At 40.7% G+C, this 144,179-nt stretch overlaps 6 protein-coding genes and 1 long non-coding RNA gene across 12 annotated transcripts in view; 2 read left to right on the forward strand and 5 right to left on the reverse strand.

The window, feature by feature from the left end:
* Positions 1-3,924: 3,924 nt before the first annotated feature.
* On the reverse strand, positions 3,925-13,401 carry apcdd1l (adenomatosis polyposis coli down-regulated 1-like). The gene is made up of 4 exons (XM_077573629.1): positions 13,197-13,401; positions 6,390-6,561; positions 5,693-6,212; positions 3,925-5,614 (listed from the first exon to the last, which is right to left on the reverse strand). The coding sequence occupies exons 1-4, from the start codon at positions 13,249-13,251 to the stop codon at positions 4,841-4,843; spliced, it is 1,521 nt and encodes a 506-aa protein (XP_077429755.1). The 5' UTR covers positions 13,252-13,401; the 3' UTR covers positions 3,925-4,840.
* Positions 13,402-35,314: 21,913 nt separating this feature from the next.
* Positions 35,315-60,992, reverse strand: LOC144056408 (proto-oncogene tyrosine-protein kinase Src-like). 2 transcript variants are annotated; one of them, XM_077573211.1, is made up of 13 exons: positions 60,517-60,992; positions 51,715-51,993; positions 49,630-49,729; positions 48,467-48,484; positions 46,719-46,817; positions 46,541-46,644; positions 42,569-42,718; positions 42,346-42,501; positions 40,892-41,071; positions 40,433-40,509; positions 40,201-40,354; positions 38,837-38,968; positions 35,315-38,610 (listed from the first exon to the last, which is right to left on the reverse strand). In XM_077573211.1, the coding sequence occupies exons 2-13, from the start codon at positions 51,983-51,985 to the stop codon at positions 38,402-38,404; spliced, it is 1,650 nt and encodes a 549-aa protein (XP_077429337.1). In that variant the 5' UTR covers positions 51,986-51,993; positions 60,517-60,992; the 3' UTR covers positions 35,315-38,401. The 2 variants fall into 2 exon arrangements, with proteins under 2 accessions (XP_077429337.1, XP_077429338.1); XM_077573212.1 differs by lacking the exon at positions 48,467-48,484.
* LOC144056409 (uncharacterized) lies at positions 38,318-61,565 on the forward strand. 5 transcript variants are annotated; one of them, XR_013295056.1, is made up of 5 exons: positions 38,318-38,632; positions 39,825-39,902; positions 42,146-42,253; positions 42,354-42,548; positions 61,430-61,565. It is a non-coding gene; the product is annotated as an uncharacterized LOC144056409 (long non-coding RNA). The 5 variants fall into 5 exon arrangements; XR_013295057.1 differs by lacking the exon at positions 61,430-61,565 and adding an exon at positions 48,489-49,372; XR_013295059.1 differs by lacking the exon at positions 61,430-61,565 and adding an exon at positions 46,569-46,730.
* Positions 61,566-62,644: 1,079 nt separating this feature from the next.
* Positions 62,645-64,685, reverse strand: manbal (mannosidase beta like). Its single transcript, XM_077573636.1, has 3 exons — positions 64,520-64,685; positions 63,679-63,847; positions 62,645-62,942 (listed from the first exon to the last, which is right to left on the reverse strand). The coding sequence occupies exons 2-3, from the start codon at positions 63,826-63,828 to the stop codon at positions 62,832-62,834; spliced, it is 261 nt and encodes an 86-aa protein (XP_077429762.1). The 5' UTR covers positions 63,829-63,847; positions 64,520-64,685; the 3' UTR covers positions 62,645-62,831.
* Positions 64,686-65,919: 1,234 nt separating this feature from the next.
* On the reverse strand, positions 65,920-78,674 carry nfatc2b (nuclear factor of activated T cells 2b). The gene is made up of 10 exons (XM_077574374.1): positions 78,488-78,674; positions 75,988-76,852; positions 75,744-75,915; positions 74,323-74,525; positions 72,515-72,687; positions 72,170-72,310; positions 70,868-70,923; positions 70,659-70,791; positions 68,881-69,450; positions 65,920-66,594 (listed from the first exon to the last, which is right to left on the reverse strand). Exons 1-10 carry the CDS (start codon positions 78,579-78,581, stop codon positions 66,521-66,523), a joined length of 2,481 nt encoding a protein of 826 aa, XP_077430500.1. The 5' UTR covers positions 78,582-78,674; the 3' UTR covers positions 65,920-66,520.
* Positions 78,675-80,201: 1,527 nt separating this feature from the next.
* Positions 80,202-91,713, reverse strand: cyp24a1 (cytochrome P450, family 24, subfamily A, polypeptide 1). Its single transcript, XM_077572698.1, has 12 exons — positions 91,171-91,713; positions 90,897-91,087; positions 90,706-90,799; positions 90,531-90,624; positions 90,274-90,365; positions 88,981-89,092; positions 87,176-87,321; positions 86,139-86,305; positions 84,213-84,291; positions 82,643-82,840; positions 81,338-81,449; positions 80,202-80,566 (listed from the first exon to the last, which is right to left on the reverse strand). Exons 1-11 carry the CDS (start codon positions 91,453-91,455, stop codon positions 81,339-81,341), a joined length of 1,569 nt encoding a protein of 522 aa, XP_077428824.1. The 5' UTR covers positions 91,456-91,713; the 3' UTR covers positions 80,202-80,566; position 81,338.
* Positions 91,714-95,691: 3,978 nt separating this feature from the next.
* Positions 95,692-144,179, forward strand: part of slc12a5a (solute carrier family 12 member 5a) — a 151,972-nt gene continuing 103,484 nt past the window's right edge. The window contains exons 1-3 of the mRNA XM_077572853.1: positions 95,692-95,839; positions 96,319-96,440; positions 111,713-111,930. Of these exons, the coding sequence (XP_077428979.1) occupies positions 96,385-96,440; positions 111,713-111,930 (274 nt within the window). The 5' untranslated portion in view covers positions 95,692-95,839; positions 96,319-96,384. The remainder of the gene's footprint in view (positions 95,840-96,318; positions 96,441-111,712; positions 111,931-144,179) is intronic.

Here is a 144,179-nt window from a genome sequence, read left to right on the forward strand (position 1 = left end):
CTTTTCCAACAACGCGAAAGTCAAACTGTCAAACATGATCTAAGTCGATTCATTTGCGAGCGTCCTTCAGGTGTGGTCCCCATAAATCAAACACTTTTGGATTGTATCATTTATACATTTTTCCAGTTGAAGCGACAGAAACAATAGTTTTGAAACGGACCTGCGGCTTTAAGAAAGCTTGGAGCCCGGACAACTGGCACAGAGGGGATGCAGTCTGGAAGCTTTTGTAACAATAAACCTTTTCAATCATTTATGCGAGTCCAACCCTTAGAACAGAAACACGACGCCATGAATTTGTCATATTAATACTTAGATCTAACAACTGTGTTTAAGAGGTTGTCCATCACAAATGTTTTTACATGTCCATCTTGGCTTTTCTATATTACAGTTGGATTACTTGTACTTATGCTGCGTGTGATTGGTATTTAATTGCTTGTTTATTATACTAAGCAGCGAGACCACCGCCAGTGTTGGTATAATTTTCATTTCAACACTTCATCTTTTTTTTTCTCCCCCCAGTGCTTAGTCACCTGGAGTGTCTTAACATCACGAAAAGTGGCATTTTATTTTATTTTTAAATTATTTTACTACTCTTAAATATTATATAATTTACATTTTATCCAAACTTTTAAAAACACATGCTAAAGTATGTCAAAATTACTTGTAGAGTGCATCTGGAAAGTATTCACTCAGTCAATTTATTGTCAAATTATGTATGAAGCTAATTATATACAACCATTTATAACTAATTATTTATAGTGCAATTATCTTCAAACATTTTTGATAATTGCAAATATACAATATTTTATTAATTTAAAAAAAAACAGTTGCTTTGATAAAACCTACAATTAAAAAATTCTGTATCACTGCTAGTGTGTTCCTAAAAATAAAAAATTGCATCAGGCCGTGTTGTGTTCTACAATTATTTATGAAATCGGTTTTTGACAAGATATTAAGCAGAGAAATGCAGTTGAAGCTCCCCAAAATGCATGTATTTCACAGAGCCAGTCATCTCAAGGCCGATGATGTCTTTTACGGCGCAGCTGCAGCTCATATTTGTGTTTAAAAAAATAAAATAAAAGTTTTTTTTTTTTTATTATTGTTTTTTTAACAGTCTGAAATTTGACTTGAGTGAGAGAGTTTGGACGCTAACCGCACGGCTCAAGTGATGTCATGTCAATTATGTGTATTTTATGGGAAGGCGAGAGATTGGAGGTAAAATGTCAGCGAGGGGAAAAAAAATCCAAACAAAAAAGCATACATCTGCTGTATATGTGCCGTCCAAACACGCTACTCTTGTTTTATTTGATTTCTTTTTGCTTGCCAGAACATTTGTTAGCTTCAACCACCAAACTGTTTGAGGTTTGGAAACTTGATTCATCTGAAAGAAAACTCCCCGGGGCTTATTTTCTTTTCTTTTTCATCTTATAGGAACAATTTTGATCCAATTCACTGTAGCCTTGAGAAACGTATGCAGATTGATTTTTAACTTATAGATGCAGTTTTTTTGTCCAGTCTGAAACAGTTCCCAGGTGTCTTTTTATGCCTGTGACATGTTTTTGTTCATATACGCCAAGGATCAAGAATTAAAGCGTACTTTTCACTACGGGTGTTCAAAAAATCGATTATCGTAAAAAACACGATTCTCATTTACTACCATTCAGAATCAATATAAAATGTCCCAAAATCGTTTTTATTTAAATAATTTTATACTGTCTTGTTGGTCTTTGTTGTGCCTTTATTTAGAGCGGTGTTCATGCTGTACACGATTTGGCCACTTAAGGGCAGTGTGGTTCCGCGCATTCTGATACAATAATCAGTTGTAGCCACATTCTCGTAGAAGAAGAAAGTCACGATCACGTTATCCCAATAAAAGTTTTTTTTTTTGCAGCGTAGGAAGAGCATATGCCGGTGAGTAATGTTAACATGCTCCTCTGTATACATTTCTGAAGTGATTTTGTATGAATAGCCGTTCTTTTGAGTGGTGAAAGTGCCACGATTAGCGCACTAATTAGCGTTAGGGAATCAGTGGCGCATAGAGTAGCAGTTGTGGTACGCATACTGTTTTTGTGGAAAAGGGCACTTTCCTTGCAATTCAAAAGTTAATACATGTGTATTTTTAAAAAAAAACATTTTAATGTCTCCATTTGTCATTCTCAAATTATTTTGAATCAAAAATCGTTTTCAATCAACAATAGATTCTGAACCGAATTGTGAGTCAAAAGATTCCCACCCCTACTTTCTTTAGTTCTTGTTTTTCTGAAATGGCACCCTTAAAAGCCAGTATTATTGATAGTAGAGGCTTGGGGGGTCGATGAGACAGTGCAGTCCAACAACTGGAGCTTCAAAGTGGCTCTGGGTTGTAGAAATGCATTGTGGAAGTTATTATGTAAATTAGCAACACTAACATTGGGAAAGTCTCAAATCATTCTCACTAATCTGTAAAAGGTTTTTGAACCCACAGATGTCAACTGTGAGCATCCTTAATTTGTGTGCCAGGGAAAGATGCTATTAGCATATTGCTAACTGGTGCACCACCAATGCTATGCAAGCCACGAGTTCAGAGGCAAGGTTATCACAAGATCTTTCGTTTTTTTTTGTCTATAGGAAGAGTAACGGCTTAAGTGCGGATCAATCTTGAAATCTCATCAGCACTTTTCCTTTCTCCATTATGATGAACTTCCTCCAAATGCAGTCATACTTTGCTGTTTTGACACACGTACTAAATCAGGTCTGTTTTATGTTGCGCTTCGCTCGTTGAATGGACTCACTCAGCAGTCCTGTGAGGCCTGATTGCTAACAGGCCGCCGGGCGCTCCTTCCTGCCTCTTGACACAAACCACAAGAAAAGACAATGAAAACCTCCTCGCGGTCCTCATCGGGGGTCTGACAGTATCTGAAGGCTTATACACCCCCCCCCCTTCCCGAACCCCTCCCGCAAGCCTCTGATCTCCCTTTTCTCTTGATCTGTGCTCAAGCTTTTTGGTCTTGGGGGGCTTCCAGACTGATATTTCCCATCCAAGTTTGAAGGATGACCTCATGAGCTTCGCAGCTGCCATCGCCATTCTCGCACAATTTAATAGGAACAGTATGGCGCATCTGGAAAGGAGTAGTTTGCACTTTCTCTCTCTGTTCACTACATTTGATCATATCTTAAATGATTGTACAGATTATTGTGAGGACAAAATTGTGTGTTTTTCTCCCAAATCCGCCCCCAAAACATCATTGTTCCTTGCCCATCGTCTTTAAAAAAAAAAAAAAAAGTGTTATTGGTCTGAACTGAGGAGCCTGGAATTATTTTATGGAGACAGGTGTTTTCCAACTGGGTAATATGGTTCCATGAATCATAATGCTTCACTTCTTTCAGCCATAACACATAAAAATATGTTGACTTCACAGCTCCTGCCTTTGCAAAGCCTCTTTGCATCCAATGTAAGACTGTTCTGTGTGTATAATATTCACACTGTTGACGTTTTATTTTCGCTTGTCGAGCTGTTTGTCAAGTATTTGTTGACATGATGGGGTAGAAATCGTACTGTAACATGCAATGCGGATATCCTGCAACGTCACTAATTTTCTCTACTTTGAGTACCTGGTCATCATTACTAAGTTGTTAAACGTCAACCTAATCTATAGAAGTCTCTGCTGTATTTCACATATACAGAAGTTCATTGGTTTGCAAATGTGCGTGTTGAACTGGTTTGCACATTGGCATAAGAATACCTCGCCATGCGTAACTGTTATTATGACCTGGATGGGTCGTGCGTTTGTGATAGTCTATGGCATGATCCAATTTTTTGGTTAAATCTCCACTGCAGCAACAGACGTCCGTCCTATACCTCAGAATCTGTATTCATTCGTCAGAATCTCATGGAAGTAGCATTTAGCTCCAAAATTTGAAGATTCATGAAGACACACGTTATGGAAAAAGCCGCTTTTAATGCAAAAAGAAATGAATGACTTCTGGTAGTGTCTTTACAAAAAAATATAAAAAATCTTACAAAAGTCATTCAGAAAAACTTACAGTATCTATATACTGCATATATGCCGATGAAATAAATATTGGACGCGTTTACACTGAAAGCTTAAAGGCTTTTAAAAGAAGAGCAACATCTTATGCCACTAAGTCGACTTGGACCTAAAAGGACGGTAGCTGTTAGAACTGATTATAGAATTTCTACTTGTTGGCTGCTTTTCTTTCCAGTATAAACAATAGTCTGTACAAAGTGCATTAGTTCTACTGCATCCTGGCTCGAAAGGAGCGCTCTGTTGATTCTCATTTCAACAGTCATCTTGATTTGTCATGATGGCATTACATGAAAACATTTTCCACAAAACGAGGGTAGAATCTTTTTTTTTTTTTTTTTTTGCATACTTTATGTGCATATTAGTTTTAAGTAGAACTGGAACTGTAGCTTAGGATCCTTGAAGGGAATCTAAAGGCACCATTGGAAGTCCAACATAGGGAGTGGATAAAAATATATTTAAAAAATATATATACCGTGGTACCATGACTTACAAGTATAATTTCTTCCATGAACAAGGTCACAGCTCAATTTGTACAGTATTAAATCACTTTTCCACATTGAAATGAATTGAAATGCTATTAATTTGTTCCAGTCCGCCAAAACCTAATTTGTGACTCTCCTTGCTTCAATTATTTAACTTCACTCCAACAACGGCATATCTGAAGCTCAGAAATCAAATTTGGGCACACAACACAAAGAAAAAATATTAACCAAGTTATGGCACATAACTTGAAAATCAAGGTACCACTATGCTGTCCATTTGGTTCCCCTGAAAGTCTTGTAACGAGGGAGAACCATCAATGTGCCAAGTCTCTAAAATACCCAATTCCAGCTGCACAGAGCAGATCCAAGGACCACCAAAAGGATCTGTGTTAGCCTCCCAGTCCCGTTGGTATCCACCTGGACTTGTTTGCTTTTGAACCCTGAACCATAGCGACTGGGGGGCTGTCTCTCGGTGGCACTGCATAGCTTTAAGGGAGCCTGAAAGGAAGTGGCCCTCCTCATCGGACGGTCTGGGCTGGAACCATCCGTCGGTCTCTCGCCAACATACAGCAGCGGGTGTCTCCTGTGGTCCAGCTCAACCTTGAAAAGCTCGTACTCCTTATGTGGTAGCTTGATGCCAAGAACCGTGCACCCGTGCGTGGTACTCAGGCCCTGCTCCGCTCCGACCTTCCACTCTCCGGCCTGCCCGCACTTCCCAGGCTTTGTCCTGTTCAACAACTTTGCTGTGGACTCATCTTCAGCCGTCACCCTCACTTCAGTCACCTTAAAGACAAACTCTGTGGCTCCCGGTACTTTGACTGAAGGGTTTCCCTGAGCGTAGTGACCCGAAGCTCTCAGGGTGAAGGTGTTCTGGGAGCAGAGGGGGTCAGAGTAGTGGCGGTAGATCCCCTCCCACGCTTGTTGATCAGGATCAAAGTGGAACTCTCTGGTGAGGAACAGAACGGTGGGACGGGTCTCACACTGTTGGCTTACCCAGCGTCCGGACAAGGAAACAGGGGTTTGGGTTTGGCGGGGTATAACTGGGGGCCGTTGTTCTGTGGAGCGGTACACCAGGGCACACACCAGGCAGGGATGAATGTGATGCTGAAAGGATTAATGGAAGAATAATTCGCATGGCGGTACTGGAGACTTAAAACATTTATAGTTGGCATTAAAACTCACCATGGCACTCTGCAGGGGCTGCTGATACCCTGTCGGTCTATAGTGAGTTCTTTGGGTCCAGTCGGTGTGTATGTCCCCCAAGAAGAGCGTTTGGATTTTCTCCCCATGGTCGCGTTGCTGCGTCTCCACCCTAACCAAATCCAGTTCCATCATGGAAAAGCCCATAGCCTCCAGGCACCCTCTTCCCGCCCGGGTATTGTAAAGGTCCTGCGGCTTCCCAGGAAGCAGCCGAGCCAGGCTCGGACCCACGCAGGATGGAGGCAGCCTGGAGGTCAGCTTCTGCTTGGCCGCTAAGCTGTGGACGACGATGGCCACCCCGCTGAGGTTATGGTCGGCTTCGGTGGCTCCGCGGGTGATCCAGGAGGCTTGGCGAATGCGGAGCCTGCCTCGGATCGCCAGGGAGTAGGCGGGATTCTCGCACCCACTGTCAGCATAGTAGTGCTGCAGCGCCTGGAAGTGACGACTGGGGTGGAAGGTGTAGGAACGGGTGAGGAACTCCGGACCTGGACGAACTTCACATCTGAAAATAGTAGGTTAGAAGTTATCAGGTGAGATATTTTAAGCCTCTTGATTGTTTAGTTCAGTGATTCTTTTTGAGAGGTATAACATTTATTAAAATAACTGAACTCTGTGGTAAAGCAAGAAACTCCTGCACTGTTTGCCTTCTTAGGTTTCACCGTGTTTGACAAAAGTTGACCTTGTTGACAGCCAGGTGCCATCCAGCCTTGGCGGCATTTCTGCTGTGATTCTCACTCTGTCCTGATGGTGGCGGTAGTGGCAGTGGGGCTGCCATTGCAGGCTTTCGCTGACGTTGGAGGAGGTTGTGGGCACCTCCCAGACTTTACTCCTCGTCGCAGCCATCAATGCAACTAGGAAGTAGAAGTGACGGCAATTAATTCATCTGATGAACCCATGAGCTTTGATCATTGATATTTCTTGGAATCATTGATTTGGAATAGCTTCAGTGTAGTTAATAAGCTGTTGGTTTTTGCAAGTGTGTTTTATCCTGGAGGTAATGTATTTTAGGTTTCCTCAACACAACCCCCCGCCTTCCAAAATTGGGGGTGGGCTTCCAACACAATAGAATGCCTGAAAAAAGTCAAGTTATGCTTGAAATTGAACAAAAACTAGGCCTTTCTGGTTTGATAGTCCATTTAGGGCAAATTCCAGTGCTTGACCAACGTGGCCGACTTTGCTACCCGTCCAAACGTGGACATAGACCATTTGGACATACAGCCTTTCTGCATGACAGCGACGTTATTATCCAATTCCAATAAGTATGTTATTTTCCGTACGGTGAGTTTGCTGTAGTTGCAAGGTGGTGGCCCCGTTCACTTCCGAGAGAGGCAGTCGGCCACAATGAAAACCATCTGGGTGACAATAGCTGAAAGCTCCCGTCCCGTTTCCTTCCCACCTCCGCGAACACTGAGAGAGTAACGTTGTTCCCATCGATCGTCGGATACTGTCAATTTGTTTGACTTGTGCTTTCTCTCGCTGCATAAATGCGCTCTCGGCTTCTGCGTGCTCAAAGTTGTGTCTTGAGACTCTAAGCAAAGATCAGGTTTCAGCCGAGATGGAGACAAAAAGGATTTTCTGATTGCGTCCTTGCGGTTTTGCAACAAGGCGGCGTGTTCTCACACACCGACCGCTTGTTCTCCACGTGCAATTATGTGATTTCTTTTTTGCTGTCATCATCTCGCCGAGCTCTTTCTGAGGATTCCAATTCCGAGGGTCATCATATTGTGACAGCTTTATGCCCACAGTTCCTCCCTTGTGACTTCACATGCACTTTGACCCGCATTGAGCTGACGAGGTGTCAACTGTTAAATCTTTGGATGAGCATCAGATCTTTTTACTCTCTCGCAGGATTAAGGAATATTGAAACGTTTATGATGTAGGCTCACATTTTTCCGTTGAGGAATGATGCACACTCTCTTGCGGGAAAAATTCCAACTGCAATTCAGATTTTTGTTTGACTTATTTGTACTCGTCAATATGTGTTTTAAAAAAAAATATATTATTTATTGCTTCCTTACCCGCTGTACTTGCACATGATTTTGTTTTTGATGCACAATTTAGTGGGAGCAAAATCAACTGAACTGATTTCTTTATTTTCTTTATTACTTTCCGTTTTACAGCAATTAGCAAATTTCATCATTATTCACAAATCTGTTTAAAAACAGTGGGGGTAACAGCTTTGTTGCAGCATGGCCCTGGTTGATCTCTTGTACTCTCTTGCCACCTGCTGGCCGTTTGTGTAATAACTACCATTGCTTCAAGCGTTCTCTTCAGTTCAGAGGCTGCATCAAAGCCTTCTGAAGGCTATGCTCTATCATAAAATTAAAAAAAACATAAAAAATTTATAAATCCGTCTTTGGGAGCATGGTAATATTTAAAATATGACGTATTTATACAAATGACTTAAAAGTGGCCCGGCAGGTCTGTTTCATGTTAACCATGGTCTGAAGCTGCATGCTACATGTTGTCCAAGTGGTCACGATAGTGTATGAACAGAGTGCCAAAAAAAAGTACCGTGTCGTCATATGGGGCTAAATTTAAGTATGTTGTTTGTGCCAAAAGCATGAAATTGTATGGAGTGTTTCCCGAGGTCATGTGTCATTCCCTCTTTTGGATCTTAATCCAGTGCTGCATATGGTTGCATTTACAACAGAACAAGAAAGAAAGGAACTCGTAAAAGCAAAGAGCTTAGTAAAACAAAATTGCTCATTGAGAGATTTTAAGTATTACTCTACAAAAAAGAGCCTCGGTCAACCACAAATGAGACGACGCCGTAATGCGCAATATGCGACCCGCGACTCCATTTGGAGGAGATGAGGGCAACTTTTTCGGTTCATTTCCTACTCAGCTAGTCGAACAGCATCTGACTTGATTTGTATTTCCACGACAGTCTTCAACTCTTCATGTGCACCTCCTTGTCATCCGTGTTCCATTCAGCAATCAGTTCCTCTCACCAAATAGTCTATAAATAACTCCTTCCTGCTGCGGTTCATAGGTCAACCGCTAACATGTGATGCAGGTGCTGTCTTTGTTGAAGAAAATGGAACAGCTGCGTGCGTCTGCGTGGATGTTTTTTCTTATGAACGATGTCAAGATGGCACGGAAGAGAAAATAAATAAACGACAGCAGAATAATCGAATGTGTTTGAGGAAAAAAATTGTTAATAGTCGTAGTTTTCGTGCCGTCTATCTTGAAATTGAGTGTTTGAATTTGTGTGTGTCTCCTCCAGATTGGCATATTCCACCATTTTGTATGTGTGTACGCACACGCAAGAGGTGTCTGCGGAGTTGTTTCTCACAGCGCTCGGTCCAAAAGAAACAAAAGAAGCATGTCGGTCCTCATTGCTTATCTTGCTATTTGTCACGGTTTATCTCGTGAGCTCCTTGCAGTGGAGCGAACGTCTCTGGGGGGCTTTTGTTCACTACGTGATCTCCTATCTTGACTCTTTGATCCATAATCTGTGGTGATGCATGACTTGCTGTGTACTACGTTTCCCTACAACATCTTGTATGAGTACTTACTGTACTAACAAGGACTTTTTTTATTTATTTATTATAGTTGCTCTCTAAATTAAAACATAATGATGCCTTAGTAGTCTGTAGTCTAATCTCATGATGTTTCAGAAGAAAACTTTTTCTTAAAATTTTGTATGGAAAATAGTTGCATAAAACGGGCATATTTGTGGGTTAAGAAATATAACACCGCTATGGTATGACTGCATGAAAGTTTAGATTTCAAGAAGAATGTTACTCATTCAATTGAATTTCAGTCTTTTGGAGATAAAAACTTTTTTTTAAATGTTTGTTTTGATGGATCTTTTTTCAGCCTTTCTATTTTTTTCAACAGCTCACAAAGATAAAACTGGAGGTGCTTTTCCCCTCAACAAATCGTCGGTATGTGAAAAACACTTTTGTCCATTTTTTCCTTCATTTTTTCCTATTTTTACGTTTTCGATGTCTGCATTCAGTTTCATCCTAAAAAATGACAAAAATCGACATAAGTGACAAAATAACCTGAAACGCTAAAATTGTACAAAACACCTCAACTTTAATAAAAATCTTCATTTTTTGGGGGGGGGGGGGGGGGGAACAGGAGATGACAAAAAAAAATACTGTTACTATTACCTTTTTGGGAGGGAAAGGGGTGAAAAAGGCAATGAAAAATAAAATAAATTATATATATTTATTTTTTTTTATTATTTTTTTTATTTTTAGGAATGCCTTTTTTTAATGTATTTATTTTACACATTAGCTCTATTATTTTCCCTTAAAAACTAAAGCGTTAAAGGTTATAACATCACTGACTTATTCATTAATCCTCAGCAGCGAACATTAGCTTAGTTTCGGTGAAAGGTCCTGGTCAGAATTGAAACAGCCACATACACCCTCAGAGAAATCAACTCCAAACCTGTTTATAGTAAATAAAGACATCATGTTCAAAAAGGAACAACAAAGAGACTCCTTCCATCAAACTTGCACTTGCCAAAATGGCTCTGATTGTGTAAATGCAAAGCGAGGTAGACACAAAGGACTTGTGATACAAACGGTGCCCATTGTCCCTCCCTTCTCATTTGTGTAAGTCAGGCCGAGGTCAAGTTGATCTTTTCAAAGCGCCGCCGCTCGGCGTTGTTATTCTAACTTGGGTCATGCGTCCGCGGGGAGAGCAAGCGGACGGCCGCTGTTGTCTTTTCATCACACTTTGAGCGTTTCATCCCAAACTCTGGTTTATTTACACGAGAGCTCTGCGTGGCTTTGCCCGCTGGATGTCAAATTCTGGCTCCTGTTTTGCACGTGGCCACCGGGCTTCCACGGACAAAGGCTTTCTAAAACCCTCGATTGGGTTTGTCATTATGAAATTAATATTTATAGGTTGTCAAATAAGATAGTTTAAAATAGTTTAACCTAGCAGAAGAAACACGAAGAAACGGTAATGTTATGCCTGAAGGAAGACCACATTTCCCATAAGGACAAGCAGCGCATTGCATCGTTTTTGGGCTCACGCCAGCGAGTGTTGACGTTCAAATTGACTTCTGTCTTTGTAACGCATGGGGAAAGGGGGAAGTGACCTATGCCATAAAGCAGTCAGCACATTTGTAGTTTTTTTGTGTGGCAGTGTTCCTACCATCCTCCTCAAAGTTGCTTACAATTCCACTATTTTTGAATGTTTCACCAGAAGAGTTATGAAAATATTTTATTAAGGTTGAAAAGTTCCTTAGTGCTACTCCTTCTACACTCTCTGGCACTGAGAGCGCCATTGCCACCTACTGTAGTGGATGTGCAATTACACTTTATTCTAGAACGGCAAAAAAAAAACATCTTGAGTTTTTTTGGCGGGGCCCTTTAACAACTTGTCTGCCTCCATTTTCTAAATGTTTACCATCTTTTCCTCTTTTCTGAGCATCTGCGGAGGTTCAGAAGCTCGGCCTCGCTTGTCTTCTTCGCGATTTCGAAAGAAAACACTCTGCCAGCCATCATGGGGGCTGAGAAGGGGGCGGCCTTCTTAGTGCGAGGGGTGGGGGATCTGATGATTGCACCTGGGTGGACGTCTCCTCCTATCCGCCTCTGAGCCGTCACCCATAACCAGCCCTGATGTTCAGCGACCCATGGGGGGGTGCAGAGGCTCCGTAATGTCCGCCTCCTGTTATTCCAACCATTAACATAATAGCAACATTAGTTCCAGGGCCACGCTCGCCTGCTCCGAAGCTGCCCATTGTTCGAAGGCAGCTGCCGGAGAAGAAGAAGAAGAAGAAGAAGCCTCCTCTTCCTCCTCCTCCTTTTGCCTTTGAAGACACAGAGCCAGCATTCACCAGTGGCAGCTTGTGTTTTGGTTGGATGGGGACCCGTTTGAATACTGACAAATTGCTTAATCGCTTCCTTGTGATTAACGAGTGGTTGTGTGCGACATAATCCTCGCCAAGTTCGGGGACCTGACATGCTTCAGGGGCCTTTCTTTCTTCCTTTACGCACTCGCATGCGCATGAAATCAACACTAGGACATTGTCTGACTATGACTAATAATGATAATATACCTGCAGGTCATTAGTAGGAGGTTAAAAAAAACAAAACACTTTGACATTTCGGGGGTTGTTCTTTGGCTTACATGTGACCCAACATCCGAGTTTTTCAAGATCAAGAACTTTTTTTTTTTTTTACCTTGAGGTGCTAGCAACAATTTTAGTAACGAGCACTAGATGGCGGCATCGAACTTAACAGCAGCTGTTTATCTGACACAATCCGCAATCTTAATGCTAATATACAATGCAAAACGATATAGATTGCTAACAAAACTAGCATTGTTGTGGTATAGTTAATCCTATAAGCGACATTTAATTGAACACAAATGGTCCATAAAACATGTAGACAGAAGATATATCAATACTCAGGTATATATTCTTCATCCTCTGCCTTGAACTAATATTACTGCAGCTAGTTGAAAAACTCTTCTTCGTGTATCCCCAGCTGTTCGCTTGACAACAACTCGCCTGCCGTCATTATTGTGTTCTTTCTGATTATAATACATTAAGATCCCACAAAATGGCACTGCCTGATATAGGGAAGTATAAATTGTTGTCGGGGAAGTATGTTGGAGTTTTACACCTCAACTGAGCGAGTAAGACGTTTGTATGTTGGGGCGGAGCTAAGTTTAGCCTAGCTTGTTAGCCATTTACGGATGATCGCTGCTGCATTTTTGTTTTTGCCCTACTTAATTTTGTATTGTATTTGTATTTATCTTCTGCGTTCCTTTATAATGTACTCACTCATTGTTTGTATTGTGTTAACATGTTTGTTTTATTTTAAAAAAATTTAAAATAAATCGTTTGCGCTGACCATCAGTACTTATGTGACGTGACGCATTGTGGAAGTGACGTTGAGACGAACAATATTTGTCTACTGCCACCTAGAGGCTTGGCATGCATGTAAATGAGCTTTAAAACGCACTTCATTTGTGTGAGCTTTTGTGGCTGTTTTTTTTTTTTTTTTTAAACAAACAAGGCAGTGTGGACAGATTTTTGTAATTTAAATTATATGTACTGTCATTGTTTTTGGCATTGTAGTTTGTCTTAGAGGTTGAAGTAGTAATTTAGGCGATTACTATATCAGTAATAGTTTTACAGCGTGTTTTTAATGTCCAGCTATTCTAACGACGTATGGTGACAAGCAACAATTCGTTACTTTTCCACTAGATGGCAGAATGTATAATTAGCCTGCTTTCCACCTGTTGCCATTCAGACAAACAGAATTCCATTTTGTCGTCAAAACAAGCACAGATTTAACAATATGTGCGTTTGTGAGTTAATCTTGGTTGGGGGGGAAAAAAATCATTATTTCACTATATATAATTTTTGTTACTTTTGTTTGGTGGTTTGTCGTTAGCTTTTCCCAATTTGAATAATGTGCTTGGCTTACTAAAGGTCAATAAAACGCTGATCATTTGTTGTAAAAAAGATGCTAACCCCATCTCCTCCCAATTCCCCCTTTGCACTCACCTTGCCAAATCAAGCAGACCCCCCCGAGCGCGTGTGCCGAGCGTCCCTTTGACATGATCGCTGCCTTCTCAACGCGCAACTCTTTTAGATCCCAGAACTCGGAGAAGCTCCCGTCAGCAGCAGACAATCACGTGAGCTGTCACCATGACACGAACACGCATCAAGTGCTCCCGTAATCCTACGCACGCTGTTTCTTTTTTTTTTTTTTTTTTTTTTTTTTTTTAAGTCCGCCTGTTGGCTTCCATGCTCTGGTGGCAAAATTGTCAGCGGGCATGCAGCATCTCCACACTGGGGGCTCTCCTCGTGAGTGTGCGGCACACAGTGGCTGGCTTCCACTCGATGTGTGTGTGTGAGGAGGAGTAGAATGTGATGGGGGGAGGGTGCATGTGTGCATCCGAGGTTGAGAGAGAGAGCGAAGCAGATAGAGAAGTTTTCAATGTGTGTGTGTGCCTTCAACTTCCTAAATGAAAAGCTCAAGGGAGCGTTTAGGTGCTAAAAGGGCAATGGAGCCCCCCCCTAACTTCCACTGTTAAAGCAGATGATATATTATACCTTTTTTGGTCACTATTTAAAACCATTCCCAGATGTCCTAATGTCTGTGACATGCTTTTGTCAAAACACCCAAGGATCAAGAACTTTTTTCTTTTTACTCGCTTTTCTGGCTAAACTGTCTCATGCAAATGAGCCACTGCTCACCACGCCTCTTCGAAAAGAATTGATTTCTAACTACGTAGTGTATGAGCGATCCCATAAAGACGGGAAAAGTTTGGATTGTATTTTCCACTCGTGTTGGTAAGTTTCATCACCAAACCGCAAAACTCTTCTACAATATATAATATCTATAAGTGTGTGTATATACAGTATCTCACAAAAGTGAGTTTACCGAGAACATTTCTGCAGGTGTTTAATTATATATTTCCATGCAGACAACACATAAGTCTACAGCTTCTATAGAGTAACAGTGTAACTTTGTTGCTCCCTCAAAGTAACTCAAAATACAGCCATTAATAACTGAACCACTGGCAACAAAAGTGAGTACACCCCTAAGTGAAAAAATATTTTGTGTGCCACCATTATTTTATTGCATTGTTGACATAATTGAATCATGATTTTTTTAAATGTGCATTGTGCAGTTTAAAAATGCAATATTAAAAGTTTTTTTCTACATCACGCAAGCTCCACCAATGCCCAGATGAGTACGAAGAGCCCTGACTGTTTTTCTCCGACTGCATCTATCAGCTTTTATCTTCGCTTTGTAGTAGAGTGACCTTGCACTACACTCCACATTTTCTTTGGGGAGGGGCGGAGTTTTTCTCACCTCATTTGAAGTCATGTCTTCATTTGTCAACTGTGGCCGTCGCTTTAAGATCGCGCACGTACTCGCACGCGCGCCATGAACGAGCCTGACACAGATGTTGCAGTTACGCTTTGGGCCATAGGTGGCAGTCGCGAGTAAAAAAAAAAGTGACAAACTGCACAATGATCCTTTAATGAATTTTATAAATATTACCTACCTAAAATAATTCTAAATTAAATAATTAATTAATTGTCTTGATCATTTTTAGATTTAGGATGCATTTTCGATGAGTTTGGGAGTTTTTCATGTTTGATATATTTTTTAGTCAGTTTGTGATATAATTTGTTTTTAGTTTTTTGCTTTTTAAAAATGGTGTCTGTATTGCTGCGTTTTTTTCTTTCGTATTTAATTTTCTTTAATTTGGTGGATTTGCATTTTCTTAACTTGTGTAGCTATTCTTGACAATGTTTTTTGCATTTTTTACAAAATTATATTTTGGTATTTATTTTTAATGTATATTATCTAATGACCTGGACAAATCACGTTTCCAAGCGTGTGGGGTCAATTCTAAAATCAACAAGTATGGTTTCTCACTCGTTAAAAAAAAAGAAAAGAAACAACAACATGGAAAAATCAGTTTGACCAAGCCAAGCTATTTTAGAAAAAAAAAAAATCACACAAAACATGTTCAGATGCAGAGTAGGCGTTGCGGGCTTGGACATGTCCAGATGTCCCAGTTCCTCCACAATCCGCAGTTTACATTGGAGCAACCTTCCAGCAGAGAAAAGTGTTGACGGTGAGGTCTGCGGCTCACTGGGCGCGTCGGGGGAAATTCTGGAACAAGATGTTGCTGTTCAATTTGTTTTCCTGTGATGTCTTCATGTGGCTGGCGATGTAATTGGTTGCCAATTAACCTCCGCGGAGACAGAAATTTGAGATGTGGCTATCTTTACCGTTTTCCATCTATAGTAAAGTAACCTTAAATGCAACATGAAAATATATTTTGTTCTTAGGACAACATATTCATTAAAGCAGGAGTGTCCAAAGGCGCATACTGTTGTAGTATGTACTAAAATAAAATTTTAGCATGATCAGCAATGATATTTTAGAAATAAAATGTGGACATTTTTGCGTTAAAGTGATGTAAAAAAAAAAAAAAACAACACACACACAACATATGGCACCTTATTAGCGCCCCACATAAACGCCTCAGTCACGCCGATTGTGTTGACTCTGCTGACCGCCGCCGCGGAGGTGAGGAAGGCCTTCAAAAGCGAGACTTGGCAGCACATCTACGGCGGGTGGGCTGACCGCAGCGCTGGCACCTCGTCAATTGACCTTAAGGGGGTCCGCTGTGCCACACACAAAACAACCTGTATCACGGGCAACTTGTGTCACTTTTTATTTTTAATACAGCAGATTTGCAGCACTAAAAATATTCTTCGCCCCACACTCACTCAACTTTATTTACTCTGTAGAGAGCACTTTAAAAACAACCGTCGCTGGATACAAAGTTCTGTACACGGAGTAAAAATTTGAAATAAAGTGCATTCAAATAATCCAGGCGAGATGTAATAAAGGTGTAGATTGATGTTTTAAGTGTATATTTCTATCTGTTTCCGCTTTGCAGCAATTAGCATTAGACTATAGCTCAATTTCATCATTATTCACAAATCCATTTAGAAATGGGAGTAAAAGAGCTTGTTTGCAACATGGTCCTGGCTGATCTCTTACACTCTGCTGCCACTTGCTGGCCTTTTTTGTAATAACTACCATTGCTTTAAGTGACCTCTTCAGGTCAGAGGCTGCATCAAAGCCTTCTGTATGCTCTAGCATAAAAAAAAACACATAAAAAAAAAGTATAAATATGTTTTGGGGAAAATGGCAATATTTAAAATAGAACGTTTTATACGTTTTTGGGAGCAAATGAGTTATGCTCTAGCATAAAAAAACGTATAAATATGTTTTAGAGAAAATGGCAATATTTAAAATAGAACGTTTTTATACGTTTTTGGGAGCAAATGAGTTATGCTCTAGCATAAAAAAACGTATAAATATGTTTTGGAGAAAATGGCAATATTTAAAATAGAACGTTTTTATACGTTTTTGGGAGCAAATGAGTTGTGCTATAGCATAAAAAAACGTATAAATATGTTTTAGAGAAAATGGCAATATTTAAAATAAAACGTTTTTATACATTTTTGGGAGCAAATGAGTTGTGCTCTAGCATAAAAAAACGTATAAATATGTTTTAGAGAAAATGGCAATATTTAAAATAGAACGTTTTTATACGTTTTTGGGAGCAAATGAGTTATGCTCTAGCATAAAAAAACGTATAAATATGTTTTGGAGAAAATGGCAATATTTAAAATAGAACGTTTTTATACGTTTTTGGGAGCAAATGAGTTGTGCTATAGCATAAAAAAACGTATAAATATGTTTTAGAGAAAATGGCAATATTTAAAATAAAACGTTTTTATACATTTTTGGGAGCAAATGAGTTGTGCTCTAGCATAAAAAACGTATAAATATGTTTTAGAGAAAATGGCAATATTTAAAATAGAACGTTTTTATACGTTTTTGGGAGCAAATGAGTTCTGCTCTAGCATAAAAAAACGTATAAATATGTTTTGGAGAAAATGGCACTATTTAAAATAGAACGTTTTTATAACGTTTTTGGGAGCAAATGAGTTCTGCTCTAGCATAAAATTATAAATATGTTTTTGAGAACATGGCAATATTTAGAATACAACGTTTTTGTAACGTTTTTGGGAGCAAATGAGTAATAGACGCGTAAACGCCTTAATGTATCTTTTTTTTTTTAATGTGACCCGCTGGACTGTCATCGGTCCTGCTGTTTCTTCTTCTGTGTTGTTTACACGTCGGCCCACGTGTTCCTTCTGCTCCATTTGGGAAGACAATCATCCCACAAACGTGGAACTTTCTCTAAGCAACTCACGTAAACATCGCAGTCCACAAGCATGCTCGTATTTACAACAAGGCACATGTGAGCATAACCGTGATTAATGTGTAGATGCTTACAGATTATTATTTTTTTACATCAACAGTGACATATTTCGTAGAAAAGGGGGCTGGTGTTTGTGGGGGTCCGAAAATAATCTCTCCAGTGAATTTGGAGTTATTAGTTACGCATGTTGTTATAATTCCAGTCCAGCACTGCCAACCCCTTTTGGCATGATTAAAAAAACAACTTTTCATCATGTGACGTTTTTTTTTTTTTTTTTTTTTTTACTTCCTTTGCAACAAACAGCCAAACTAGTTGAATTTTTTGCTCTGTATCGTTCAGACCGCGGCAAAGTTGGGGTGCAGTGAGGTTGAGCTGCCTCCCCCGCCCGCCTCACTTTAAATGTTGAAAATAAGCAACAATATCTCACAGTTGTCTGGTCAGGGCCATTATTTTGGGCTGGCACCAATCTGATTGTTGATCAGCGCCTCTGGCTGAGCTCTAACTGGCTGTGACGGGCCCCCACGCGGTGGGAGGGGGTTGTTGGTGGGGGGGGGGGGGGGTTCGACAAGACGCCACTGATCTCTGATCCTGACAGCGGGCTCCCTCAGGAGGACACTGCCTGGGGTGTCCGCCGCTTTGATCCACTCTGGGTCCTCTCTGGAATGCGCACACGCACATACAGTAGATGCACACACCTAGCAGGGTTGGCACATAAATAGCTGGCAGAGGGAAAGCATACAAGCCCCACAGCCCGCGCTATTTTATAATCAAATAACCCCCGCCCCCCCGCGGCCTGTAACTAATATCTTTGCGCGGCCAACGACTACGGTGGCCTAAGCGCGTGCGTTTGCGTACGTGTGTGTGGCTCGTGTTTACTTGGGCGCATACTTGACAAGTCCACGTGCTGGGATAATCACACGGATGTACACACGCGTGCTTATAGTGACACACAAATATACACGTATAGGCACAACACGCACAAATATGAAAAGTCACGAAAACCTGCATATCAACTAATGGTTGTTTTAGTTCATGGAAACTGACGAATCAAAAATACAATTCAAACAACAATTTCGGTAACGAAATAAGATAAACGAAAACGCTTTTAAAAAAAAATAAACGAATACTAACAAACTACATTTTACGTTTTTTTACAAAACTAGCTTTTTATAGCGAAAATGTCCTTCGTTTTAGTCTTTGGCAATTAATTTCATACATGAACCTTTGGGGATGATTTTAAATGTGATTTTAAGTATATTTATTTTGCTATTAAATTTGCTCCCAAAAACGTATAAATACGTTCTATTTTAAATGTTTTAAGTGACCCAAAGACGGATCTATATGTTTTTATGACGCAGCCTCTCAACTTCACAAAACGGTTGAAGCGATGGTAGTTACTACACAAGTGGCCAGCAGGTGGCAGCAGAGCAAAAGAGACCAACCAGGGCAATGTTGAAAACAAGCTGTATTCCCCACGATTTTAAACAGATTTGTGAATAATGATGAAATTTATAGATATATTCTAATGCTAATTGCTGCAAAACGGAAACAGATACAAATATGCTATTTTTCCTGATGAAAGAAGATCTTTCTTTTAGTAGGTTCCATGTTTTTATAGCCACAGAACACAATATGTTGTGGGCCTTGCTAAATCATTCAAATTCCAGTAAAACAGCCGGGAGCGAAGGGGGCTGCTTCAGTGAATGACTTAATTGGAATATAGATGAACGTGTGTCACGCAGAAGTGATGTCATCTAGCAGCAGCCAATAGAAAAGCACCTTCAGATGACGTCGCTCCTACACTCTAAAAAGAGAATTGTCGAATCAACTTAAAATTACAAATTGAATTGTTGACCAACTTGAAAAAAAAATCACTTCAATTGGTAACACACAATTGACATAATTTAGTCCAAAGTGAATATATTAGGTTTAATTAATTATGAGTTCATTAAACTTAATATATTCACCTGCATTAAGTCTATCCAAAGAGACTCCAATCCAAAGTATTAGGCGACAAATTTGCCTGCTTGACTTTTGGCTCCAATGGCTCGGCTCGCCTGCTTTTTCATTTAAGTCAATCGAAATGCAACGCTAGGTAAGAAATGTGTTACTTTTTTCATCAAACCATGGTGTTTATTAAATGTTGAGCACAAGTAATACACATTGGAAAAAAAAGTGCTGAAATAATGCTGAAACCAAAAAAAAACTAAAACTAATTACCTTTAAAAAACTAAACTAAAAACAAAATAAAAATTAAGTAAAATGGGCATTCCAAACTATAATAACCCTGAACACTGTAAACACAATCGCCTTTATATTGGCTTCATTCACATTTTTCCTGCCTCCTTTGTTGGTTTCCTCTGCAAAAGCTATCTTTGCCATGTAAACTAGATAAACAACGCACACACGCCAGCTGCAGATATGCGGTGGTGCTTTAATCACGACGTATTCACATCTCAGCCCTCTTATCTGCAAAAGGCAGCAAACGTCTCCTATGGCTCACACGTGATCCTTTTTTGGACGAAGGCCCACCAATGCAGAAGCGGGTCGCTGCGTCGGTTAACCGGAACCGAGGTGAGCGATAGGCGCGTTCGGGGCGGCGCTTTTGTTTTCCGAGCAGGTGAGGTCTGACGCGTCGTGTTTTGGATCTGCTTCCCTTCAATGTGCTGATGAGATGTCGGCTACGATAGACGGTTATACCTCAGTGCCTCAATTGAACTCTTTGATGAATCCAAAATGACCCGCATCCATCCCTTTAGAACAGCTGTAGTGATCATTTTAGACGCTATTTTTAAATTTTGTCTCAGTTTTAGTCCAATTTTAGTCACGGTCAGAAGTGGCAAATCCAGGTCCAGGAAGTAAATACCTGCCACAGTTTGACTTAAGCCCTTTGTGCTAGCTAGCTAGCTAGCTCCCTAGCATGTAAACGAGCACCATGGGAGCTAGCTAGGGAGCTAGCTAGCTAACAGCTGGGGCTAAAGCCGAACGGTGACAGGGTTTTCACTTTCTGGACCTGGATTTGCCAACTCTGTTAACGGTTGTTAGTTTTTATCACAGTTAGTCAACCTCATCCTGTTTTTATTTACCGGTAGTCCATTTTTAGTCAACTTTAAATCTAGCATTTTAGTCCAAGAAAACATAATTTTATTTGTCATCAACAATTTAGTCTAGTTTTAGTCAGAACAATAATTTTACCCCCGTATATTTGTTGTCAGCAGATGATGTTGATCTAAACTATTAAACATAAAAATTTCAATCATCTCTTTGATGAAAAACAACTTGACACACAATTACAGTGGCTACTATCCATGCTATGAGCTAGTAAGTTAGCCAGCATTAGTTAGCGGTCGGATTAACATTATTGTTGGAAACGTTATAGCTGTGGATTAAAAAAATGTTAAACTAATATAAATACTTCAAATGAATTTTTGACGTCTATAGCTGTGAATGAGTTAATGAGAGTTTTAGTCTCGTCTAGTTTTAGTCCAGTGAAAAATGTGTGTTGACGAAGTTATTTGTGTTTAGTTTCCGTTGAGGAAATAAACACTAAACAGCTGAACTTTATTTGGGGTTAATCAGAGTCACTTTAAATGCTGGCAATTATGTGCTGCCTGACGTTTCACATGAGTTTGAATGTGATTGGTTACTTTTGATCACAGCCGCATCCATGACGACAAGGGTGAGAGCTCCCTCGCTTACATGTTGAAAATAGTTTGGTGACCTTTTATAGCCACTGCAGTTGACTTGCCGACCAGTCCGGGGGTTTTTCCGGACTTCCCTACTTCTCTCTCAAGCGCTTTATAAAATGTATGGACGAATGTTATGCAAACTTGGAAACTGTTTCCTAGCAGACCTGGTTTTGTTTGTTGACTCTGTGAATCTCTTTTGATACGGCGCTGAAGTGCCACTTTTAAAAGTCACGCCAGCTATTTGTTCTGACATTTTTGCGTTTGAGCGATAAGAAAGTCCCTCTGCGGGGATTTGCTGGCGTTTCTCTCTCTGTGCACAAAGCGTGCTGTGCTTATTCTCTGTTGCTGCCTTTGCTTCTTTACGCTCTCAATAGAGAAAAACATGTTGTGGCAGGTTAAAGAGAACCGTGGCAGGAGGTGAAAATCTGTCAGGCAGAGCACTGACTAAAAAAGTAAGCGCCTTGAACAGTTAAAATACAAATTTAGTTAAATTGTTTTGCTGATTAAAACTAGAATTGGCATGGTGATTCAAAAATTGCAGTCGTTTTTTTTTTTTTCCCCGCCACAGCTTACCCCCCGGAAAAGAAAAATTCTGTAGCTTTTGAAAGACTGTAATAAGAAGAGCTGATTTCAACTGAGACAGTGTGGTGGGAAGTGTGTACAGCTCCCAATTGGTCAGTACTATCAACATCTGCAAATAGAAAGCGATCATATAAACATTTAACTCATTCACTGCCATTGACGGCTATAGACGTAAAACAATTATTTTGACTATTTCTATTAGTTAAAAAAAAAATCTACTTTTGTTCATTTCCTTTTTTAATCTTTTTTTTTTTTAAAGAAAAGATTATTAAAAATTAGGGGCATCAGCCAATTACAATTTTTAATTGTAATTAATTTTAATTGTAATTACAATTTTTAATTGTAATTAATCGCATGACTTCACTAGATATTTTTTATTATTTAAAAAAAGAAAGAAAAGATTCTTAAAAAATTAGGGGCGTCGGGTGATTCAAATTTGGAATCGTAATTAATAACATTACTTCACTAGTTAGCTCACGATTAATCACAAATTTTATATCTGTTCTAAATGTACAATAAAACAAAATTTCTAGGTTTTCATACTCTTGTTAACAAAAGTGGGGGGAAAAAAATGAATAGAAATAGTTCAAATGAATTTTTGACGTCTATAGCCGTCAATGGCAGTGAATGAGTTAAGAGGATTAGTACTGGCTTTCTCTTAACCTTGTAACCATGGACAAAACCATTGTAAGATAAAGTTCTCTTTTCAGCAAACGTTCCTGTTGTTGTTTCTTGAGAGCAAAAGGCTCCACGTGAAGCTTTCCAGCAGACCACCGTGCGGGCATCAGATCTCACTTTGCCGTTTGAACTAATCTCCAACGGCGGGACCAGGCAGGACCCTCACGAGAACCAGTCATGAGTCTAAAAACAAAATCCCTCACATATTTTGGAACAGCTCGACAATAAAATGGAGGATATGAGACACAATGGTAGCTGACCCGGGTCAGTTGAAATACTGGAGGTGTGTTTGATTTACGACACGGCGTCTGATCTGGCGTAAAGGGAGAAGGCCTGTTTCTGGGAATAAAATCGGCAAGGCCGGAGTTATCGAAACACGTGTTGGAGCGCAGCGCTTGTAACTCTTTGACTGCCAAAAACGTTAAATAACGTTTAGTAAAATCCTATGGAGGAGTGCCAAAGACGTTAAAAGACGTTTGTTTCAAAACAGAGGTGAAACTAACCATTTTCTATTGTTGATTACTGAAAAACGGAATAAGGTAGAAACAAACTTTTTTTTTCTGATGAAAGATGAGGGTCCAATCTTTCATTTGGTAGTATGTGTGTTTCCATAGTCCAAACACAACATTTTCTGTGGACCTTGAAAGATCAGTCAAAATGCTTAAATCAGCTGGCACTGGCGACAACCCGTTTCTGAAAACGTCTGGCAGTGAAAGAGGTAATCACGAGCCACGCGGGGATACTTGGCGGGATCCATCGCTCGCTCGTAAATCCCCAAAACGCAACATGACTTGGTCGCGTGACAGGACCTCATTTAGGGGACGTGATCCTCCACCTGAGAGCAGGATGTTGAGTCAAATCATTTGTAGGAAGCTTTAAGACCATGGAAGTGGCATTTTGACCCAAATGGCAACCAATGCGTGTAACTCGGTGTGTTTGTTCAAGTGCTCCTTTGAAAGCAGGAGATTCATCATCTGGCTCGTATTCGAAAGCAGCAGTGAATGGTGGCGGGGGGGGGGGGGGGGGGGTTGGGGGAGGGGGGATTGGAGTTATTGGCGAGATGCAAAGAAGAGCCAAGATGGCAGCTATGTCAATAAAGGGGCCCTCTGCCTCTCACCCTGAGAACCCGATCCCCGCCCCCTCCGCACAGAGCCGCAACCCTCAAGTTCCTGCCACCAGATGTGACTCCTCACGCTCAACATCAAATGTTCCATGCGCTATTTTAGTCTCATCTTTTAGGACTTTACTTTTAGTGGAGCCAATCACAGCTGACTTGGAGTGAGAATTAGGATTAACCCAGAACTGAAAACGGAAAAATATGCAGCATCTAATACTTTGAGATTCATTTTCTTACCTTTGGGGTTTTGATTATTTATTTATATATTTATTTACTCACACTTCATTTTTCATACTTTATTTGTTTTAACTTTTTTTAGGTTTTCTACCTTTATGGCAATTTTTTTTTTTTTAAAAAATTGTCATTTTTGTGGACATTTGATGGTGATTTTTGGAATATCTTAACTTTCTGCCTCTCTTCTTCCTTTTTTGGACATGTTATGGCAAATTTTTGACTTTTTTTTTCTGGCGGTTTTACTCTCAATTTCAGACATTTTTGGCAATTTTGTGGTTATTTTTTTGGTGGATTTTCGGGATTTCTTCTTTTTTTTGTAAGCACATTTTATAGTTGCTTTCCTGCTTTTTCCTAAATCAATATTCTGACTTTTTTATTTTGGCAATTTTGTGGACATTTTACGTCATTTTCAGGATTTGTGCTTTTGTTTTGGGACATTTTATAGCTACATTTTAAAAGGAACCCCGACTGTAATGACTGCTCTATATTATTTATTTGGTTGTTACCAATACCAATATAACTATGAGATTCATTTTCCAAAAATCATTTCCAGTTTAATACATTTTGTAGAAACTGGACGTACGCCGCCATTGTTATTTACGTCGCAACGCATTCAGTGCAGGTTAAGCCTCGTAGCGTTCTTTCAGTTACAACCAAATAAATAATATAGAGCAAACTTGTCATTTCAGTCCAGGTTCCTTTTAAACGTTTTCATTTCCGCCTCTTTTTTTTTTTATTCCCTTCTTTACATTTTTGGCATTTTCATGGACATTTTATGGTAATTTTCCCCTTTTCCGCTTCCCTTTTGGACATTTTTATGTAATTTTTTAAAACTTTCATGTACCTTTCGTCTCTCTTTTTCTGACAACTTAAAAAAATTGGGCTCTGACATTTTTTTTTTATATTCAATTATTCATTTTATTTATCCAAATCATTAATCCATTTTGATATTTTATCCCCAATTTTTTTTTTAAATAATAATAATTTCTACAAATTGTTTTTTTTTTTTTTTTGAGATTTGCAGGGAGCCACAGATGAGGGACTAAAAAGCCACTTATGGCTCCAGAGCCGCAGGTTGCAGACCCCTGCCTTATACTATGTTTACAGTACGTTCCCTGCGGCCTCCTTTGCCTTTTGGTGTGGGATTTTTTCATATTCAAGTCTTGCTAGTTTTTCTCACGGTCTACCACGTTATCCTTGAAAGCCCGTGAGGGGAAATGGCTGTCGAGTCCCGGAGGCTCAAAGCCGCGCTACGATTCCGCCTGCGGTCTACCACGGATGACGGTATATATTCCCGCCCGGCCCGTCACGATCTGATGATGTCCCTCACGTTTCTCACAGTCTGTCACGGATGAAACATGGACGCCGCGCACGTTTGCGGCCCCCCCCCCCACCCCCCGGCAGAGTTGGATGAAACTCTCCTGCCAGGCGTGCTTTTCCAGTCGAGTTTTCGAGATGTTTGCTAATATTAGTTTCCCGTCAGCAACAAATTCACTAATCCGTCTCTTACCAAAACGTGCAAAAGCGCCCGTTATTCACATACACACTGCCCATTGGGCTTACCTTTTAGAAGAGTTGAAGGCATGCAAAAAAGTGTTTTTGACCACTTGCAGGTCATTCGCAGCCCCCCACTGTCCACTGTTGTTCTTTTTCAACATTTTATGATGCTTAACTTATAAAGACACTAGAGCGTAGCCGTAATTCCCCGTCCGTGGAGTCTTACAAAGCCCTTGTGTATTTATGACTCTTTAGGATTTCTCTACTGTACGGGGGCCCCCGCCAGCTATTATTTAGCCCGTCTGTTGTTCCCTGGAGACACGCAGCCGCGATACGGGACGGGAGGCACGCGGGAATTAAATTGCACAAATTTAGTGATCCTTCAAGAGAATAGCTTCCCTTGTGGGATCCGGTTACCTCAGGACCCCCACCGCCCCGCTCTTCTCTTCTTTAGAAAATGGCTGCCATTAGTGAATGGCGATGGGTTGACGACACACATCAAAACAAAAAAAAAAAAACATCATCCCAGATCTTAATTACATGTTGAGACGATGCACTTTGAACGGAATTCTTCCCTTTGTATAAATGACACGTTCACCTGACTTCCTCCAGTACAAAATCCCCCCTCGTTTATTTTGCCGGCACCAGCTTGTTGAACTTCAAATTATCGCGCGCGCACATACGCATGTAAATGTTTGTGATTGATTTTGATAATGTGGGCTTGAAATAGAGGGCTCACCAAAGAAAGCAGAGGAGGCGTGTTTTCCAGAGCGAACATCAAACAAGATTGGGAATTCTTGAACAGGTTCAAATGTGACTTTTGAACAAAAGCATTCCTCAAATAAACTCTTACTTTTTAGTTAAACCCCTTATAAAGTAAATTCATAGATTTATTTCTAAGTACATTACACATGTTGGAAGAACACTGCTGAAAAATGGAAAAAACTGAGAAATATGGAGATTAAAGCCTTGTTTTTCACATTTCTATTTGCAACTGTTTTTCACCATTTAAGTTTTCCTGATTTTTGGGGGCGTGGCTAAAACGAGCTCAAACTTAAGCGTCTTTATTGGCATTTATTTTACTAATATTGATTATTTACAATAAATCATTATCTCATTTGCTCCTAAGAACGTATAAATATGTTCTATTTTAAATATTACCATGCTCCCAAAAACGTATTTATAAGTTTTTCTGTATGCTCTAGCATGAAAAAAAGATTTAGAATTTTTTTAATGCTTGAGCATATACAGAAGGCTTTGATGCAGCCTCTGAAATGAAGAGAATGCTTGAAGCAATGGTAGTTATTACAAAAACGGCCATCAGGTGGCAGCAGAGTATAAGAGATCAACCAGGGCCATTTTGCAAACAAGCTCTTTTCCCCAGTGTTTTAAACCGATTTGCGAAAAATGTTGAAACTTGGTTATATTCTAATTGCTGCAAAACGGAAACAGATACAACTATACTTTTTTTTCCTGATGAAAGAAGAGACTCTAATCTTCTTTTTTTTAGTAAGTTCCATGTTTTTTTTAGCAATAATACAATATTCTGTGGGCCTTGCAAAATCAGTCAAAATACAGTAAAACCAGCTGAGAGCGAAGGGGGTTGCTTCCGTGAAAATGGCTGCGAGTGAATTCGATAAAATAGGTCGTTATTTTCTCAGTTCTTAGATGCTACTGTTCTCGTGAAGATGTTAAATACTGAATGACTGAAATAATGTTGCTAACCAAAACAGCAGCACCTACGGAGACACGAAAAACATTTTTAATTAAATGTCCCCCTAACGGGCTGGCCTCTTGCTTTAGTGTCTTCATTGTTTTGTTTTGCTTAGAATTATTATTATTTTTAATTATCTTCTGCTTTTTTGTCAATCAGTGTACGGATCCGGGAACGTAAAAATTCCAACCCAAACCTCAAAACCATGTAGCAGACGTGCTAACCGCTAGTGCACCGTGCCGTCCCCTTCCGGTATTATAGCAGCTTCATTTATTAGCTTCTGTATGTTGCTTTGTTCATTCAAATTCCTTAGGGCGTAATCCACTGAAAGCTTGAGTCTCAAAATCCTCTTTTAATAATGCAGACATATCTGGACCACTTCCAAGGAGTCTTATCCCCCCCAACATGACTACCCCGCCTCCTTTCCAAAAAAATAAAAATTAATCCCATAAAAATCTCCTCATCTTGAACCAACTTCGCCAGCTCTACCCGAATCTTGACCCCGACCCGCTCCGGCCCACCTCCTTAATCCTGACGACCTCCCCCAACATAATGAATGCATGCGGCTGAGCCATGATGGATGTGCACTTCGTACCATGTACCCCCACCCTCCTGAAGTTAGGGAGGGGTGGGGGGAGGGGGGTTCCCTGCTGGCCACAAGTGGTGAAAAAGACCATCCATAAATGTCAAGCCCCCCGCCGCGGGCACCAACAAAGTCAGATTGGCACTTTACGGCAAAACTTCAAACTCAAGATGAATCGTCGTGGTTGAGGAATGTTATTTGGGAGATTTCCCTCGGCCCCGCATCCCGGAGTCCCCCTCCCCCCCTGTAAACACCCCCCCCCCCCAAGTCGTTTTGTGTATGTGTGCGCCTGTGCGTGTTTGTGTGTAGAACATTGTCGGGAGGAGCCGGAATCAAGGAGCGAGTCAGATCCTGAGCCACCTGCGAGTTATCCAGGGCGGGCCCCCGTAATCCCTTCTGCCCCGTGTCTGCCCCCGCCGCTCACGCACACGCACGTTCAGAGTTCAGATTTGCTCTTCGAGGTCAGGCGCTCTCTGTGATCCGTTTTTTCGCGCTGTTTCAGCGCCTCGCACCTGTGGCTTGTACGTTACATAAGTTCACAAATTCGGTGCGAAACAATTCGGATGTCAGGTTTTGATCTAAATAGATTCCACATTTTTGCTACTGGTACATAAATCACTGCATGCTTTGGGTCTCAAATACATAAAAGAAAGGCTGATTGAAGAGCCAGTAGGGTTCTGAGATCTGCAGACTTGGGCAAGTAATGTTGGAGTTCAAAGCAAACATGGTGAAGCTGCATTTGCCTGTTATGCTGCACGCTAATGGAAAAAGCTGAAGACTTCCACGAGTGTAAATGCTTTTAAATCCAGGTTAAAAAATAAAGAAATAAAATTTCTCATATTATTCTTAAAATTCAGGTCTTTGAAATTTTTTTTTTTTTTTTTTTTTTCTTCGAGTTGCCACAAAACACTAAATTCTAATTAACTCCATTCTAAAATTCGGCCCACAAATTCAATTTTGTTTAACTACATGAAATTTGGTCGACATGTCTATCATGAGGAGTCTCACAGGAAGTCTGCCATTTTGACTTTGTTAAAGTTCCAGAGGTCCTTCAAAGAGAAACTCCGACTAAAGATTTTTTGGAAGTTCCAGAGGTCCTTTAAAGAGAATTATTTTTTTGCGATTGCTACCAAATTTGAACCACATTCTCAAAACAGATAGCAAATGATGGCTTTCAAAGGATAAGAGTTTAAATCATTGCACGAGTGTGAAACGTGGCTTCAAATTTCCACTTGTCATAAAAGACCAAATTCTCAAGAACTCCACTCTAAAATTCAGCCCCCAAAGCTGGTTTAGCTACATGGAATTTGGTGGACATCAAGACTAGAGTAGGCACACAATAAAGTCTCAGGAGGCCGTCCTCGGAAAGACACAACAAGTCTGACATTTTGGTTCTCAGCCATTGTCCCCTCAACACTCTAGCTCCGCCTCACGTCTTCTACTACTGACGCCTACCCGATCTTGTCTAAAGAGAGTCATCGCTGCCATCTAGGGGCCAAAAATAGTCATTATACTAACTAGATCTGCTTGATACTTTCAGCACAGCTGGCCAAGGCTTTCCACCACCCGTTTCCCAAAAAAAAAAAAAAACTTGGTGAACGTCTTTTAACATATTTGGCGCTCCTCCGTAGGATTTTACTAAACGTTATTTAACGTTTTTGGCAGTCAAAGAGTTAAAATTCAGGTCTTTGAAAAAAATGTTTTGGTTTTTTTTCCGGGTTGCCACAAAACACTAAATTCTAATTAACTCCATTCTAAAATTCGCCCCACAAATCCAATTTTGTTAAGCTACATGAAATTTGGTCGACATGTCTATCATGAGGAGTCTCGCAGGAAGTCTGCCATTTTGACTTTAAGTTCCAGAGGTCCTTCAAAGAGAAACTCCGACTAGAGATTTTTTTTGCGATTGCTACCAAATTTGAACCACATTCTCAAAACAGATAAAAAATGATGGCTTTTAAAGGATAAGAGTTTAAATCATTACACGAGCGTGAAAACGTGGCTTCAAATTTTGACAAAATTCTCAATAACCCACTCTAAAATTCAGCCCCCAAAGCTGGTTTAGCTACATGAAATTTGGTGGACATCAAGACTAGAGTAGGCAGACAATAAAGTCTCAGGAGGCTGTCCTCGGAAAGACACAACAAGTCTGACATTTTGGTCTGAAGCGGTCATTTCAGTGCTCCTTCAAAGAAGAATTTGTCCAAGACATTCTGTCTGACAGCTACCAAATTTGAACCACCCTCAAGCATCTTTTGTCTTGTCGTGTCCGGAGCAGACAAATTGTTGGCGGCACCGACCTTCCGTCTGTGTCGTCTGGTGCCGGTGATACAAGGCAGACGAAAGTGCCGAGTCGATGTCGCGGAAGGAAAATGAGAAAAAGTTCTAGAAGGTTAGGAGCCGAGCAGACGACAGGTCGCGGCTGATTAGATATAATCAGTGCTGGATAGGAATCTTTAACACAAAGATAAAAAAATTAAAAAAATTTAGAAAAGTGCAGAATAATGCCGCTTGTGAGCGTTGATATTCACGTGTATTGCAGTGGTTCTCCTTGACATCCTGAAGGCCGAATGAAATGCCTTTTATCATGGTTGGAATGTGAGACAGAAAGACAAGAAGCAGCCAAACCTCTCAATCACACGTAATCATTTCCATTTGCTGCGGGTGGATTCTTTGGACGCTTATCTCTCGCACAGAATCTTCCCTCAACGCAGCCAATAGCTTTAATTCGCGCCGCAATTTGTTTCCAAGCATTTCAGTAGGTGTGAACAGACACAAGCTGGAAACGTGACATTGCGTGCAATGCATTTTCCGTAAAAAGTGCATTTTTAATACATGACATCTTTAATTGATTTGCATTGCACTATTTTTTGCAGTGCATTTGCATGTGTCCCGATAAAAACTATTCAGAAGCACCATAGGGGAAGCCAAGTTAAAAAAAAAAAAAAGTCTCAACAATAATATGTTCTATGCCGCCCCACTAGTCTAAACACGCTAATGTAATTAATATTGCATCTGTGGAATTTGAATCAGGGGGGCGGCCATTTTGCCGCTATGTCTACTGTAAATGATATCACAGTGCTTGTGGGGCTCATAAGTGTCACATGACCAAACCCAGAAAACAGATGAGCCATGATTGGTCGCCACCTGAGCCCTTAAGGCAATGTCCTTTCCAGTTGACAGCAAGCGGCAAAATGGCCGCCCCTTGAGATGGATAAAAAGTTGGATTTTGTTGCTTAATTCGTATTCCACAAAAACAATATTAAACAGAATGCACATAAAACATACTATATTATTGTAAAGATAATTTTTGACTAACCATTCATTTTACAGCATATAATAATACATCAGTGTAAATTGAAACCTCCCTAAGGGATTGAAAGTGAAATTAAAGCTACTGGATGTAGAAAACTGAATTTCAAATCACTACTGCCACCTGTGGCCGAAAAATGAAACTGCATTTTCCCTTCACACGCACAACGCACATGACGTCACATTCGCAGACAGACGGTGGAAAATTCGAACCCGAATTCTGCCTGAAAACTATTGGCCGAAGGCTTGCAGGAGTACCCTTTGAACAGCAAAGATGTTAATATACTCATTCGAAGATGTTTCAGTCATGGTCAAATAAAAACGCTATTGCAAAGATATGTTGGGCAAATTGTTACATGGGTCAGCTTTAAAATCAAAATTACTATTCAATTAAAAAATAAATAAACTTGTTCCTATTTCAGGTCTCCTAAAAAAATTTTTTTATTAAAAACAAAAATAAAAATAGAGGAAAAAAATTTGAGATTTTTTTAAAATAAAAAAAATCGAATATTGTCAAAAAATAAAACTATAATAATATTAATAATAGTATATTATTATTATTATTATTATTATTATTATTATATACTACAGTGGCGCCATGAGGTATGAGGCAAAAGTGTTTTAGCGGGCTACTTCCTGGCTTTATGACAACAACAGCACGGTTGTAACGTAAACTCTCACTTTGCAATAGTTGACATTTAACCACATGCCCACATCCTGGTATGAAACAGTTTGTGCCATAATCACCCCTGAGAGCTGCTTCATAACTCAACACTCTCTTCTCATGCGTGCTGTCGTTTAATGAGTGCGAAGCAGAGGGAGGTAAGACCAAAAAAAATAAATAAAAACTTTGATATCCAAAAAGCCACAGCTGAACATCTGCCGTGCTTGGCTGACCCAGGACGCCTTCCCCGAGTTTCGCTCTTTGACTCCCACAGACACTTTTATCCACGTCGGGAAGGGGCTGCATCCCTGACCTGAGGAAGAGGAGGAGGAAGAGGCCTCAGGGGGATGGAGGCTTTAAAAAAAAAAAAAAAAAAAAAAAAACGAGGTTGTGTGTGAGAATCGGAAAAGGAGAACATGGGAGCCTGCCGTCTCCAAACACAACAATGTTTGGGCCTAATGAAATGTTTATGATAGCCGAGCACTGCTGATTCAGTGATGAGCTCACGCTGTTCTGGCAGCACATTATCTTCTCCCTCTTCTTCATCGTCGTCTTCTTCCAGACGGGCCTTAAATAGCGGCTCAAGTTCTCGCAAAAGCAAACTCATTTAGGTTTCCAATCCAAACATTTCATACAAGCCTGTAAGACCTTTAAGGGCTTTGAGGAAAATACTGTACAGAACTCCTCTTCTGGAATATTCCGTCCTCCTCTTGCGGTGTGGCTTCGTTCGCGCTTGTAGAAAAGATGTCTACACTTTGGATTGGTTGCAATTTAATATCATGTCCGCCATTTTGTATTGTGCTACCGTCAACAGGAATAGCGAACCGGGATTCGGAAGGCGAGCTCTAGTCGTTACTCTGTTTTACAAAGTTTGGCCTTGGCGGAGGTCTGCTGTGTACGGACAGCCATTTTGTTTTCAATCCGGAGTAGGGAAGGCGTTGTTGGTCTCCACAGTGGCTCTTTGTGCGGCCCCGCGTGACCCCCGTCAGGCGCGCGGCTCAAGCTAATGCGGCGGCGGCGGCTACGTAGCTTAGCCCCGTGGAATTTGACTTTGCGGGGGTCACGGTTGAGGGAATGTGCTCGGGCGTGAGCGCTGTCAAGGTGGATCACATCACAAAAGTGCACGCCATTTTATTTTTTTTTTATTGTGATGTATTTCAATTCATATTATTATTTTTAATGCGTAACATTGCAAAGTAGTAACAAAGGGGAGGCCGTTGACAAGAAAATGGATGCTCACCACTTCATATGACGTAGAACCATATTTGGTAACCATATCAGCATGCATTCAAAAAAGACCCCACCTCACTATGTTACCAAATATACATACATAGATAATAAAAAAAAAATTAGTTCATTGATAACTAAACTACATTGAAAAAAATGTATTTTCGCATGATTAGCTTATAAGTTTGCAAATAGAATTCTAACAGGCATTCTAGCTATTTGATAAATGGACCAATGGGGTTCAAGCTGTGTGATAATTGGATCAATTATGTCCTAGTTATGAGGTATTTTAACCAATCATCCTCTTGCTCATTGATAACAATGTGATAGGTGAACCAATAACATTTTAGTTATATGATAGCTGGACCAATAGCATTTCAACTATGCATAAAATGAGCCAGTGGTTTTCCAGCTGTGTTATAAATGGACCAATGGTGTTCCAGCTATTTGATAAATGGACCAATAGCGTTCCAGCTAAGTGATGGATAGCCCGATGGAGGATGATGGATGCAGGGCAGATGGTCTGAAATGTTAATGGAGCAACAAGACATGAAAATGATGGAAAGCAGGAGGAAAGATAAGATGGACAGGTGGTGTGTGTGCGCGCGTGTGTCGGGTGGGTGATAAGTGAGGGAAGGGGGTGGGGAAAAAAAAAGGAGGATGAGCGCGGAAAATAGCGGAGTGGTCCTGACAAATGGATGGGAAACATTGGAAGCTACACCAGCCAATAGCTGGACCGTAAAGTATTCTGTTGACAGTCACGTTGCTACTACAACTGGATGGATGGATTTGGTTGTTATATTGGACCACCTGTAGCAAGGAACAACTGTGGCATTTATTAAACTAACATTTGAAGAAATAGATCCAACTTCTTCCTATGGTTGCCGCGATACTGACAGTGTAGTGTTCAAAACAAACTAACATACACCGTGAGTGTACGTACGTGCGCGCGCGCGCGTGTGTGTGTGTGTCTTCCCTCCGCTATCACTGAGGCAATGAGTGAGTGTGTGTATTTACTGTTTTCACAGATGGAGCTTTGACACAGTCCGGATAACTGAGATAAATGACTCGCACCACGACTCGGCAGATGGGGAAAACACACACAGATGTCAAAAAATGTAGTATACGTTATCCAGTGAGCCCTAGCTGTATTTTTACTATCATCCTGTTAAAATCATGAACAAACATATTGTGATCATCGTGTAAATATTCCAAATGTCTGAAAACGCAACGATAATTCCAAGCGTGTGTATTCTGGTGAAAATGTATGCATTTTAGGGGTCACACTGCGCACTTAAAGTCACTCGGTAGTATCACGTCATGAATCATAAAAGTCGACAGGAAATTGTGTTAACATGTCTATCATAACATAACTTGACTAGGAAGTCGGCCATTTTGGTTTGAAGCAGCCATTTTGGGCAAATTCCATGACTTTGCCAAACTACTTTTAGGGAATTTGTCCAAATAAGCCCCAATTTAAAGCAGGCATACCAAACACACTGCTAACTCTAAACTAGAACGTTTTTTTGTTTTTGTTTTTGCCTACTAAAGTCTCATGTGGTTTCCATGAAAAAGGGTGAAAAATTAGCTGCCAACACGAGTTTCACCAATTGACATGACATTGGGTGAACATGTCTATCATAGCGTGATGTTAAAAAAAAAAAAAAGTCTCACACGCCTATGTCTGAAATTGAACAGGAAGTTAGTCGTTTTATTTTGAAGCAACCATTTTGGAAACTCCATGTACTTGGGAACTTGTCCAAGTGAGCCCCAATCAGGAACAAGTATCCGAAACAGATGGGCATCAAAATGTGATGATCATTCTGAGGATTCACCATGAAAACGCTGGTGCAAGAGTGCGCTGTTTGTGTGTGTGTGTGTTTTTTTAATGATTGCATTGCTTCTCAAATCCTCTGTGGCTCACCAAAGTATTAAATAAAATCCAACTGAACCTGCGCTCACTAAACCACAGCGTCTTCGATGCTCATTAGTGGCCAGTGCAGGCAGGCGAGCATCTGAGATCAATTAGCCAGCGTAATGAATGAGCTGCCTTTAGTGGGAAATAAAACAGACAGGAAAGAGAGAGAGAGAAGAAAGTGTGTCGATGATGTTCCAGTGCAAGGCAAAAATAAAAAAAAAAACAGCAGGTGTACGTACGTACACGACACTCGCCCTGATAAAACTCATCTTCCCAACTTTGACTACCCCCTGGTGGACAAAATCACCACAGCAGGTCTGAGAGGTAAAATAAATGAATTCACAAATAGTCTAGTGTCATTGTTAATGTGGTTAAACAAACAACGAAACTCTTAAGTTGTGTATGAGTTGGTCTCACAAATGTACTTTAACGAAATATGGGCCTGTTTGGATTTAATTCAATGTACCTTTATGCCTTCTAGTGGAAGAACATTTAATTGTTTCTGCTTATCACTACGCGTTGCTGGCATTTACGTTATGGAAATTCATTAGTTGCTGAAAGATATATAAAAAATATATAATAATAATGATGATGTTTTCCTTTAAGGTTTGACATGCATCAAGCACAGCACACACTCGTATCAAAACACACTTGAAATAGAATTTATTGCACATTTAAAGAACATAAAGTGGCACAATAACCATTTCGATCAAAATACAAACAAAATGAAACGCTCACCTTCATGTGGCGGCCGCGACGTCTGCCTGAACTGCATAGATTTTTATTTTATTTTTTAAAGTAAACATTAAAAATAATCAAAACACTGAGACATGTTTGAAATCATGGCACAGGTTTTCCAATTTGACCTTGGCTTTATTCACACATCCTCTTTTGTTTTCCCCCTCCAGTGAGTCACAACAAACACTAAAAAAAAAAAAAGTTAAAAAAAACGGGAACACTGTTGTTCTTTTTGGAAATATACGTCAAGCCCAATTTTTGCTGCTTACATGGTTTAAAAAAAAAAAAATCTGTAGAATCTCATTAAAACTTCCTGGGATCACATTTTGTAGAAAAAAACAAAAAAAAACCTCAGTCAAATAAAGAAGTACAGTAATTACTTGATAGTCACAGTCATTGACAATACTATTTACATTTTGGACCTCATTATTTCAAAATGTTGTCATTGTACAAACACTTGTGGAGTTAGAAATTCCACCAGGGGTGGGCAACCAACAAAATTGATGAGTTTTTTTTTTTTTGTCATGTTCTGTGTACATTGTATGTATATATTCTCACTGTATTAATTAAAATAGTTAATTTAACTTTTCATTTTTTATTAATTGTAAACTGCTGTAATTCATGAAATCCATATAAAATATATAAATAAATACGTTTGAATAATAAACAGGTTGTTTCAAAGGTTGCCATGGGCAGTTGGTTCCCCACCCCTGGTATACAGGATATAAAAAGTCTACACACCCCTCTTCAAATGCCAGGTCTTTGTGTTTCGATAGAAATAAGACCAAGATGAATCATTTCAAAACCTTCGCCACCATTAATGTGACCTATAACCTGTACAATTCAATGGAACAATCAAATCGTGTTACAACTGAAGTCATGTGGTTGCATAAGTGTGCACACCCTCACAACTGCGGATGTGTTGGGAATTAGTGACCATGTTCAAACTCGTGTTAATTTAAATTTAATATGAGCTGATTGGTTAATTTGGCTACGCACTTGTGCATCACATTATCTCTGGGTTTTTTTCAGGTTATAGGTTACAAATAGTGGATTCATTTTAAAAAATATATTTTAAATGATTTTTTTTTTTTTTAATACTGTATACCACAAAAACTTGACATTTGAACAGGGATGTGTATACTTTTTATATCCGTGTAGGAAACTGGGCCCGTTTGTATGTGGACTCTTATTGCTGCAGCAACCTAAACTGGTCCTATCTACTCATTTAAAAAAAAAAAAATGCAGTGAGTGACAGCCAACATAAATACGTTTCTGCCATTATTATACAAAAACAACCCTTGGAGCTCTACACTATGTACAGTGCGACTACAATGGATGAGATATACAGTACACAAAAAAAAAAAAAAAGTCCTTGTTCATTGGGTTGATGGCATCCACGTAAACATGGCGTGGTGGATGTTCAGCAGAATTACAAGCGCAGCACAAAACGCATGCTTAACTGCTTTCCAAATCAACACATGAGCACTTTTTTTTTTCTTTTTCTTTTTTAAATAGAACAACCTGATTTAATGTTAACACGTCGGGTCCTGCTGCTTGCATATTTCCTCTGCAAACTTGGAACGGGAAGCTAACAACTGGGGCTTTATTTTGAAAGCTCCCTTTCATAATAAAACAGACAGCGATCGAGTTGTCTTTTATGCAGAAACGTGTCAACAAAATTGAAGGACGGGCTCATGATGTCGAGACCTCAAGCAACATAAACACCAAAGTTGAACCTGATCCGAGTGAAACTGCACTAGAACAGCGATCGTGATAACAGTGGACCGACCCGCACGACTAGGACTCAAATGCTTCCTATTGTCGCTCATTTTGACCCGATTTGAACAGAACCTGACAAACAAGCATGCCTGCTGATTATCATGATTGCCACTGGGAAATAAATGGAGATTGTTGCCATGTAAACATGAAGGAGTTCGAAGGAGAAGCAGCAGCAGCACTTCGTTAAAAACTGGAGAGACACTGATAGGAGGCAGTGAGAGGAGACGGGGGAGGGATCACTTTCACGCAGAGATCGCGCAAAATGGTCGGCGATGGCCCACAAAATGGCTCAACCGAGCCGTGACTGGAGATCCGCTCAGAAAATTGTCCCGCCATCACATTCTTAGATGACAATTGCATTTGACGCAACATGATGGGTAAAAGTGTTTTCTGGACCTCTTGAAAATGATGGGAATTTTTAAAGTTGAAAACTTCCATGGAAATTTAACAAGAATTTGTGGGACTAAACGAGGAATTTACAAAATTGAAGGTTGGCTTTATTCAGTTATGAGCCATCATTTAGTTGATTATTATTTTTTTTTTTTTGCTTTGCTTTTGCGATACGTCACCGCTCAAACTAATTTGAGCAACTGTGATGCCCTTGCATGTGGGCAAGGAGAGCTATCCGTTTTGCATGGTTGTCGGCTCATGACAGATTTATTTTTTATATTTATACTTAGTTGAATGTGATTCACAAAATTACCCTCAATTCCCATAAAGAAACTTCCCAATTTCCAAATTTACTTCCCATGGAAATTTGCTGGAAATTTTTTCCACCCTAGTTATGGCTCTGATAGCGAAAATTACCGTGTCGAGTCTTTCCCAAGCCTCACCTCATTCTGGACAAAAGTTGCTTGTGTAAAATGAGCTTTTGGCACCCTTGCCTTTTTGCGGACGGGAAAAAAGTACCGTAAGACGGTTTCACTGTTTCAATCGATCTTCCCTCCCCTTTGACGCAGTGTTTAGACCCTTTCACGTCAGTCTCGTGCCTCGCTCCTCAAAGCCTGATTGCGTCCTGAACAAGCTTGCAAGTCTCCAGAAAGTTCCGAAAGAAGCTTCTCCGGGTCCATGATGGCACCGAGGCTTCCTCACAGGATTCCGTTTTCCTCTGAGGTGGTTTAGTGCAGATTGTATGGTTGTTGTTTTTGTGTGTATGAGTGTGTGGCAGTGTGTGTGTGTGTGTGAATGTGCGTGTGTGTGTGGTTCTATAGGTTCTCCCCAGGCTGGTATTGGGGTTCCGTGGAGGTGAAGTAGTCCTCCAGAAAGCCCTGCAGGTATTCAAAGGTGGGCCTCTCTTCCGGGTCCTTCCGCCAGCAGGAGAGCATGAGCTCGTGCAGGGAGCCGGGACACTCGGACGGGCACGGCATTCGGTATCCGCGCTCTACCTGGTCCAGGACCTCGCGGTTCACCATGCCTGCAAAAGGGGAAACAAAAAGGTAGTAATCAGCTTCAGCCATGACATAGAGACAAAGCTCTGTCTATATAGGTGTCAAGGAAGTAAATTCAAGTAGCGACCATGTATTTGTTTATTTATGTATTTTGAATCTTTATTCAGATAACAAATACTGTATTATATGTAAGGTGCAGTATTATTCTTGTCCACGTGGGGTCGCAATCCTCACGTCACACTGAGGCTTTACCTGGATAAGGGACTCGGCCTTTGGTGGCCAGCTCTGTAAGCAGCACCCCGAAGGACCACACGTCCGACTTGATGGTGAAACGGCCGTAAAGAGCCGCCTCGGGCGCCGTCCACTTAATGGGGAACTTGGCTCCTGATGAATTATGGGGAAAGGGGAAAGAAGACGCTTAGCCAAGAAAAAACATTTGTTACCTGTAAAATTCGAAAAGTCAATCTTTGACGTCTATGATCTTGATTACTTAAAGCACTTAAAAGAGTTTCACACAGAGGCTGCTGGCAAAGCGACAATGACTGTTCAAGGCATTTTTATAAGCATTACAATGATTAATACGGGGGCGGCACTGAGATGTGCCAACATTATTCAAGTTTATGGGATGGCTGTAAGACTGCGCGGACACATTTCATTTGTAGTACGTTTTACCAAAAGAAAATACTCGTTGCTTTTCAACCCGTTTTATGACCAATTTGGGATGTTAATCTGATACATTAATGAAGGAAACATGCTTCTGACCAGTGCTGGACGATTGTTTGAAATCAAATCTCGATTTTGGCTTCTCTCGATCTTTAAAACGTTATGATTAATGTCCAGAACGGCGCGCTGTTTTTATAAATTCCCGACGTTGTGAAAGTACCCTGAATGCACCATGTTTCTTGCTAGCAAGCTGTGTAGTTTATGAGATTCTGTCGTCCCTGAGTGTGCTTTAAGATGTTAAATGACACTTTAGTTACAGTAAAACTAAACACAGAACAAAAATAATTACACACGTTGTATATTTAAATATTTCACTCATGCTAAAGCGCAAAGAGGATCCTGTCAAAAAAAATGCTAACGATAAATTAGCATTGACTTCGGGAGTGCTAATCTTTCAAATAAGGAATATTCACACAGGTAAGATAACACTACTACTAAAATTCTTCTCATTCTGTGAAAAACGAGTTGTATTTTATTACTAGAATTTAATTCAACTTATTCTGTTCTCATTCTACAGTAAGTGTGTACAGACAGCACTGCCCCGAAGAGGCTGAAACACGCAGGAACAGCCAAGCAGCCCTGGATGCAGTTCGAGGTGACTTTAACCTTCCCTTAAAATTCTAAGATACAAAGACAAAAAAATAATAATTTCCACATGTCATAATAAAATATTAGAGATCCCAGGTTAGGCCAGTAAGTCCCAAGACCCTAATAGTTACCAAAGACAAAATATATATGATAAAGAGATATAGGTAATATTTATTTAAAGGGATACTTAACTCATTGAGCCATTTTCAACAGTAAGAAAAGAATATTTTGTATATTAAAATGGACATGAATTTGCACATAAATGAAAAACGTGCACTATGGACAACCCTAAACTCAAGACGCACCCTGTCTGGCAGTGTACTCGTTGTCTTCGATGAGTCTGGCCAGGCCGAAGTCGGCCACCTTGCACACCAGGTTGTCTCCCACCAGGATGTTGGCGGCACGTAGGTCTCTGTGCACGTAGTTCATCCTCTCCACATACGCCATCCCCGCCGCGATCTGGAGGCCAAACAGAAGTAATGTGCTTGCCTTGGTGTCACAGTGGAATTATGGGATGCGGCGCGGTAGAGGCCCAACCTGAGCTGCCATGTCCACCAGCTGAGGCAGTCGAAGCATTTTGCCTGCTTCTCCTTTCAGGAAGTCCAGTAGGCTGCCTGTGGGGGGCGAGGCAAAACATCATTTAAAACGGGTTCGACGATTAGTTGAAAGTCTCTACCTCACATTGGCCCACTCGATTAGACACACCCAATCCAATTTTTATTACCCTCTTGAGGAGAGGGTCAAAATATTAGGAACAGCTCATAGCAGTTCTACACCAGTGCAAACACCCTCCAAAAAATAGCTAAACATTATTTTATAAAGCACCCATTTCAATTATGAAAGTGTACCTAATGAAATGGCCAAATCTTGCATCCATTTTATCTTGCACTTTTCCTCATTAGGGTCAACTTGGGTTAGCTGTCGCCTATCACAGCTGATTTTGGTCTCCAGCCAATCAGAGGGCACTCAGGAAGTCATTAAAAAATAATAAACCACCTTGGCTCATGTACTCGGTGACGATGTAGATGGGTTCCTCGGACACCACGGCGTAGAGCTGCACCAGCTTCTCATGCCTGAGTTTCTTCATGACCTGCGCTTCCTGCAGAAAGGCCTCTGGTGACATGGTGCCCGGTTTTAGGGTCTTGATGGCCACCCGCGTCGTACCGTTCCACGTGCCTGACCAACAAAAAAACACACACAACAACCATCAATCCTGTGGAGCAGGGGTCAGCAACCTTTCCTGTCAAAAGAGCCATTTTAGGCCAAATAAATAACAAAAATGTGTCTTGAGCCGCAAAACATTTCAAGATTCTGATGATGGAAAAAATGCGTTAGTGAATGTACGGGCCCAAGAGCTAATTATAGCTGCACCATAACGGAAAAAATGCAGCATCCAGTATGCTATAAATGTTCTGAAATTTTGGGCAATTTTATGGTAATTTGGGGGATTTCTTCTTTTTGAACTTATGAATTTATAGTTACTTTTTGAACGCCTTTTGGTTTTCTTTTTTAAAGAAATTCAGATTTTTTTGGGGGGGCAATTCCACATTCTATGGTAATTTTCTGCCTTCTTTTGTTTTTAGAGATTTTGTGGTTAGTTTTCGAATATTTTATTTTCTGCCTTTTTAAAATCAATTCTCTGACATTTTTGGCAATTTCTTGAACATTTTATGGCCACGTTTTGGACATCTTCAGATCATTTTAAAAACGTTTTATCCTACCTTTTTGTTCTCTTTTTATAGCAACTTAAATATTTGGACTGATATTTTTTTATATATTTATTTATTATTATTATTTATTTAATCATTAATTCATTAAATATTGTTATCCAAAATATACAAATAAATATGTAAAAATAATAATAATTTCTACTTAAAAATTTTTTTTAAAGAGAGATCCACAAGGAGCCACAGGAGAGGGACTAAAGAGCCACATGTGGCTCCAGAGCCGCAGGTTGTAGACCACTGCTGTAGATTGTCGAACCTTTCGTCAGGATTAATGTCAGCCCGCCCCGAAGGTAAATGTTAGAGGAGACAGACTGTTAGACTAAAAGCAAAAATGCTTCAGTCATTTTTGAACATTTTCTGAAAACAAGAAAAACATCGATTGAAAAAAACAAGCGGTCGATTGCCTCAATTCATACTTGTAAGTGGAAGTCAGGTGATTTTTTTTTTTTGTTGCTCCCACAGTATTCTTATTATTATGTGTGAAATAAGAATTAAGCAGATGAATCCACCCATTTTCTTCCAGAGTGCAGCCATTTTGACATTCTACCGTCCTGTGCTATCGACTGGAATTGACGTCAAAGTGATCTCGGGCTGACATTGGGAACGTCACATGACCGAAGCCAGAAAACAGGCGAGCCATGCTCTACTTAGTATTCAATCACCTGAGGTGTGGACGTAACTTTAAAAAAAAAATGCTGCAGTGCAGTAAAGTGCAGTTCTTACCCATCCAGACCTCCCCGAAGCAGCCCTGGCCGAGTTTAAGGTCAAGACGGAGGGACTCTCGAGGGATCTCCCAGGCATCTCGTGCCAGTCCCTGGGTCTGAGGTTTGGCCACGGGGCACACGTCGGTCAGGGCGTGGCACAGCCCATCAGAGTGCTCTGCAAGACGAGCGACGTCAGGGAGGCCTTGGGAGATTTTTAATCAGGTAAGTGTCTGCGTACTCACTGCGATAATGGAAGACGAGCTGCTGCAGGCTGGTGAACTGCGTGCGGGATGTGATGTAGAAGCCGCCGCTATCCAGCTTCCTGATTTTGTAATGTTTCACATTCAGGCCTTTGGTGTTGTCATAATCCAGCACCGAAAGGCAGTAAGCTCCTAAAGGGGGTGGGGGAGAAAATGTATAGAGAAGAGGTGGAACAAAAAAAAACAAACGTGTCAGGCGTCTGGGACAGCTGCTGTGTGGCGTTTTCCTAACAGCTGTGGTGGGCCGACTCCCCGCTGGCCACTATAGGCGCCCGAAGAATGTGCTCGTGCCATTTGTCTGTTGATGCACTTCACTTAAGTTGAATGTCACTATACTCTGTTGAAGAACTAATGGCTAATTTGGCCCATCGAGAGCCCAAGTGAGACTTTCAAGGTTGACTGAATTGTTGTCGGCCTGTTCCCAAAACAAGGGTTGTTTTGGGTTCTTCCTCCTGGTTGTTGATGCCGCCAGACGCTGGACTCTGCTCACATAAGTAGAAGCCACTCTAGTCCAATGCTTGAAAAACAAACATATTTCTGGGTGTGTAAAATGTCAAAAAATAATGTCATAGAGATTATATTAAAATGTCAACCCGTGTCAAAACTAGTGCGTTAATTTTGAGTTAAAGTTCCTTTAACGCCATTAATTCTTATAACGCGTGATTAATGAACCGCCCCTTTCTTGGAAAGCCTGCACTGGGGAATTCCAGTTGCAATGCAGCAGACATGTCCACGATGCATATCTTTGTGGAGACTGGCGTCAAGTTGTATTTTGCAATTTGATAAATGTGCAGAATTTCACAAGTTACTTCATGTTAAAGATTAGATAGCTCTTAATATGAAAAGAAAAATGCACTTGAGTTGTCACCAACATCTTACAAATCCAATGATGCCATCTAATGGCAGAAAAATTACATCAACACAAATCAATATCACTCTCGCTTTTGACAGTATGTCATTTTAATTGTAACTCAATTTTATGAATTATTATGAAATTACTATATGAATGACTAAAAACGCAGCCATATTTCTATTAGTTTAACATTTTTTCCACTTTTATGTTAACAAGAGTATGAAACTTAGAAAAAATATTTTATTGAACAAATATAAAATTTGTGATTGCATGACTATTGAAGTCATGCAATTAATTACAATTAAAAAAAATATATTGCCTGACAAAAATACATGGTATATGCCCTTTAAAGGGGAAGTCAACCTTGAACATTTCTTAACAAAAATATTTTTGGGGCGGGGGGGTTGACTTCCCCTTTAACACAGAACGTCGCAAAATGTTAAAAAAGCGACCCCCCCCCCCTACTCAGGGCATTGCTCTCATTGCAGCAGTTGATAAAAACAATGACGCCACCTTTTTGAGATGAGTCATGCATCTTACTCAGTCTTGACTTTATTCACACACAATGCGACATATTTGTCACCATGGGAATCACATTTGACATCTAATGAGACTCCCTCCAACCTTCCTTTATTGTATATGTCATTCTACCCCTTCAGCCTCATCTTTTCGCTCTGGTGGTGAACTGGGGCTTGTAGCCGGGAGGGAATTGCAGCACCCTCGTAGGCTGACCTACTTCTGACACTGTGATTCACCCCTATCTATTCTCCCCCTCTCTAACTCGCCACACGCACTTCCTTCAACCCCCCCGTATGTCACAGCTGTATGTCGCAGGGCCAGACGGGTATGACGGGGAGAACAAAGGCACACGGGTCCGGGCGAGCGCCTCCAATTGACGTCATGCGAGCTCGCATCTCGTACAAATTGGCTCGCTGAACAGCTCGATAGCTTTGCATTCACTGCGTCGCACATACAAGTCCACCAGGGATGGCAAGACATCATCACTTCCTACTTTCTCGTTATTTTTATGTCCAGCAGGGGCTGAATAGGAAGTTGAGGTTTGAACGTGGGAATTTTACAGACAGTGGTTGTCATTAGCAACACTATTCACTGAGCTTCACTTTTTCTGTGACAAGGTCTTTTTTTCAAATATATTAAAAACATTTAAAAACTAAAATATTGCTTTTGTTATGAAGCTTAAAATTTATTTCTCAGTTTCTTTAAGTATTTTTATTTGATTGGCCTAACTTTCCACACACAATTTTTTTTTCTATTTTTGAATAAGGTAGGGCTATGTGATATGGCCTAAAAAAATAATATCTTTTTTTTTTTAAGTTATTCAGGACAATTTTAATCTAATAAACCCAACAAACATTTATTTAAAGATTTCATTCATTCATTTAAAAAACAATAATGTATACTAATTCTAAATCAGTTTTCACAAACTCAACATAGTTTGTGGTTAAATGCCACCATTAAGTAGTTGGTAGCTATTGTAAGCATGTCTTGTAAACCACCCATCCAGCGTTCTGCCAAAATTACAACATATAATAACATTTACAAGTTACAGAACATATAAACGACGTCTTTTAATAATGCAGAAGACAAAAATGGATTTCACGATTTAGCAAATTTCCAACGATTCGATTTTGAACTCATTCACTCCCAGCCATTTTTCAACGTGGCCCTGGTTGATCTCTTTTGCTCTGCTGTCACCCGCTGGCCGTTTGTGTAATAATAATAATACCATTTCTTCAACCATTCTCTGCAGTTGAGAGGCTGCATCAAAGCCTTCTGTACTGTATGCTCTAGCATAACAAAAACGTACAAATATGTCTTTGGGACACTTAAAAGTCTTTAAAATAGAATGTATTTATACGTGTTTGGGAGCAAATGAGTTAAAATGACGATTGAATCGAATTATTTCGATTTATTAAAAAATGCAGAAAAGGTGAAGCACTGTGAGCATTTTCCAGATAAACTGCCTCGCGCACATTTTACAACCGAATTAAAATGTACTGATACTTCACCACATATTTCTTTATAACATTTCCATTCCTCAATTTCCACAGTACCGTCTGCTGTCGCCTGAACAGTCCATTAAATGTTACTTTAACAACCTGCAGTTACAATGTGTTCAGATGTGGCAAACGACCAATCGATGAAAGATGTGTGGAAGTGATTAATACCAACGCGAAAGGGCATCTGTCACTTGAATGACCTTTCTTTCCACTTGATTACGACCGTTCACGGGCTCCTATATACAGGCACATTAACCGTATTCTTGAAATGTCATGTTTTTCGGGCGATATGAGACATAACTCTCATGTAAAGCTAAATTGACATCATTTTAACTTCAAATGCAAGAAGGAGGGTTAGACAAGTTTGTAATAGCTGGAACAGCATATCGGCCTTTATTTTAAATACAAAATTTAGGTTGTAGCCTTGGTGGAGGTTAGGTTAACCATATGGAGGACCAAGACTGTCAAAATTAATAAATAGATTGATAAAAGTGAAAATAAAAACAGATATAAAAAACATAATAAAAAAAAAAATACAAAACTTGGGACTTGGGTTGCTCGACAAGTCGCGGGGGACAGTGGACAAGATAGTCGTCCAATGCTGGAGCTCTCCATGCAAGCCAGCGAGACTTGTTCGCAGACCCGCTCACTCGACCATTGAAAGGCAGTTTGCAACTGCGGAGTCCAACCCAAGACACGCTTAGAACCGCCCCCCTCACTTGAATAACATTTTGTCCTGACAGAGCGTCTGCAGCATGAAATAAATAAATGTGAGAGCAGAGCGTTTATTGATATTTAATTATATTTATATATTTATTTTTGTATTTATTTCCACATTTATTTTTATCTCATTTTTTATTTTTTATTCATGGATATATTTTTTAATTGTTTTTGTTTCCATTTATATTTATTTTTGTATTTAATTTTTGAATTATATTTTTTATATCCGTTTTTATTTTCACTTTTATTCCTTTTTTTATTTTGGCAGTTTTGGTCCTCCATATAACCACACATTAAGTTCAGATTAAAACACCCTAATGAGTCTGAAATGAAAAGACATGACCAACATTTTTGTCTCACCTTTCGTCGTCTCGCTCTCCCTCACCAGGAAGGTTCCTCGTCTGTTCTGTAAATTCAAAAGGACCCTTTCCGAGTCTCGCCGAGTGATCTTCCCAAAATACCACCTGCCAAGAGTGGGCCACAGAAAAAACGAGTTGAGTTTGCTTCCAAACAGTACCGTATATTACGTGCGACGTACTCTTCCGCTTGGATGGAGTCCGACGGCGCCACGTAGTTGCTGGGGATGTAACCGCTCTCTCCGGTCGTCAGGGAGCGAGCCAACCACCAGTCCCCTTCTCTGTCATGGCAACCACAGACAAAGAACATAAAACAAGAATGAATGGAAAACTCACAAGTGCCTCCTAATTTCATGACATTTTGTGTGGGTTTAATAACTTTTGGGTGGCTACAAAGGTCAGTTGCACAGACAGAACAAGCTGTCCGGATTTAGTGATATAGATTTTTATTTTTTTTGAATTAGAGTCAGCTTGACCCTGTGTCACCTTGACTCATAGCAGAAAAGGGTTGCCTGACGAAGGAAAGAAGCTTAGCACATGCTGGCTGACCCACTCACAACGGTGCACAGGGTGATGTGAGAAAAGCAGTTTATTAACTGCAACTAGTTATTAGACACTTAATTGCATGTTAGGGATGTGGCGGATGGGCATCCAAATACATGTCCTTTTTGTAGCAGAACAAAAATAAAGAATTTCATTGCAAATTTAAAATTAAGATGATAGAAGTACGGAAATATCGGCACGCTTACTTTTCCAGCCTGAGGAACCACACTCCATATACAGTACTTACAAAACGTTTTATAGTTCAGTACTGCGATAAATTAGGACCTCAATCGTGCAGTAGTACTGGAGAAATGGTGGGAATGCAGCTATATTGACGTGCTAACTTATATCAGTCTTGGGAACTTCACTCCATTTACCAACAAATATGTTACATATAGAATTGGAGAATTGGTCATGTAGTGGTCTACAACATACAGAAATTTACCAAATACAGATGTTGAAGCGCTAACTTTGCCAGCATGGGGAACCTCACTCCATTAACGTACAAACTAATATTTTATAGTGATATACTGTAATATTAGGGGCACCAGTCATGTATTAATAGTGCTAACTTTGCCAGCCTCAGGAACGCCACTCCAATTACTTACAATCAGTTTTATAGATCAGTACTGCTGTGATAATTGGGACCTTTGCCAGCCCTAGGGAACCTCACTCCATTTGCGTACTAACAAATGCTTTATAGTGATATACAGTAGACAGTAGTGCTGCGATATTAGGGGCACTAGTCATGTAATGGTATAAAATATACAATAATGTGCTAACTTTGGAACCCCACTCCAATTATTTACAATCAGTGTTATTGTTCAGTACTGCAATATTTATGGGGATTGGTCGTCTCGTGGTACCGAATGATTGAGAGATTTCAGATGCATTGACACACTTTGCCAGGGAACCTCGCTCCATTAACGTACTAACAAATATTTTGATGAGGTGCTAACTTTGCCAGCCTCAGGAACGCCACTCCAATTACTTTCAATCAGTTTTATAGATCAGTACTGCGATATTTGGGAACTTTGCCAGCCCTGGGGAACCTCACTCCATCAACGTGCTAACAAATGCTTTATAGTGATATGCTAACTTCGGAACCTCACTCCAATTATTTACAATCAGTTTTACTGCACAGTAATGCAACATTTGGGGGATTGGTCGTCTCGTGGTACCGAATGATTGAGAGATTACAGATGCATTGACACACTTTGCCAGCATGGGGAACCTCATTCCATTTAATTACCAACTACTGTATCTGTTCTATATGTATTTATCATGCCCATCATCTCTATACAAACATTACAGTATGGATCAGCATTAGTGCGGATAAAAAGGGTTGCAAAGGATTTGTCTTTTTATTGCAGTAAGGATTACTGACCTGAAGCTGTACTTTTTCCTAGGAGAGACCATGAGGCGTGAGAGAGCGAGATAGGGAGAGAGAGAGAGAGAGAGAGGGAGAGATAACAGACACAGCAGACACATCAAAACACAGCAAGGCGAGCAGCACTCAGACAGACAGCGGAGGCGGAGAACACGCGGTGGGCCGACACAGCGGGGCCGACATACTACGTTACATCATTTCAGTACAGAAGACCCGGGGAGCGTCCTCGTGTATATTTTCCAATCAACGATACTTTGGATTTCTCCATGCATTTGATGTTTTATTTACACACATCGAGTATTATAGATTCATCTTTGTTCAGCCCAATTATGTCGTCCCAAACAGCAGATAAAGAACAGGAAAAAAAAAAACATGACAGGAAGCTATGAAAGGAAGCCATTAGACGAACAAAAAAAAAATCCTTAAATGGCCTTTGCTTTGACTGCTACTGTCAGGGTGGTGTCTATAAAATGTGAGTTTCACTTAACCCTCATAATTCCCCATTGAAATGGAAATGCCAATAATATGCTCTAGCCTTCCCAAAAACCCAACAAAATTTGGGGATTTATTTTCTTTTTTAAATAAAATAACATTTATAATAATATTGTAATTTATAAAAACACATAGTAATAACATGAACTGAAAGTAAAAAAATGCAACAGTTGTGCATCTACTACTACTACTACAAGTAGTAAGCAACGGTAATATATATATATTTTTTGCATAGGATAAATATAATTTTTTTTTCAAAATTAGTTTAATTGTCTGCCTACAATATAACACCACCACATGCATGCTAATTATTAGCACGTCTATTAAGTTCTGTCTTGTTTGTTAGCATTAAGCTAAGTTAACTTTCCTCAGGCAAGCGTTGTAATAAGTATAATTCTCGATTCTTTGAAAAACAAACTACCGGTTACTTATATCCCAAGACACCACTGTATTGTAATAGAAATTAAAGTTTTGATGTTATTCATACAATTGTATTGAAACTCACTGGATTGTGGAGGTGTACCGAATTGTCGGCATCCATCAACATTTACATTTGTTTTCCTGCGTTTACTTAAATGCGCTCGCGCTAACCTACATTCCAAATGTGTTGACATTAAAAAGGGAGGCGGAAATAAATAAAACACACAAGGTCGACTGTGGGTTCTTACGTGTTGTTGACAATCTGCAGCCTGTCGCCTTTCCGAAAGGTCAGATCAGATGCTGTCCGTGACTCATAATCATACAGCGCCACAAATGTAGTGACACCTCCTGCAAGACAGCGCACGCCAATTTGTGTTTAGGGAACAAGATGGTTAAAAACAACTACTGTCCAGGTCCTTAATTCTACCGCGGCATAAATCCATAGTGATTTTACATACGCTCTACTGTATGTGGAGATTGAACAATTTGTCATGGCTTGATGAGAAATATCGACATGCCGACTGCAGGTGACCGATAGCGTGTGAAGGACAAAGCTATGACGTCTACTGTCGTTAGTGGGGTACAAGCAAATCCACGCATGATGAGAAAAAAAATGGTGATTGGTGTACTTGAGATAATCATCACACACTTAAAAAATTGCACATCAACAATTGCAAGTCTTTGACTCATTCAAACCCAAAAACATATAAATATGTTTTTAATACTTTGTCCTTCACTCCCCAAAACGCATTTATACGTTTTTTTTTTGGTATGCTAGAGCATACAAAAGGCTTTGATACAGCTTCTGACATAAAGAGGTCGCTTAAAGCAATGGTAGTCATTACAAAAAAAAAACGTCCAGCAGGTGGCAGCAGAGTATAAGAGATCCAGCCAGAGCCATGTTGCATCAATAATGATGAAACTTAACTATATTCTATTGCAAATTGCTGCAAAACAGAAACAGCTAGAAATATACACCCCATTTTTTCCCTGTTTTTACACCCAACACCGCAAGGTAATCGGTCAGGATCTTTTAGAAGCATCCAATAATCTGGCTTTTGCTACCCCTTGATTGGAAAAGGAGGAAATGCTGAAATTCGGCTGATTGATGATCAAATCTGTGTATTGACCTTGAGCATCTTTTGACCACTTCCTTTGAAAGATGTGCAATCTTCACATACTGTAAAAGCTGATGAATACACAGTTTGTGAAGAGACGTCAAATGGACGCTTCATACGCTGACTGCTCACTGGATGGAGCGATATTAGTTCAACCACTCTAGACACATAAGGCTTAATGTCGAGTCTGCAGAGCACTGAGCAGCCTTTTAACGTCAGAGCTTTCAAGTCTATTTCACAGCCGAAGGTCGGAGAGGAGGAGGGAAAAATACTTCCTCCTCCACTGTTGACGTGACTCAACATTTCTGTTGTCCGGGAAATTGTCTCGAGATTGGCATGGATAAACGCAGACATTTTCTCAGACGTTTGTTTGTGATCAGAATTCAGCACAATAGGCCAACAAAGTACAAAAGGTGAATTTTCGTTTCCTTTATTCGTCTTTTCTTAACAACCCTTGATTAGAAGGGTGTTGACATCTTGCCAAAAAGCCAAGTGAGACAAAATTTGGAAAGTTAGCATACAAAGTTAAATGCAATTTATTTATTTTTGGTCTTAAAAGGGGACATTAGTCCAAAAATAAATTTCTTGACAATAATACGTTCTATGCAGCCCCAGTAGTCTAAATATGGTATTCTGGTTAATATATTGCGTTAGTGGAATCGAGTTAAGCAGCTAAATCCAGCTGTTTTTTGTCCATCTCGGAGGGCAGCCATTTTGCCACTTGCTGTAGACTGAAGATGACATCACAGTTGCTCAGAACTCACGCAACGACTAATCACAGCTCACCTGTTATCTGAAGCTATTAATTTTATAGGAAAAATAATGAAGTCATCAAATTAATTCTGGACAAAATATTAACTTTTTACTGCTGAAAATGGCTCAATAAGTCAAGTATCCCTTTAAAACAACCACCGCTGTTTTGTAAATTGGAAGTTGGAACCCAGGGGCAGCAGATACACTAAAAACAGCAGAGGCCCCATAATTGAACCCTGTGGAACACCATCCGTTCCATTGTACATATGAATTCATATTGCACATATTTGTCCGACCACTTTCTTTTTTTGCTCAATAGACAAAGTGTAACAATATTTTGAGCTTCTTGTTGGGCAACCAGTGAAAAAAGCCACTGTAGGCCACCAAAAATGATGACTTCCAAAGGAACGTTATGTTTGCTCTATTGAGTCTGTCTAATTTAGTGGAAAGTGGAAAACATACCCGACAAAGGTCCTCTCTGTGGCGAAGTGACAGTGCCGGTGGTGTCCACTCCTCCGAAGAGAGCCATCTCGGGAGTGTTGGTGGGCGCATGCTGGTACCCCTGGTAGCCCCGCCGGCCCGTGCCCACCGCGGGGCTCCTGTTTGGGGTTTGGGTCTGCTGGGCGGGGCCCAGGTGGTGGAAGTGTCCGCTGTCGGAGCCCGTACCGATGGTTCCGTCCACGCTCATGGAGCGCTGGCCCGGTTCCTTGGGCTTGCTCTTGCCCGCCCCCATGTGCAGACCTGGGGTGGGAGCCAGTGATGATATTATATGAGCAAGGACGATTACGTTACACTTAATGTTGGTTTTGCCTCAGTTTGACGACATTTCAAACACGTTGTCTCTTCCTCGGGTAAAGAGAAATTTACCAATGAATTACTTCTACACATAAACGGAACAAAACCAGCAAACGCTTCCTTTAACGTGGTGACTGCTTCCTTTTTTCGTGTGCGGAAATGATCAATCTCAAGGTGATAAAAAAAAAAAAATCATCAAGGTCTTAAATTGGCTGCTCCATTTGTATTTGCAAACACGCCTACCTTGCGATACTATTTAAGTGTGCCATGCTAAATATATCATCCCCAAGGTGTCAACGCTCTTTTCAGTTTCTGTATGCCGAATGAGCTGACCGTACTGTATAAAGTTCACCGATGCCGTGACATCACTGCACACACGACAGTTCAACATGGCGGAAACTACAGCAACAGACTTCAAACATTAATACCGCATCGACAATGTCGTTCAAACTTTAGTGTCATCCTTGTAAAGGCAAACATTTTGACAAAGACCGCCTGATCCACCAAATAGAATCCTTGGAGCGGCTCCAGGTTCAATTCCAACTATTTAACCGGCAAACGGGCAGTGTCAACACGCAGACGGACGAGGAAGTTTGCCGTCTGTCGAATCAATCTGGGCTGAATCAATGCACATTAAACAAAAGGAGAGTTGGGCTGCGGTTGGAAGGACAATGGCAGTTATATTATGTGCTTGTAATTATGCTTGCCAATATTTTTTTTTACTGGCTTTTGTTTCTTAATTAGCTTGATTATACTGGCAACGTTGCTTATCCGTAATTGTTTGGCCTCGGTAGCATCCACTCAACTAAGTATGTTATGTTTTTCCGGCATTCTTTTTGTTTACGGAAGAGCATTGGGGCCAATGAAGAAGGGGGAAAAAATGGTTGGCAGGATTCTAAATTTAATTTTAGAGTTCTGAATTTAAAGTGAGATTTCTCACTCTAATCTCAGAATTGTGAATTTAAAGTGAGAATTCTGACTTTAATCTCAGAATTCTGACTTTAAAGTGAGATTTCTGACTTTACTCTCAGAATTCTGACTTTATCACATTAAAGTACATACAGTTCAACTTGCCCATTTTCCCACATAGTTGCTAGCGGCTATGCTATACGGTGGAATCTATCTACCTCTACCTAGCATGATTGTTATTTCTTGGCAACGATCTGTAACTGTAGACTTTAAATCATTCACTGCCATGAATTCATTTAAAAAAAAGGATCATTAAAAAATTCGGGGCGTCAGGTCGATTACATTTTGTAATTGTATTGGAAAACGGTGAGCGCATCGACTTGTTTAGCGCTGTTGAACTGTCAACAAAGATAGCATAACTGTCTGGCAAGATAGCATTTAGCATTAGCTAAAGTAGAAACTCGGGGTGTCAGGCGATTTAAAATTAGAAATTGTAATTAATCGCATGACTTCAGTAGTTAACTCACGATTAATCACAAATTTTATATCGATTCTAAATGTACGATAACAAAATTCTAGGTTTTCATACTCTTGCTAACAAAAGTGGGGGGAAAATGTTAAATAGAAATAGTTCAAATGAAATTTTTACCTTTATAGCCGTCAATGGCAGTGAATTAATTTTTTAAAAAAAGAAGAAGAAAAGACAAAAACTTCGGGGTGTCAGGCGATTAAAGTTTTTAATCGTAATTAATCGCATGACTTCACGAGTTAACTCGCGATTAATCACACATTTCATATCTGTTCTAAATGTACAATAAAACAAATCTAGGTCTTCATACTCTTGTTAACAAAAGTGAAAAAAAATGTCAACTGATAGAAATAGTTCAAATGAATTTTTGACGTCTAGAGCCGTCACTGGCAGTGAATGAGTCAAACTTATATAACTGTACAAACATTTCTCCCCTCTTATATGTGCTCCGCTCGTCTTCCATACGGTTTGGAACAAGGTAGGAGGGAATAATATAATCGATGAATGTCTGAATAACGCTTCCTGGAGGAACATCCATCCGCTTTGCGTTGAAGGCATCCATTACAGTCAGTGGAGAATGCCGGCGTCATATCGACAAAGACAAGTGCATCCCCAGAAAGTTGTGACTTTGTGTGTGTGTGTGTATGTTCGCACCACAAGACCTCCCTCTGGGAAGCTGAAGATGACTCACTGCGAGACCAGCTATTTCAGGCGGTCTGAAACGGAGACAGTCACACACGCATGAGAACAGCCTTGTTCCTCCTGTGGATGGAGACGCTCTCGGTTCCAGACAGCGTGCGCACCGATGTGTGTGCGTGTGAGCAGCTGTTCCCTCGTCTCTGGGAAGCTCTCACACTCAACCTCGGTCGCATCTCACATCTTTTTTCCAACACGTGTGTGTGTGGGTGGGGGGGGTTTCAGTCTGAGGAGGCTATTAACAAACCAGGAAGGAGGAAGTGCCGGTGGCCCGATAAAGAACGCGTAGGTGCGGGCTTACAGCTGGGGCTCAATTGGCTTTTTCTTTGTTTTGATAAAATATATCATAACGATACAGGTATGTCAAACGATACGGAGGGACCCCTGCTGGTGAAGGGGAGGCGTGTAGGCGTGCGTTCGTGAGAGCTCCGATTCAACACTCGCCAAGATTTGGTCTTGACGCGCTTCGGGGGATGAAGGCATCCTTGTGGTGCAGCAGTGAGTCACGCAGCAGCGACAAGCCACAAGAACGGGTCTTGCTGAAAGTGATGGACTGCACAATGTGTGAAATGTGGCGAGAATCAAAAGCGAGCCAAGCATTTTCTAGATCAGGGTTGCAGATGAGCTGGAGTCAAACCCAGCTGACGTTGGGGCAGTGGGAAAACGACACCCTGGACTGGCTGTCAGTCAATCACTGGGCACAGAAAGAGATGGATAACCGTTAAGGGTGGGAATCTTTTGACCGTCTCACGATTCGATTCTGATTTTTGGGTCTGCGATTAGATTCAGAATCGATTTTTGATTCAAAACTATTTTTCGAGGCATTAAAATGTCTTCTTTTTTTGAACACATTTATTAAAATTTGAATTGTATGGAAAGTGCTCGCTCGGTCTACCTCACTTCCTGTAACGGTTCCGTCACTCTAATCAGTCTCCCAGGCAACATGAACTCAAACTAACAACACTATTGTTACAATATCAAGCCGAAAATGACACTCCAGTTAAGGTTAACTCTAAATCGAAACATACAAAATGAAGAAAATTACACCCAGTAAAAACACTTAAATGCAAACACACTTTATTTAGCTTGTTTCCCAAACGTAGCTATCACACGGCTAATGCACAATGGAAAGTGCCATTGACTTGCTAATGCTAATTGGCCTGCTAGTCGCGGCACTTAAATTACTCAAAAGAACGGCTATACATACAAAAATGCTTCATCTGCTCTTCTTACGCTGCAAAAAAAAAAAAAACTTTTATTGGCAAAACTTGATTGTGACTTTCTTTTTCTATTCTTTAATGTGGCTACAACTTCAGTACGCACGGAACCACACTGCCCCTAAGTGGCCAAATCGTGTACAACATGAACAGTGCTCCCAAGAAAGGCACACACAAACAAGGGCAAGACAGTATAAAATAATTTAAATAAAATCCATTTTGAGACATTTTGTATTGATTCTGAATCGTTGTAAATGAGAATTGCGATTCTTATGAGAATTGATTTTTTTGGGACACCCCTAATGACCATTAATCCATCCACTTTCTATATTGGTACTGATACTAACTCGCTTTTTTGCAAGAGAAGCAGAATACACTTTGAACTGGCAACCAGTCCATTTCAGAAACATGTTTCTGGAATGTTGAAGGGCACAGAAGAGGCAAATTCCACACAGAGATGTTCTGCGGAATATTGATCATCTGACTGCGTCCGCCATGCTGCCAGCCATCATCCATCCGTTGTATTTCAAGACAACAGTACTGTGGACTTGTTTCTCCCCCTGTTCAGCATTTATAATCCCGATGCGAACATTTGGCCATGACAAACGTGAATGAGTCACAACAGACGGTAACAGTTGCTGCAGCGAGCGCAGGAAGTTGAGGCTGCCAATGTTTCAGTCCAATGCGAGAGATGTGGGAAGGGTGGGGGGGGGGGGGGTTAGCTTCTCAAGATGAAAACATTCATATGCATGTTTGCATTGGAGGTCAATTTTGAAATTGCAAGTTTTCCAGCTGTCTGTCATAGAACCAAGACCGATCTATGAAAGGCAAGATGATACACATAATACAAAGTAGAATAAAAAGTAGTAAAAGAAGCTAGGCTAACTGTTAGCTTACTACATTCTTCTCATTGTCATTTTTACAGCGGTGAATGACTTTGGAGACACATTCTAAAACCACTCAACAAAACCTTTTTTTTTTTTTTCTATTTGTGTCCGGCAACAACTAACTGACTCTCTGTCTGTGGATTTTGACCACACACACACACACAAGGATTTGTGATCGTAAATATCGGATAAATTTAACATTCACGATTGTCGGTCTGGGCTGTTTTGTGAGCAGATGGGGAGAAAAAATAACTATGAACCCACCCCACATTACAGGATAATCGGTCCGTATAATCTTTTAGAAACAACCGATAATCGGGACTTTGCGGACTTTAATCGAAAGTAGGAAGTGAAATGCTCAAATATGGCCTGATTATCTGTACTCGGCTTTACAATGATGCAGACACGTCAGAGCGAGAGATAGAGAATGGTCTACTTGGAGCCAAAACCAAACAATGCACATTGCAACCAAGTGCTTTCCAATCTCATTTTCTCTGCCGACTCTTCGGACTTTTTGTTTTTTAGAAAATTCGATCTTGCAGCCTGTCAAGAATTGGAATTGGACAGGCAGAGGATGCTGGCATTTGCCTGATTAAAAAAACACTTCCCTTTCCGACCATCTGCGAGCGCTGGCTTTGGCCGCGAGTGTTGACCGTGTGCAATGGTTACTAATTCTACGAAGGAGGTCAGAGGTTGAGCGATGGTTCACTGAGGAGGTGCCACACTCTTAGTAAATAAATGACAGCGTGTGAACTGTGGTGTCAATATTTGACAAGACTTGGTAAGAAGTAAACAAGTATGGAATGTTTATAAAAAAAATAATGAGGCATAAAAAGCCTTACAGACGGTGGAAAAGGGGCTCGTGTCTAGTGTGAAGGGGACTAGATAGGTGTCGCCCCGCCTCTGATACTACCTCAGAAGGTGAAAAATTGGATCGACCTTGCCCGATTCCGTGCCGATGCCGTTTCTGCAGGAGGTGTAACAGCCTTTGCAGGTGTCGCTCCACCCGTTACATGTCTGAGACTCTCTTTGAAAGCGGACTTTGTCCCCCGTTCTGTGTGGTTGCCTTTTACACAGAATGGCAATCCGGAATACTTAGTTAGTCAACTGCCTCTGATACTACCACCAAAGATTTTACCCCATTTCCACGTCTGTGATGTTTCTACAGATCACTGACATAAACTAGATGGGAAAATTTAACAGAGCTGGGCAAAACGGTCGTCACATCGGGCCATCATTGATGGACGCCCACCTTTCGGTGAGTTCTTAATATGATGCAGAGCCTCGAATAAATACACGGACTGAGAAGGACTGTCTGCACTGACCCGGATCGACGGACGTAAACCTGCCTCAGTCGTTGCTCAGCCCGTGTATTTTTTTGAGGTTTTTGCCCAGCTCTGAAAATGAAGACCTTTACCTGCATCTAAAGACGGAAATTTGACTTAATCCTCCCCGATTCTATGTCATTGCCACAGTATTAAGGGGGGGGGGGCAACTCGGGTATAATGCAGCCACCTCCAATACTACCTCCGATGGTTGAAAAATGCTGGGTTGACTTTGCTTGTCTCATTCATTATTGTTGCCATTCGTACAGAAGATCACGGCAAAAAAAAGAAAGAAAAGAGGGCTCTTACAAACATTGTAAACAGGACTAGACAAATGCCATCCAAAAATGAGTACCCCTGAAGGTGGAAAAATTGCTTGGTTGACTTTCTCTTTCCCATTCATTGTTAGTGCCATTTATAACTAAGTGACATGGAAGATGTGGGGAAAAAAAAAAGAAGGATTTAGCAGGCAACACAAATGTCATCCCATAAAAGAGAATATTGCCCGGTCACCTTCGCACCCCCATTCTGAACAGCGTCACAGAAAAAATGCCTTACAGGCAGTTTAAAGTGGGCTAATGACTGTTCTCCCCCGTAAATGTACTGTACACTTACTTCTATGTTAATTCAACAGCCGGAAAGGGGGGGGGGGGGTTGGAAACACTCCTACTACTTAGTTCCCTGCAACTCGTAAGGTTATCCAAAGGTAAAAAGCCCAATTTTGTGTCCCCCGCCCCACCCTCACAACCCTCCGATGATTCACACATCTCATTCACAGCCCAATCCCGAATCCGCTTTCCTTTCATGCAAATGAGCTGGAACTCTTCCAAATCCCAGCCCAAAAAGTACATGTAAATGGATTTGAATCATCATTTGAATTCTTATTGCCATAGGATTATCGTGGCTGTGTTCGAAATCATTCACTCATTCTCTACTCCCTAATCACCATGCAGTGATTGATTATACAGTTCACCAACAAGTACGCTAAACATCCCTATGCCATAGGGATGTTTATACCGTATAGCGGACTATATAAAGTAGGCCCCCTGCTTTCCGTCAATCCTGTGCGTATTGTTAACTAGTCGTCAACATGTGCCATTATAACAGCAATACAACAATGCTATTTGTTAGCCAGTCTGTGCTATTTTGCGTCGTTTGAAGGGAAAAGTCAAGTAAAAAAAAAAAAAAATCTTATATGTTCTACATACTCCTATGAATCAAGCAGAAAAATCCACCCTTTTTTGTATCCATCTCAGGCAAGGGTGTGAATTGCCTCGTACCTGGCGATTCGATTCGTATCACGATTCGATTTGATACCGATTAATCCCGATGCGAATCTATAAATTGATTATTGCGATTTTTTTTTTTTTTTTTACTCAAATTTAGAAAATACTAATCAGTAAACTTGTACATTCACACTGTAAGATTTGTATGAAAATTTATTTATTTGTCTGAAAATTCAGGCTTATAACTGAGCCACTGCATTTAACAAACAGGTTGCAGCCTGTTTCATGTTTGAACAACACTGAAATAAAATATTATGGCTTAATGTTTCATTAATATAACATTCTTCCATGCTTAATGTGTGAATCCTAATCCTAAATAAAACGTTTTGTTGAATATTCCCATAAAAAATTGAAGTTTAAAAATCGATTCGGCCGCATATCGAATCGATTCGAGAATTGCGCGCTGTAATATCGCGATATATTGCCGAATCGATTTTTTCTAACACCCCTAATCTCAGGAGCCTGCCATCTTGCCTTGTACTTCCAATGGATGGATTACGCTTAATTCATATTCCACAAATGCAATATTAATTAGAATACAGTGACGGGTGATGCCACATAGACCAGAAAATCATAAAGAACATTTTGGGCTCGACTTCCTCTTGAAGATAGACCTTACTACGGTAAAACTAGTTTGACAATACACTTCAACAGGGAGTGGCACAGTTTAAAGCCTCGTTTATGGGGAGAAAGAATTGTTTATTATCTTCCAAACTGATAAAAAAAAAAGCCACACAACCGCTCGTATCTTGAAGTCACTCGCATCTCAAGGCGCCACTGTATATCTTTTGTGACAACAGTCCTAGAACTTTTCCGACATATTTTCGAGCTACAACTCATGAATTGGTGTCGTGGTGAAAATCAAACAATATCCTGAAAATTGTGAAAGAAATAAACAAATGATACTGCTTTTCAAGTCATCGTCATGTCAAGAAATAATGGGCGACAGGAGGACACTAAATTGAGGATGACCTGTGTTCACTACACATTCGTGGGTAGGGGTGGGGGGAGGGGGGGGGGGGTCGTGTTCTATACAGTAGTGTATAGGGAGTGATTTCTAACACAAGCCAGTTGTTGGTGAAGAAGGGGTGGGGTGCGAGCTGCCAGCCGGAGTAGCAGCTGTCAAAATGACATACTAGATGTGGGGGTTGCAATTGGAATTTAAAAAAAAAACAGAATAATATTACATAGGGACACAACATTCCAGTACATGAAGGGAAGCGGGGTTAAATTAATAGGGGGGAGAACAGCGTGAAAGTGCTACCGAGGCTTATTCGTACAGATGAGACGAAACAGGTGCTGCTCCATTTTGAATTCCAATGTTTGTTGCCTTGTTTTTCGTTTGTTTCCCACATTATGCTTTTTCCTCGCCATGAAATAAAAGGTGGGAGCCGCGCCAAGCGTGATATTTTGCCCGATACGCGTCGCTTTTATTGTGTCGGAGTGGGGGGGGGGGGGGTGTCGGATACACGACAACAAACGTTTGTGGCCCCCCAGCTTGCTTGAATGGAACCGGCCGAATGAATGGACGCTCTCGCCACGTTCGTGGGAGAAAATACGCAGTGGCTCGCATTTTGAAATAAGACAATTAAATGGCCGCGATAATACAAATCCACTCACCTTTTTTTCCTTGAGATCAAGCCCGACACAAATCAGAGACGTGTTAATAATTCCTCTCGCTCGTCCTCATTTGGCGAATAAGTGCACGTTGCTGTGGAAACGCTGGCGAATCCCATCTAGCGCATTTCGATACAATCGGATGGAGGGAAAAAGGAGAAGAGGAAGCGGAGGTCACGGCGGGGGGTGCATCTCATTCTCTCCGAGCCGGTACAGTACACGCCGATTGTCAGTCAGTGGGCCGGCGGACAAAGCTGTCTCTTCTACTACGTACGTACTACGGCGAGTAGCCCTAGCGGCGTGTCCGTGTGTCGACGCGGTAGGAGGAGGAGGAGGAGGAGGCAGGCTGCCGCCGACTGGAGGACTGTGGAGCAGACATCATGGCCCCGTGGAAGCGGAGGGAAGATAACAAATAAAGGAAGAAAAAAACGCACGACGGAGCGCGCTCATTGGCCAGCGTGGAGCCTGCATTCACGTAAAGCCGCTGACGCCGCGTGGGTTCACGCTGAAGGCGTTGGCAGGCACGATCAATCCCCTCCTCCTCCTCCCCCCCTGGGTAGCGCTTCTCAAAATCTCCCCCAGAGTCACGATTGATTTGATTACAAAACACAATCCGGAACATGTCTTTTGGATTCCATTTATATATCTATGGATATCAAAAGTCTACACACCCCTGTTCAAAATTCTCTATTTTGACCTACATTTACTATATATAATAATGTGACCTACAACCCATGCATCCTGAAAAAAAAAAACTATTTGAAAAGTGAAGTCAAAATAAAATGTTTGTGTGTAATATGTTTGCACAAGTGTGCACACCCGCCACCACATAAAGTGCCTCTGATTTACCACAGACTAATTTCTGATATTCTTGTAGGCTTTTCCTGACATTTTTTTTTGTTTTGCTTTCTGGCAGAAGCCTGGAGGTTTTTATGCTAATACTGGCTGGTATTTGTTCCAATTCCCTCCACCTCGACTAAGTTCCAGACAAAACAACAACCCCCAAGTCTGATGGTGCCACCACCACCACGTGCAACTGTAGGTATGGTGTTCTTTTTTTTTTTGATTAGCTGTGTTGTGATTGTGCCAGACGCACCCTGTAGCCTAAAAGTTCAACCTTGGCTTCAGCAGACACAATTCAACATTATTTTGCCACATGCATTGGGTTATGGGTGTTTTTGCAAAATGTAGCCAGGCTTTGATATTTTTTCTTTGTGTGATAAGACTTCCATCTTGTCAGACTACCGCATAACCCATATACAGTATAATTGTATGAAGAACACAGGAGATTGTTATCACGTGGACCAAAGAGCCAGTATTATTTTCCCCATCAGTTTTGGAGCAACATCCAGTTCTGGGTAATTTCACTGCTGTGGAATATTTTCTCCGCTTGATGACTATCTTCACTGTGTCCCATGTTATAATTAATGCGTTGGAAAAAAAATTCTGCCCTCATTAGTGTTTCATTTGAATTATTAGTTTGCTCAAAACCGCAAAGTCGACTGCAACCTTTCCGATAGCATTTAATCACCGTCATCCAATTCTACAAATAAAACCATTCTAAAGATATTTCATGGCAAATAATATGTACACTCCACAAAGCCACGGATTGTACAAATGCAGGGAAAACCCATTTTCACACAATAACGTTCAGTGAGCGTCACTAAAAATAGCTTGCCTGCTGTAAAACAAACTAATCCTCTGTTGTAACTACGAAAAGCTAATCAGGAAGTCACGCCATCCAAAATGAGTCAATAGCTGTGTAGCAATTCATTTGAGGGCTGATGACGTCCTAACACTGCAGGTTGCTTTCGGCCGAAGGTTTCTACAAATGTGGCCTCCCTTTCCAAATCCCAATATTCTAAAATCTATTATTAGTTAGATTTCATGAGCTCTCAAAAATCTTGGATTTTAGTAACACTAAAACATAGCCACCTTGGATAGTGGCGCAAAGTGAGGGTGGGAACATGTGACAAAACCAGGAAGGCACCGTGCTAACTACTAGTCCACTGTGATGCCCTCCAAGAGGCTAGCTAGCGCCCACTAACGAGGATGTCCATTTCTTACATCATCGAACTGCAGTAAGGTAAGCCATTCCATTAACAAGATATTATGATTGAATTTGACACGGTGCATTTAATTGCCTAGTTTATTTGGAAAAAAATGAATGGCAGTCATAAAAAAAACAGAAAAATTGTGTTTGCATACAGACGAAACAGAATGCCAATACGGGTCACTGCAGTATTTGATCTACTTGTAGTGGCTTTGAAGAATAGTGACTAAACCATGACACAAAATTCTGCACACAGTTTGCACAGCTATCGCTTCTTTTTGCTCTCCTTCTTGGATTTTGGTCTAATTTGAGGCACTGCTCCTTTGGCTTTCTTCACAGGATCTGCTGCCTTGCCGTTGGTGGACTCAGTCTCCTCCTACACACACAGATCAAATATATGTTACAACAAAAAAAAAAGGGGGGGGGGGGTAGTAAGAAACTCCAAATTTATTTTACAGTGATGCCTTGACTTTGGAGTTAATGTGTTCCGTGACCATGCTTGCAACTAAAAACATATCTCAAATCATCTAAACAATTTGCTTTTAATCTGTTCCACAACACAAAAAAATTGAGTGACATATCGTACCTAGAAAAACTTTTAAGTCAGGTCATTTGTCAATGTACATCATTATGAAAAATGTTTTGTGGTTTTGTTCCTGTTTGACTGTGGAACCAATTAATTCAAATTCCCTAATTTCCTATCATGGGCATCCAAGATCAGATTGTGTTCAACTTTGGAGACTCCACTATAATTGCTTTCTTTATATTGTGTTGAATCAGCGCAGTCGCTCGTTCCGCCAGCCAAAGACGGCAGGCTGCAATCTGTTTATCTGCTGATATAGTCTAAAAATAGAACTAAAACAACACATTGCATTTCTGCCCTTAAAAAAAGACGACATTTGTACAAGTATGGGAAATAGTTAAACTGTAATGACTGGTAGAAGTCAAATCAGATTAGGCGCCAATATTTAGTGAAAGCACTATTGAAAGAATATTGATGATCCATCATAAAGAAATCAATGTTGCTATGACAGAGACTTCAGACGGAGGTGCCATCCAAAAAAAGAATGGTCTTTTGTAGTAGAGAAGGCTAAAAAAAAACAAGTTCTTACCTTTTCGTGCCCTTTGGAGGTGGGCACAATGATGGCCAGGATGCAGATAAGCTGAAAGATGGCGCCAAGAAAGAGGCCGTAGCGCAGGAGGCTCTCGAAAAAAGTTGGTTCGGGAACTTGTGGGGGAGACAGGTCCATTTCTGCAGACATTTTTGCTGCCTTTCCGAACCTGAGGAGCACATAGGAACAACTTCTGGGTCTCCCACAGACTGGAAACTTACTGGACTCAACTAAAAATGCATGTAAGGTAAGTTACACATGTATACAGGACTGAGTCATGTTTATTTTTTGTCATGTTTGTAAAATATTACTACCTAGCTTGTAGCAGGCGTGCGTGACGTCATGCAAGTTGTAATCACATCTCTAATCAAAGGGTATGCAGGAATGGGAGGGGGGGGGGATGTTGGTTCGCTGTGATTGTATTACTGTTAATGTTTTATCTTATTTTTATGGAAAGCGCTTTGTGATGGGTACGACTGTTCTGGAAGCACTACGAAGATGACTTGAATAGTCTTATTAAGATTAGGCGTTGTCTTGTCAAAACTAGTTGACGACACTGACAACAGTCTCCCGAACGCTGCAAAGTACCGAGTGGCGGTAAATGACTGAAATGGCACAGTTGAATGATGTTAAAGAAAGAACAGTTGCACTACATTTCCGAGCTAATTACAGCACAATATAAACTCAAACTCGACACTAATGGCACAATCTATAGTCATATGCTTAAATATCATGTTAATGCTCGTTTACGACGCTGTTGACTGTCCCCTGAACGCAGCAAAACACGCAAGAGGCTGAGTTTCCAAGGCACGATGCGACAATATCACAAATTAAAACTTACCAGAACTGGAATATCGTTCTTTGTTCCGAATAGGAGGGCTAAAACTCGCAGAACGAGAAGCAATTTTTGAGAAATGTAGGTCCACAGATAAAAGTAAAACAAATCCTTTTACAGGAAGTGGCGTGTTGTACTTCCGGTTCCGAGTTGGACTGCATGGTTGTCGCGGAGTTTGCAAATGTCGTCCTCTAACGGTGGGCTGTGAGTATTGTTTATTTCATGCTTTGTTGGACATAATGCACGTCTAACAAATTATACAGTAGTTACAACCAGGGTTCTAAATTAATTCCAATCAACCCGCTAAATAGGGGGTTAAAAATCACTTTCCAATGGGACATTTTGGACTTTTACTTTGGGGATGTATTTGATGGCCACCTTCAGGATACATTTGCTTAGCTTTGTGAACAAACATATTGGCCTTTGTACAGTGCAAAGCACCTATTTACGGGATTAAAATCCGTTTTTTTGTGACCTGCATAGACTGATCCAAAGCCTCCTTTGCCAATTTTGGCAAACTTCTCATATTTGGTCTCAAACATGGCTGCACACAACAGAAGAGGATTTACTGTTTCAAATGGGAATTTGACTTTTTACGCACTCTTCTTACTTCTACTTGTTGAACTGAAGAGAATTGTTTTCACCTGGTCTAAGAAAGAAGTTTTTGGTTTCAGGAAAGACTCACTCACGGCTGGCAGATCCTTCTCTTGCATTGCAGTTGCTTTTTCTCCCAAACTTCCTCTAGGTGGCACTGCTTTGTCAGACACCTTTTCAGATTTAACACTGTGCTGGTTTAGGGAAGTCTCTGGTCTTGTTGTGACAAATCGTTTCTTGTTGCTTTGCTTTGCTTTTGTGTTGTCTTTCGTTCTGGCAGCCACAACTGTGGTCTTGTCTTTGATTTCCTGTTTACCAAACTTTGTGTCAGCCTTCCTTTTGGTTTCTCGAGCAGGTACAACCTCAGGTGGCATCACTGTTAATTCACTGACCTTTGGGGTTGTGTTGCATTAATCATGTCTTTTTGTGAAATGTTTGCCCTTTCTAAGTTTCCCTTAAAATTGACTGAATTCAAACGCATTCTCGTGCTTCTCTTTTGAATTGATATAAACAAAGTCAAATAAACATTTACATTCAGGGTTGAAGGTGTTACCAACCCTTGTTTAAGCCATTTATTTATAATCAGCAGAGATGGCAAATCCATGTCCAGAAAGAAAAAACCTTGCCACAGTTTGGCTTTAGCCCCTCGTGCTAGCTAGCTAGCTAGCTAGCTCCCTAGCAAGTAAACAAGCTCCCGGGGAGCTAGCTAGCACCTAAAGCTAAACTGTGGCAGGCTAACTAGCTCCCTAGTAGGTAAACAAGCACCAGGGGAACTAGCTAGCAAGCACGAGGGGCTAAAGCCTAACTGTGGCAGGGTTTTTACTTTCTGGACCTGGATTTAACACATCTGGTTATCGGATAGTCTTTAGTTTCATGTCAATTTATTATGTAAATATAAGGCAGGTTCTAACTGTGGATCAATTTGCTTTATATAGCCTACCGTCTGAATTATTTGTAATTCACAGACAAGCTTGACACACCTAACTTGATTCAACTAAAGGCTAAAGGCTAGTTTTATTAAGTTTTGACGCAATAGTCGTCACAGGATGGGAAATGAGAGATCCCGAACATGTCCATGTCGTTTCATGTGCAAGGGAGTAGGATTATTATAAGCACAGAAATTGTCCGACCATTTGAAGGAATCACTGAACTGCACCACTACATACAATGTATACTGACTACATGTAGGCATGTTTTCATTATTAGGAGTTTAACACCAACTAATACTCCTTCCTACATAATACACACACGTACATAATCACAACCGCATGAAAGGTACTACTTGAAAAAGCTGACTTAAAAATCACTGATGACAACATAAAGAATTCGATGTAAAAGTTGAGGATGTAGGTGATGAGTGGGATTTATTTTCCCCGATTATGTCGTGATCCTGAGTTGTTGTTGTTGTTGTCCTTAGCGTCTCTGATGCCGCAGGCCTCCAGCGTCACTGTGATGGTCTCTCAGGTCTCTTCGTATGATGTCATTCACTGCAGACAGGAATGAGCAACTTTAGCATTTAAAGGGGAAGTCAACCCAAAATGACAACAATAGGTTTCTATGCAGTCCCAATGGTCTAATATTGCATTCTGGTTAACAATTAAGCAGCAAAATCCAGCCGTTTTTTATCTATCTCAGTGGGGGGCCATTTTGCTACTTGCTGTTGACTGAAGGTGTGTCGTGATTGGTCGCTCTGAACCTTGAGCAACTGTGCTGCCATCTTCAGTCGACAGCAAGTGGCAAAATGGCCGCCCCTAAGATGGATAAAAACGGCTGGATTTTGCTTCCTAACTCTTATTCCACAAATGTAATATTAATCAGAATGTCATGTTTAAACTAGTGAGGTCACATATAACATATTGCCAGGAAATGTTTAACTCATTCACTGCCCTTGACGGCTATTGACGTGAAAAATTCATTTGAACTATTTCTATTAGTTTACCATTTTTTTCCACTTTTGTCAACAAGAGTATGAAAACTTAGAAATGTTTTTTATTGTACACTTAGAACAGATATAAAATTTATGATTAATCAAGAGTTAACGATTGAAGTCATGCGATTACAATAAAAAAATATAATCGCCTGACGGGATTTAAAAAAAGAAGAAAAGATTATTAAAAATTAGGAACTCATGATTAATCACAAATTTTATATCTGTTCTAAATGTACAATAAAGAAATGAAGAATTTCATAATGTTGTTAATAAAAGTGGGGAAAAAAAGAAGTTAAACTAATAGAAATAGTTAAAATGAATATTTGACGTCTTTAACCGTCAATGGCAGTGAATGAGTTAAAGTTGACTTCCGCTTTTAAACTACTAAAAGCAGGGTTTCAAACTTCTTTTCTACACTGCTTAACCTGTTCAGAGTTACGAGGCATATCCACTAAAGAAGGATGAATTAGAATATTTGCAGTTATATTAGTGTCCACCAGATGCCAATGTTTCATTTCTTTTCTGTGTTTCTTCCTTCCTTAGAAGATCAAGAATAGAAGAACATAAAACACTGTTGGATGTTATTAGACTTTATACCACTGAGCCAGTCGGCACCAAAGAACCACATAGACACACTGCAGCTTTGTTTGACACGGGTTTGGCTGTTCTCATTTGCATATCTACTTCCCTTTACTGTACCCACAGGGAAGATAACACATATTTGAGTCTACAGACAACAAGATCAAGTCTGCAGGACTTGCGACGGCGTTGTTGCATTCTCGGTTTGGGGTAGACAGCGTTTCGTGACACCTCTGCAAGCGTCTGTTTGCAAGCGAAAGTATGAGTAAAAGCGAGAGTAACAGCAAGAGACAGGAAAGGCAACAAAAGAGGCCTCAGCAAGAAAACCGCAAGTCAGCATTTGCAAGACAACGCTTGCAACGCGCCTGCTTGCGTTTTGCAGACGAGATCGCAAAAATCCGACGCCTCAGACTTTCTAAATTTTCTAAAGAATAGTCCCCAATTTGCAACGGTGGTCTTTTGTCAATTGGAAGCACACAGACGACATAAGACCCACGCACTGTAAATATGGATTATTGCTATACACAAATGACTTTGTTCTTAATATTTACATAACTTAAACATGAATTGCATTTTATCGTACATTACTTCAGGCACGTTCTTGAGATCTAAACTTTGGGTCATTGTTCTACTGTAATTGCATTTTAGATTATTTCATTGTGTTCTTTCGTCAACAGGTTATTTTAGTTAACGAAAACTACAGAAATAACAAAAATTCTGCCCGGAGACAGCTGGGATAGGCTCCAGCACCCCCCGTGACCCTTGTGAGGAATAAGTGGTTACGAAAATGGATACAATTAAAAATACAGAAAAAAGTACAATTAAAAAAATATTTTTGTTAATGAAATAAAATAAAAACAACTGAAACTACATTTTACGTAACTAAGACTAACTAATTGTTGTGAAAATGTCCTTTGTTTTAGTCTTTGGTAATGAATTTAATACATGAGCCTTTGGAGTTGATTATAAATGTGATTTTAAGTATATTCATTTCGATATTAACCGAATTAGGAACATTTGAAAGTGTCCCACAGAAGTGACGTCATCTGGATTAAGATTAAGATGAACTAATACTGAAACTAACAAACTAAACAAAAACTATGCATATTTTAAATTACTAAAACGAATAAAAACTAACAGAAACACCCTGAAAACTCATTAAAACTAACTAAATTTAAAAAACTCAAAATGAACTAAAAATGAACTCAAATGAAAATTCCTAAACTCTAATAACCCATTTGGTGGCAGACAAAAACGTACTCACCGTCTTCCAGGTAGACGCAGCTGACGTCCTCTCTTTTGACGGTAACCGTCTCCTGAGTCCGAGCTTCTTGCTTGTCTCCGTTTGACCCCGTCTGGGTTAAAGGCTTCCCACAAATGTCACTTTGGACAAATCTGGAAGGCGGCGACGTTCCTAAAGACGGCACGACTTGCACAGAATGTTGATGTCTTGTCGATGAGTAGGCCTGGAGTGTTTGTATCACTTCAGGGTCTTGACCCAGTTTGTCTGTTGCCGTTTTGAGACGTGGTTGGACGTTGGCAGGGACTGCCGCTTTAAGGACGCTACCATGGATGGTGGTAGCATAGTTTTGAAAATAAAGTTGACTTGTAGGGTGGTATAGATCTGGCTTGTTGATTAGATGGCCTGCTCTTGACTGGTAAAAGACGGGTTGGTAATCCCGCAGATCCGATGCATTTACACTGAACGGTTGAAGAATGCTTTCCTTCTCCAACCGATGGAAGAGTGACTTCACTTGCGTGTCGGACCGAGGCCGAGTGTCGGCGTAATCACACAAATTCCCCTGCCATTCATCCAGGGGCTCTGTTTTAATGGCTGGGGTACAAAAAGAAAGATAAGATGTTGGGAGGTGAAAGTGATGCTGCAGATTAGCGACTTGATATATTGGATTTTACTCCATTACATTGAGTGTAGGGATGTAACGATATCGGCAATATTGTGATGTCCTGATATTGAAATTGACACAATATGGTCGTCGCCATGTCACAATATTAAAAGTAGAGATAGACCGATTTGTTTTTTTCAGGGCCGATACCAATTATTAGTAGTCAAGGACGCCGATAACCGATATTTGGAGCCGATATTCATTTTCTAAAAGGGACAATATCGGCATCAAAATTTGAAAAAATACAAACTCCAGCTCTTACATTTTTTTTGAATTTTTAAGAATATGTTTATTGAACAACTTTTAGGGTTTGTTAAATATTGGAGTTTAAAAAAAAATCTTAGTCAATAGACATCTTTATTTGAAAAATCTAACAAAAGGGGCAGTAGCATGTTTTCAAAAGTTAAATAAAAACTTAAATAGCTCCCGGTTGTTTTCTACAGTAGAATTAAAAAAAATATCCGAAGTACTGTTTTTAAATTTTTACTTATCTTAGTTTTAATTTCAAACAACAACAAAAAGCGCAGGGCCAGCATTATCTCTGGAAATTGAAATAATTAAATCCCTGAAGTTAACACTTTGTTAAATGGATCTATTATCGGGCATATGATTATTCAAAATAGCCGATGCCGATATTTGTCAAAATGCTGAATATCGGCAAAGCCGCTAATCGGTCTATCCTTAATTAAAAGCACGTACATCTGTAAAAAGGTAAGGTTGTATTCCATTTGTGAAGTCCTCGCACCCGTTGGTGCTTCGTTCAATAGAGAATGTTTTGGCCACTGCGGCAGTTATTAATCATCATGTCAGTCATATCAGCTAATATTTTATAACATGTCAGTGGAAAAACATTACTTTTCGACCGCTTCATTTGTGAACTAGACAATGATACTTTGCGCCGCAAAGTCAATGTGAGCACAACAACAACGGGAAATGACATCATTCTTTGTCACTTCTGTTATATAAAAACATATTATTGTCCTTTTTTTCCCAGTATGAGGTTTTTTTTTTATGAGTTTTTTGTGCCTTCGCCACAATATCGTGGTAACGATCGTATCGTGACGTTCATATCGTGATATTTATCTATCGCGATCTTTCGATATCGTTACATCCCTAAATTAAATGGTGAGATAAAAACCTATCAAAGGCGTGTAGATGAAGTGCTGAGGTTCACTGCGCTTCTTCTTCCCATTGATGACATAGAAGTTGACTTTGATCGGGCGACAAATGGTCCGGTCTCGATATGGAGGGACCTCAACCATCAACATATTCTGAAAAACGGTCATGATTGGAGGCTATGGGTTTTTTACAACTGATCTACATTTGAAAGTCAGGAAGCAAACTCACACATTGGCTTTTTTCTCGGTCCATATTTGCCTCCACCTCCCAGATTTGCTGGCCGTCTGAAAGTAGTGAAGAAAATGGATTTAAACAGTGAAATCTGCTTTCTGTTTGTTATTGAGTGGATTGTTCAACTCGCCCCACTTGATTACTCTTCTTTTTCTTTTTTCTTTTTAAATAAAAAAAATAAATAATCAAAGATTACCTTTTCTTACCCACATCCTGTTGACTGAAACCCATGCAACCATGAAACTGTTTATTTGGTTGCCATCAGTAGGTTAGGTTCATTCTCACAAAACAGAAGCAGCAGAGCTGTCTGTGTAAAATGATACATTTGTCTACGGTTCGATGACATCCAATATAAGAGCTTTATCGGAAATTTTGCCTGTTGCTTTATGAATATATGAACATTGTGATATATGACATCGATATGAGGCTGGCGGAATCCACCAGGATTTAAGACTCAACCAGGAGGGTGGGTTAGACTGAGTCTCGGTTGGTTAAGACCGAATATTAGTGACAGACCGATACGGTTTTCTCAAGTCCGATACCAATGCAGATTATTAGTAGTCAAGGAGGCCGATAATCGATATTTCAAGCCGATATTTCAAGCCGATATTTCAAGCCGATATTTCAAGCCGATATTCGTTTGTAGTAAATGAGAAAATATTAGCGCCAAAACATTTTATTAATTACTTTTTCTTTTTAACCATATAAAGAATAGACAGCTTTGTTTACAAATGATAACAAAAAATTGCAAGGAGTTTCCAGGGTCATCAGCATGTGTTAAGCTAAATTAAAAACTAAGTAAGTAAATAGTTCCCTAAAGTTTTCTACTATAAAGTTTAAAAAAATGTCAACATAATTTCTTCATTTAAAAAAAAAAAAGTGTAAGGAGTTCACAGTGTCAGCACCATCTTTTATAAAGTGGAAATTTAAATAAATTCATATATGACAAATGGATGCTAAATTGCAAATGTAGCTAATTTGGGTTTTTGGTCAGGGTTTGTAAAAGGTTTCAAAAGATCTTCGCACACATGGAAAAAACTGTCTGAATATGTTTCAAATTTCTTTGCGACAAGTAAAAACTGTCAACATTTTACAAATCCTAATGAAAACCCTAAATTTGCGACGTTCGCAAGAATTCACCGTTCAGTGACATACCAGCTTTATCGGCCTTCAGTTTCGTAAAAAAGGCAGATGCCGATATTTGTAAAAATGCCAAATATCGGCACCGATAATCGGCCCGGCCGATAATCGGTCTATCTCTACCGAATATCACTTTGCGGTTTCTCATTGAATTCTGACCTTGTGTCTTCTCCGAGAACATCACTCTTGAGTCGTATGTGAAGTTCTGCCCAGTCAGGAGCATTTGTTGCCCACCAAGTACGGAGCATCGGTCCAGGTTCTGCATCTTGACCACCGGGATCTCCTGAGCCGAATGCTGGGCTGAACAAACACAGTAGGTTCAATGTCTTCATTACAAAATATCTATTTATTTATTTACTTTTACAAGAGCAGAGGCCACTTTGAGGATAGGAATTATTTTCAGAAAATACAACAGTCTGAAGAATGTGGAATATCGTTACATTCAAACGTAAAAAGGTCAACCCGAATGCAATGATGCCGACTCATCTTTTGCGACATCCTTACAGCATTCGATTGGATGGGAGACCACTTGAAGAGACACCAGGGGGCCTTCGGGTTGCGGTATGTGAACGCGAAACACCAAGCGTACGCGAGTGTTTTTGCGTCCCACGTCAGTCTCGCCATTCCGCAGCTCGATGTCAGCGTTTCTTCGCTTCAGAATTCCCACGCAGTCGATCCTGGGATACGTGACAAAAAGGCCGCCAGTAACACGTGAGTCTGTCACTGGTGGAAACTAAAAGAGCAAAATTGGTTGAAAGCTTAAGGAAACTGAATTGTTTGTTATTAGGGGTATACTCTGATCTGGTTTAAGATCATTAAAGAAATTGCTTAGCATTTTTGTTGTTGTTGTTTATGTTACAAACAGTAAGCATTGAATGGGACCAAATCCCATGTATTACCATTGCTTCGCAGGGACTGCATTTATGAGCCTTCTACAAGATTTAGTTCAAATTGTTTGTAACTGTACAGAAGCATATTGCATTCACTTGAAAAAAAATAAATAATAATTTTTTGGGTGGGGGGGGCTGTCTTGGGTTTTTTGTGTGTATTTTAAAAAAAAATTATTTTGTTTTTCTGAATTTTATTTTTACTGTATTCCTGAACATTTTAAAAATATATATATTTATTATTATTTATATATATATTTTTTAATATATTTTTATATATAAAATTAAATAAAAATCCGAAAAACAGGAGAGAAAATTACTCCGAAAAACAAACAAACAAAAATATTCAGAAAAACAGAGAAAAAAAAAAGATTTCCGAAAAAATTAGTTTTTCTGAATGTATTTAATTTTTTTACCTCTGAACTCCAAGTGGCTTGTTGCACACTCACTAATGGCGGACACTGCAATGCACTTCCATAGAAACTTAACTGTTAGCTTATTAAAATCATGCCGATCAATTTCGTATTGTTTGTATACTTACATGCTCCTTAAAATTATATACTTAGCTTACATTAGAATGATAGTATAAAGTAGAAAAATACTGTGTGTGTTACTAATAGGGCACATGCCAAAAGTCATATCGTTGAAGGTATGTGTTAGAGGTAAAAATTACTCTGAAAAAAAGAAGCTTTGTGCTTTGTTGGTCAGATTTTTTTTCCTGTTTTTTGAATAATTTCCCCCGTTTTTCTAATTATTTTTTCAAATGTTTTTTTGAGTATTTTCCCCCCATTGTTTTTCTGCTTTTTTTTTTTTTTTTAAATAGTATTTTTTCTGAATATTTTTTTATGACAGAAAAAAAAAATTCAATAAAAAATATATTCAGAAAAACTGAAAATTTAAAAACACACACACACTTGTTTTACTATCTTTGTGGGGCTATCTCATTGACTTAATGCATTTCCAAGCCCTTTCCATTCCTTACCCTAACCTCAACCATAACCCAATTCAAACCTAAACTCTAAAACCAAGTCTTGACCCTCAAAAAGAGTGAGGCCCAGCAAAATGGACGGGTGGGCCCCACAACTCTGTGAAATCCTGAAATATTAGCCGCACTATGTTACAAAAACAAGACCACACACACACAAAACAAAGCCCCCCCCCCCCAAAAAAAATAATTTCTTCTTATTCAAGTGAATGCAATACGTTTCCGTACAACTGTGGGTTTTTTTTGCATTTATGGTTCAGAGGCCTGCATGTCTTTCATAGAAATCCATGCTGGGAAACAGGAAGTGGTGCATGTTTCTTTCAGCTTTAGTTTGTGTAAGCAGCCACCAACATTCCAATTTGAACACCCTTAGAAGGCCAAAGAACTTCAGCAAGCGTTAATATCTCTGGGAACAGTTTTTTTTTACGTCGGCTACTCACACCACTCTCATGTTGTCCTTTGGCTGGAGAGGGATTTCTAAAACTTTGGTCCCGTTGATCATCCTCTCCATGCTGGGAGTGGTCACGGTCTTCCCGGCGATGCGGTGGGCTTGGTAAAAGGCGTGCGGTTTCAGCAGCCTCTCGTCGGCTGTCCCGATGAAGACCTGCAGGTCCAGCGGAGCCGTGCCTCGATAACCGTGGAGCTGATGAGTGCGACCAAAGCAGCTGACAAAAGCGCTCATTTGCGTAACCGAAGAACAACTTCACACCAGGAAAGTCTTCCCTGTAGGGATACTTTTTCACGAGTGCGTTGGTTTGCGTTAAGCTAGGAAAACAACATTAACTCATTTGCTTCCAAAAACATTTAAACACGTTCTATTTTAAATAATGTCATGGTCCCAAAAACGTATTTATATGTTTTTTTAATGTTTTTTTTTTTTTTTTTTTTATGCTTGAGCATACAGAAGGCTTTGATTCAGCTTGACCTGAAGAGGTCGCTTAAAGCAATGGTAGTTATTACAAAAAACGGCCAGCATGTGGCAGCAGAGTATAAGAGATCAACCAGGGCTTTGTTGCAAAAAGGCTCATTTCACCAGTGTTTTAAATAGATTTGTGATGAAAGAAGTAACTCCCATGTTTTCTATAGCAAGAGAACAAAATATTCTGTGGGCCTTGTAAAATCAGTCAAAAATCCAGTAAAACAGCTGGGAGCGAAGGAGGTTGCTTCAGTGAAAATGGCTGCCAGTCAACGAGTTAACGGCTTATTCATTCCTTTGCCAGGCCAGTCCATAAAGACGACCAATTAGGCCATATTTGCATTTTATGTGGCCATAGATGCTAGTGTGTCAGCTTCTGGCATGAAGAGGTCGCTTAAAGCAATGGTAGTTATTACAAAAAAACGGCCAGCGTGTGGCAGCAGAGTATAAGAGATCAGATTTGTGATGAAAGAAGTAACTCCATGTTTTTATAGCAATAGAACAAAATATTCTGTGGGCCTTGCAAAATCAGTCAAAAATCCAGTAGAACAGCTGGGAGCGAAGGGGGTTGCTTCAGTGAAAATGGCTGCCAGTCAACGAGTTAGCGGCTCATTAATTCCTTTGCCAGGCCAGTCCATAAAGACCACCAATTAGGCCGTATTTGCATTTTATGTGGACATACATGCCAGTGTGTTTACAGCCGGCATCAACAGGCCGTATCACAATCATGGACTTTGTGAGACTGTGTCATTTGAATTTGCACAGCTTTCTGTCTTCCATAGACACAAACAGGAAATGCTATTTTGTGTGCACAATCTCGCTTCTGCTAATTTCGAATCAACAGATGTCAGAGACAAGAAGTGAGAGTGACTTTTTTCCCTACTAGTTGCTCGATGCCCAAACATAAAAACGTCACCAAGATGTTGAATGTATGAAAGCAAATACCTGGACTTCGGGGTGCCCGCCATTTGGCGTCTTGACAGGTCCGCGGCTACCCTCGGTCTCGTAGTGAGCCCTGTGGTGAGACCTCGGCTGAGACTTGATCACCAGCTCGTACTGACTTGACTGACTGGGCAACGGCCAATCTAGAGAGGGTAGAGGTGCCAAGGAAAGACCTCTTAAGGAGAAAGGAGCAATAAGAGAAGAGATTGTGGATATTCTTTCAATTTGAGATAGAAAAGCAACACACCCAAATGCTCCCAAGTGGACTGGATGAGGAGACCATGACGTTGGTAGTACACAGAAGCCTCCGGGTCTGACTTCAGCTCCTATCCTTCCAACCCTCTCCAGTTCATGACCCTCCCTGTACACACAATCTGGCCTTTGGTTCGGCCAATTTGCACCTTGCACCGCATTTTGAAATAAGATGAGGCTGCTGGTCTCGTCCTCTGGGCACAGCCTCGAGGCCTGAGCGTGGGACTGCTGCTCGCCTGGTGCCCGGTAAGAGCCCAGCGAGGGGATGGGGCTCGGGCTCCGGGAGCGTTGTTTGACGGGAGTGGCCCCCGGACAAGGGAGAGCCTGGTCGTGGGTGCGCTTGCCTTGCGGCGACACGGAGCGGCAGCACCGGTTGACAAGTGGCGAGGGCGCGACTTGGTGCTGAGGCAGGAGGAAGAGCTCATCGGTGAAGCTGTTCCCTGGAGAGGAGTGGGTGGAAGATGTTTGGATGCCCTGAAGGAAGGGGCAAAGGTCAGTGGTGGACAACTCTGAGGCACACGCGCCTCTGTTGGAAGGGGAGATGCACGGGGAGGCTGATGGAGAGCATCCGTCTAGCGGCCAGCCTGTGGAGGAGTTGCTGCTAGCGGGGCTTGCGCACTCCCGATAGGCTGTGAGGGCTTTGGAGCTGTGCTGTAAGGCCTGAGGGGTTCGAGAGTCCCCCGACGGAGTGATCTCAATCCTGGGGCTGGGAGCACGAATGACCCCTTGTGCGGTCGCCAGACTCATGGGGTCAAACATCAACTCTGATGAGCTTTCTTCAGCTGGGCTGCTGGAGGAGGCATCCTTAATGATCGCAGTGTGAGGGTAAACCTCCAGCAGGGGGGGCTGTTCGGCATCATCTGTCAATACAAGCAGTGACACTCATTTGCACTCAGACAACTAAATATATATTTTTGTAAAATGCAGTTGTGTACGTCATAAGCGGGGTCAGTTGGGTTTCCCCTTGTGATCAAAACCCTGATTATCCGATGTCTCTTAGATTATCCTGTGTGTGTGTGTTGTGTTAAGAGAGACCAGAGGTGGGCAATTTACAAAATTTTGCAGGTCCGTCGTTCGTCAACAAAACAGGCGTCCGTTAGTGACGGACTCAGAGGTCCGGCAGTACGTGACCCGGTTAGTGACGATTACAATAGTGGGGGTTCCATCCGCCCATTTTTATTCGAATTTTCAAATGTGAAACTAAAACTGAATGGAAACGCTAGAAATTCAGAAAAGGACCCAAAGTTCGCAAAAAAAAAAAAAGTTTACGCTTAGAGGGAGGTGGATTTTGAAGAAAGGAAAATGCTAATTTTGGCTATGGAAACAGTTTTTGTGAATAAACGCTGACAAGACCAGATACACGTCGCACGTTTTGACCGGATATTTATTTACGTCACACGTACGGGGGATGACAGAGAATAAATATTTTGGGAAATACTTACAGAAGCGAATATTAATGCAATTCTAAATAGGAAACAGCAAAGAAACGCTACGATTTATCAAGAATTACAAAAACAAACTCATACGACGTCTGTTCTTCTTCTTCTAAATTACTGGTGGATCACATCTCAAGTCGCATGTCCGTTTTGCGCATTTTCAGTAAATTCGCTTTAAAAATTCGAAACTATTGGACTAATGAAGGATGAAAACCCGCTTCCAACAGTGCTTAGCAAGTTTCTCGTCATACACCATTTGTCAGAAAAAACAGGCATCCGTCAGTGATGGACTGACGGACAGTCCGACAGAATTACTGGTTAGGACAGATTTTTCATCCCTGATCTGCAAACTGTCTGGGCTGACAATCGTAAATGTTAAACTTCTCAAATATGTGCCACGGAAATCCCTTAACACAGAGTTGGGCCGAGACCGTAAGCTCATGTTTTTGCTACACACCGATGGAAGGGTAACTGGTTGGGTAGTTCCCAGATAAGCTAAAGCTAGCCAGCAGCCTGGTATGAGAAGCCAAGAAATTTAAAAAAAAAATGGACCCACATTTACTCCGCTTTAGCCACTTTAGATCTGTTGGCATAACAACAATTTCATGACCACAGAACTACAGTACATTGAGACCTCCACAAAGGCTGAACTATTAATGATAATTGAGTGGTGTATTTACTGTATGTTAGCTAGCAGGCTACGTGGTTCATGGAGGATAACCAACAAGACTGCTGGTGCTCTTATTTTGGCGTGCGGATGCTTCCAAATAATGCACCACCCTTTGTAGACATACATTTATTTATTTAGCGTAATCCTGTACCTGTCCATCTAAATCCCTACACCTGTACTAAATTTATCAAGAAAATGACTCAATTTTAATTAGTATATGCTATGAGAATTTCGTGGTTAAGTAGGTGAAATAGTTTCAAACATTCATATACACTCAATATAAGAATACAAAAACCCATCTACACACAAGCTAAGAAATAGTCATTGTAGCGGCCATATTTTTGTGCAATTTGATATACAGTAGCCAACTACATTGAATGGACGCTCACCTGGGATGTAGCCAGCAGAAAAATCCCCACCAGGTGGATTATAGAGAAACAAGTCTGAAAAGTCCAACTCTTCCTCACTGATGTCAGTTGCCATCTCCAAACTCTGATAATATTATAATTCCCTATTGATACTAAAGCTCTCAACGGCAACAGCCGACAATGCGAGCTTGTGTATTGAAGCGCTCGACTCAAACTGTGCACTTCCTGTCACTGCTTCGTGCGTGCGTGCGTGTGCTTTTAATTTTAACTGTTTTGATTTGCACATTTCATTGATAGAATTAGTTATTTAATTAGGTTGTTTGAATTACATTGGCACTTAAATGTGGCGGACGTTGTGACTTTTATTTTGAATTTATTTATTTTTAATTAAAAGTTTAACCATTTGACAACTAGAGGGCAGCATTGCTCAATTTCTTCCCACGTTGCACTTTTGAATACAGTACATTATTCTGAGTTTTTCTCCCATAAGTAATTGTACGTGGATGTTTTTTTGTTTGAATGAGCTCCAAAACATTTTTTGGAAATAATTAAAAAAAATAATAATAATTTATGATAAATACAGTGAGTGTATTTTGAGGACAGAGTTAGAGCTACATTTTCAACAACACAAAAATCACTATCATAATCCTCTAGTCTAATGTCTTTAATCCCTCCCTCTTAATGTTTAAATGTGCAATTGATTTACAGTATTATACATAAGTACTGTATGTATGCAAATTTCCCAGTTGTGGGACTATTAAAGGTTTTTCTTACAATTACTGAAGCTAACAAGTAATTAGACAGCTATACTTATTTGATTTCATACCATCCATCCATCCGTTTCGAAAACAGACTTATTGCATGTAAACACCTGACACGGGGCTGATGTGAAAAGTCTCCCCTCCACAATCACTGATGCGTGATTTAGCAGTGCTTAAAGCCATGTAACGGTGTATTTCTACAGTATGTTTTATAACGTAAGCTTCTTTTAGCACCCCTTCTTAACCTAAGCGTTCAAGTCTCCTGTAAAAGTATGTGATTTTTTTATAACATGATGGCAGACCGTGGATTAAGGCTCGCATAATTTACGCACATGCTGTGTTAACAGTCAGCCTTCCTACATGGAATGCATTCCGCGTCTGGTTGATCAAGTAACCTTTCAAATGGCGTCTAATAGGATCATTCACAGTCTGCAAACAGGCTTTTGCTCATTATGCCAGACTCGCTTAGACGTGTTTAACCCTAATCACGGTGAACGATTCAATGTCCAGTCATCGCTGACGTCTTGAGTTTTGTCACATTGCAGTGTCATATGCTCAAGCACACGACATGATCATATACGTAAAACTCATATCAGATTTACTCAACACTGTATTTTGGGATGATTTCCACATTGTAGCAATCAAAATTGTCCTCATTTTTATGTTCATTAACGCTTTCATTTAAAAGTTCTCACATTCACAACCACTTGCCCGACTTGCAAACATGCCCTAATAAGCTATTTGATTGGCTGATTTGTGTCATGTGGGTGGAGTTACAATACGATATGATTTTCCATCATAATGACCAGAACATGTTTAATATTTCATGTATTTATGGGCTTATTTCAGTTCACTTCTCTCATAAATAAAACATCCTCTTCCATTGCAGTCATTGAATGCATCCAAATGTATTCATAATGTTGTCAAATGTAAATACTTGACAAAATGTGTCAGCTCGAAAAGAAGAAGAAAGCTTTGTTGCATTTATTCATGTATTTTATTTCCACTAATAAAATATGTCTGTAGTATGTAAAACAATGTACATTGTAGTTGCACTTGATATATATACAATGAAAATAAACACGGGCACAACATATAGTTTAACATCTAAATACAGAACATTTATAAGATTTCGAAACAGCTGCCTACGCTCAATTTGTACACAATAACTGCTGCTATTTTCGCCGTCAACAGTTTTGAGTAATACTTTTAAATAAGTTTGAGGTATTCATGGTGATTACATGTGTAGCAATTTTATATCTTTCTATTTACAGAGCAGCAATAAAGGGAGTCGGTGGGCCAGCAGAGATACCATCTTTCCGTTGGAGGAATACGGCACCTGGAAAGGGAAGAAAAGGTCATGGATTAAGAAGGGTACATAAACACTCACAATCAAATTTAATAGGAAAGTAGCAATTGGTTTCAGGGACATTTTGTGAGTTTGTGTGTGGGGTGTGATTTACCCGGTAGTTTTGTGTGTGTGCATGGTGTTCTGTGTAATCTTGACTACCGTCATGTATTAGATCTATCATGTATGAGGTGTCTCACATTTGAACTAATGTGCTCCCAAAAAACGTACAAATACGTCCTATTTTGAATATCGCCATGCTCCCAAAGACGTATTTATATGTTGTTGTTGTTTTTTTTAATGCTAGAGCATACAGAAGGCTTTGACGCAGCCTCTGAACTGAAGAAAATGCATGAGAGATCAACCAGGGCCATGTTGCAAAAAAAGCTGTTTCCCCCCACTGTTTTAAACAGGTTTGTGAATAATGATGAAACTTTGCTATATTCTAATGCTAATTGCTGCAAAAAACGGAAACAGATAGAAATATACTTAAATAGGCCATTTCAATCACAACTGGATGGTTTCGCCTCTCAACCAAGCGGGCTTCTTCAGTTCATGCACATAGATTAGATAGGGCAGCCCTGGCTTGAGTGTTGGTATGGAAAGCCAATTTTGTGTCTAAATTAGAGGTGCGATCCAAACCACAAATGTACGCAAGAACCCAGGCTAGTGCTGTCCAATCAAGCCTGGATGAGTGGCCAAACATCTTCGAAAACAACCAGAACAGTTACAAGCTACCAATGTGAGGCGTTCCTTTCTCACCTCATCTCTTGACAAAAGCCACCGGTAGTTCTCTGTTGGGAATCAACAATCCCGAGTGGATCACGTCGAGCCGCTCCTCGTCCGTCGCCACAATCTTGTAATCTCGTACCAACTGATGAGAAAAAAACGATAAGTCAGCGAAAATGTCCGTGGAGACCAAAGACAAGTTGTCCTAAGCTACCCAAGAGTTAGGTTGATTTTGATATTGTAAGCCTTTTTTGGTTTTGTTATTTGAAGAGGGGAATAACTTGAAACATTTTGAGTCACTTAAATACATTTTACTTGTATGACGCATCCTCAAGTTGCTAATATTGTGCTGTGAAATGCGCTTAACACACAGGATGAGTCCAAATAAGATACCTGTTTGCCGTTTTTGTTGTCTATTATTGGATTGTTTGACGCCATCTGGTGGCATCTTTGTGCCAAGCAACTATGTTGAATTGTAGGGAGGAGCTTCATTCCGCCAGGACATAGCCTTGTCTAATGGACAAAAAGTGCTTTGCTGCAAAGGCAAACTTAAAATAAGGATTTTGTCTCACTTTACTCACACATCTGCTATCGATACGGTAGATGAACACAAAACTAGTGTGTTAATTTTAAGTTAATTTCAAGTTCCTTCAACGCCACATTTTTTTTTTTTTTTACGTGCGATTAATGACCGCCCCTTACTTGGAAAGTCTGTATTGGGGAATTCCAGTCGCAATGCAGCAGACACGTCCGCGTATATTTGTGGAGACGGGTCAAGTTGTATTTTACAGTTTAAAAAAAAAAGTTACTTCATGTTAAAAATTAAATATGAAAAGAAAAATGCACTAAGCTGTCACCAACATTTTACGAATGCAATTATGCCATCTAGTGGCAGAAAAATGACCTCAACACAAATTAATATCACATTTGATTTTTCACAGTACATCTTATTATTTTTAACAAAATTTTATGAATTATTATGAAATTACTGTATCAATGACTAAAATATGCATCCATATTTCTATTAGTATGACATTTTTTCCACTTTTATTTTGAGTATAAAAAAAGTATGATTTTATTGTACATTTAGAACAGATATAGAATTTGCGATTAATCGTGAGTTAACTCATGTGATTAATTAAGATAAAAAAAAAATAATTGCCGGACACCCCTAGGAGTAAATAGTGGTATAATTTTAGGACCTTACGGCACATTAAATTGCTGGCAATCACTGAGTTTAATTACGTAAGGCGGAGCTCGATACGCTGCCGTTTCGCGACAGTAAACTCTCACTTTCCGATCCGCACCACTCGGTGTGTTTTGGATCGAGCGGCTCACCCAGCACAAGGCCAGCTGAAGCTGCAGCTCGGCCAACCGCCTGCCGATGCACATCCGCTTGCCGATGCCGAAGGGCACGTGGGCGAAGGGGTTGATGGTGCTGTTCTCACGCAGCCAACGCTCGGGCTTGAATTGCTTGCCGTCGTTGAAATACTCCTCGTTGGCGCTAATGGCGTGGCTGTTGATCATCAGAACCGTCTGTAGGGACGAGGGCAGAGCATTAGGGACACAATTCAAAACAAGAGCGACTATGTCAGAGTGTCGTTTTATGGATCATCGTTCATCCATAGATAGATAGATAGAAAAAAAAACGTTCACATTCACACCTTTGGACATTTTGGATTCTTCAACTGGCCTAACGTGAATTGTTTTTGAATGTGGGAGGAAGTCAGGAATATGTTGTGTACCAGAGCACTGAGAAGCTGTGATGTCATCTTTAGTTGACAGCAAGTAGCAAAATGGCCGCCCTGAGATGGATAAAAACGGGTGGATTTTGTTGCTTAACAACCATCTTTGTTTTTATAATTATACTATGGGGTTTAAAAAATAAATAAATCTCAGGAATATGTTGTGGAATATGAAAGAAGAAGCAAAATCCACCTGTTTTCGCCATATCTCAGAGGGCGGCCATTTTGCCTTGTACTGCCACTTGCTGTCGACTGAAAATGACATGATAGTTGCTCAGGGCTCACCAATCACGTCTCACCTGTTTTCAGGGTTTGGTCATGTGACATTCACAAGCTGAGCTGTGATTGGTCAGTACCGGAGCACTGTGAAGCTGTGATGTCATCTTCAGTTGACCGCAAATGGCAAAATGGCTGCCCTGAGATGGGTAAAAATGGGTGGATTTTGTTGCTTAACAACCATCTTTGTTTGTTCTATTGGTCTTTTAAAAAAAAAAAAAAACTGAAATATGTTGTGGAATATGAAAGAAGCAGCAATCCGCCTGTTTTTAGCCATATCGCTGAGGGCGGCCATTTTGCTTTGTACTACCACTTGCTGTCGACTGAAAATGACATGATAGTTGCTCAGGGCTCACCAATCACGTCTCACCTGTTTTCAGGGTTTGGTCATGTGACATTCACAAGCTGAGCTGTGATTGGTCAGTACCAAAGCACTGTGAAGCTGTGATGTCATCTTTAGTTGACCGCAAATGGCAAAATGGCTGCCCTGAGATGGGTTGTTGCTTGTTTTTATGAAGTTCTCTGGGGGTTGTGCTGAATATTTACATTTACATTTACATTCTGAGCATTTTTACCTCAAATTTTTGACGTTAAAGACTCTAAATTGTCCAACAACGTGACTGTGACGGTGAATGTCTGTTTGTCTACAGTATAAGTGCCCCTTTTTTTTTTCTTGTTTTCCAAAAGTGTTCATGGGAAATTATGCTAGCAGGCTAACGATTTGTGGGTTAGTAGTTTCCCATCCGTGGCTTAAAAACGTCTGGACTTTGTACAGTACAGTCAGTACAAAACTTATCCACTCCCTCAACATGCCTGCTCCAGACATGTGTCAAATGTAAATGAATGTAATCTGCTCATGTCAGGTGTATGGCGTATAATCCACTTACTCCTTTGGGAATGGCATAATCTCCCAACACGGTGTCTTTGTCCAGGGTCCTGCTAGTGAACGGAACAGACGGCGATAACCTGTAAAATGGAGAAAGGAAGAAAAAAAAACAACAACGCATGGGAATCGGGCCTCATGAAGGTCTAATGTAGCATGTCTAAGCCGTTTAACGTGAGCTAAACACACGGCCATTTTTTCCATACAGTGGGAGCGGCGCTATAATCTCCAGTCGGAGTTCATGTACATTCCCGGGGTGATACTTCAATAACATGATCGACAACGTGTGACTGCACATGAAGAAAAGCATCAGAGCCGCCGGTCATGCCGTCGTATCTCACGGTGCTTGTTTTTCCGAGCCGCGGTCATGTGCGGGGAGGGACGTTTTGCCGCCTTAATCTCCGTGGTACCGCTCGCAATCTCGGCCCGATGCTCGCTGGACGGACGCCTACGGTCATGGCTCATGTTACAGTAACTACAGTTTCATGGAGGATTTCTGGAAATGGAATCTCACAGGACTTCACTTAGGGATTCACGCCGCAATTGTTTTGTCTTGTTTTTGGGCTTTTCGTACGTGAGCACGTGTAGCAGAGGTGGCAAAGAGGAAATGTGACTTAATTGCGACATAATTCATTTTTCAATTCAGTTTTGCTTTGTTTAGTGCGCCAGTCATACAAGAAGTTTGACTTTATTTAGGTTTATTTTACAGTGGAAGAGTGGATAAGAAGGGGTGTAAAAAAAAAAAACTAACCGAAATTAATAATTGCACTTCGAGATACGTATCCAGTCGATTTTTATTTTAGTGATATATCTTAGTAGAAGAAAATTGCACTTTTACAGTAGACAAGTTCCTTCTGTCAAACTGAGCTGTACAATATCGAATCGGATTGTAATTCTACTGAGTCGAACAAAATCGAATCGTTCCGCTTTCATATCAAAACGTACCGAAAACGGTACCAAACCGTCTTTTGTGGCGATATAGACACACCTCGCGAATAGTAATACTTCGGGCTTATTATTATTATTATTATGAGACTCATAATATTATTATGAGGTGGGGGTGGGACTTAATAACTTAACTTTTCTTCTTCCCACCGTTTCAGGCTCGGTTTAGTGGAGTATTGTCTGGAGAAATTGATATATTGTTGATGTTGATTGCTGCCTAAAATAAAGGAACAAATGAAAAAAAAATTATACAGATGATATGTGAGTAGTTTTACCTCTTTTATTTTTATTTTTAGGGAGAGTAGTAGTCACATGAACTTGTAGTTCATTAGTTGTTAATGTTTATTTCTACTTTGTATTATTTTAGGGTTGTTCGATACCACTTTTTTTTTTCAGACCGATACTATTCAACTGTTGAGTAGTCAAAGAAGACCTGTACTGTATATCCCAATACAGTATAGCATTTTTTCCCTAATATTATTTTATTTGTATTTTTTTAATGTTCAGAATTTCACAAGTTACTTCATGTTAAAGATTAGATAGCTCTTACTATGCAAAAAAAAAATTAAAAAAATGCACTGAGCCGTCGTGCAAATACCATTATGCCATCTAGTGGCAGAAAAATGACCTCAACGCAAATCAATATCACACTCGTTTTTTTTTTACAGTACAGTACATCTTTTTAATTTTAACTCAATTCTATCAATTATTATGAAATGACTAAAAGATGCAGCCACTTTTATGTTAACAAGAGTATGAAGACGTAGAAAAAAATATTTTATAGTACATTTAGAACAGATATAAAATTTGTGATTACTCATGAGTTAACTATCGAAGTCTTAATCACCTGACACCCCTATTTATTTTTTACATGAGTTATAATCCCTCAAAGGAAAATTCCTAATATTAACAAAATAAAAGTTTGACATCAGTCTAATCGATTCACTGGACAGTATTTCCTGTGTGTTTGGACACGTCATTGTACCTCATGGACTCTTTGAGGCAGGCTTTGAGGTAGGGCATGCTCTTGAGGTGCTCCCCGCACGGCTGCCGGTCGGCGGGCACCACTCTGGTAATCTCCTTCAGCAGCTCCCTCTGGGCGGCGGGGTTACGCGACAGGTTGAAAATAGCCCACAGCATGCTGTTGGCAGTCTGAAAGAGGAAAAGAGAGTGAGGCAAGCCCTTTACGACGTGCATTCCGCTGCGGGGTCCTGAAAGGAGCGGAGAAATGTTTCAGGTTCCTCAAAAGACCCCTTGAGTTATATTCACCCTGCACTCATATGAAGCACTGTAACTGTAGTACATGTTTGTTTTGGAGTTCAGCTGACCCAACCCTCTCCCGTTTGTTTGTTTTTTACAGGAGAGGAAAATAGGCCAAAGGTGAAGCTGTTATACAGCAATGTTTTGCCACTACTGTACTGTACAGTATTCCCTTGCTGTTTTGCGGTTCACCACATCTGCGATTTTTTTTTTTTTTTGGGGGGGGGGGGGGGACTTCCTTCTGTATGTTTTTTCAAGCTTTTGAATAGATTTGAATAGAAATTGATATACAGATATATGCTTGGTGAGTGACATGGGCGTCAGAAAATGAGAGCGCTCCTAACTGGCTAACCCTCAGCTAACGAGTTGCGTATGAATGTGTTTACCTGTTTGTTTCCTGACCATTTTTTTTCAATAAAGTGCATTAAAAGTGCACCAGCAAGCTACAAGACGTTCTAACTAGCGATAGCATGCTATATTGAATTAGCTAACGTCGATAGGTTACCTTGCGCTAGCGATCGTAGTGGTTGTTGCAACATTACTTCAAATGCTTTGAGGCAGAAATTTTATTTTGGCCTTTTTTGTAATTAAATTATTTGGATGGAACGCTTTATATATATTAATTTTAACCAGCCCTATGATGACCCCAAAACAATCTCCATCCTTAAAGTCTTCTGTTAGCGAGGGTCAGAGGAAGAAGATAAAAGATAAGAAGATAGAAGGCCTCTTCTTTTTCATCTGTGGTGTGAAAATGCGTCTCACCGTTTCCACGCCGCCGATCTGCAGCTCAGTGATGGCGGCGTAAAGCTCCTTCTTGGACAGGTTGCTATGGTGCAGGATGTCGCCGATTAAGTCGTCCGGTCCTCCAGGGGCGTTCCTCTTCAACTTTTTGTCGATATATACTTTGGCTGCGGAAAATGGGATCATGTTAAATGGTCATAATAAGAATTATGCAGAAATAATTGGAGTAGCGTCATTAACTCATTCACTCCCAGCCATTTTCACTGAAGCAACCCCCTTTGACTGATTTTGCAAGGTCCACAGAATATTGTGTTCTATTGTTATCAAAACATAGAACCTACCAAAAGAAAGAGAGAGAAACAAAGAAAGAAAGTCTCTTCTTTCATCAGGAAAAAAAAGTATATTTGTATCCGTTTTGCAGCAATTGGCATTAGAATTTAGCTAAGTCTCATCATTATTCACAAACCTGTTTAATAAAACACTGTCAAAAAGAGCTTTTTGCAACATGACCCTGGTTGATCTCTTATACTCTGCTGCCACCTGCTGGCCGTTTTTATGTAATAACTACCATTGTTTTAATCAACCTCTTCAGTTCAGAGGCTGCATCAAAGCCTTCTGTTGCTCAAGCATTTAAAAAAAAAAAAAACGTATAAATACGTTTTTGGGACAGTTGCAATATTTAAAAGAGAACGATTTTACACATTTTTGACTCACACTTTTGACCAAGTGAGGACACTGCGTGGAAAATGCTGCGATGTTTTCATCTTTTTTTGAAAGGCACCTGGAATATTTAGAGGTAGTATCCAATCTTTCATTGTCTTTTTTATGCTTTAAAATCTGGCATTTTTCTGTTTTTACAAAGTAAAAATGCCATCGGATGAAGTCAAGCGGGGAATTTTCCACTTTTGGGGGCTGTAAAAGTTGAGATTTTTCTTGCACCTGTCCAATATCAAACGGATATAAAGTCAACCTACACATTTTCCACTTTGGGATTTAGTAACAGAATTGTTTATAATATTAACAAGTGTGCGATTTAATACTGTTTGTGCGCTTATTTGATTGTCTTTATGACGCCATGTCAATTTATGCTAGCATGTTATTTAGGCTAGTTTGCAAGCTAATATTGATGATCCTCATGTGAAAATGGTTTACAGGGAAAATTAAAAAAAATCTTGACCATAATATGTTATATGTGACCTCACTTGTCTAAACATGACATTCTGATTAATATTACATTTGTGGAATATGAGTTATGCAACAAAATCCATCCGTTTTTATCCATCTCAGGGGGCGGCCATTTTGGCATTGCTGTCGACTGAAAATGACGTCACAGTTGCTCAGGGCTCAGGCAACGACCAATCACAGCTCACCAATTTTCTGAAGCTGAGCTGTGATTGGTTGCTACCCGAGACCTGAGCAACTGTGATGTCATTTTCACCCAGCTAGTGGCCTTCTGATACTGATGAAAACTTGGATTTTGCTGCTTAACTCATACTCCACTAACGCAATATTAACCAGAATGCCATATTTAGACTAGTGGGGCTGCATATAAAAAAAATTGGGGGCGGGGCTTGACTTCCCATTTAAGGAGTTTTATTACTGATTACAGCCGTTTATGTACCGCAAGTTCATTATTGTGTACGTTCTAGAAGCCCGGCGTTGATGTTTTATGATCCTCTCCACTTTAAATGATTTGCTGCCATCTTGTGGCAGCCATGCATTCAGTTTCAAAAACGAGTTGATTGTTGAACTGTGGCAATGGGTTTCGGTACCAAAAGCACGTTCCGTGCCTGATTTTGCGGTATCTCCGCGTGAAAGAGGCGTACCTGTACTGAAGATGCGATCCCAAGCGGCGGTGTGATCCTGCCATGTTTTGGTGTTGAGGCTCTTGTGGAGCTCCACAGGCGTGACCATCATCATGCCAAAGGTGCTCATCATCTGTAAACGGAAATCCCGGCCTGTTAATCCAATCATCACCTTTGCTGATCACGGTGGTCTTTGTCTCTGCTATCGCCCCAATCATCCTGCCATATCTGCATATCTCCCCCCTTTTCCCCACTTTTGTGATAGTATATTGACGTATTGGTTTGCCCCAGTAACCGGCGGCTCCACTGCATGGCGGCAGTTCAGCTGACCTCGGCTCGGGCGAACCCGACGAACCCGCAGCCGGCGCGAGCCCGGCATGCGGATCATCACACATTCGTGCGGACGTCATGTTCTTGTTCTGAGCTGTCAATAAAAGCAGATGGGGTAGACCCAACCTCAGAGGTCTGACTGCATTATAGACGGTGGACAATACTGCCACCTACAGGACTCCACTGACTTTAGTTTGCGTGGGTTGGTTGTAATGTTTTCATCATGTACAACCTGGATGGACTTCGATATGATGTTTAATGCAACGCCAGAAGGGTAGGTCACATTTATAGTCTGATGTGACAAGTTTGGAAGACCATTTGTCATAAAGGAGATCAGGAAGTGCTTTAATGCAGATGCTTTCAATTCAGTTGAGCTTTTGACCTTTGACCATTTTCCACGCTAAATGTGTCTGTTCAGAATTTCAAGAAAATAACTATACTTGTGTTTTGCTCAAGAAGCAGTCATGTGCTTTGCAAATTTAAAAAAAAAAAATAATAATAATAATTTGGGGAGGAAACTAAAGCACATTTGAGGTTCACTGATGTATTACTACGGATATACTGCATATATATACTTACTTAGTGCTTGCCAAACTTAAAGTCACGATCCGGGTCATGAAGAACTTTAATGTGGATGCTTTCAATTTTCATCAAAAAATGATGTGCTTTTCCATTTTTTTCACAATTTTTTTTAAACTGTACATAGATAACAATAATTGTTATATTTTTGCGCAAAAAAAATTGTTTGGCTAAAGAGCGTTGTCATACAGATTTTTATTTTTTATTTTTTATTTTTAAATAATTACAGAAAAATGAAAGTGATTTTGGCATGAAACTTGGGGTGCCGGTCTACTACATTTATTTTGTACATTTATAACAAACAAATGACTTCCATTTTTTTATCAATTCAAGACAAATGGGTGCGAACATGTGTGTGATGCATTTAGTTAGGTTTTCCCATGGCAAACTTAAGAGGGCACTCACCGTTTTGACGGCAGCGATGAAGTCCATGGCCTCCTCGTCCACCTTTTCTTGAAGCAAACCAAAACGCTTGTCGTAGAGTACCAGACAAATGGCTGAATGAAACAACGATGACATGATTTTCAGGTTCCATTTTGGTATAAAAGTAAATAGTCACTCGGTATGTGCAGGGTTTATTATCTATTAACTAACAAATTTGCTACAATAAATACACCAAAAATCTGTTATACGTTCATCATAAACATTTAGATGAAACTTACTCTCAAAAGACCATTTATTGAGTTCGAAGTACAAGTCTTCAATCTTGCCATCCATGTGAATTTTTCCAATTCTGCTTACAAAATCTGCCATCACCTATAATGATTTTTTTTTTTTTTTAAGTTTAAAAAAAAAAAAGGATCATCTCAACACCATGTTCTCATATTGGCGCCTTACCTCGTTGATTTTGCCATCCAGCTTTACCACCTCTGTCGGCTTCATCAGCTTCTGCTGGAAGGCGCTCCTCACCCTCTGCCAGTCTTTTCCCTCACTGAATTACAAAAAAAAAAAAAAAAATGTTGCTCACCCTACGAATCAGTCAGAACGACCCCAGGTCCGAAAGTGAGCCCTTCCCCACGGGTACTTACAGGATGAGGAGCCCGTACGCCTCGTCCCGCAGGTCCCTGTAGGCTTTCCAGGGTTTGATCTCGAGCCGCTGCGGGTGCGCGCCCTCCTTGCGGTAGAGCGCCTCCAACAGGCAAGGGGCGCCAATGTGCACCGACTCGAAGGAGCCCAGCTTCATGCGGAAGATTTTACCGAACCTTTTGTGGTAATCCACCTAAGGAGGGATAAAAAATAAAAATTAAAATTAAAATCCGTTAGAGCAAATGAAACATAAACAACATGAATTCGAGCGTATACCAGAGCTTCGTGTTGTCTGGTGAGTCCTCCTTTACGCAGGAGCTCCACCAGGCTGCCGACCAGAGGCCAGTTGGTGGGTCCGGGAATGGCATCCAGACTGTGTACCCCCGAGAAGGAGGAGGAGGAGGAGGAGGAGGAGGAGGCGTGCGGGCACCGCGCAACCTCCACAGCATCCTTCTCCTCCAGGACGCACACCGAGGATGTGGGCTTGAAATGCTGCAGCCCGACCGACTTCTTCCTCAGCAGCTCCACGATTTGCGGCACTTTTTGGATCTGCGCCCTCATCCTCCACCTGGTGGGTTGGGTTCGGCTTGAGTAGAGAGATGCGCGTTAACGCAGCTTTTGTTTGTCTTTATTTCTCCCCTTCTTGACTTTGTTCCCCCCCGCTCAGATATGGGAGGCTTTTCTCGCTTTCCTGGAATTGTCACACCTCACCGCCACATATATATACGCCGAGTGGGTTTATTCCAACCCGCCACCGAGCCAATCAGGGGCCGGTGCGCCCTGGTGTGGCCGCCGAGCCCACCATTCATTTATGGATCCACGTTGAGAGGATCGTATGGCCTTAGATAGACCACGGAAGTGCCCCCCGGCGACCCCCGCAACCACCCACTCAATCACCCCCCCCCCCCCCACCCCCACCCCTCTCCTCCCCGTTTGGCTTCATAAATAAACACGAGCCACTGTGGAGGTGACGCGGTTCGCGCGGACCGATGCGCGCATGCGCGCACCCATCGGGGAGAAACGAAACTTTGGCAGAGATGCGTGTTACTACACACACTCGTCACGCACCGGGGGCAAATATTTGCGCCTGTGAGGAGAACGTAGTGCTTTTCCTGTGTTTGGAAAATGGGGGATTTTCACGATTCCGTGAAGAATTGTAAATGATTTGGACGCATTTGTTATGGGATGCCATTTGAACATTTATTCGATATACTTTATACACTGCTAGTATGCTTTTTGTCCTCACTAGTAAGACAATTCAACATACTAGTTGGACAACTTTGTCACCCAGTGGCGGTTCTAGTTTGGCATATTTTTAAATATATATGTTCTTTTTTTTAATTTAGAGACCCCCCCCCCCCTGTTGTTAGTGTAGTTTCGACATGACTTTATTCAGGTTTTAATCCACTTGAGTCCTTTCATGATTTTTAAGGCTGCTTTAATTACTAACAAAGCCAGCAGAAAATAAACATACAGTAAGAGAAATGTCTGTGTCCGCAGCTTCCCACAATGCCCAATATCAAAGCCTTTTGCTGGACTCAATTTGTCCAATATCCATTTATTCAATAACTTGTTATGTTAAAAAAAAGTAAATATATTCTGTATCTATAATATAGCCTACAAAATGATACATTGAAAGAAAATGGTCACAATGCATAAAAAAAAAAAATCAAACTAGAACAATTGCCGGTAAAAAATACTGACATTCAATGCTCGTCTATATGCTGCAGTAGAAAATGATAGCTTGCTGTATCAATATTGTTTCACATTGTATATATTCTATCCATTATATGTCGTATTGTATCATTTATCCATTATTTCTATATATCTATATTGATATATCTATCTATAGGCCTATCTACTATATCTCATATTGTCTCACACTTATTACACACCTAATGAACATTAGCCAAAGGCATCAACAGCATCAATATTTAACATACATTATAAACGAAAAATAAAGCCGAGGGTTGCTTGCTAGAAATAATGACATTCGATGCTCGTGTATTGATGCTGTATCACAATATTTTGTCGCACCCTTGTCATGCGCTCACCCGTCTGTACACAAATTGTAGAATTTGGGTCAGTAATTTACCATACGGTATTTTTCCAACAATATCAATAGTTAGTTTGAATATTTGAAGCTAGTGTATCAATACGCGCTCACAAGAGATAATGACCGAATGCCATATCAATATTTTAAATACACGCTCAGTGCACATTACAATCCCCTCCCACATACTTGTGAATCACACTCATAAATAAGAATGTGGTGCGGGGTTGGTGGGGAGCACAGATTGGAAAAAAATCCAGTTGCATAAATACTTATGCATTAGTCACACACACATGCTGCTATGCAGTGCAATGCAAACCCACATTTATGTATGCGCTTATTATGCAACAAAAGTATGACGACGATTAGCTTAGTTTAGCTTATCTGGGTTAAAACGCTAATCAGTTTTATTTTTTGGTGTAAAGCTAAATCACCCGTACTGTATGTTTGTTGTGAATCAGTACAAAATAATGGGAAAAAAACCCAAAACCCTTTAAAGCAGGGTCTCAAATATGTGGCCCGGGGGCCATTTTGTGCCCCCCCATACTTGACATCAAAGTTTAATGTTAGTGCGGTCCCCACCTTTTATTATAAAAGTCATTGTGGCACCAAGTGGAAGTTAAAGATATCCTGTTACCCAGCCAATTTTTCAAAACAACCCGTTTATTAACTCATTCACTGCCATTGACGGTTATAAACGTCCAAAAATAATTTTAACTATTTCTAGTTAACGTTTTTTTTTGTTAACAAGAGTATGATTTTTTTATTGTACATTTAGAACAGATATACAATTTGTGATTAATCGTGAGTTAACTATTGAAGTAAAAAAAAAAATATATATATATTTGCAATTAATCGCATGACTTCACTAGTTAACTCACGATAAATCACAACTTGTACTTATTTATTAGCTACTTACTTATTTATTTATTTTACTCTTGCTAACAAAAGTGGAAAAAATGTTAAACCAATAGAAATAGTTCAAATGAATTTTTTTCTGTTTATAGCCCTCAATGGCAGTAAATTAGTTAATAAATACTCACAAGAATGGATTAGTTATACTTTAAAAAAAAAAAAAAAAAAACTTAAATAGTTGAATCCCATCCATCCACTGACTGACATATTTTGGGGTTACTGGGATTTTTTAATTCTTTTATTTTTTAATGACACAATATCCCATAGTACTTAATACACTGATTTTCTTTGTGATTCATGCCAAACACCTTTTATGTGCATTACAGTCTGTTAAAAAAAGTTTTCAAGACAGAACATTGTAAAAAGAGAACTCTCGTCCTGTTATGAACCAATTGGGCAAAACGAGCGCGGTGGCCTCTGAGGCAACTTGTCCCGCGTTCCCTGTCCTGAACCCGAGGTAACTCTGGCGAAGTCACACGGCGAGGGCCCCCCGAGTCGCCGGGACAAAAAAAACATGTTTTCTCGGCTTGTTCTGCGGAGGCAAACACAAACTACGCAATAGCCTTGTCGCTGACCTTGAGCTCAATGAGTGACTAATGAGGCTTTTATCTCAGTAAATGTGTGTTCCTGTTTTTTATCAAAACACCAACTGTTTTTGGCAGATGCTTGAATTGTGCAATTACGCCCGCGTGCCCCCACCAAAATGTTCCAGAACAGAACTTTCGGTGATACACACGTGGACCTTTTTTGTGAATGCTAATAGCTAAACCATGGAAGGCTAATCTTATGCTAAGACACCATTAGCTTTGTTGCTTTAGCAACGCTATACTGTAAATCTTTTCACAGTTATGTCACATGAACAGTACTTCCTGTCATTTTCACTGACGCAAACCCCTTCGCTCCCGGCTGTTTTACTGGATTTTGACAGATTTTGCAAGGCCCACAGAATATTGTGTTCTCCTGTTATAAAAACATGGAACATACAAGAAGAAAGATTAGCGTATCTTCTTTCATTAGGGAAAAAAAAAGCAATTAACATTAGAATATAGCTAAGTTTCATCATTATTAACAAATCTGTTTACAACTGTGGGGAAAACAGCTTGTTGCAACATGCTGATCTTTTATACTCTGCTGCCACCTGCTGGCCGTTTTTGTAATAACTACCATTGCTTCTACCGTTCTCTTCAGTTCAGAGGCTGCATCAAAGCCTTCTGTATGCTCTAGCCTTAAAAAAATAAAATAACGTATAAATAAGTCTTTGGGAGCATGGTAATATTTAAAATAGAACATATTTATACGTTGTTGGGAGCAAATTAGTAAAAAAAAATGCTGAATGGCGTGAATAATGATTTTTGCCTCTTTTTATTTAGACATAGTTAACCATGATCAAGTGCTCTTTTGATGGTGAAATGGAAAGTGCAATTTCAAGCTAATGTTAGCTAGCAGGCAAGCTATTATGCTTTTGCTTTAGTGTTCAGAGACAACCAGAGGTGTCAAATGGCCTGGAAACTAAAAGATCTTGCCCAGAGTCAAGGAGTTCAAGTATCTTGGGTTCCTGTTCATGAGAGTGAGAGTAGAACGGAGCAAGTGATTGACAGGTGGATTGTTGCAGAGTCATTCAGTTCTTGGTCGGTCTGTTGTTAGGAAGAAGGAGCTGTTCCCAAACGCAACACTCTCGATTTACTGGTTAATCTACTGGTTACTTCAGAGGTATTTGTTTTACTTAACAACGTCAACAGTGACGTCGCCGAACGAGATTCATGTCAAAATGTTCCGTGCCTCGGGACCGACACACGTGCGTGCTTTAGATGATGACTTTGATCGCTTTTGATTGAACCCCGCCGTGTGCTGTCTCCGCAGATGAGCGCCGGCTGATAGGCAGGATGATAAGTGAGAGCGCTTCCAGATAGGAGGGCCCACTGACCCTCTCAGGCACGCAAACCTGATGACTCAAACCGTGTCCAAATTGACTGACAGGTCAGTGAGTTCGCCGATCGGGTTGATTTGAAGCTGCTATGAGGTGCGGGAGGGCGGGGGTGGGGGGTGGGGGTTAGGTTACGGGGGTTACACGGGCAACGCATGCACACAAAGATTCACATTCATGTTCGGAATGCACAAGAGCGCATTCACGTCGCGCCGCGCTTGTGGCAAAATGGCGCCGAGGCCACGGGGCAGGCGATTAGCCGGCTTGTTGTTCTCGCCGCCGTAACGGCTTTGTACACTCACAGCGGGCGAGTGCTGACCTAGAATGTGAGGTGCCCCCTTAGCTCCAAAGCCCACCCCCTTTAAAAAGTCAGAATGAAAATATTTACAACAGGCCGGCAGCAGCGGTGAAGTAATGCAAGGAGCTCCGCCTTCCTCCCGCTACCGTCTTACACAACACGTCCGCTAGAAGCACGCTCATAAACATGTTGTTGGATTTCATGATGGCGTCTTATCTCTTGTATCTCCATTAGATGGTGCGCCTCACGCTGTAGCCGCTGTAGTGTGTAACACCGAGGGGTGACTGAGGTGAAACGCAGATGCAGAGTTCACTGAGAGTACAGTTGCACAGCTCTGTGAACTACGTGAACCGAAGGTACGTTTACTCCGCACAGTCCACGAAAAACAACTTTTTACGGACAAACTTGTCAAAATGATCCACGCTCAGACGGACCTACATAACAACTGCTGCACAATGCATGCCAGGCCACTAGTTGGCGATGTCTTAAATCAGCACCCATTAAGTGTTGGACTTTTCATGCTGTGAAAATGTGGGTTCTCTTTTTTTTTTGTACAAATGAACAATAACCTTTCTTCTTTAGAAATTGAACATGAAGAGCAGTTTTCTCTTTTACCCAAAATTAAAAATGGCAAAAAAAACAACATACAATGTGACTCTTTTCCCTACAAAAATGAACATCTGAATCTGCACATTAAAGTCAAGTAAAAAAATAAAAATAAAAAATACACAATAAAAATCAACATCCGAAACCTTTCCTGGATTAAAACAGTGACAACGAACATCTCAAATAATATTTTTTGTGCTTTTTTTTTCTCCTCATTAAAAACAAAAAATAAGTAGCGAGGCAATATGGTTCTTTAACTTTATTTTTTTCAAAGAAAATGGCAAAGAAAATGTAAAAAATAAAAACAAAAAGAAAGAAAAATCTCCATTAAAATCTATTAAAATGAAAATCTAAAACAAATATTTTTTTCCACATAAAAGACCAAATAAACTCCAGTATGATTACCGGTTTTCCCTGCTAAATTCAGAGAAAACAGATATTTAAAAAATATATTTTCAGTTAAAACGAGGAAAAATAACAATCTTTTTTTCCTCCATAACTGAAAAATTGTGAAAATGAACCGCTTAAAAATAACGACAACTAAATTTGGTATATGTTTTTTTTGCAGTGTAAAACTGCTGAAACGTACGTCCAAAATAACAGCACTTGAAAAAAATGAAATTAAACATCCAAAACATCAGTTTGTGAATGACACAATGGAACTTAAATAAAGTATTAAATAAACTCGAGAGGATTTCCACCATCACCGTTTGATGTATGTGACGCTGCGCCACCTTTTGCACTTCCTCTTTGGCCCTGACGGGGCGTTCAAATTCTTGACATGCGGCCAACACTAATACCACCAGATGTAAAAGAAGGAAAAAATAATAACAATAAGCCATAGATTATTGACATTATATACAGTAGAAAGTAGGTCATTTCTAATGACGGAGACGTTGGCTCGAGCTCCAAGGAGATCTCCGCGAACCTGCTGACCCCTTCCGGATCTGGGTCAGGCTTCCCTGGACGGAAAAGGACCAGGTGCCTTCTTTTGCATTAACAGGCAGACCCTGGAGGGAAGTGTCAGACAGTGAACCATTTCATATGTAGCTTAGGCTTAAAAAAAAAAAAAAAAAGCAAAGTGTGGGGAGTCTCTGTTGCAGAGCGTATGTATGCAAACATCCATTCAACATGCAAATGTTATACAGGAACCCCAAATTACAACGCTGTGAGGCAGACATGCTAACCACTAAATCACCGTGCTGCCCCCGTATAATCCTATCGAACCTAACAACTCCAAAATAAACACCACGTGACAACCGTTATGTCACCTTTGCCACCGCGGCCGCTGTCAACTCGTTGATGACATCGTTGGCGCACTTGGCTACTCTACGACCTGAGCCGGCGGGGTGAATTTGTCAAAGTTTTGACCCCCAGATACAGCGTGTACTCCCGCGGCCTCCCTTCGTCAACTCATCGCCCCGCCGCCTTATCTTATCGCTAGAAACACAAGTCCCTTTGATGGATGTCAGCATGCACCGATCTGCTGTTGGACGTGCGACTGTTGGACATTCACGGGACGGAATCAATCTAAATAAAACTCAAATGAAACAAAAGTGCTCACTGCTTTTTCGGAAGGTGGTGCGTATTTTTATTTAGGGGTTTCAGACGATTTAGATTTTTAATCCTAATTAATCGTATGACTTCGATGGTTAACTCACGGTTAATCAAAAATTGTAGATCTGTTCTAAATGTACAGTTGAGTTTTCATACTCTTGTTAACATAAAAGTGGAAAAAATGTTAAACCAATAGAAATATGGCTGCATCTTTTAGTCATTGATACAGTAATTTCTTAATAATTCATAAAATTGAGTTAAAATTAAAAAGATGTCCTGTACTGTAAAAAAAAACGAGTGTGTAATTGATTTGTGCTGAGGTCATTTTTTTCTGCCACTAGATGGCATAATTGCATTTGTAAGACGTTGGTGACAGCTTTCTTTTCATATTAAGAGATATCTAAATTTTGACGTGGAATTACCCCAGTACAGGCTTTCCAAGTAAGCAACCACGCGTAAAAAAATAAATAAAATTAAATTAAAAAATAGTGGCGTTAAAGGAACTTTCAATGAACTCAAAATGAACAGACTCATTTTGACACCTACAATTTTTATCAGTCAGAATTCTCACTTTATTCAAAATCAAAATTCTGACTTTAAAGTTAGAATGCTAACTTTAAATTCAAAATTCTGAATTTCTATAAGACGCATCGGATTATGAAGCGCAGTGTTAAATTAATTAAAATTAAAGGCTTTTGGGTGCGCCTTATAGTGCAGAAAATCCGGTATTTTTTTGCGAAGCTTTACGTTATGAAGCATTCGCCGAAAATGCAGAAGCACTCTGCAAAAGGGTGGGCATCATCATTGACGGGAATTGATGATTGATTGAGTTATCGGGTTAGCGAGTAATTCGATTTTTTTATTTTATTTATAGTTATATTGCTGGTGCTGTTTTTCAAGAAATGATGACCCTACATCACCTGATTTCACTTTCCATAATTTTGCTACGGGAAAACGCACGCGTGTTTTGGAAGTCGTACCGTATTGGCATGTTTGTTTGGGGGTCTTTTACGAGGAATGTGTTTTCCTTTAAATCCCGGCACGTGAAGGTCAGCAACACTTCACTCGATTTTGTTTTCCATGAATGAAATGCACTTGCTTGTGATGCCGGTGACATCGTCGCGTGAGAGCGGCCAATATATCCTCAGACACTCCCGACATTATTGAGGTTCTTCGTGGCGGTCTCCCACCTCCTTTCGCCGTCCCCCCCCTCGGGCGACGCCGATGGTAAGGTTGGGCAGAGGTTAAGCATGGCAGGAAATGACTTGCTTGGGGCCAACGCTCGGAACACACACACACACTCGTACGCTCACTCTTCCTGGAAAACATGTGTTGCTTCTGATTCATAAAGTGAGAGTGAGCAAACAGCGGAGCCCCAAAACGAGGGGGGGGGGGGGGGGGGGCTTTTCAGGAACAGGCCCAACGACTCGAAAGCCACTCGTCGGCTGAAAAACATTCCTGAGCCTTCAGTAACGAGCTCGGGTTTCACTGACGTAGTAAACGCCGGCGCCGAGGAACTCGGAAGTTGTCTTGAAAAGCATCAAAACAAGCGTGTCGGGACAGTGCGGAGGCTCGAATAAATCTCCCGCTAGCATCCAGAGGCCGCCAGTGGAAAAGTGTGTGTGAGGTTTCCGCATGTGGGCCAGGACATCGGGGGGGGGGGGGGTGTTTGTACTTTCTGTATCGCAACAAAAGTTGTCAGCAGATGATGTTTACTCGCCTTTTCTTTGCCTTCAAATCAGTTCATAAACAGGATGACGAATCCGATTAAGCATCCGATTGATCTCACAATGCCGTTGCAGTTGAAGGGACATTTAGTGATCCCTAGCGCCATCTAGTGGCGAACTAATTATTCATTAATTTTTTAAAAAACGACGGCTTATGTCAATAGTAGGGATGTTCGATACTCAAATCTTCAGTACTCACCGATACCGATACCAAGTGCTGATACCATTAATACTTATGATACATAAAATATTCCACAAAAAAAACAATGACAGATAATTTAAAAAAAAGACTCCAACTATTGCAAATTTTCTTAAAATTTAATGAAATTAATAACAATTATATTTCTTCAATTTGCTTATAAAAGACATTTTGCATAGATCATACAATAAAATATATATTTTTTAAAAAATGGATAAATAAGATGAAACAAATAAGCCAGTGGCCAGGAAAAAAAAGTCCCAATCAAAATATGTGGTTGTACAACTTATTTTTAAGGAAAACAGTGAATTGCAAAGAATTCAATTCAATACAATAGAGTTAAAGTAATTCAGTGATATCTATCAAGCTGTTTAGTGTGTGATGTTTAATTATATCTTGTTTTGAAATCTATGCTTTTAATTTGGAAGGCTGCTCTGTGTTTCACGTTCTCCGTTTGCCATTCATCTCATAGCAGTGCAGTAGTCGTTGCTTGTCACTTCCTGCTTTTGCTCTCGCAAGTTTTTACTAGCTCCTCCCGCTAGCCGCTCTTGTTAGCTGCTCCGGCTAATTCCGGCTCGCTCTGTCTTTCCTGCGTGCTTCTAATGCTATTCTTTGGCCACTAGATGAAATTAGGGATTACTGAATGTAAAAAAAGGAACCCCCCGACTGTAATGACAAGTTTGCTCCATATGATTTATTTGGTTGTTACTAACATAACTATGAGATTCATTTTTCAAAAATGGTTTCCAGTTTAATGCATTTTTGTAGAAACTTTATTTGGACGTACGTATTCTGTGCGTAGTGGCGTAGAATGGCGTAGAATGGCGGCCTCCGTAGCGTTCCTAAAGGGACGATGAAATCTGTTGAATGACGAGAGTACTCTCCTGATCGCATCCAGGCTTACCTTGCTTTCGTTTCACATCGCTCGGCAGAGAGCCAGCCGCCATTCTGCGTCACTACGCACTGAATGCGTTGCCACGTAAATAACAATGTACGTCCTAATAAAGTTTCTACAAAATGTATTCAACTGGAACTGATTTTTGAAAAAAAAATCATCTCATCTCCCAAATAAATCATATCGTGCAAACTTTCCGTTTAAAGATTTGTTTTGACGGGATTGCGGTCTGACGAGCCCGAAGTGTAGGAGGCAACGTGGCTTGTTTTTCTCCAAGGCGAAGCGACCATGTGGTAAAGTTTAGGGCACCATGTTAATCGCACTTAATGCTCGTAAACAGGAAACGCAGTCCTTAATTGACTTGGGCTCAGGTGCGTTACGTCTTGCATGACCACTCTCTGTTGTCCAATGTACTGTGGTTATCGGAATTCTACACCCCCCCTGATAAAATGCCACGTTTTTGTGATATAAAAAAAAAATGAGACCAATACAACTTGCTTTAAAACTGTTTCGACGATGAATGTGACCTATAACCCGTACAACTCGATTGAAAAACAACAACCATCCAAAACACTGCAAGGGCTGTACATACATGTATGCTGGAACTATGACGCAATGCGCACACGCACACACGCTCTAAGTAAGCGCGGAGGCCACCGTGAGTAAAGTGTGTGTGGCTGGTGGTGGGGTGAGTGGGTTGATAAGGGGGCATCACTTTCCATCTTGTTGGCACAGGGGAGGTCGACCAGTGCATGTTTTTGAGCTCATTCACTCATTTACCGACACCACATCAACCCTTTAACCCCCTCACACACACACACACACACACACGCACACACACACACACACACACACACACACACACACACACACACACACGTTTGTATATCTTTAATGTCACTTCCTGAGCGTTCTCCTTATTTACGCTACTGGGACTTGTTCCCCACAAAGTGAGTATGTAAACAACTTAATGTCCCCGCAACATGAGGAATACCTGGTGCACGCACACACTCACACACACCGAGGTCGCAGGAGTTCATAACAGGGTACAAAGGACCCCTCTGAACTCTACATGTTGGCTCCTTTCCAAGGAAGCTCACAACAGCGGCGTCTTCGTGCCCTCCTTACGCCTCCCGACTTACACACACACACACACACGTGTTTAAAAGAAGGAAGAAGAAAAAAAGTGAAGTCAACACAAATCGCAAAACCAGCGAGGGGAATGTTAAGTGCACCGAACATATTTTTAATCTCTCACTTTTGATCAGGCCTCAATGACCCCGCACGGTACCGGGTCCAGACAGATGTGGTAACGAGCGCCCCGATAGAGGCGGAGGAGGACTTTGGAAACACGACGCGAAGATGATAGGGGAAAAACAAGGATGTGGTGAGAAGAAGAAAAGAAAAAACACACAGTGGGAACGACACGGGTTCACACAGAAAGTCATGGATGGATAACTCGCGCGCACACACACGCACACACAACACGCATGCATTAACAGTTCCTGTACTTGTACTACATGCTTAGTAGAGCCCTTTGCTCAAGTAAAAATCTAACAGTCCTTACTGTTAGATCAGGAATGTGTAAAAAAAAAAAAAATGTTAGAAGACATGAAGCATATATAAAATAACATCCATTGGAATGAAAAGTCAAACTATCAATCAGGGCTGGACTAGCCATCTGCCGTGGGGGCAGACGCCCGGTGGGCATCTTCTCCTTGATTAAAATGAAAATATGTTATGTGCTATTAATTATATATTGTATTTTATTATCATTTAACATTCATTTTTAAAAGGAAGAAAAACTATTGATGTTGCACTTTTTAAAAAAAAAAAAAAAAGAAAAGATTTACAATGTTATATGTTGTAGAATATAATTTCCTAATAATGATGTTACCCTACACTAATCGGAAACAGATTTAATTAAGCTGCTGTTTATTTAAAAAAAAAAATATATATATATATATATATATTTTTTTTTTTAGATATTTATGTTTTATTTTATTCTCAACCTCATAGTGCTATTTTTATATTATTATTATTTTTTATTTTTTTGGACAATTTATGTACTGCTAGCTGAATATAGTAATTTTAGGAAAGCGGTTTTATGTTTTGCGTTTTGTTTCTTCACTGTACAGTAAAGCGAACCGAACTGTGACCTTAAAGTTTCAAACCTTTAAAAAACAAAACAAAAAAAAAAGGAGGGACACTTGTTTTTCCTGATGTGGTCGAGAGAGAGAAAAAGACTGCAGCCCACATGGAACATTTGTCCCTTGTTAAACTCACTTGCTAATATGGACTGGATTAAACGCTACCACTGGTAATAAATAAGCAAAAAAAATAATTGGCTGCATCTGGACACTTTAGCATCTGTTTCCACGTGCATTTACAAGTGGCATATTTGCTTTTTATGCACACCCTCGGACCCGTTTCCCGCATGCGCTCCATTATGATACGTTAGGCTTTCCATTTGTTGTCATTACTTCTAAGGTCGGGGCGCCGCCAAACTTTTTGCCTTTTCATCGTAAATCATCGCGTTTTCCTCACTGACTCACCGGCGCGGCACGTTCGGCGTTTGCGCGAGTTTCCCAGAAATGAGTGTAAATCAATGTAATGTGCAAAGTGAATGCTGGTGTGTGTGTGTGTGTGTGCGTGCGTGTGCGTGCGGGGGAAGACATTTAAGCCTGTAATGAAGCAGGTTAGCCAAACAAATATTACATAACATGATGATTAAAGAATAAGAAACAGTACATGAAAGGAAATAGCGGTTGCCACCACTTTACAATATTTATGATAAGGGTTCCCTTATGGGGTTTTTTTTTGGGAGGGGGGGGGGAATTGTAGGTTAACAATGATGTTATACATACGTTAATGCTACTGCCAATTTAGTAAGTCTTTTTGAAGCAGATAAGCGTTCCCCCCCCCCCCCCAAACCATTTATGCACAACACATTAAGTGAACCCATACAGTTGGACCCAATGACTTTGCTTCCGAGAAGTGAGTTTAGTTTTCATGCAAAAGGAAATAGCTTGTTGAAAATTTGAAAGCATTGTATTTGTAGCTGACCTGAAAGGGCTTATAAAGATAATGCACATTGAGATTTTTTAAAATGTCACCTTTCAGATGATTGTTTTTTCTTTTTCTTTTTCTTTTTCTTTTTTCGACTTGCAATTTTGCTGCATGGTGGCAATGAACTCAACTCACTTCACAACAAGCATTAGTTTGGCAGAAAGTGGACGATTCTTCAAAAAATAAATAAATAAAAAGGCTTTTAACTTTTTTTTTGCCACTCAATTGAGATTTACAGTACAACTAAACATTAACTCATTCACTGCCATCGACGACTATAGAAGTAAAAAATTCATTTAAACTATTTTTTAATTTTTTTTTTTAAAACTATTTCTATTAAAAAAAACTCTCCACTTTTGTTAACAAGAGTATGAATACCTAGATTTTTTTTATTGTATTAGAACAGTTATAAAATTTGGGATTAATCGTGAGTTAACTAGTGCAGTAATGCGATTAATTACGATTAAAAAATTTAATCGCCTGACGCCCCTAAATTTTAATAATCTTTTCTTTAAAAAATAAAGATTATAAATTTTTTTTTTTAAAAAGAAAAGATGAAAAATTAGGGGCATCAGGCGATTAAAATTTTTAATCGTAATTAATCGCATGGCTTCACTAGTTAACTCACGATTAATCACAAATTTTATATCTGTTCTAAATGTACAAAAAAAAAATTCTAGGCTTTCATACTCTTGTTAACAAAAATGATTTTTTTTTTAAACTAATAGACATAGTTCACATTATTTTTTGACGTCTATTGCTGTCAATGGCAGTGAATGAGTTAAACAGAGAGAATTTCGCTTGTGCTTAAAACAATCGCATAGCTTTACTAAAATCTGCTAGCATCATGCTAACACAAAAAATGCACCCCTTCCCCCGCCCCATAAATTGTGTTGTGTTTGTCCCAGGACGTCATTAGGAGTAGGCAGGGCGAGTTTCGTGTACATAGTGCTTCCCTAGCCAGAGTTCGCTAGGTGGCGCTGTTTCAGGCAGCCCACTGCCTGAAAATGCAAAAGTGGATTTTTTTTAAATTTGGAATGATTTGAATAATCAATGGCTGAAAGAGTGGAACGTATTGTTTAGCCACCCCCCACCCCCCCCCCCCCCCCGACTTTGTGAGCTTGATGTTTTTGCATCCACGCCGTACGATTGTCGGAGGGCAACGGGGCCGATAAGCGACTGACCTCCCCACGCATGTTATTACACATCGATGAGGCCGCCCATCTGATCATTAACCCACTGTGCAACCATGTGTGTGTGTGTGTGTGTGTGTGTGTGTGTCTTCTCCAAATGCTGTTTTTGCCACTGTCTTTCATTGGAGCCCATCGATTTCTCCCCGAATCACCTCCTCAAAGGCCTGCTTGCCAAAGGACTCTGCTCTGCACTTTGTGGCCGTAAACTTGTTATGCTCCCTTTCGACCTGGAAAACACGCGCACACATGCGGCCTCTGATCGGGAATCCGCGTCACCGTAAAAAGCTCCTTGTTAAAACAGCAGGGCGCAGTCGCTCCTAATAATGCATCACTGACACTTTATTGGGTGGTAAATATTATTTCAGTATTTCAGTAAGTCAGCCCCTAAGTGCTCCCCAAAGAGAACTGTTAAAAGAAAGGCCTCTTAATGGCCTCTGCTGGGCTCTGATTTAAATGCTATCATTTGGTGTCCATTTGCACAAGCGGGTGAGCGCTGAGGGGAAACTCTTTGATCCGGCTTCACCTTGCAACTTCTCAAATCAAATCAAGTCTCAGAGGAAGTGTTGGCTACAAATGATCATAGTAATAATAAACATGGGGTCGTATGTGCTATGCGTTACGTTGCGCAGGTGGTCATAAAGTTGTATGACCGTTTGTTTACACTTTCTTTCTTTCATCTTACGCTTTTGGATTTTTTTCTGCCTTTTTTGCTATCAATTTTCTGATAAATTTTCTGCCTTTTTTGCTAGCAATTTTCTGATGATTTTTTTTGTGGCAATTTTGTGGACATTTTAGGGTAATTTTTTTTTATAGTTGCATTTTAAACATTTTATTTTCTGCCTTTTTTTGGGGGGTGGGGGGGCAATTCCAAAGACATTTGATGGTAATTTTCAGGATTTTGAACATTTTCTTCTCAGATTTTTTGTTTTAAATTAAACTCTTTGACATTTTTTTTTGGGGGGGGGGGGGGGGCAATTTCATGGGGTTTAATGTAAAATTTAGCTTTTACTTTTCCTTTTTAGAAACTTTATGATTTTTTTTTTTGGGGGGGCATTTTTAGGTAATTTTTTAAAACTTTTTGACCTACATCTAGACTCTGACATTTTTTGAATATTTAATTTAAAAAAAAACTAAATCTTTTAAAGAATATTTTGTCTAGAAATTACAAAATAAATATGTAATTATAATAATTATGATAATAATAATAATAATAATAATAATTTCTACAAATTTTGGGGGGGAGATCCACAGGGAGCCACAAGGGATGGACTAAAGAGCCACATGTGACTCCAGAGCCGCAGGTTGCAGACCCCTGATCTATACCAAATAAGTCTATGTTGGTCTCATCAGACCACATCATCTTTTCTGTTTTTTTAACTTCTAGACACGGACATTTTTTAAATATTTAATTATTCATTTTTTAAACTAAATCTAAATCTAAACTAAATATTTTGTCTAGAAATTAAAAATATATATATGTAATAATAATAATAATAATAATAATAATAATAATAATAATTTCTACTAATTTTTGAGGGGGATCCACAGGGAGCCACAAGGTATGGACAAAAGACTCCAGAGACGCTGGTTGCAGACCCCTGATCTATACCAAATAAGTCTATGTTGGTCTCATCAGACCACAGCATCTTTTCTGTTTTTTTAACCTCTAGACACGGACATTTTTTTAATATTTAATGATTCATTTTTTAAACTAAATCGTTTAAAGAATATTTTGTCTAGAAATTAAAAAAATAAATATGTAATAATAATAATAATAATAATTTCTACTAATTTTTGGGGGGGATCCACAGGGAGCCACAAGGTATGGACTAAAGACTCCAGAGACGCTGGTTGCAGACCCCTGATCTATACCAAATAAGTCTATGTTGGTCTCATCAGACCACAGCACATGGTTCCAGTAATGCATGTGCTTCAGCAAACCTGTTTGCAGGCTTTCTTGTGCATCTTCTCTAGGAGAGGATTCCTTCTGGGATAACAGTCATAAAGAGTCATGATGCCATGTGTGCTGCGGTCCCTTCTCAAGGTTTCTCAGTTTTCCCCGGATGAGTTTTTCCTCGGGGATGTCGTTGATATTGTCAACTGTGGACATGTGACTCTTGTGTTTATAAGACTTGACTTGATTTGTGCTGTACGGACTCGCCACTCCTTCAACCACTGCACCAAATACTCGTACATCTATTTTCCAAAGACAACCTTTGGCTATAACCTTGAGCACAACTTCTTTAGGTCGATGTTGATAGATCGGTAGGTGGGCGTTGACAATTAAAAAAAAGAATTGTTAAAGCATATGACATTTGGCTGTCCAATCCAAACAAAGGACCCTAAATTCAGGAAGGGTGGATGACTACAATCCAAAAATGATGCTGTTTACAAATGCCGTCAACCCCGGGTCAATAAATTCCAAAGTAGCGCCGTGATGTTAATGCACTTGACCTGAGCTGTGTCGCCATTTAGCATCCTTTGGCGAAAGCTGAGATCCATCCGGCGGCGCGCTGTCCCCTGTGGCCGCCCCCAAAGGAGACGCACATCTGTTTGCCATTAAAGCAAGTCTGTCTGTCAACATGACCAGATCACGTAAATATTACACCACTTGGCAGATTCTCCTCTGTGTGTGTATCTGTGTGTTCTTGGCCACCTGTCCTCTTTTTTGTGCAATCGTAGGTCCTCTGCCAGTACTAGTAGCTTATTGCGAAACTACTTGTAGTCGGACACGTGGACGCCTCTCGCGGATGGAACAACTTTCAAATGTATGGTCTTCCAAAAATGGGATTGTTTTTGTCATATGAGCTTTTCTGATGTCTTAGTTTAAAGACCTGTGCATGTGTTTTTACGATGACTTTCTGGTTGCAACTTCTGAACTCCAATACCTGTGCTGATAATGTAATTTACAAGTAATAGTTTAGGTACAGTAGGTTGGTAAGAAGGTGTATGGATTAGGTACATTAGGTGCTGAACCTTTTGTTTGTTAGAAGGATAAACTGAGAGGCACATGGGCCAGTAGTGTGGTTTTGTTGGTGTGTACGTGGATAGGTAGTGTCGATGTTGACAAATAGAGAGGTCAGTAGGTTCATAACTTGACATTTCAGAAGTACAGTACACACAAATTGACAAAAACAATATTTACAATGTTGGCAATTCACATTTTAGTGTGCACGTTTTAAAACCCTAAGGCAGTTTAATTTTACTTCCCCCATTGAAAATATTTCATTTTATTTTTAATTGCATTGTTTAGGTTATGGGTCATATTGATAAAACAGTGTATACATTAGGGGTGTCAGGCAACTAAAATCACAATTAATCACATGACTTCAATAGTTAACTCACGATTAATCGCAAATCTGTTCTAAATATACAATAAAATGCATAATATTTTTTTTTACTACGTTTTCATACTCTTGTTAACATAAAAATGGAAAAATGTTAAATAATAGAAATATGGCTGCATCTTTTAGTCTTTGAGACAATAATTTCATAATAATTCAAAAAATTTAGTTAAAATTAAAAAGATGTACCGCAATGTAAAAAAAAAGGAGGGTGATAGTGATTTGGATTGAGGTATTTTTTCTGCCACTAGATGGCATAATTGCATTTGTAAGACGGTGACAGCTCAGAAAATGTTTCTTTTCATACTAATAGATATCTAATCTTTAACATGATATTAAACATTGTGAAATTCTGCACATTTTTTTATTCTAAAATACAACTTGACCCAAGTCTCTACAAATATATGCATTATTATTAAATTGAATAGTGCTAAATTTTGACGTGGACGAATCACGCGTTAAAAGTTAAATTGTTATTATTATCCAGCCATCCATTTTCTTAACCGCTTAGTCCTCAAAAGGGTCGCGGGGGCTGCTGGAGCCTATCCCAGCTGGCTTCGGGCAGTAGGCGGGGTAAACCCTGAACTGGTTGCCAGCCAATCGCAGTGTTATTATTAAATTAACTCAAAATCAACACACACATTTTGACACCCCTAATATATATATATTTTTTATTTTTATTATTTTTAAATTATTTTTTTTTTTATTGATATCAATAGGTAGGTGTAGTAATGCAGGTTGGTTGTGTTGCCCATCCTATCAGGCCTGCTCTGCCTCTAACTGTCCTTCTGTGGTGCCCTCGTCCTCTCAAATGACTGACACAGATTCGGCGGTGGCATCTTATTTGGCTTGAACCCAAAGCACCTTTTTTGAAGCGCACACAACAACAACACAGCCAAGTGTGCCAAGTGTTATAACACAGGCCACGCAGGAGTAACTTTACTTTTCTTTGCTTTCCCAATCACACTCTTTGCTTTGGAGTCAAGCCAAGTGTCATTCACCTGAAATGTGTGTAGAGATGAACTCAAAACTAAGTGTCATGTGTTGCTTTTGTACGCACGCGTTTGCCAAAATGTGTGCGAGTGTGTGTGTTTTGTCCCGAAAGATGAAAGGGGAAGTTGTGTAGTTTAACGTAAATGCTTAAGAAAAACAAGTTAGATCACACATGCACACTGGACATTTTGTTTTAAGTCCACCTGTACAATCGGTGTTCATTTAACAGTATAGTGTCATCATAATAAAACTAGGTTAAGTTTTGGCCGAAAGATAAAATTGTGTTAATAAACTGTACTGCAGGGGTCTCCAAGTCTGGTCCTCCAGAGGCCCTATCCATCCTGTAGTTTCCATGTTTCCCTCCTCCAACCCACCTGAATCAAATGATCTGTTCTTAAGTAGTGTAGAAGCCATCCTGATCATTTGATTCAGGTGTGTTGGAGGAGGGAGATAACTTTAAATAAAACAGGCTGGATAGGGACTCTCAAGGACCAGACTTGGGAGAAAACCCTGCTGTACTGGTACTGTACCTCAGTCCGTGTTAGGAAGCTTTTAGCGCCATCTAGTGGATTGTTGAAAGCAAAACACTTCCATCCTCAGTCAAGGAAACGACCTGAGTGAACAAACGAGCTCAGAATTGTGCACGATATTTAAAAAACAACAACACACAGAACAAATACAATCAAGCAAGAAAAACCCTCATAATGAAATAAAAAATGTAATTTCTATTCAGAATTAAAATACAATACAACACAGTAGAGATGTAACAAATAGCTAGCATAAAAATAGTAATGCAATAAAATACTGTACTAAATAAATTGCAATGAAAACAATAAAACAAAATGCAGTCATAAAGCAAAGCATATTTTACTCTATTGTATTTCATTAAAATACAAAATAATTCATTATACAGTATAATATACACCATATATAGTTATATTAATTGCAACCTAACCACCATCTTTACTGTAACACCCCCCCTCCCCCCAACTTTATTTAACAAACGTAAGTTACAAGAAACAATTACTACAATAAATTAATTAATAACATTTTACATTTATGAACACTGAATATAACGTTAGGGGGTACACATTATATATACATCCCAAATAAAATTATACAAATATATTATACTTCACTCAAGCAGAAATATTTAATATTATTTTTCCCCATACAATGTCTGATTGAAGAAATATAAGTTTGAGTTTGGTCATGAAAACAAAAAAAGGATGGAGTAGTTCCCATAAATTTACACATCTAGACATTGCCAAAATAAGTGAACCATAATTTCAGGTGAGCCAGAGCAAAAGCTCACCTGTCTTTCTTAAACCATCCTTATTTGTAACGTCAACATTCCTCCAGACTCCTGTGACGTCAGCGCGTCTGACAAATGCGATGTGTGGATAAAGGGCGCCCCCTGGCGTACCGTGTGTGCAATACGACTGAGGTTGTTGGAGTTTCATTGAAGTACTGTATATTTGTAAATGCAAAAAACGAAAAAAGAGGGGGAAAATCAGGTAGAAAAAGACAAACACACAAATATGTCAGCCATTTCAATATTCAAGCAATTCGACACAATTCCCAGTTCAGCACCTACCTTGTTTTCCATGGTAAAGTGTCCCTAATGTTTTGTCTCAACACCTTGAGCTTCACGCTGGCGGGCTGATGTGGTTGCATAGCAACGCCGACTTCGGCGACGTTGAGCGTTAGTCAAAACGTGTCCAAAATATTCCCCCAACCACTATATAGCGTAACCACATCATATAGTGTGCTCTCGCGTGTGTTGCAATCACAACGTCAATAAAGAGCATCCCAACGTGTATTTGTGGGTCAATTTCGAGTCGGCGTTAGGACCCGGATGCCTCACCAGACAGCCAGCGGACACCGGTTGATGTCTCCGTCCGCCGTGCATCTTCTCACCTGACTCGGACCGAACCTTCTCCCAGGGGTCCCTCACACATCGAGCGGTCCGAACACAGCCAGGGCGAGAAGCGGAAAGAAAAACGAACAAAATATAAATAAACCTCCCGCTCCCCGACCCCCAGCGTCGCCTTCTCAGCCATGAGCCAGAGGTTCACCGTCTCCAAGAGCGACGACGTCGGGCTCCCCGCGGACATCCAGGGGGAAGTGAACCTCATCTTCGAGGGCGACAAGCAACCGAGCGGAGCCGAAGCGGAGGAAGATGCGGCCGGTATCGATGGAGCCGAACCGGCGGCGGTGGTGGCGACGGAGGCGTGGACGTCCACGGTGGTGACGCTGAAAGGTAGGACACACGCACAGCTACAGGCTACATGCTAGCACAGATGTGTGACATGAATGTGGAATGGGCCAGATAAAGGTCACCGTCTGGATGTTGATATATAACATTTTATATGAAAAATGATATATTTTTATCCTCCTGCTACTGGTTCATTGCTTGGCATATTTTGCTTATAGTTACATGATGAGTAAACAAACACGTGTTGGTTTAAACGACTGAATCCAGATTATGTAGTCAAATACATTTACTGTTATTATATAATAATATTATTATTATTGTTATTATAATAATAATAATAATAATGCTTTTCAATGAGTGGAGAGCTTCCTTTCACTGAGTTGACCACCATTTTTAATTGTGATGTAAGCTAGGAATTACCAGTATTCTATACCAGCCCCACTTGTACTCCATTCTGGTGTGTGTGTGTGTGTGTTTTGTTAGGCCACCAGTAACAAACAAAGAAGAGTTTCACAACTAGAGTGATTTATTCACAGACTTGCATATGGACTGTCAATGCCGCATACTCGCTGTTGGGAGAAGTGAAGCCACTGGCGGCCATCTTACATTGCCATTTACTAAGGCCACCTAACTTGATTACGTTTTCACGTTATTTTCTGCCTCTACGGCAAAATTTCCACAGTGTTTGACATATAGTTGTACCATTAACTCTGGGAGAAGCACTACATGTATATTTCATTGTTAAGGAACATACTTTTTATTTTCTCTCATAATGTATATCTCCGGGTACTTCTCGAAGATTCCTCTGCATCGTGTTGTCAGAGCCATCAACAATCAAGTGAAAGTAAAGCCCATCATGAAAAAAATTAATCCCTGAAAAATGTAAACCTTACCTCCCGTGAGTCACATTTCACAATATTGAGATAATATACTTTGAACGATGCAAACGGTGAAGTTTGAAGCCCGTGTGACTCCATAGAGGGATCCTAGCGTTAAAAAAAAAAAATGCACTGATAACAGTGTTTTCAGAAGAAACGTAACAGAAGCTGTCAGTAAAAGTGGCAACGTAAAATGGCTGCCCTCTGACTTCAGCCCCGAGGGAGTTATTGACACTCTATTCATTTAGAAAGTTGCATTGTTATTAGTCTTTTTTTTTGCAGAGGATAAATAATTTATCTCTTGAGTATTACTGTGTAGCTTCACCATTTGAGTTCAAATGTCACCGAAACGCCACAACACGGATCTATTCATTAGCCGGTCTATGGCATTTTGGATTGTGTGCTAGCATTAAAGTAGTTGACTTTCCCAGTGCTTTTTTGTGTTGGTTTTAAATACACATCATCATGCAATTATCTCTGATTGTTTCTCTGAGGGTTTGCTGCCGCATTGACTGTTAGTAACACAGAAGCAAAGAATTGGCTCATACAGTACCCCAAAAAGCATGCAAGTTGGGTCATTTGTAAGTCATGGTACCATTATATTATTATTACTGTTACAATTCAAGACTATGATGCAATTTTGGTGCAGAGTGCATCTAGGTGCAAACACAAACATGTATCAACAACTTCCATCAATCCAGGGTTTTTCCTGTGTACAAAATTCAGAGGCGACCACCTCCAGCTGTGTTGATTGAGCTCGGCAGCAACGCATTTTAACTGCAGTTGCAGTGTTGTGTGTGTATATATATATCAACAGCAGTTCACCGGAAAGACCTGAAGCAACAATCAAAGAAGAAACAAATTTTTTCTTCCTTTTTTTTAATCTTTAATGTACCGAAGAAGAAAAAGATCATGGAGCAACCGTTGCAGACACCCATTTCCTGGTTGTGAGGCAGAGGTGGCGCGCTCCAACCATCGTCAATATCATAAAAACACCGTATATACAATAAACAAAAAATATTTTTTTTTTACACTGAACTATATTTACAATCTAATATGTAGTAGTGGGTGACTTTTTAATGATTGTAGTAAAAAAAAAAAAAGGCAACTTTGTATTCATATAATTTCGCATTTCTAGTTCTTGATTGTAAAATGGCTGCAGAAGGGCGGCCGATAATGGTATAGGCCACCGCCGCGGGTCCCGATACCTTAAAACAAGACTGGTATTGGCACCGATACCTGGTATCGCTACTCACCCATCATTTTGAGCTAGGAAAAACCCTGCAAGCAATCAAAGTGCCTCTTACCAGACGTTGTTAGCCAACACTACTCTTTGCATCCAACCAAAGTCAATACAGCTCTGCTTACCTTGACTAAAGTCATATACCCTAAATGAAACAGATAACAAAGGGTGTGCTAGGTTGTTTAATTTCACACTTAATGAGTTTCCCATAATGCCGTATGTCTTCTTTAACGCAGCTCTTGTATTGGCTCGTTTGTGGCGGTGGTAAATGTACGCTTATGGCACTTCCTGCTAATGGAAGATCTCAGTAGCCTACTACCTTATGATGTGATGCATATCGTATTGATCGCAACGAGCCATTATTCGGCTTTGCAGTAAACAAAGTCGTTTTCTTTCTCTGCGTCTCCGCTCTGTCGCAGCCGAACGCGCAGCCGTAATACATTAAGAGTTGAAAGGCTCCCCCAAATTCCCATCAACGTTGGCAGAGATTAGCATACAAAATGAGCAGCCATTCCCATGCAGTCAAGTGCAAGCGGGCGCCTCTCTGCAAATGAATCAATGCGTTTCAGAAGGAGGCTTTTACATTTAATGACATTTAAGATTAGGCGGGCGGATTCCCATTAACGCAGCTTTTGATTTTTCCTCCTTCATTTCCCTGTGAGGAAAGTATTGAAGCAGCGCACTTTCATTTTGTGCCAATGAGAAAGCACTCGAGCAACTTAAGCCACATTGCAAACTGTTGCATAATAAATGAAACTAAAGGAAAATGTAACAAACAAAAAAAACACTTGCTGAGAATAGTAGAAAACACAAGAAATTGACACTCACATAATCCCCAAACACTTTAATATGATTTCAAACTCTGTAAAATGAGTAATTTTGACATTACCCTTAAAAAAAGGCTTTCAGGTGATTTCATTTTGGGGGGAAAAAATTATCTTCACACTGTTGTGCCATGGTCGCTATAATCCCAGATCATGCCTTTCTGCTGTCATGCCATCAGCTCCTGGCGTGCCAGTCAGCAGCCCCATAAAAAAAATTGTGGGAATTTTCTAGTATTAATTATCATAGATTTTCTCTTCAAGGTGGTCCATGGTATCAGCTAGTTTCAATTCAAATTTATTTCACTCTTAAAAAAAAAATAAATAAATGAAAGGGGACAGGAAGAAAACTTGTTTTATCTGCCCCAAATCAACAGAAAAAAATAACGAGACGCTTTCAATGTAACAATTCTATAAAATAATTCAACAGCATGTCCTTGTGCTATATATATTTTTTCCAGTAATTGTGCTTTTATACATTTTTTAAAAATACTGATAGACTGAAATTATTTTGTTTTTACAATCCAGATTGTTCCACAAACTGACACTTTGAGTTGAAATAAATCGTCCTTTTTGTTTAGTTCTATGTTTGTATACTGACTGGTAACATTTCATGATCGGCTTTATACATTATTTTAGGGCGGTTGAACTCCATCAATTCATTAAATTTGAACATTTTAATCGTATAAATAATGCATTCGTGTGGTCCCTGCATCCACATCCGAAAATGGATGTTAAGAATGGAGGCTACATTGCAGTGTTAATTGTTTGCTTAAGGAAACCCTAAAGCTACAAGACTTGGTCTCCGGTGCTGCTGAATTAACAGCACAATAATTTATGCTTCTTCAGGACCTCCGTTTTTTTTCCCCCCACTCCCCGCATGCCAATCATCCATCACGACTCTGGATAGAACCACAAGGCTGTGCTGGTCCTAAGCAAGTTCGAAACAAATCTCTTCGTCTCGGTTTCTCTCGAGAGACGAGGGAGCGCTTTATTTAAAGGACTTTAATTCCCCCCCGCTTTGCTTTCACTTGATGACGGCGCTGCATCTCATTTTCAACTTTGCGGGTTGCTGTGGCGACACAACACTTCTCCCATCAGGACAATCTCACACATGTTCTTGCAAAGGCAGTAAAGCACGCTACACGCATACAGCAATTGGACCGAATGTAAGCATTTTCCCACCCTTTTCCATCTAAGTCAGCAAAAGGCCAGATTGTCGGATGTCTCTCAAATATTCTCCTCAGGAAAGTGTTGGGTGGGCTGCAAGTGACTGTAGTAGCTAAATATGAAAACCTGTTGAATAGCTACAATCGCAAAATCTGACACAGTGATGGGTGGGGTCACTGGATTCCGTGATTGTGATGTGAAATGAAACTATACGACTAGTAGTAGTTACCAGCTAACGGTTAGCTTAAGTCCTTCTGTTTCTTTGTATGTTCTGGAAGTCTGGATGCTGCTCAGGCTCTAAAAAGGAGGTAATGACGTACCTGACGTAGAAAGCAAAATAAGGAAAACCAGAAAATAGACATTTTTGAATGAATACTGTAGCATTGTGCGTTGATTGCTGAGATGCAAATGATATGAATGAATACAGATATGCAAGACTGATTATTGAGAATACATCAATCAAACCCAAATGCCTGGTACAGGTCCAGAAGCGACCCGCAGCCAATGTGAAACTCTTGAAGCACTAAAAGGCTTTTTCATCTGTGGAGTGCAACAAAGCTAGATGCTAATGCGTACGTAAGTTAATCACGTCAATGAACGGCAAGCTAATCTATGTATATCACTATTCAGACAAGCTTACTAATGACTATCTGCAACTAATGGTTAGAGTACACAAAAAAGAAAGAAGAAAACTTAGCCAATTAGTGAACTTCAGGTGGCTCGACACAACCACGTGGTAGTCCCGGGCTATTGTTCATGTCAAACTCCGATGAACTAATTTGTTCCCCAAAAACATATAAAAACGTTCTATTTTAAATATTGCCATGGTCCCCCCAAAACTTATTTATATGTTTTTTACGTATTTTTTTTTTCAATGCTAGAGCATTCTGAAGGCCTATGATCTGAAGAGGTCGCTTAGAGCAATGGCAGTTATTACAAAAACGGCCAGCAGTTGGAAGCAGAGTATAAGAGATCAACCAGGGCCATGTTGCAACAAGCTTTTGACAGTTTTCAATAGGTTTGTGAATAATGATGAAACTTAGGTATATTCCAATGCTAATTGCTGCAAAACGGAAACAGATACAAATATACTTTTTTTTTCTCTGGTGAAAAAAGAGACTCTAATATTTCTTTTGTTAGGTTCCATGTTTTTATAGTAATAGAAACACAATATTCTGTGGGCCTTGCAAAATCAGTCAAAATACAGTAAAACAGCCGGGAGCGAAGGGGGCTGCTTCAGTGAAAATGGCTGGGAGTGAATGAGTTAAGAACACACTTTTTTTTTTCATCATCGTGTGTGGTACGTATCTCTCACTTATTAAAAATCATCTGCATGTTTACACCATTTTTAGAGGAGATTGGGGGAGGGGGGGCAGTCTTAACTCACCCCACACCACATGGCAATCACTCAGGATAATCTTTACAGGGATATTCGACAATCGGGGGCCTTGCCGAATTTGATCGCACGGGAGTGAAAATGCTCAAATTTGTCTCGATTGTCTTATGTGTGCACTTAGCTTAAATCACATTGAGTGTGTGAAATCTCTTCAGTGTGCCAATGACATTCCGGCGTTTTAGCACAGGGTTCTTCTTCCCTGATTTTGTTTCCATTGATTCGCTCCGAGATGTGAGCAAGCAAGTTTGGTCTGGCCGCCAAGTGCGTCCCCTCCTTCTGCCCTCCTCCCCATTCTCTCCCTCTCCCTCACTCTCTAATGCTTTTGACCTTGAAGTGGCGTCAAATATATCTTTGCCGGGCCTAGCGCACGGCGCCATCGATGTGTCCAAAAGGGGCCAAGTGCCTTGCTCTTGATAGAATTAGGGGCAGTCTGCGTTATATCCGACATCTGAAAAGTGTAAAATAAGTACTGGGTGTTTAACTCTTTGACTGCCAAAAACGTTAAATAACGTTTAGTAAAATCCTATGGAGGAGTGCCAAAGACGTTAAAAGACGTTTGTTTCAAAACAGAGGTGAAACTAACCATTTTCTATTGTGGATTACTGAAAAACGGAATAAGGTAGAAACAAACTTTTTTTTTCTGATGAAAGATGAGTGTCAAATCTTTTTTTGGTAGTATGTGTGTTTCCATAGTCCAAACACATAATTTTCTATGGACCTTGAAAGATCAGTCAAAATGCTTAAAATTGGCTGGCACCCACGGCATCCCTTTTCTGAAAACGTCTGGCAGTCAAAGAGTTAATGGTGTTGGTCTTATTGGAGGGGCAAAAAAACAAATCTTTAATTCACAATATCCAAAGTCGAAGGGCCCAAAAGTTCACGTTAGACAAATTTTAATACATTTTCTGAGACATAATTTAGCTCAGTGGGCATCCAAGTGCTTGCTGACAAGTGGCACAATTGAGATACAACAAAGCAGAGTAAAGAGAAACAAATGCATGGAATCTTTATCTTTGGATAGGAATTGAATTAGAATGGCTTGGCCAATTTTTAGCCTTGATTTATGAGCAAAAATGTGAAAAATAAACACTACAGATTAATATACAGGCACAAAATCAGATCTGGCCTCCTGAAACCGCAGTGTATAATAACCAGCATAGAAGACATTTCTGATTTTGATTAAACAGCAGGTGGTGTGACTAGGGTCCTCCCTTGCGTTTCAAAATTTGATGGCAAGACAGTAAAGAATGCATTAAAATCATAATCAAAATCATATACAGTATAGCATAAATGTACAACAGACTTTTGAAGACACAAATACGATTCATCCCAGTGTAATCGCAAGTGCATTTTTAAAAAACGACAACAGGAGGCGCTTGTGCTCCTCACTCCGATCCAAGGCTGCTGCGGGCAACTGCTGTCAGAATCGTGTTGTGAAAAAACCCAGCGTGAGAGAGGAAGAGAGCGCGAGAGAGATCAGAAGACCAGTAAATTACACAACCGTCTGCATTGTGTGTGCGTGTGATGGAAGGTGCGTGCTAAGCATATGGCTGAGCGAACAGCGTGTGCGTGCGTGTGTGTAAAAGAGACAGCGAGAGGAATAATGGGAAAGGCGAGCAGTCGAAGAGGGGGGGGGGGGGGTAAATCCAGAAATCCTCGTGTGTGTGTTATGTAACAGTGCATGCTGGGGGTTTATGGGGGAGGTGTGTGTATGCGCGTAGTATGTAGTTCATGCATGTTTGTGTGTGCGCTTTGTGGCTCAGGAGAAAATTGACAGAAAGTGACAAAATCCGCTTCTTGCGGTGGTGAACCGCAAGGCCAGGCCTCGGACACGCTAACAAGGCGGGGAGGGGGTAGCTAGAACACATCCTCCATCTTGCAAGCCCCTCACCATCCTTCACGGGTCAGTGCGTCCACTTACTTGGGGACGCCAAGGCTTGTTCTGTCGCCAGTCCCGAACCTTTAAAACGCACACCATGAACTCGAGAAGGAAGGGCAGCGTTGGAAATGAAAGGCTGTTAAAAAGGGTGGCCTTCTCTGCCGGTCTGAAGCATGGACTTGCATACCTGAATTTAGGTGCGTAACAAGAATCGATTATCCATCCATCCATCCATTTTCTTGGCCGCTTTTCCTCACAAGGGTCGCGGGGGTGCTGGAGCCTATCCCAGCTGGCTTCGGGCAGGAGGCGGGGTACACCCTGAACTGGTTGCCAGCCAATCGCAGGGCACACAGAGACGAACAACCACACTCACAATCACACCTGTGGACAATTTGGAGTGTTCAATTAACCTGCCATGCATGTCTTTGGAATGTGGGAGGAAACCGGAGTACCCGGTGAAAACCAAGAATCGATTAGAATCGGAAAATTGGTTTTGATCTAGAAGATACGAGTCATGGACACCGAATGTATTGAGATACGTTTCCTCGCCCACCTGGGTGGAATCTCCTTCAAGCTCGGTCCTTTTACCAGAGGCCTGGGAGCTGCAGGGTTCTGCGCGGGATCTTAGTTCTCAGTGTGAGGTTGGATGTTGCTCCTGGTATCTTCTGGAGCCATTCACCCCGCTTGGGTGTTAGTGCTCTCAGTGCCCCAATCCCTACTGGGACCACTCTTCCCTTTAACCTCCACATTTTCTCGAGTTCTTCCATGTTGGTATTTCTCCAGCTTTCCTTGTTCCTTTTTTTTGGTTGTTGCTGTCATTCGGGTTTGTTACGTCTATCATGACTGCTTTCTTCTGAAGTTTAAACACCACCCACTTTGTCAGACTGGTTGCCAATCACCCGTTTGTCGGTCTGGATCTAGAAGTCCCACAGAATCTTGGCCTTGATGTTCTCAAGCACCTTCGTAGGTGTCTGCCAACTTGATTCTGAGACTCCGTATTTGGTACACTAATCCTGCTACGTGGTTGTGCAGCTCCCATTTATGCCTTGCTTGCCAGTATCTTACACCCTGCTGTGAAATGCTACACTGTCCCTGGGGCTTTTTTGCACAGCCTGCATCCTGTCTAATGTGGCAGACCCCGGCCTGGATTGATCTTGTGTCTGGGGCCTGTTCTTGTACTACCATGATTAGTGCCTCCGTACTGTCTTTGACGTCCTCAATTTGTCGGTGGTGCATGCCATGCAGGGGCTTGTCTTGCCATGAAAGCCCATCTGGCTCCTTCTCCTTATTGGGCTTCTGTTGCTTGAGGCATACCCTAAGCAGGTCGTCCCTGGGGGCCATCTTCTTTATGTATTTTTGGAGCCCTGTTGTTTCCTCCTGGTTTACTCCAGTACTCCACAGCCACCCTCATTCCGCTTTGTGTACAGCCTTAGGATGCTGGACTTGGGGTGGAACCCTCCGGGAATTGTAAGGAGCTTTCTCGTCTTGATATCAGTGGCTTGCATCCCTTCTAGTGTCAAGGGTGTATGATCTGAATCGAAACAAATCGAATCGTTGCACTTTAAACATATACTATTGTCTTTTATTGGAGAGATGCACATCCCTACCTAAATTCAAATATTTGTTCCTTGAAATTGTAATAATTTATTCCCAGCAGTCTATTCTCTTCATTTCTTGGCTTCACTGCTCCCAGGATGGGTTTCTTCTGGATGTTAGATTTCAGCCTTTATGAATTGGGTTATTTCTTGTGGCACACCTGATCATCTTTCACCGGCAGTGGTTGGGACTCACTGCATTAAAGTCATTGTGATGTCCAGTACAAGTTCATTACTTTGGCCTTTTAGCCACCGGACGTTTAGGGAGCCTCGCGACAGATGTTCTGAGCCTCTATTGAGCCATGACAGGCTATTCATCTCCCACCTTTGTGTGCCGCTCAGCTGTCTTCCCTTTCCCCTCTCAGGTCTGCTTGACCTTTCTCTTTATCTCTCACCGACCAAAAGTGGAGGCACCGCCGTTGACAATGAGCGCTCGAAGGAGACCCTCCAACCGGCCTCTTGTCTGTCTTGCAGCCATTTATTCGTTGGCCGGGTAAACTGCGGACGTGACAGCTCTGGCTGGTGGCGCTCGGCATTGATATTGGATCATTCTTAAAGTAGGGGGCTGTTTGAAGCGTGTCTTTTCGGGACGGGCGGCGGAATTTGCTAGTTGGCAGGATCACTTTGTGAATGTCGGATGGAGAGGCTGACGGTAGCAGGAGATGAAGGTCGTCTGGTGTAAACAATCGTAAAAATAACTTTATTTATGTATTGCCTTTAAAATGACATGTTGACAAAGTGTTGCAAAACAGACAAATGTTCTGTTTGTAATTCATATCTTTTAGTTATTTTTTCATTATATACCGTATATTTCCTAATGAATTATCTGATTAATCGGTTATCTTAATTTTATTCTGACAAATGTAGGAATCGGCATCTGCCTAAAAAAATCCGTATCTATCGGCATAAAATGCACAGAACTTACTGAAGTGAGATACCGACATGTTGATTCGGAGCCGCTTTCTCCCTCCCCTCCGCCAGCCCAAAACATCAGCGTGTAGATTGATGGCCGCTGCACGCACGCACGCACGCACGCCATCGCACCCTGTGTTTGCCTCCCCTGCATGATCCCTTTCTTTCTCTTGGTACAAGTGCCCCCCCCCCCCCCCCATTTTTTCTCTGTATTTCACCCGGTCTTTCGTCTCCAGCGTTCCTTGCCATCTCGCTTACCCACCCCCTCACTCCTTTCAACCTCGCTCCCCTTGGTTTTGGTGCATTGCAGTGGCTCCATCGCCACGTTGGAAGACACAACAGCCTCGCCGAACGATGTCTCCCCTTCTCCCTCGGTATCACTTTCTCTCGCTCTCCCTCCCTCAAGCTCGCAGGCAAACGCTCTCTCGGACGCTTATTTTAGACCCCAATTTTTCTCGGCTCTCTCTCTCTCTCTCTCTCTTGCTCTCTTGTTCCCTCTCGAGGCTTATCGGGAGCCAGAGACAAAGCCGTGAGAATGAGCCCAACGGCCGGCGCGACTATTTCCATTTCACATAAAGCTGCGCTGAATTCGGAACGGGGTATAAAAGGCAGAGAGATGCAATCCTTTGCCCCCCTCGCTCCATGCTGCAGCCTGCTTCTTTTTTGGAGTCAGCTGTCCTAGATTTCCACATACGTAGATGCCCGTCGTACCTCAATAGAGTCCCGTCGATGCCGCGAGTCGGCATTGATTAAAACATGTTTGATGATGAGGTCCTGTTTTCTCAACTGGACCGCATGCGGATTTCAGGATCACACAGTGTTCCTCTTGGGCCTCTTGTCCTAATTTGCCTGAGATCAAAAAGCAACGGGGTGTCGTACGACAAAGGAGGTCACAAACACCTGCTGATGCTGCAGTATGGCGCCACACTATTTTGCATAGTGCACGACTCCTCAATTAAAAAGGTCCGGATGCTTTAACAGTACAGGGACCGAACACTATCACACCAATTAATGTGTGGCAAAGACTGTCCTAACTTCCACTAACAATGTAAATGTTAAAAATGTAATAACACACTAGGTGTGCATCTGTATAGAACGGTGCCGGTTCAGGATCTGGACAGGAGTCCACTGTCAACATACACATTTACTGTATTTACTCATTTAAAAGCAATTGATGTCCATAATGGTCCATGGTCCAGCTCTTAAGCAATTGAAGCTGTCAAATATTATACTTACCATCGCGTAAATGATTTGCGTGTGGCCGCCCAGTTCTCATTTAAATCGCCTCAGTCCCGTCTGCCCTTTTAATCTTTACATTGCCGACTTTGTCAGGGATGATGAAGTCCTCGGATTTATCCGCCATCGCTCTCTAAGTGCCTTTTGTGTTTGAGCCAAAGTTTTAATATCTACATGAGAAGCCGCCAGAAGTACAGTGCATCAAATTCTCACTAATGGCACGTCTGCAACGGAGTCAGGTTTAAAATCGGAGACCTTTCAGAGAGTCAAACGTATGTACATCATTCTATGTTACGATACGATACGATATACTTTTATTTTCCCCGCGGGGAACTTTTTCCTGGACGCCGTCCAGCTGCAGTTTACAGTAAAGAAAAAAACAACAGAATAGAAAGAGATACAATTAAAATTAAATAAGTAGCGCAGCAATAAGTAGAAGACTTCCCAGAAGTCTTCACAGAAGTATACATGTGTAGAATGTTGTTTACTTTTAGTCATGTTTCTGTTGTAGTGACAAAACTACAGGTTTGTTTAGATCCACAATTTCCCAACTGACACATTTTTTTTTTTTACATAGAGCCAATCAAAGTGAGATATTTTGCATCCTGAAAGCAGATCCTTAGGTGATGTTAGGGCCACAGTTTGCTGTGTGCAGCAAGTCATCAGTCTATACTGCGGTCAAACTGAATATTTCTAGAAGTGTGTTTTCTGTAGTCAATGCAGTTTGCGCATCCATGTGTGAGCGCGTGCCGGGCGGCACGGATGAAGAAGCATTTGAAGCAAAAGTTGTGCTTCTTCAGCCAATTTGCTGTGGTTTGCAAATGCGTCACATTGCGTCATAATCGCCGACAGCCAATCAGAATGTAGGGTCGATGTAATAATTATTGTTTGGTCTTAACCTAGGATAAGCCTTTACGTTGCAAGCCAGTCACAACATAGTTACTGTGACAAAAATCAAGCTTCAAGTGGAATAAAGTGATTTGGGGTTAAGCAAGTCTTTAATTGCGTTATACTGTAGTACACAGGGATGTGATTTTTCCGCTAATTCGCGGAATTCCGCTTTTTTTATCTCCCCCCAAAAAAAAAAAATTCCGATTTTTTTTTTTTTCTGTAGTTCATTGTGTATGCACATGACTCCGACAGATAACATCTTCTGCTATAACAAAGACATTTGTGGTATGCTCTAATATGAGTTACTTTTCATTTGGTCATGATACAATTATTTGTTCATGAAATTTTAACTCTTCAACATTATTTATGTGTTAACTTAGTAATCACATTAGTTAGATATGATGATATTCTCAGTGATAGTTTTTAAAAGCAAAGGCAGTCCAATGTTTTTTAATGTGACTGATTTTGAGTTGACTAAAACTGCCATTTTATATGGGATAGTTCAATATACATTGATAATTTATGCTGTTGTTTTGTCTATTTCTTTGTCATGTGAGTGCATTGAAAGTACTTAAAAACACGGAAAACCCATGAGCTCCGGGGGGCTACGCCCCCCTTGTCCCCCCACCAGGGTACTGCCCTGGACCTAGCTGGGTGCCAGCGGCCCCCAGACCCCCGGCTAAATTTTCAGATAATTTCGCTTTGGTCAAATCACATCCCTGAGTACATCTTCCACAGTCATATAACATATATTCGCACTTTAGCCACATTGCACTCAGTACCCGAGTTGCTTTAGTTAGCTCTGCTAGCACATTCTCAATTCATGTCTTTGCATTGTCCCTTGCTTTGTCTTCTTAATTAAATGCACCTTAAGCTCAGTTAACGTTTGACTAGCTATCTTTTAGCCAAACTGTGACGTTAATGCAGCTTACCTGCCTAAGTGGGTTTATAGTGATGGATGAAGTTAGATGCTGTAATTTGTGTGTCTCTTGGAGTTGCAAACCTTGCATGTTGCCATTCTCTTTTTCACATCTATCACATTGATCTGCAGTTAATCCTTACTGTAACCTATTAAATGTGATAATGACATCATGTCTGCAATATGCTGTCTATAGAATGGAATCGTTACAGAGATATTTATCTATTTACCTGTTGTATTTTGCTAGCTGTACATTAACCTGAACACTCCCCCCCCGCACCCCCCATACCCACAACGGGGCAAACCCATTGTGAAGTGGTGCTCATTATAATTGCAACTATTTAAAGCCAAGATTCTCACTCGTGAAAAGCTAAAGCCGGGTCTGCCGATTTAGAATTCCATGCATGCGTTACGTAACGCTTTTGTCTTTCATGCTTGAACTCCTCTCCAGGCACGGGCTTACTTTATTAATGACAGGGATTGCATGATTGGGCGGTGGTTGATGATGTGTGCGTGCGCCGAGCGCATCAGTGAACACAACTATGTCATGTAAGTTCGTGCCGATAGGCGGTTGTGTGCTACTTGTGTGTTTGCGTTGCATGGATTCCTTGGCACTTGACATGGCAAGATCGCTGCGTTCGACGAAAGGTCAGCGTCAGTCCTTCCGTGTGATTTTCAAAGAACCTGTCAAGAGTTTGCACGGATTAGCCACATTGCAGCGATGGCATTTGACACATTATGTTCACGGACTGAACTTCCGCTCTCGCAAAAATGTCTTGTTTGGCACTCGGCTAGGTGACAAAATACTGCAGAGTCCTTGGCGCTGTTCTACACTGTGTTGTTATCCATTTTCTGTCGGTGATGATTGAGGCTGCAATTAGCATCCTAATCTGTCTATTTTATTGATTACGTCATTCATTTGCAAAAAAAGATTCGTGGTAGATGAACACTGGCTGAGCAGCGCTCCGCCGATTGTTTTGAAAATTCAGCCCGCAAAGCTGGTTTATTAACTTGGCAGCATAAAATTTGCTAGGAATCTCTATCATTAATCATATCATTAATTAATATTGGAAAGTCAGAAAAATAATCCAATATACTGAAATAATGAAAATCTCATCGCAATTTACTCTGAATTTTTTTTAAATTGTGTGAAATCTGTTTAGTTGAACTCAAATCTCTTATTCTGTATGAATGGCAGCAGGTGGAAGCAAAAAAAAAATGGAAGAACAACATGTCATTCTTCTGTCTATCAACATATGTCGCTGGCATAGATAAACTTAAGATCCGTTATTTGTAGTAAATAAATAATCATTCTCTGGTGTATGTGACGAGAGGGACATCGAGGCATACCCTTCAGCGTTAGCCTCACACTGAGCGAGTGAAATCTGTCCCGGCTGTTTGTGTGAACCACTAATTGAATCAGACCTAACCAATTACGGCCTCCGCGCTGCTCTCCACACAGCCAGATGTGGCGGTGAGTATTTATCGCCGTTCCCATTGCCACATCAATACTGCGGCTTCTGCTCAAGGGGTCTGTGTGTGTGTGGGGTGGGGGTGGGGGGGACCATCCAACGGGGTCTTCCCTAAACCCTGGGGCGCCAACGGGATAAGGGCTGTAATGGACTCCATCCAGATAGTTGTTTTCAAGTGGATCACATTTCCTCTCTTGTAGCTTTGTCTCCTCTGGAAGAGAAACCCAGAGCATCCCACGTCACACTGTTCTATTATTGGACGTGCCAGGGTGCCGTGTTGTCAAGGAAACCTAATCTAATATGGATGCTTATTTGTTGATTTTACAGAGTGGGATTTCGGCGTGCAATAAACAAAACTGTTTTTTTTTTTTTTTTTTTTAATAATGAAAGAAAACACTCCTCCCGTCGATGTAATTAGCTCAGCGAGGTCCTGCGGAGTTCCTTCGCTTCTGACTTCTCTGGACGCGTTGATTTGGTTTCTCCTTGGCAAGCAAAGGCAACGTGGGAGATTGATGGAGTGATTCATCTCACTACTGTGCTACTCGCTGCCTCTGTGCTAGAACGGGAACAACAGCAGCAGCAAAAGCAGCAAAAAACAGTAAAAGCAACAAAAGCAGCAACGGCTCGCCTACTCTCATCCTGTGTGTAGGACCCCCTGCTCCGACATCACGTTCGTCACAAACAAAGCAGGGATGTCAAAGCAAGCAACAAGTCGTAGTAATTGTTTTCTTAAATTACGTCGATGGATGTCATCTTTCATTGCCCCAGCAACGTACTTATTGCCACCATCGTTGCATGACATAGCGCAGCTTGCTGTGTACGTGGGACTACAGCGGCGACTTAATCCATCTCTTACCATCACCACAAAACCATCAACATGAGACAAGGACAATAACCCGGAACAATTTTGAATCAACGTACGTACATTTTTGTCATGTCGCAAGTAAAAAAAAAAATTGGCGATAAGTTTTGCTCTGACCAACTAGCTAATGTACTCTAAAAACAATTGGGGTCAAAAACGACCCAATTATGGATGAAAAATGGACTGATCAACTTCATGGGTCAATCTGACCCAAAATTATGTGTTGTTTTGTACAAAATGACCCAATTTTTGGACCCAAGTAAAGGATCTGACCAATATTTATGAGTTGTTTTACGCTGAAAAACCCATTTCTTGACTCAAAGTTTGGTCAAATCGACCCAAGTAAAGGATCGGTCCATTATTGACCCAAAGTTGTGTGTTTTTTGACCCAACTGTTTTTAGAGTGTGAATTGAAATCGCATCGGTTAAAGAAACGACATGGCAGTGCAAAGAGGCTAAAATCTAAAATAAAAAATAAAAAAATACAAATGGAACGTCCACAGACAAGTACTTGCAGTGCTGCCAGGGGAAACAATTCAAAATGAGGAGAATGTTTGTGAATTTGTGTTGTAGGTAAGTAGTTCACTTAATAATAGTTGAAGCTGCAACTGTATGATCTGTAGATTTTGTCAGAATAGTTCAACCCAAAATGGCAGATTTCTTGTTCAATTGGTTTCTTGAGACTGTTTTGTATGTTTCGTTTGACAGAAAGTGCTCAAAATGTGTGACTAGTTTCCACAGAAATTGTTAATTGGTGAATTTGTGCATATAGGGCAGGGAAAGGCGAAAAGTAGTGTACCCATGACTACTAATTAGCACCATTAAGATTTGCATTAACAACTTGAATATTTTAGTACATGTGTACAGCACATGTATATGTCATACTTAAGCCCCCCCCCCCCAACCTCTGTTTATCATATCACCCCTGAGCACACACAAGTCGGACCATTGATTGAAAGACCAATTAACTGTGCTAATTAGTGCGCCGCTAAATTCTCTCTGGAGGTGCCTCGCCTCCCGACTCCGGTTGTAGCCCTCTCACCTCCCAATAATTTGGTATGTGCTTTTCCCATGCGGCGTGTGGGTAAGAAGCTTAGGCGTTCGGCAAACAACGGTTTCGTATTCTCCGCTGACGTGTGCGCACCGTGATAGTCATGCTTGTAATCCTGTTGGCTAAATATGCTGAGCTGTGAAAACAGATTAAGATGCGGCTGTGTTTTTCTTGGCTATACATTCCCAGTGGTGAGTTAAGCGGGTTCAGCGGCTGTCCGGTGGTAGCTTCTTTAAGCGTGACCTACACAGTTTTAGGTTGGTCAACTGCACAGGTTCCTCCTAAAGCAAAGTATCTTGACCCAATTTTTAAAACGTGAAAGACCCCACACATGACCAGGAAAAAATGGGTGTGCTTGCTCTTCTTAATGGGCCCTATTTTCATGCCCAAAGTAAATCTTAACGTAAAGTGCAGTCTAACTGGATGCATGGGTGGAGTTTTCTTTCCTTTGGTATAGATGAGCGCAGGTAATTATGGAAGGGAATGCAGACGACTCCCGGACATTTGAAGCGGCTCTCCTCTACCTCTTCAAATTCAGTGCAGAGAGCTGCGCGTACTGTAGATGCATGAGATCATCATTTAAAGTAAAACAACATTTAAAGTAAAGTACATTTAAAAGGAACTGCAAGAAGATCTCCACTTGATTATACTCCGGAGTGACCATGTTTTTTTTTTGTTCTTCATGACGCAGTTTGACTGGTGCGACTTCTACTCTGGAGCGACTTACAGTCTGAAAAATATAGTATTTGGATAACTTGTGTGGTGCACATTATATTATATAATATTAAAAAATCGCCACGTGTGCTCCCAGATGTCCGTAGAAGTACCTAACATAAATATCAAATATTACAAGGATAATCTTTTAGAGACATCCGATAATTTCCCCTTTCTTTGCTGACTTTAATTGCAAGGTATAAAAATGCTCAGATTTGGCCTGATTATTTGTGTACTTCACATCTCGTGCTAGCTTGCTATCTCCCTAGCAGGTAAACAAGCACCCGGGGAGCTAGCTAGGGAGCTAGCGAGCTAGCACCTGATTTGGCCTGATTATTTGTGTTCTTCCCTTTGCAGGCTAAAGTCAAAAGGTTGCACTTGAATGTATTGATAAAACTTTTCAGCACGATCCATATTCAGATGTCTAAAGATGGCTAGGAATCCAATATGTGTTTATTATGCACATGTAAATATAAAGCTACTCGCCGCATAGTCAATCAATAGCTTGGTCTTTGTGCCCCAGTCCAAACGATAAAAAAAGAGCACAAGCGAGAGTGTCTGTCACATCTCCTGACAGATTTGAGACTTCGCTGACAGCACAGACACTCGCTATCAAAATCCACTTTTATTGGAATCTGGGAGAAGCCTACTGAGGGGCAGCAAGGTGTAGCAGAGGAGCAGGAGCGTGCTCGCCCGTGGGCAGCATAAGGCGGAGGTGGGGCCGCGCACCGAGAGAGAGCAGAGCCCTGGTGGTGGGCGCCACAGCCAAGCAGCCAAGTGGAAAAAAGCCAGTCTGGTGTGAGTAAGTAGGGGGCCGGGCAGTCAAAGTATAGTGGAGGCATCCGTGTTATTTGTTAAATTACACAATACAAGGGGGTGGAGGGTTTCATATAAAAGAAGCAAGATCCGTTCCCAGCTTGTTTGGATGCTCTTGAGTTGCAACCAGTGCTGAGCTGTCGCCTGTGCTTGCCTAAACACGGTCAGAATCATTAATCTCCATTTACTCTAAAACAGTGGGTCTTAACCTTTTTGGGGGTATTGAACCCCACCAGGTTCCTATACACATTCACCGATCTCTTTATTGAAAAACAATATGATTTTTTTCATGACAGGAATAAGGTTTAGTGGTTGAACAGGCAGAGTAGCCAGGCTTTCTTCACCTTGAATTCAGAAAGTGTTGTGTTCTTATATTCCCCATCTTCATGCAGTTTAAATGTTACTTTAGTTTTGCTAGATAGCTAGTTGTGCTGGACTAGAGTTGCTCAACTTGACATTGCAATTAATGCAGTTAGGATGCTGACTCCCATCACTCAACTCAACTCTATATTTCTAAAGCACTTTAAAGATGGAAAACAGCAAAAGCCCCGGAATTGAACCCTGGAGAACACCATATGTTCTGTTAAAATAAATAAAATGCATTTATATTGCACATATTCCTCCGACCACTTTTTTTTTTTTCTCGACGTAGATAGTATGAAGGGATTACAATAATAAAGAAATCACATGACGTACCATCACAACAGTCACAAGTTGACTACTGAGCAGAGATGGCAAATCCAGGTCCAGGAAGTTAAAACCCTGCCACAATTTGGCCTTAGCCCCTCGTGCTAGCTTGCTATCTCCCTAGCAGGTAAACAAGCACCCGGGGAGATAGCTAGGGAGCTAGCGAGCTAGCACCTGTGGCTAAATTCAAACTGTGGCAGGCTAGCTAGCTCCCTAGCAGGTAAACAGGCACCCGGGGAGATAACTAGGGAGCTAGCGAGCTAGCACCTGGGGCTAAAGTCAAACTGTGGCAGGCTCGCTAGCTCCCCTAGCAGGTAAACAGGCAACCGGGGAGATAGCCAGGGCGCTAGCTAGCTAGCACCTGGGGCTAAAGCCAAACTGTGGCAAGCTAGCTCGCTCTGGGGTTTGATCGAACCCAGGTTAAGAACTACTGCTTTAAATTCTAATATAGATATTCCTTGACATTTTAGTAGAATGGGACAAGCAGCCAAACACACATATTTGTTATTGGTGTCTTGCTCAAGGACACCACAGCCATGTGTCCGGGCATGGTCTTGAACTGAGATTCCCATGGAGCGAGGGTACAATCTTAACCGCTTCGCTACATCTGCCCCTAGGGAGTACATGAAAGAATTATGTAATTACATTCAGTCATACATCACGCATAGAAAATCCACGCTCGGGTTATTTCCACGTCAGAGATGGAACGATGAGGAAGGATTGAGCTGGAGAGACAGAAGCAAGAACAAGAGAGATCCACAGCATGCCAGATTGGGCAGGAGCGCCGTTGCCATGGTGACCGGCAGCCCTCCGTTGGTATTTGAAGCAGTAGGGTGGAATTACTGCGGAGGATTTCGTGTTTGCTACACATCTGGGGTCAGCTAATATGGCGGCGGCAAAGTCCGCCATACGTCGCCGCCCACCAAATGTGTGCCCCTGGCGTGACTGCCATTCTAGGGAGTTTTGTCAAGGTCAGCTTAGTACACATTGCTCTTGCTTTAGTTCAGAATGTGAAGCTGTGATCCTGCTTAGTACAGGGGTGGATCTATTCTAGGGGTTTACAGGTCTGTGGCTATACAGGAATTCTAAAAAAGTTAAACTTGAAACATGAGTTTGCATCATTTTAAAGTCAACCCAAATATGTGCCCAGCCAGTCTAAAACACAGCAGCAAAATGCACTCATTTTTATCCATCTCCAAAATGACATCACAGTTTCTCAGGTAGCGAGTACCAGTACCAATGTTGGGACACTTAGAGGTTCCATTGTTGTTTGTATTTTTTAGTTATATCAAAAGGAAGTTGTTGTCTTATCTGTTAGCATCTTATAAACAAGCACCCTGTATGTGTGTCTACTCGACCAAAGAATCGCCGCAATAGTTAGACATTCACATCAGTCCTTTCCCAATTCGCCGGGCTACTTTTCATCACGGCTTCCCTCCCCTCTCCTCTTCTTTCCACTTGACTTGATGAATCTGCTAAAAGGCTTCAATGTCACACCAGCATTGTTATTTAAATATTTGAATGCCGGTTTCACTTCCCGAAGAAGGCGAGCACTTTGGTTCCATTTTTAGACTCAGCTTTGTAGATTCTTTGCCGCGTACTGTTTGTACCCTTCCCCCTTTCGTGAGACTGTTTATGTGTAAACAAACGCACATTAACACAAACACAGATTGTGTCGGGATGCTCATTTCGTGACGATAAAGAAACCAACACGCACCCTGCGTCTCCAATATCATATAGCCTGCCTGGTTCACACGCAACAATTTTCTTGAAAATATAAGCGACATAATGTGTGCTGTGCTTGAGATGACCAGCACAGAAGACCCCTCGCATAACAATAAGTCCACCGACAATCACGAGTCTCCTCTCCACCCCCTCCCCCAAATATATATTTAATATTTAGAATCCCACTGAAGGGGGGAGCACGTTACAATGTTTTTGTGAAGATAGCGATTGGTGATTTCATGTCAGGGTTCGTTCAAGGTCGCAAACATTCACCAAATGTTTGCCATACGTTCGCTAGACGTTTACCATGTTTTTTTTTTGGCGCGAGGAAATTTTGAAACCATTAAAACTTTTGCCGACCATCTAAAATTTCTGTGCAACATGAAAAACCATTCAAATGAACGGTAAAGGTCGACTCCTTAATAGGTCTTTGCTGCCTTTGATCGAAAGGGAGAAAACATGCTAAAATTCATGCTAATTGTTGGTATGTTTGTACTTTGCTTAAAGGAAATGTCTCTACTGCATCACAGTGATAAATACTGTTTATTTGTTAAATTTGACCTGGATTCAGATTCTCATTTACCTCTTGAAATCTTAAAATAAATTAAAGTAAATAAATAATAATTTAAGAACATCATCAGACCTCAACCTCAGAGGAACTGTTAAAAAGAACCCAAAAACAAACAACCTACAACCCGCCCAAACCAAAGAAAGCACAAATGCTCCGAAACTATAATAAACATTAAAAAAAAAAGAAAAAAGTTTGGCCTTCAATTGACTTTATAAAAAAACAAAACTGAACTGACCCCTGAAAAGAAAAGAAAAAACTCATGTCATTGGCAAATCCACGTGGGATTCCCTGCTTTTTCTCCCTTGTGTGAATATTTGATGTAAAGAGCGTACTGTATAGGCCCAGCCCACGTCTCTGTGGGTATTGTGACGATAAAAGCCCCTCATATCCTGGCACTTATCTAGGACCCAGATGGTTTTGAAACATGTTCTTTTCCGTGGTCTCACTTGGCTTCATCTTGAACCTTCAAATATTTACAATTCTTTATCATAAATATAAAGTACCAACTTGACGTGGCTTGATGATTTTCACTGCCGTATTCTATATGGGTCCTGAGACAGCAGAATTCCGGTAAATAATTTGAATATTACCTAAGAGAACCAGTCTCTGCATCCCTCCCGGCTCCTTTGTGTATTATTTATCATTGAGGAGTCCCGGCCCGCTTCCCTGGGCTATTTTTACCCAACATCTCCGTCACATTAATTCCGGAGCCCCAATCCCCTGCCGCTCCCAACAGCAGGCCTCTCTCCATCTGGATCGTGGATTACATTCTCTCTAACTCAACCCTTTCTCCCACTCTTGGTATGTCTGCCCCCCTGCCACCCTCCCCTCGCACCATCACTGTCTTACATCTTTCCACTTTGCCTTTTATCCCCACTCTTGTTCCTCGCCACTCGGCTAAACCACCGGCTCTTTACCCCTTGTCCTCCACCGTACGCCTTTCAATCATTCATATTAGTGTTACCAGCCCCCCGAGAGGGCTCGCTACATGCCTCCCCCAAGCTTGGTCATAGCCCACTGCCTTGCCGTGCATATCAATCAACCTCCAGTCTGTAGTTTGCATTTACATCCAGCCACACTGACTAAAGGTTGGAAACCAAATGAGATCCTCGTCCATACCTGATAGACGTCCAGGAAGATTTAGAGTCGGGTCGCCTCTGAGGGGTTTTCTCGTTGCTCGGTTGGGTCGAAAACACGATGAATCTGATGCATTATTGTTGGTGCAAATTTCATGTGTCATTTTTATTCATCCCACATTATGGCACATACGTCATGAGAACAAACCTCCCATGAAGATAGCTAGACAAGACCGCTGACCCGACACGCCCCCAAATGGAATCATATTGATTGACGAAGTAGAAGCTCCCTATCGCCGCCTACTTTCCGCTACCTACTTTTTATTTGATCCCCGATAGCTTTACCCCCTGAGACCGAAGGACTTGGTGGGGTTTGGAACAACAATAATTGTCTTGGAGAGGATGGATCTGCCATAAAATGTACCCAGCTCTCGTGGCAACATTTGGTTTCTATTCTACTTTCCAGTAAAGATAAGATTCACTGATTGTCACACCCACTTAAGTGGGGCGAAATTCGTTCTCCGCATTTGACCCATCCCCTGAGGGAGCGGTGAGCAGCAGCAGCCGCGCTCAGGAATCATATGGTGATCTAACCTCCCAATTCCAACCCTTAATGCTGAGTGTCAAGCAGAGCGGCAATGGGTCCCATTTTTATAGTCTTTGGTATGACCCGGCTGGGAATTGAACCCACGACCTCCCAGTCTCAGGGCGGACACTGTACCACTAGGCCACTGAGCAGGAGAAACCAGAAGCTGACTGTTCATTGGTGGATCCAGCGCACAATATTATTTATTTACCTCCCATTACCTTTCTATGTGCACGCTGGCCACTAGGGGTGTAACATTAGCTGTATTCATATTGCGATTTGTTGGTACGGAACATTTGATATGGTATAGAAACATACAGAGTACAGACACAAAACATATTAGGTAAGATACTCTGTATACCAGCAGCTCAGCCTCTAGCAAGGGGATATCCAGAGGTGGGCATCGTCATTAACTGGAATTGATGATTGATGGAAGTGCCCACCTTTCGTAGAATTCAGTAACCATTGGAGAGGACAAGTCTGGCATTTCAAACGCTTGTTTTGTGGAACCCTTTTTACAAGACATTTCAGGTACTTTATTTTGTCATGTTCTCTGTATTTGAGTCATCCTCAAGGAGCAGTTGGCGACAACTGTGGAGCATCCATTGATCAAACGTCCCATGCAGTCATGGCGACCTGTCCAGTCACGTCCCACCAACCCATGGCGACCCGTCCACTCACGTCCCATCAAGTCATGGTTATTTGCTCACCTTTTTCCCTTTGGTTAATTAAAGTTCCATGCATTGCACTGGATTCCTGTTTCCCTGCATTTGGGTCCACCATCCCTCAACCACTCACGTTCCACTCTGACAGGTCCGGGTTTCCCTAGAACCAATAAAAAGGAAGAATTCTCACTCAGGTGTTCAGAGTGGTCCAAGCTGGACTTAAAATTTGTGTCTTCCCACTGGAAAATAATTCAAAAAAAGCATGTTTGTTTGATGTATTCCTGTGTAATAACTTAAGTCCTGTTTAACACAGAGAATGTTTGTGTAATGGTGTCGCCGATGACCTGCGGGTCATCATGTCAGGTTGTCTTGCCTGCGGTGTACATCCTCAGGGAGGTTTCACAAGAAGCGGTGTTCACATCTTAGCCTTGCTCGGGTCTTTTTGCAAGACCACCCCCGCGGGCGACGGCAAGGTCTCATCGTAGCATATTCCGTGTTGCATCATCATGTTTTCTGTCACATTTGTCTTGGCCCATTTCTCACAGTCTCTTGTCACCCTTGCCTGTCCGATTTAGTCAACGTCCAAATGTCCTTTGCGTCCCCTCCTTCCTTCACCTGACATTTCGTGACGTCCAGGCGGCTGAACGCTCCTGAGACCAGCGTAGCGTTGCGTTTTGTCTTCCTCCCTCGGACGCTCCCTCCGCTCACCCTCGACTCAGCAGGTTGTCTGTGCCGACGGTCGGGAGCAGGTGATGCTGTAGGGTGCAGCTTGACCCCACTGTGTCACATCAAGTATTTATTTATTTTTTTTTTTTTAGATGGGTGGCTGCGTAGCTTGCTCCTTTGGGCTCCATTAGCGCTCGGGAATCATGTGGAAGACGTGCGATGGCTACCATCTGTCATGTTACTGTTTCTTTTACCACAAATTTGTGTTTCGTAAACACAACAAATGACTGTTGGAAAGAAAGAAAACACAAATCTGTCACTCGTGCTCGTTTAGTGCTTTATTTTTAATAGTTTTAATTAAATTACTTTAAAATTATGAAAATAAATTGCATTCTGTCTCTGTCTGAGTGAGTCCACACGGATTTAAAGGGTAGTGTTCAAACAGTAACTGTACAGAAGCTAGCTTTGTTATCAAAGACATCTGCAGGGCCGCTCTAAACACAAACAGCCCGTCTTCACTCGGCGCTCGGCCCCTCCGAGGGCTTATCACTTGATAGGATGCAGGTGAAATGACTTTTCCCAACAAAAATACAGACGCTGATTTTGACACGCCGATGCATGCTGACAAGCCTTCAGACAGACAATGTTCACTTGCGCGATAGCATCATAGCATTAACAACTGAGTTATATTACAGTCACCTCCTGCCATCAAATATTCATCCTCTGTGAATATTGCATATGTTGTGGTTTTGTGTTGATACATCGCCGCGCATGAATGTTTAATCTACATCCGGTGTGTGCCCATATGTTGTGTAAGGAAGTTGGGCATGATCACTTTAACGGACAATGCAAGGATATGTGGACAAGGGTCTAACTGCAAACTACAGTTTTGAGATAAAGTAGAACATTCTCAATTAGCATACAATGGCGAAAATGAAGTTGAACACTGATAAAGAGAGACACTTAGCATGGCGGGGTGGGGTTGGGGGGGGGGCAAGAAAAGCCTGGTGGGCTGCCAGCCCTTTAAAGCACTGGGGGGAAACCCTGAATGGCTAACAGCTGGTAGTGGTAGCATGTAAGAAACAATAACACACAATCAAGTCTCAAGTCTTTTTCCACATAAAATATTCACAAAAAGAAAAAAAATCGCAACAGTTGAGGAACAATGCCACAACCTTCAGCATGGAAGACGGTCAACCTAACCACTGGCCCATGTCACTCCTACTCTGTATACTACTCATTCCAGGTGTCAGGTGGAATTCTCGTACCTCCATTTTTGGTCTCCTTTGGGACACACCAGCAATATGTTAACTAACAATAAGTCTAGCTTAGCACAAATGGTGTGGCTGTCTTCCGTGCTGAAGGTTGTGTGATCATTCCTCAATCCTTGAACATTTTATTGTTTTTGTTGTTGTTTTTTTTTAAAAAGTATTTTAACTCTCTTCCAAGAGTAGAAGTTTACTCTGTTTTGAGTGGGACCGAATATAGTCTTTTTAGAGTAAAATTCACTCTCCGAAATTTACTGTGTTGCTTTAAAAAAGGCCTTTTATTTTTCCCCCCAAAAAATTAAAAATATTTTTGTAATTTCTTCATTAATTTTCTCTGGTTAATGAAGTGTTTTCTAAAAATGTCAAAATCGTATTTTTTTAAATCACAAAATTTTTCAGCAAAACACTCAAGTGATTCCTTTGACTCTTATTGAACTTAAGGACTTACGTGTTTTATGCTGCTGTTTTTGTGATGTTATGAACTCTTGGTTTGAGTGTTGCCAAATTTCAGTTTGAGTTGTGTCACAAGTGGTTCATGAAGCTTCATTTTCCCATCACAACTCAAACATGTCTTACGGGACGAAAATAAAGATAAACTAAAGTCAAAAAGCAAAACACACTCAGATCTGTACTTAATCCTTTGATATTTTAATGATGGCTTAGCGTAATTTGCTGCAGTTTTGCTTCTAGTTTACTCAACTAAACTATCAATACAGGCAATTATAGACATTTTTGGGGGGCTGTGGATTGGGTGTAAACCAGGACACACACTATGTACAGTAAAACGGTACAAATCACACGGAAATGTAGCACGTCTAAATCAAACTGCATCGAGTGACTCTTGAAAAAAAAAAACAATGTTGCACGATGATAAGTGGTAATTGCATCAGCGAGCCGTAATCGTGTTATCTATTAAGAGAGTCGGAGGCCAGGCGGAGGCGCACCAGTGACGGAGATTTGTGGGCCAGATTACCTCGGCATTATCTACTCACAATAGCACATTATCACCTATCATAAGCCAGAGGTGTCCAGTGACCACTGATCCAATCACAGTGTCTCTGCGGCGGGAGAGGGCGGGGCAACTTCCTTCCATCAAGGGCTGATTAGGTTGACTGCTTGTGGGTCAAGATGAAGCTTGATTGATGCTTTTTAAATTAATTGCATCAGGATCGTATATATGTATAAACAACAGGGTACTAAGGCTTTTCTTTTTATCTATCAAAACAGGATATCACAACAAAAATGCTCTTGTTTTGGAAAAAAAACATAAGACTAAATAAAAACCGGTACATGTTGAATGAGTAGTCAAGACTTTTGGGACACCCTATATTATGAGAATTTGTACTTTTGCAGTAAATGTTCTTGGCCAATATATCATATATAATTGCCTTTTGTGTCCTCATCAGATTTTGCAAGGCCCACAGAATATTGTGATCTATTGCTATAAAAAAAACATGGAACCTACCAAACGAAAGATTAGGGTCTCTTCTTTCATCAGAAAAAAGGATATTTCTATCTATTTCTGTTTTGCAGCAATTAGCATTAGAATATAGCTAAGTTTCATCATTATTCACAAATTTGTTTGAAACATTGGGGAAAAGAGTTTTTTGCAACATGGCCCTGGTTGATCTCTTGTACTCTGCTGCCACCTAATGGCCGTTTTTGTAATAACTACCACTGCTTCAAGCATTATTTTCAGTTCAGAAGCTGCGTCATAGCCTTCTGTATGCGCTAGCATAAAAAAAAAGTTTAAATACGTCTTTTGGAGCATAATAATATTTAAAATAGAACATATGCATACGTTTTTGGGAGCAAATGAGTTCATATTGATTTTTTTTAATTATTATTCAAAACAAGGATATGGGAATGCGAAATGAAAGTGCACTATATGCTCAATAAATGCTCACATTAGCTACAAGGTTCCCTGCCATTGTCCATCCTGACAGCAAGCTCACATATTTTTTGCAGTTTGCATGCACATTGTCTTGCAAGCTCAACTTCTTGGGAATGAAATGGGGAGATTTCAAAGGTGCCTTATGGTTGTGTAGACTCATCGGTGGAATTTTATAACCGTTGTCTGAGGTTTTATTTGTTTAGAATTGCATGTCGGGGTGGAAAAAAATCCTCTTGCGGGGCAGCTGTATCGGCCCACCGGGCGTAGTTTGCACACCCGTTTGCAGGTAAGTAGTTTGATTTACCTGCCTGTAATCCTTACGTTATTTTTTTTAATGTCCTGACTGGTGTGTATCTCTCGTAACAACTGCAGAACTAACAAATGTAAAATCACCCCAAAAAATGAAATAAAAAAACAGAAGCACTTATTCCTGCTATTTTTGTTCTTAAATAGACAATCAGTGTCAACATAACAGCATGGGCTTCAAATAGTCGTCTCCTTTCTATCTTAAAATTCTACTTTAGAACCCCTGATAGAATACTGGACTAAATTCCGTTTGCAAGTATGCCTTATTTTGGACTGTGAAGCATTTCGATGTTTGATCATCACGCTGAGGCGTCATCCAAGTGGGACACAAAAGCGACGCGTGGCTATTGTCGCCGTCGCTGTGGCTTTGTGTGTGTGTGTTTGCCAAAAACCAGAGACTTAAATGTCCAGAAATAGCAGAGCACAGCCACAAAAAAACAAGCGCGCTACTTTATTCTCTCCGGGTCGCGACGCTGCTTATTCCGCCGTGGAAATAGAACAAACAACGCGGATGAAAGTAGTGGCAAATTGGAGCGTGTGTGGCGTAAACGGCACCTGCTCCCAACTAGCTCCCGCTCGCCACTGTAATGGAGTCCATATTGAGGAGGATGTGGAAGGGGAATACCCATAAATGGAAGGTTTCTGTTTCAGTGCAGTGGGCAGTTATATAATATAAATATAAAATATAAATATAGGAAAAGTTTGGTTCTGCGTAAAATCCCAGAATTGAAAATCAACCAAAGTGAATCGAATCAGGCCCATGTGAATCAAAACGATTTTAGAAATCTAAATCGATACATAATCTGTAGCATGTTTTTTCAAATATGATATTACCACTCCTCCCCCCCGCCAGCAGATAAGAGCATAAGTGTAAAAACACAAATGAGCGTTCCGTCCTTTTTTGGTGTTTTGGTTGGAAATGTCAACGTGGCGTCGCTTGGCCTACAGGTGCACCGCGGCGCGACAGAAATAGCGAGCAGGAATCAGCAGGGCGTAAAGTGGACATGGGATTACTTCATGCGGCAGGAGTGATGAGGTGACCTTTCTGCAGCTCCCGAGCGCGCCAAAGTGCAGATAGGAAACAAGTCTGAGACCGCGGATGGGAAAAAATACGCATGGATGCCTCGTCATGATCGTCTTAATTGAAAACGGTCACAGATATTATTACTTAAATGCCGTTACCATTTGTAAAACACGTTTTATTTACTGTGTCACGGCATTTTTCCAACTATAATTTGGTTATCACCGTGCCCACAAACAAATTCTGATTGGATTCATAATTTAACTCATTCACTCCCAGCCATTTTCACTGAAGCAACCCCCTTCCCTCCCAGCTGTTTTTGACAGAATATTATGTTATATTGCTACCATTGCTTTAAGCGTCCTCATCAGGTCAGAGTCTGCATCAAAGCCTTCTATTTACTATAGCATAAAGTTTTTTGTTTGTTTGTTTTTTTTATATAAAAAAACGTATAAATACGTTTTTGGGACCATGACAATATTTTAAATAGAACGTTTTTGGGAGCAAATTAGTTAATATGACTTATGGTGTGGAAAATAAATAAGAGTTGACCTAAATAGTAAATGGAGAAGCCCAAAGCGTTTTACAAAGCCAGACATTTAATTATTTGAAAACATATTCATATACATTGCTGCTACATTGTTCTAACTACGGAAAAGTCGTTCTTTTAAGTTTCAGAATCTGGGTCAGTTATTGCACACTTTGTGTCGTGAATAGTTTTCGCAAACATCCTGAACGCTGGGTTAACCTGTATGCTACTTGGTACACTAGCTAGCGGCGGAGGCCATAGATATATTAGCAATAGAGCAACACGGCAGCCACTCAGAAGGAAGGATCTATGTATTTCCCCAAAAAAGTTGGTTTGACTCCAAATTGTTGCACTCTTGCTTTCACTCTGGAAAAAAGTGTGTCCTGTTAGTATGCGTTTCACAAAGTTTGCAGAGCGCTGGAACGGCAGCTTTTTTTAAGGCTCACTAGATCAGGTCCTCGCATCCCGTGGCCCTCGCTGCGAACTAGTGCGTTACAAACACACGTCGCACCTGGCTGCCCCGCGCTCGGATAAGCTTTTGCTCCGATATGGCGTTCAGGATGTGCGAATCTGCAAACACTCTCAAGTGTAAGCTCCTCATTTCATTTTGTACTCCAATAAAAGCAATTTACAGCCACAATTTCACTTTACTGCCCCCCAAACGACATTGTAGTACGGTAGACGCCGTTTATTTTTATACCACGTATTAATGATAGAAAGAGGATTTTATATTTTTATCTATGAATCACTGCAGACTTATTTTGATCCAATTTTAGAAGGAAAGCAGAGCCGCAATGCAATAATGTTTTGATTCCATTTAATTCTACCTCAACCATGCCTGAATGCGCACCAAATTCCAGGAGCGTGTGTATCCTGTTGAAATTGTATGTGCAACACGACCACCCCAAAATCCACTCAGCAGCGCCCTCTGGAAAGTTACCTAAAACTTTTTGTTCATACATTAGGTGGGTTTCCATCCAATTGTTTAAAATTTTTCTAAGCAAATTTACTGAAAATTCGCAAAACGGACATGTGACTTATGCCACGTTTCTATCTGTTCTTCTTTTGCGAATATTGAGAGGGGACTCCGCCGCTGTAGGTGGCGCTATACACAGTAGAGATGTGATCAACCAGTAATTTAAAAGAAGAACAGGAAGTGACTGCGCCGTGTGTTGACGTCGTATGAGTTTGCTTTTGTAATTCTTGATAAACTGTAGCGTTTATTTGCTGTTAAATTAAATCAATTGCTAAATTAGCTTTAATATTCGCTTCTTTAATTAATTCCAAAAAGATTTCCGTTTCGTCGTCCCTCCAAACATACCATACTTTATCGTTCGTCATTGCTTTGTATCTGGTCTTACCAGCAGTTAATCGCAAAACCTGTTTCCATAGCCGAAATTCGCATTTTCCTTTTTTCAATATCCTTCAAAATCCACCCCCTCTTTAGCGTAAAAACTTTTTTTTTTGCAACTTGTTAGCCCTTTTTTTTTTAAATTTCTAGCGTTTCCATTCAGTTTTATTTTCGCATTCCTGAAAACTCACCATTATTGGCCACTGAACACTCACTAGTGCCCCCTGGAAAATTACAACAAAATGTTAATTGAACACTACAAATTGTCCGTAGGTGTGATTGTGAGTGTGGATGGTTGTTGTTGGTCTCTGTGTGCCTTGCGATTGGCTGGCAACCAGTTCAGTGTGTACCCGGGCTACAGCCCGTAGCCAGCTGGGATAGACCCCCGCGACCCTTGTGAGGACAAGCGGATAAGAAAATGGATGGATGGATTTATGTATAAAAACATGATCTGATGGTAAATTGTAAACATATTCTTAGCCCTGGTGAGGTTTCCCTGAATTTGAACAGGAAGTCTGCCTTTTTGGTCTAAAGCCACCATCTTGGGTAACTTCCAGGATTTCCAGAACGAACTTTACGAACTCCTATAAGGAAATTTTGTCCAAATCGGAGTCCATTCGTTGATGTCATGATAGAAGAAAGAGAGAAAGGAGAAATTAGCAAACAAAAACCTTTGGTTCTCACATGAGAACGACTGATCTAGCATTTGGAGTGTGTTAAGAGTCATTTATCCTCATTGATTTGCTTGGGAAATGGTTTGGGCTGGCAATCATAAATGTTAAACTAACTGTAACTGACTTGCATGGATGAAAGTACTTTGACTGGCACATTTGCACATGAACGGTGTAATGATGAAGAAAATTGGTGTGTTCTGCTCCCTCCATCATGCTTCAGGTCTATAACTTTTTCCAGCAGAAGTGTTGTACTAAACATTGGCATCAGAGTGCGCAGTATCCGCGGGGCCAAAAACATTTTGATCAAAGTGGTGTACACATTATTATTATTATTTGTGTGTACGTGTGTGTGTGTAAAACTGGCAGCAGCCACGAAAGAAGTCAAAATAAATCTTAAAGCCCACACACCTTAAAAGCTGCAGCAGCGCTTTTTGCACTGCGGGCAGGCAGAGCATTATTACACAACACGACAATCATTGCGTTACACTCCGTGTTGATTGGCGTTGATAACGGTCACGCTTAGCACATTATTATCAAATTGCCTGACAGCTCTCAGCAAATAGAATCTGTCAGACACTGGTGATTTGCTCCATTATGGCCAAATGAAACAGTGACCCACCGGATTCAGGAGTTGTCGTTGGCGTGCAAAACAATTGCAGCAAACCCCCGACTATTTGCTGTTCGCTATTCACATATTCAGCTCTTTGCGTTTTGTTTTTTCTTCATCGCTAGCTAGCTAAAATGTTCTCATCAGTTACGTTATGATGAATAACTTCAAAGTAAAATACAAAGCAATAGAGACTGCAGAGTACATTTTTTTAGAGTACATTTTACTCTAAAAAGAGTCTACCTTTTACTCTTGTTTAGAGTGGGCCCAAATAGACTCTTTTTAGAGTAAAATGTACTCTACAAAATGTACTGTGTACTGTAGCGTTTGCTGGTATGCAGCACTCCCTCATTTGTCTGTGAAGCCTCAAGCAAAAACATTGGCTTGCGTTGGATGTTCCATCTCACTCAAGTGTCTCCTCTGTGACGTGAAAAAAAAAAAAAAATCTGCTCAATTGCAGATTACATGAGCAGGGCCCGTAGGCCAGGAAGGCGCTGCCGGCAGCACGTCGATGCTCCTGACAACATTTCCGACCACTCGTTGGAGCCTTTTGATTTTTACTTTCTCTTCTCATTCGGGTCGACATCGGCTTCATTTGTCTCCCTGTGTCGCTTCTCTTTGGGGGAGATAAAAGTGGGTCACATCCTCCCTCCCGCTGTCGCCCTCCCTCCTCCTCCTTGACACTAAATGGAATTAATAAAATAATAACAAAAATGGGTTGCCATTTTTTTCTCCCTGCTTCACTCCTGAACAAGACGCATCGGGTTGCTGTTTTTCCTTCCGCTACGTCTTTATCTAGCATCTCACTGCCGA

Source organism: Vanacampus margaritifer, chromosome 8 (genome assembly GCF_051991255.1).
Source record: "Vanacampus margaritifer isolate UIUO_Vmar chromosome 8, RoL_Vmar_1.0, whole genome shotgun sequence".
NCBI lineage: Eukaryota > Metazoa > Chordata > Actinopteri > Syngnathiformes > Syngnathidae > Vanacampus > Vanacampus margaritifer.

What these genes read in the sequence shown, in the direction of transcription:
- apcdd1l (XM_077573629.1), bottom strand. Translation starts at nt 13,251, where the DNA reads ATGTCAAAGGGACGCTCGGCACACGCGCTCGGGGGGGTCTGCTTGATT. An exon ending in GGCACCTGGCTGTCAACAAG is followed by an intron (nt 6,213 to 6,389) that starts GTCAACTTTTGT and finishes TACTATTTTCAG; the next exon opens with ATGTGAAGTTCGTCCAGGTC. An exon ending in AGCCCCTGCAGAGTGCCATG is followed by an intron (nt 5,615 to 5,692) that starts GTGAGTTTTAAT and finishes TAATCCTTTCAG; the next exon opens with CATCACATTCATCCCTGCCT.
- LOC144056408 (XM_077573211.1), bottom strand. Translation starts at nt 51,985, where the DNA reads ATGGGGGCGGGCAAGAGCAAGCCCAAGGAACCGGGCCAGCGCTCCATG. An exon ending in ACAGAGAGGACCTTTGTCGG is followed by an intron (nt 49,730 to 51,714) that starts GTATGTTTTCCA and finishes GCTGTCTTGCAG; the next exon opens with GAGGTGTCACTACATTTGTG. An exon ending in TGGTGGACATGGCAGCTCAG is followed by an intron (nt 40,355 to 40,432) that starts GTTGGGCCTCTA and finishes TTTGGCCTCCAG; the next exon opens with ATCGCGGCGGGGATGGCGTA.
- manbal (XM_077573636.1), bottom strand. Translation starts at nt 63,828, where the DNA reads ATGTCTGCAGAAATGGACCTGTCTCCCCCACAAGTTCCCGAACCAACT. An exon ending in CCTCCAAAGGGCACGAAAAG is followed by an intron (nt 62,943 to 63,678) that starts GTAAGAACTTGT and finishes CTGTGTGTGTAG; the next exon opens with GAGGAGACTGAGTCCACCAA.
- nfatc2b (XM_077574374.1), bottom strand. Translation starts at nt 78,581, where the DNA reads ATGGCAACTGACATCAGTGAGGAAGAGTTGGACTTTTCAGACTTGTTT. An exon ending in CATCTACACGCCTTTGATAG is followed by an intron (nt 69,451 to 70,658) that starts GTTTTTATCTCA and finishes TTTGTACCCCAG; the next exon opens with CCATTAAAACAGAGCCCCTG. An exon ending in CTGCGTCTACCTGGAAGACG is followed by an intron (nt 66,595 to 68,880) that starts GTGAGTACGTTT and finishes TCCTGTCTGCAG; the next exon opens with TGAATGACATCATACGAAGA.
- cyp24a1 (XM_077572698.1), bottom strand. Translation starts at nt 91,455, where the DNA reads ATGAGGGCGCAGATCCAAAAAGTGCCGCAAATCGTGGAGCTGCTGAGG. An exon ending in TGGATGGCAAAATCAACGAG is followed by an intron (nt 90,625 to 90,705) that starts GTAAGGCGCCAA and finishes AAATCATTATAG; the next exon opens with GTGATGGCAGATTTTGTAAG. An exon ending in TTCAGCTGGCCTTGTGCTGG is followed by an intron (nt 81,450 to 82,642) that starts GTGAGCCGCTCG and finishes TTTTCTCATCAG; the next exon opens with TTGGTACGAGATTACAAGAT.